The sequence below is a fragment of the Pristiophorus japonicus genome, chromosome 6, assembly GCF_044704955.1.
Source record: "Pristiophorus japonicus isolate sPriJap1 chromosome 6, sPriJap1.hap1, whole genome shotgun sequence".
NCBI classification, from domain to species: Eukaryota; Metazoa; Chordata; class Chondrichthyes; family Pristiophoridae; genus Pristiophorus; species Pristiophorus japonicus.
The window spans coordinates 253,926,955-254,071,133 of NC_091982.1; the positions used below are offsets into that span (position 1 = coordinate 253,926,955).

General features: G+C 48.0%; 2 protein-coding genes across 4 annotated transcripts; one reads left to right on the forward strand and one right to left on the reverse strand.

The window, feature by feature from the left end:
* Positions 1-17,720: 17,720 nt before the first annotated feature.
* On the reverse strand, positions 17,721-30,659 carry LOC139266301 (gastrula zinc finger protein XlCGF49.1-like). Its single transcript, XM_070884124.1, has 2 exons — positions 30,635-30,659; positions 17,721-18,097 (listed from the first exon to the last, which is right to left on the reverse strand). The coding sequence occupies exons 1-2, from the start codon at positions 30,657-30,659 to the stop codon at positions 17,721-17,723; spliced, it is 402 nt and encodes a 133-aa protein (XP_070740225.1).
* A 161-nt stretch (positions 30,660-30,820) lies between these two features.
* Positions 30,821-64,450, forward strand: LOC139266042 (zinc finger protein 271-like). Of its 3 annotated transcripts, none has more exons than XM_070883844.1 (4): positions 30,821-30,832; positions 33,327-34,911; positions 37,144-37,663; positions 56,199-56,719. In XM_070883844.1, exon 2 carries the CDS (start codon positions 33,451-33,453, stop codon positions 34,738-34,740), a length of 1,290 nt encoding a protein of 429 aa, XP_070739945.1. In that variant the 5' UTR covers positions 30,821-30,832; positions 33,327-33,450; the 3' UTR covers positions 34,741-34,911; positions 37,144-37,663; positions 56,199-56,719. The 3 variants fall into 3 exon arrangements, with proteins under 3 accessions (XP_070739945.1, XP_070739944.1, XP_070739943.1); XM_070883843.1 differs by lacking the exons at positions 30,821-30,832; positions 56,199-56,719 and adding exons at positions 61,249-61,482; positions 64,096-64,450 and having other exon boundaries at positions 33,379-34,911; XM_070883842.1 differs by lacking the exons at positions 30,821-30,832; positions 56,199-56,719 and adding an exon at positions 61,249-62,911 and having other exon boundaries at positions 33,379-34,911.
* Positions 64,451-144,179: the final 79,729 nt, after the last annotated feature.

Here is a 144,179-nt window from a genome sequence, read left to right on the forward strand (position 1 = left end):
CATGGAGGACACAGTTTTTTACAAGGAACAATAAAGGATCCTGGCTGGTCCAGGTCCTGATCTGGTGGGCCGTAACGGGTGACTTTTCATTTTCAAATACATCCATCACCAAGAGCAAGTCTGCAGGCTGTGCCATTTCCACCCCGGTGGTGGGCAATGGTAGCCGACTGAGAGCATCAGCGCAGTTCTCTCTGCCTGGTCTGTGGCGAATTACATAGTTATATGCAGACAGCGTGAGCGCCCATCTTTGGATGCGAGCAGAGGCATTGGTATTGATGCCTTTGCTCTCTGAGAATAGCGATATGAGTGGCTTGTGGTCAGTTTCTAACTTGAACTTAAGCCCAAACAGATACTGGTACATTTTTTTTACCCCATAAACGCATGCCAGAGCTTCTTTTTCAATCATGCTGTAGGCCCTTTCGGCCTTGGACAAGCTCCTGGACACATAGGCGACCGGTTGCAATGTTCTCGATTCGTTAGTTTGTTGTAACACACACCCGACCCCGTACGAAGACACATCACAAGCTAGCACTAAACGTTTATATGGATCAACGAGACGTGGCTCTATGATGATCAGGGCTGGGAACTCAACATCCAGGGGTATTCAACATTCAGGAAGGATAGAATAAAAGGAAAAGGAGGTGGGGTAGCATTGCTGGTTAAAGAGGAGATTAATGCAATAGTTAGGAAGGACATTAGCTTGGATGATGTGGAATCGATATGGGTAGAGCTGCAGAACACCAAAGGGCAAAAAACGTTAGTGGGAGTTGTGTACAGACCTCCAAACAGTAGTAGTGATGTTGGGGAGGGCATCAAACAGAAAATTAGGGGTGCATGCAATAAAGGTGCAGCAGTTATCATGGGTGACTTTAATATGCATATATATTGGGCTAACCAAACTGGAAGCAATACAGTGGAGGAGGATTTCTTGGAGTGCATAAGGGATGGTTTTCGAGACCAATATGTCGAGGAACCAACTAGGGGGGAGGCCATCTTAGACTGGGTGTTGTGTAATGAGAGAGGATTAATTAGCAATCTCGTTGTGCGAGGCCCCTTGGGGAAGAGTGACCATAATATGGTGGAATTCTACATTAGGATGGAGAATGAAACAGTTAATTCAGAGACCATGGTCCAGAACTTAAAGAAGGGTAACTTTGAAGGTATGAGGCATGAATTGGCTAGAATAGATTGGCGAATGATACTTAAGGGGTTGACAGTGGATGGGCAATGGCAGACATTTAGAGACCGCATGGATGAACTACAACAATTGTACATCCCTGTCTGGCGTAAAAATAAAAAAGGGAAGGTGGCTCAACCGTGGTTATCAAGGGAAATCAGGGATAGTATTAAAGCCAAGGAAGTGGCATACAAATTGGCCAGAAATAGCAGCGAACCCGGGGACTGGGAGAAATTTAGAACTCAGCAGAGGAGGACAAAGGGTTTGATTAGGGCAGGGAAAATAGAGTACGAGAGGAAGCTTGAAGGGAACATTAAGACGGACTGCAAAAGCTTCTATAGATATGTAAAGAGAAAAAGGTTAGTAAAGACAAATGTAGTTCCTCTTGCAGTCTGAATCAGGGGAAGTCATAACGGGGAACAAAAAAATGGCAGACCAATTGAACAAGTACTTTGGTTCGGTATTCACTAAGGAGGACACAAACAACCTTCCGGTTATAAAAGGGGTCAGAGGGTCTAGTAAGAAGGAGGAACTGAGGGAAATCCTTATTAGTCGGGAAATTGTGTTGGGGAAATTGATGGGATTGAAGGCCGATAAATCCCCAGGGCCTGATGGACTGTATCCCAGAGTACTTAAGAGGTGGCCTTGGAAATAGCGGATGCATTGACAGTCATTTTTCAACATTCCATAGACTCTGGATCAGTTCCTATGGAGTGGAGGGTAGCCAATGTAACCCCACTTTTTAAAAAAGGACGGAGAGAGAAAACAGGGAATTATAGACCGGTCAGCCTGACATCGGTAGTGGGTAAAATGATGGAATCAATTATTAAGGATGTCATAGCAGCGCATTTGGAAAGAGGTGGCATGATAGGTCCAAGTCAGCATGGATTTGTGAAAGGGAAATCATGCTTGACAAATCGTCTGGAATTTTTTGAGGATGTTTCCAGTAGAGTGGACAAGGGAGAACCAGTTGATGTGGTGTATTTGGACTTTCAGAAGGCTTTCAGACAAGGTCCCACACAAGAGATTAATGAGCAAAGTTAAAGCACATGGGATTGGGGGTAGTGTGCTGACGTGGATTGAGAACTGGTTGGCAGACAGGAAGCAAAGAGTAAGAGTAAATGGGTACTTTTCAGAATGGCAGGCAGTGACTAGTGGGGTACCGTAAGGTTCTGTGTTGGGGCCCCAGCTGTTTACATCGTACATTAACGATTTAGACGAGGGGATTAAATGTAGTATCTCCAAATTTGCGGATGACACTAAGCTGGGTGGCAGTGTGAGCTGTGAGGAGGATGCTATGAGGCTGCAGAGTGACTTGGATAGGTTTGGTGAGTGGGCAAATGCATGACAGATGAAGTATAATGTGGATAAATGTGAGGTTATCCACTTTGGTGGTAAAACAGAGAGACAGACTATTATCTGAATGTGACAGATTAGGAAAAGGGGAGGTGCAACGAGACCTGGGTGTCATGGTACATCAGTCATTGAAGGTTGGCATGCAGGTACAGCAGGTGGTTAAGAAGGCAAATGGCATGTTGGCCTTCATAGCGAGGGGATTTGAGTACAGGGCAGGGAGTTGTTACTACAGTTGTACAGGGTCTTGGTGAGGCCACACCTGGAGTATTGTGTACAGTTTTGGTCTCCTAACTTGAGGAAGGACATTCTTGCTATTGAGGGAGTGCAGCGAAGGTTCACCAGACTGATTCCTGGGATGGCGGGACTGACATATCAAGGAAGACTGGGATCAACTGTGCTTGTATTCACTGGAGTTCAGAAGAATGAGAGGGGATCTCATAGAAACGTTTAAAATTTTGATGGGTTTCGACAGGTTAGATGCAGGAAGAATGTTCCCAATGTTGGGGAAGTCCAGAACCAGGGGTCACAGTCTAAGGATAAGGGGTAAGCCATTTAGGACCGAGATGAGTAGAAACTTCTTCAACCAGAGAGTGGTGAACCTGTGGAATTCTCTACCACAGAAAGTTTTTGAGGCCAATTCACTAAATATATTCAAAAAGGAGTTAGATGTTGTCCTTACTACTAGGGGGATCAAGGGGTATGGCAAGAAAGCAGGAATGGGGTACTGAAGTTGCATGTTCAGCCATGAACTTAATGAATGGCGGTGCAGGCTCGAAGGGCCGAATGGCCTACTCCTGCACCTATTTTCTATGTTTCTATGTTTCTATGCAAGACAAGCAGTTTGTTGGAAATAACAGATTTTTGGCCTTCTCAAAAGCCATCTCTTGTGATTCCCCCTTACCCGGTCATCTCCCTTGTGCAGCAACACATGTAGGGGTTCTAACAAGTTGCTTAACACGGGTAGGAAATTACCAAAATAATTGAGGAGTCCCAGGAACGACCGCAGTTCCATCACGTTCTCTGGTCTCGGCGCGTTCTTGCTGGCCTCCGTCTTGCGTCGGTGGGTCTGATGCTGTCTGCCGCGATTCTTCTCCCTAAGAACTCGACCTCTGGTGCCAGGAAAACACACTTCGAGTGTTTCAACCTGAGTCCCACGCGATCTAGCCGACTTAGAACCTCCTCCAGGTTCTTCAACTGTTCGATGGTGTGCCGACCTGTGATCAATATGTCATCCTGGAAAACCACGGTGCGCGGAACCGACTTTAGCAAACTCTCCATGTTCCTTTGAAAAATAGCCACAGCCGATCGAATCCCAAACGGGCATCTTTTGTAGATGAACAGACCTTTGTGTGTTTTGATGCAGGTGAGGCCTTTCGAAGATTCCGCCAGCTCCTATGTGATGTAGGCCGAAGTCAGGTCCAACTTGGTGAATGTCTTTCCTCCAGCCAGCGTCGCAAATAGGTCATCTGCCTTCGGTAGCGGGTACTGGTCCTGCAGTGAAAAATGGTTAATCGTTACTTTAGAATCCCCACAAATTCTGACCGTGCCATCGCCCTTAAGAACCGGAACAATTGGACTGGCCCACTCGTTGAACTCCACCAGCAGGATGATGCCCTCTCGTTGCAGCCTGTCTAGCTCGATCTCCACTTTCTCTTGCATCACATATGGCACCGCCATGCCTTCTGGTGGATGGGTCATGTACCGAGAACCAAGTGGATTTGCATCTTTGCCCTCGAGAAACTTCCAATGCCTGGCTCAAACAACGACGGAAACATGCTCAGAATCTGGGCACATGAGGCGTCGTCGACAGACGAGAGCGCTCGGATGTCGTCCCAGTTCCAGCGGATTTTTCCCAGCCAGCTTCTGCCGAACAGTGTGGGGCCATCTCCTGGTACAATCCATAGTGGGAATTCGTGCACTGCTCCATCATAGGAGACTTTTACTGCTGCACTGCCAATTACAGGGATCAGCTCTGTAGTGTAAGTTCTCAGCTTGGTATGAATAGGGCTCAGCTTAGGCCTGTGTGTCTTGTTGCACCAAAGCCTGTCAAAGGCCCTTTTGCTCATGATGGACTGACTCGCACCCGTGTCCAGTTCCATGGATACTGAAATTCCGTTCTGTTCGACTTTTAACATGATCGGTAGACATTTCGTGGTGAATGTGAGTACACCGTACATTTCTGCCTCCTTGGTTTGAATCTCTAGTTCAGTTTGATTCATCATGGATTGGTCTTCCTTTGCAACATGGTGATTTGCAGGGTTTGCAGCTCGTCTGCACATTCGCTGGAGGTGTCCCATTGTTCCACAGCCTTTGCACCCATAATGTTTGAAGCGGCATTGATGGGCTCGATGATCACCTCCGCAGCGCCAACAAGGTGTTAATTGCCTCGCATTAACGCATGATGGTGGACTCTGGGTCATCTGAGGTCATGCAGTGCAGGCGTGTACGTTCTGCCATATGCATCCCTGCCTGAAAACGACATTACTTTGTGTACAGTACTTGCCGAAACATCTTTGTGGTGCAAAATTTGTTTGGTGTTATCGCTGGTGGACATAAATGCCTGGGCCATCGTTATGGCTTTGCTCAGGTTCGGTGTTTCAACAGTCAATAGTTTGCAAAGGATAACCTCATGGCCAATGCCAAGCATAAAAAGGTCTCTTAGCATTTGCTCCAGGAATCCATCGAATTCGCAATGTTCTGCAAGGCGCCTTAGTTCAGCGACGTAGCTCGCCCCTTCCTGGCCTTCAGACTGTTGACATGTGTAAAATCGATACCTTGCCATCAGAATGCTCTCCTTCGGATTTAGGTGCTCCTGGACCAGCATATACAGTTCTTCATACGATTTGGTTGTTGGTTTCACCGGAGCAAGAAGATTTTTCATGAGGCCATAGGTTGTTGGCCACAGACGGTAAGGAGGATCGCCCTTCGTTTGGCAGCGTTCGCACTCCCTTCCAGTTCGTTGGCAATGACATATTGGTGGAGTTGCTCCACAAAGGCCTCCCGATCGTCCCCTTCTGAGAATTTCTCCAGGATACCAACAGTTCTCTGCATTCTCTGCATGGTTTGTTAAGTCGTCGCCAGTTGTTATGTCTCAAATAAAGCTATGTAACTGAGTACTGTAGCCGTGAGTAAGTGTGACCTTAGTCTCTTTATTCTAACTCCAGGTGCTGTTACAGCATGAGAGGTATGCTTATATACAGTGCTCCCAAAGGATGCTGGGATCCCTTGGGACTCCAACAGATACACCCTCTGGTGGTGGTAGGATGCTGGTTACATAGTGTTGCATACATAACATCAGCCACGATCACTTGCCGCTCCTCTGCTTTACCAGTGCCCCACCGATGCTCCTGCCCACGCTCCAAACAGCGACCTGGGTCCTGATGACATCACCCAGTCGCCTACCTTGAAGCCGTCGCATACTGGGAGCAGCTCGCGCTGGATGTTGTAGTGGTATGCTCCAGCTTTTATACTTCCCGACCTGCGGAGCTGTACTCTCACAGGAAGAGATTCACTCAGTCATCCAACCTGCTGAAACACCAACGTACTCGGACTGGGGAGTGACCGTTTCCCTGCTCCATGTGTGCATGGTGGCCCCCTGACCTGTGAGAGAACAACTCCACAGGTCAGGAAATATAAGACCTGGAGCGGTGGGTCCTGGAACATCGTGTACCCAATCCCAAAGCACAGCTTTCTAACTAGCCGTGAAATACCCCAAATTATTACCCGCTCCTGACTCAGTGTCACTGAATAAGAAAGGGGCAATCCCTGAGCTCCAGGACTGGGGCTGAGAAGGGGGGGCCTTGCGGACTGGATTTGGGGGGGAGGGGGAGGATGGCTCCAGGACTGGGGGTAAGGAGGGGAAGGGGGGCTCCAGGACTTGGGCGTGGGGGGGGGAGGGGCCTCGAGGACTGGGATTGAGATGGGAGGGCTTCAGGACTGGGGGGGGTGAGAGGGGAGAGGGTGATGGGGCTCCAGGACTGGGGTGAGGCGGGGAGCAGAGAGGATGGGGGGAGCTCAGTACTCGGCAGAGGCAGTGCACAAACAGCTCTATGAATCGTATCTGGGGGGCTAACAAGTTGGGGTGGACACAGTCTGGCTTTTCCCGGAAGTGGTTACAGAGTGTTCAATGCCCTATGTGGCAGGTGGAGTACAATGTGGGGAAATTAGAGCTTCATTTTGGCAGAATAGTAAAAGAGAACATTTTTTAAATGGTGAGAAAATCGGAAATGGTAGCATCGTGATGATGTTACAGGACTTGTAATCCACAGGCCTGGATTAATGATCTGGAAACCCGAGTTCAAATCCCACTACGGCAGCTAGGAGTTTTAAATTCAATTAATTAAATAAATCTGGAATAAAAAGCTACTGTCAGTAATGGTGACCATGGAACTATCGGATTATCGGAAAAAGTCATCTGGTCCACTAATGTCCTTTAGGGAAGGAAATCTGCCGTCCTTACCCGGTCTGGCCGATATGTGACTCCAGACCCACAGAAATGTGGTTGACTATTAACTGCCCTCTGAAATGTCCCAGCGAGACACTCAGTTGTAACAAACCGCAACAAGTAACAATAAAACCGGACGGACCACCCGGCATCGACCTTGGCACTGCCTTTGGACACGACAACGACACACCCAGCCCCATCGACCCTGCAAAATCCTCCTCACCGACATCTGGGGATTTGTGCAAAAATTGGGAGAGCTGTCCCACAGACTAGTCAAGCAACAGCCTGACATATCCATACTCACAGAATCATACCTTTCAGCCAATGTCCCACACTCCTCCATCACCATCCCTGGGTATGTCCTGTCCCACCGGCAGGACAGGCCCACCAGGGGTGGTGGCACAGTGGTGTACAGTTGGGAGGGAGTGGCCCTGGGAGTCTGCAACATCGACTCCGGACCCCATGAAGTCTCATGGCTTCAGGTCAAGCATGGGCAATGAAACCTCCTGCTGATTACCACCTACCGCCCTCCCTCAGCTGATGAATCAGTATTCCTCCATGTTGAACACCACTTGGAAGAAGCACTGAGGGTAGCAAGGGCACAGAATGTGCTCTGGGAAGGGGGGGGCTTCAATGTCCATCACCAAGAGTAGCTCGGTAGCACTACTTCTGACTGAGCTGGCCGAGTCCTGAAGGACAAAGCTGCCAGGTGGTGAGAGAACCAACACGAGGGAAAACCCCACTTGACCTCGTCCTCAGCAATCTACCTGTCGCAGATGCATCTGTCCATGACAGCATTGGTAGCAGTGACCACCGCACAGTGCTTGTGGAGACAAAGTCCCATCTTCACACTGAGGACACCCTCCATTGTGTTGCATGGCACTACCAACGTGCTAAATGGGATAGATTCAGAACAGAGCTAGCAGCTCAAAACTGGGCGTCCATGAGGCAGCAGCAGAATTGTATTCCACCACAATCTGTAACCTCGTGACCCAGCATCTCCCTCAGTCTACCATTACCATCAAGCCAGAGGACCAACCCTGGTTCAATGAAGAGTGTAGAAGAGCATGCCAGGAGCAGCACCAGGCGTACTTAATAACGAGGTGCCAACCTGGGGAAGCTGCAACACAGGACTACATGCATGCTAAAGAGCGGAAGCAGCATGCCATAGACAGAGCTAAGCGATCCTACAATCAATGGATCAGATCAAAGTTCTGCAGTCCTGCCACATCCAGTCGTGAATGGTGGAGGACCATTAAACAACTAACGGGAGGATGTGGCTGCATGAATATCCCCATCCTCAATGATGGTGGAGCCGAGCATGTGTGCAAAAGTCAAGGTGAAGCATTTGCAACCATCTTCAGCCAGAGCTTCTTTTTCAATCATGCTGTTTGCCCTTTCGGCCTTGGACAAATTCCTGGACGCATAAGCGACCAGTTGCAATGTTCCCGATTCGTTTGCTTGTTATAACACACACCTGACCCCGTACGAAGATGCATCGCAAGCTAGCGCTAAATATTTACATGGGTCATACAGAACAAGCAGTTTGTTGGAACATAAGATTTCTGTCTTTCTCAAAAGCAGCCTCTTGTGATTTCCCCCATACCCAGTCATCTCCCTTGCGTAGCAACACATGTAAGGGTTCCAGCAAGGTGCTTAACCCGGGTAGGAAATTACCAAAATAATTGAGGAGTCCCAGGAACGACCGCAGCTCCGTCACGTTCTCTGGTCTCAGCGCGTTCTTGATGGCCTCCGTCTTGGCGTCGGTGGGTCTGATGCCGTCTGCCGCGATTCTCCTCCCTAAGAACTCGACCTCTGGCGCCAGGAAAACACACTTCAAGCGTTTCAACCTGAGTCCCACACGATCTAGCCATCTTAGAACCTCTTCCAGGTTCTGCAAGCGTTCAATGGTGTCCTGACCTGTGACCAGTATGTCGTCCTGGAAAACCATGGTGCACGGAACCGACTTTAGCAGACTCTCCAAGTTCCTTTGAAAAATAGCCACAGCCGATCGAATCCCAAACGGGCATCTATCGTAGATGAACAGACCTTTGTGCGTTTTGATGCAGGTGAGGCCTTTCGAAGATTCCGCCAGCTCCTGCATCATGTAGACCGAGGTCAGGTCCAACTTGGTGAATGTCTTCCCTCCTGCCAGCATAGCAAATAGGTCATCTGCCTTGGGTAGTGGGTACTGGTCCTGCAGCGCAAAACGGTTAATCATCGCCCTTCAGAACCAGAACAATCGGACTGGCCCACTCGTTGAACTCCACCGGCGTGATGATGCCCTCTCATTGCAGCCTGTCCAGCTCAATCTCCACTTTCTCTCGCATCATGTATGTCACCGCATGTGTCTTGTGGTGGATGGGTCATGTACCGGGAACCAAGAGGATCTGCACCTTCGCCCCAGAGAAATTTCCGATGCCTGGCTCAAACAACGACGGGAACGTGCTCACGTGAGGCGTCATCGTGAGGCGTCATCGACGGATGAAAGCGCTCGGATGTCGCCCCAGTTCCAGCGGATTTTCCCCAGCCAGCTTCTGCCGAACAGTGTGGGGCTATCTCTTGGTACAATGCAGAGTGGTAGTTCGTGCACCGCTCCATCATAGGTGAGTTTTACTACTGCACTGCCAATTACAGGGATCAGCTCTTCAGTGTAAGTTCTCATCTTGGTATGAATAGGGCTCAGCTTGGGCCTTTGTGCCTTGTTGCACCAAAGCCTCTCGGATGCCTTTTTGCTCATGATGGACTGACTCGCACCCATGTCCAATTCCATGGATAGTGGAATTCTGTTCAGTTCAACTTTTAACATGATCGGTCCACTAATGTGCACCGTCGGATGCAGAGCTCCAATTCTGCGTCAATACCAGGCCACCAGGCGTGGGATCTGGCTATGACCTTCATGAGAACGATCCCCGGGTGCTCGCGGTGGAGCTCCCGGACAAACGCCTCTCTGCCTCGCAAAGGCATGACTACTCGGCTGCCCCACATCAGGCAGTCTGCCTGTAGTGATAGTTCATGCATGTGCCTATGGAAAGGTTTGATTTCCTCGGGGCAGGCATCGCGAGCCTCTGCCCAGTCACCAGTTAAAACACATCTTTTGACTAAGGATAACGTGGGGTCGCTGGTTGTCCAGGCTCTGATTTGGCGAGCCGTCATGGGCGAACCTGTGGACTCAAAGGCATTGATTGCCATGACCATCTCACAGTCCTGTTCGTCGGACCCTTCCGTGGTCGCCAGGGGTAGCCTGCTAAGCGCGTCGGCACAGTTGTCTGTGCCTGGTCTGTGCCTTATTGTGTAGTCGTAAGACGCCAACATGAGTGCCCACCGTTGAATGCGCGCTGAGGCGTTGGCGTTTATTGCCTTGCTCTCGGATAGGAGGGACGTGAGGGGCTTGTGGTCGGTTTCTAACATGAGCTTGGCCCCGAAAAGGTATTGGTGCATCTTTTTGACACCGTACACGCACCCGAGCGCCTCCTTCTCTACCATTCCATACCCGTGCTCCGCCCGCGAAAGTGACCTGGAGGCATAAGCAATGAGTTGTAATTTACCCGCATCATTGACATGCTGTAAAACGCACCCGACCCCGTACGCTGACGCATCACATGTAAGAACTAGCTTTTTACCTGGGTCAAAAAAAGTCAAAACACTGTTGGAACATAGAAGGTTGCGTGCCTTATGAAGGCGCGTTCCTGGGCGTCCCCCCAAAACCAATTGCACCCCTTTCTGAGTAGCACGTGGAGAGGCTCCAGCAGCGTGCTCAAGTTCTGCATAAAATTCCCAAAGTAATTGAGTAGCCTGAGAAAGGCGCGCAGTTCCGAGACATTCCGGGGCCTGGGTGCCAGATGAATTGCTTCGGCTTTGGATTCTGTTGGGCGGATTCCATCAGCGGCAATCCTTCTGCCCAAAAATTCAACCTCGGGCACGAAAAACAGACACTTGCCGACCTGATGCCAAATGGGCATCGATTGTACATGAAAAGGCCTCGATGTGTGTTGATAGTTGTGAGTAGCTTAGATTCTTCGGTCAGTTCTTGCGTCATATACGCAGGTGTGAGATCTAGTTTTGAGAAAAGTTTTCCTCCAGCCAATGTGGCAAATAGGTCCTCCGCTCTGGGCAGCGGGTATTGGTCCTGTAGGGAGACTCTGTTTATGGTAGACTTCTAATCCCCACAGATTCGTACGGATCCATCAGGCTTCATGACGGGGACGATGGGACTTGCCCAGTCGCTAAATTCCACGGGTGAGATAAGGCCTTCCCGCAGAAGCCGGTCCAGTTCATGTTCCATCTTTTTCCTCATCACATAAGGCACAGCTCTAGCATTGTGATGGACCGGAATAGCATCCTGTGTGATGTAGATTTTAACTTTAGCCCCTTTGAAAGTGCCCACACCTGGCTGAAAGAGATGTTCAAATCGACTTAGAACTGTTGAGCAGGAGGTCCGTTCCTCTGACGACATAGCGTGAACATTATCCCACTTCCAATTTAGTTTTGCCAGCCAGCTTCTCCCCAACAGTGCTGGGAGATCTCCGGGGACAATCCACAGGGGAAGTCGGTTCACCGTCCCTTTGTGTGTGACTGAGAGAATGGCGCTGCCAAGGACTGGGACGATTTCTTTGGTATAGGTCCTTAGTTTGGTGTCGATCCTTGTGAGTTTTGGTCTGTTGCTTTTGTGAGGCCACAGCTGTTCAAATTGTTGGACGCTCATGAGAGACTGACTCGCTCCCGTGTCCAGTTCCATGTTGACGGGTATCCCGTTGAGTAGGACTCTCATCATTATTGGAGGCATCTTGTTGTAAGAACAGTGGACATTGATCGTGTTGACCCGCTGTACCTCGGTGTCCCGGGCACTGTCCCCACCGTCTTCTGGTCCGCTTTCCGACCTTTCCGATTCGTATATCAACCGAGCTGCTGTTTTTCTGCACATGCGGGCCAGATGCCCTGTATAGTTGCAGTTTCTGCAAACAGCATGCTGAAATCGACACCCCCTTGATGAGTGCCTTCCCCCACAGCTCCAGCACAGACTGCTTCCATTGTTTCCGACGGATGAGCTGCGTCTGGCTGATCTCTCTTGAGCTTCTCTCAGTTTGTAGTTGATTGCTCGCATTGTGGGTTGATGAGGTGTGAACGGCTGTTCATGTGGCCCTTGATGGCTTCTGGCGCCACTGCCTGCTGTTGAAGGCCTGCTCTCCTGCCTTTGTTTGTGTGTGGGGGTAGCGGCTTGTTTCACGCTGTGAACCCCTTGTTCCAATGTTTCATTAGTTGTTGTACCCGCAGTATAGATCAACCTCGTTTCTTCTCCTGCCAAGAATGTCTGTGCGACCAGTGCTGCTGCCTCTAGGGTCAAGTTCTTGGTCTCTATGAGCTTTTGGAATATGCCTGCATGGCCTATTCCTTCAATAAAAAGGTCTCTCAGTACTTCTCTCCTTAGTTCATCGGAGAACTCGCATAAATTAGCCAGCCTCCGAAGTTCCGCCACAAAATCAGGTATGCTCTGGCCCACACAGCATCTGTAGTTGTAGAACCTATGTCTGACCATGTGTAGGCTGCTCACTGGCTTCAAGTGGTCTCTCACCAATGTACTCAACTCTTCAAATGACTTGCTTGCTGGTTTCTCGGGTGCCATCAGGTCCTTCATTAAGGCGTATGTTTTCGAGCTACAGCTGGTCAAGAGATGGGCTCTTCTCTTGTCTGCCTTATCGTCGCCCAACCAGTCTTTGGTTACAAAGCTTTGTTGGAGCCTTTCTATAAAGTCTTCCCAATTATCTCCAGCATTGTATTTCTCATCTGAGCCGTTGGTAGCCATTCTGTGGATTCTGTGATCCCGTAACTCGTCGCCACTGTAAAGTCCTGACCCTGCAGTACAGACCTACACGAGACACATGTTGAAGTCAAGGTCACACAGGACCTGCACCTTTACTTCACAGCTCTGGAATGCCTCACTTGCCTCAGACCTGCCTTTATATACCTGTGTGGGACAGGTGTGCAGTGTCTCCTGCAAGTGTACCCCTGGTGGTAAGGTATGCTTGTGGTTACAGGTCATATCTAGTTACAGTCATGTATAGCATGATAAGATACAGTTATATACAGTGGTGTGAGATACATGACACTGCACAATTTAGAAACATAGAAATCTACAGCGCAGAAGGAAGCCATTTCGGCCCATTGTGTCCGCGCCGGCCGACAAAGAGCCGCACAGCCCTCGGTCAGCAGCCCTGAAGGTTACATATAAACCTATGAACAATAGCGGACAGGTAAAGAGCATCCGGCCCAACTAGTCTGACCCGCACAACTGTGACACCCCCTACACCGAAACATTCTACACTCCACCCCAACCAGAGCCATATGATCTCTGGGAGAGCCAAAAATCAGATTAAAAACCCAGACCAATTGGGGGAAAGAAATCTGGGAAAATTCCTCTCCGGTCCATCCAGGCGATCGAAACTGGTCTAGGAGATCACCCTGGCCTTATTCAATTCCCTGCAGTACTTACCATTGTATCTGCGCCAGCCAACAAGAGGTTATCCAGTCTAATACCAATTACCAGCTCGAGGTCCGTAACCCTGCAGGTTACGGCACTTCAAGTGTCCATCCAAGCACTTTTTAAATGTGGTGAGGGTTTCTACATCCACCACCCTTCCAGGCAGTGAGTTCCAGACCCCCACAACCCTCCGCGTGATGAAGCCTCCCCTCAAATCCCCTCTGAACCTTCCATCAACCACCTTAAAACTATGCCCCTCATAATTGATCCCTCCAAGGGAAATAGGCCCTTGCTATCCACTATATCTAGGCACCTAAAAATTTTATGGGCTGCTGACTGAGGGCCGTGCGGCTCTTTGTTGGCCGGCACGGACATGGTGAGCCTAAATGGCCTCCTTCTGTGCTGTAAATTTCTATGATTCTATGATACCAATGCCTTCCCTGGATAGGCACTCTGGAAGGTTTGGGGAGCTGGGAATTGTCCATGAGAGTAACTGAAAGTGTGAGAACTGAAATAATCTTGAGTTAGAAAGGAGAAAAGGCCCAAAAATAGAACAGTCAGTAACCAGACATCAATTAGTCTCTTCTTATCTTGGAAGAAACAAATACTCGATACACTGTGTTTGAGAAACAAAGCCGATTTATTTGGCACTGATCCAGAATATTAATCTCCAGCCAGTTATAGGGGACATTAAAATCAAGAGAAACAATAGTCGATGGTCAGAATGAACATGGTTTAGTCCTGATGTGATTATCAACAACTTATATTTATATAGCGCCTTTAATGAAATGGGGTCACCTATTTAAAACGGGAATGAGGAGGAATTTCTTCTCTCAGAGGGTTGTGAATCTTTGGAATTCTCTGCCCCAGAGAGCTGTGGAGGCTGGGTCATTGAATATATTTAAGGGAGAGATAGACAGATTTTTGAATGATAAGGGAGTCAAGGGGTATGGGGAGCAGGCAGGGAAGTGGAGTTGAGGCCAAGATCAGTTCAGCCATGATCATATTGAATGGCGGAGAAGGCTCGAGGGGCCAAATGGCCTACTCCTGCTCCTATTTCTGATGTTCTTGTGTTCTCTCTGTATCGACTCTATTAAAACCTTTCATAATTTAAAAAAACTTATTAAATGGCGGAGCAGGCTCGAGTGGCCAAATGACCTAATCCTGCTCCTATTTCTTATGTTCTTATGTTAACAAGTATTATGCAATAAAAATTTAATACTGAGCCACTTAAGTAGAAATTAGCGCAAGTGACCAAAGACTTGATCAATGAGGTATGTTTTGAGGAATGTCTTGAAGGAGGAAAGAGGGACGGGGGGGGGCGGGTGGGAGAGGTTTAGGTAGTGAGTTCCAGAGCTTGGGGCCCAGGCAACAGAAGGCACAGCCACCAATGATTGAGTGATTACAGTCAGGGTTGCTCAGGAGCGCACAATTAAAGGAGCGCAGACATCTTGGGGGTTTGTGGGGCTGGAGGAGATTGCAGAGATAGGGAGGGGCAAGGCCATGAAGGGATTTGAAAATAAGGATGAGATTTTTGAAATCGAGTCGTTGCTTAACCAGAAGCCAATATAGGTCAGTGAGCACAGGGGTGATGGGTGAGCAGATGGGTGCGAGTTAGGACACGGGCAACCGAATTTTAGATCACCTCTAGTTTACGTAGGGTAGAATGTGGGAGGCCAGCCAGGAGTGCATTGAAATAGTCAAGTCTAGAGGTAACAAAGGCATGGATGAGGATTTCAGCAGCGGATGAGCTGAGGCAGGGGCGGAGAGGGACGATGTTACGAAAGTGGAAATAGACGGTCTTAGTTATGCTGTGGATATGTGGTTGAAAGCTCACTTCAGGGTCAAATATGACACCAAGGTTGCGAACAGTGTGGTTTAGTCTCAAACAGATGATGGGAGAAGAATGGAGTCAGTGGCTAGGGAACGGAGTTTGTGGCGGGTTCCAAAAACAATGGCTTCAGTCTTCCCGATATTCAATTGGTGAAAATTTCTGCTGATTGAGAACTGGATGTCGGACAAGCAATCTGACAATTTATAGAGTGTGGAGGGGTCGAGAGAAGTGGTGGTGAGTGTCATCAGCGTATATGTACTATTATCAGCAGCAATAACAGCAGAATCCACCTCCGGCTGTAACGTGTGAACTCGCCGGTGTTTTAGCAGGCTGGATGAATGACTGAATCTCTTCCCACACTTGGTGCAGGTGAACGGCCTCTCCCCAGTGTGCACTCGCCAGTGACTCAGCAGGCCAGATGACTGAGTGAATCCCTTCCCACACTCGGTGCAGGTTGTAAGGGGAGCTTGATGTGTGGGTTCGAATCCACACTCCCCTGGGGTTCTGTACGTGCGATTTATGAGGATGGGTGAGTAATGAGGCACCAGACACAGTGGGTAAGAGTACGAAATGGCTAATGTTGTTTATTTAGAATAGTAAACACCAAGATAGAGGGCATAGGAAGAGGTCATAAATAGCAGTAATGGCACAATCTCACTCAACAACACGAAAAATCTCGCAACAGGGAAGGGGAAGATAAGAGGTTAAAACATTCCACTCACACACAACCACACCTCCCACTTCCACCCTTCTTACCAATTCCTATCCTAAATTGAGTCTGTGAGGGGGTTTGGACTATACTCACAATCCTATCAACTCCGGGGTTCTGGGGGCACTTATTTCAGCTCGGGGTCCCTCTGAGGTGGGTTTTACGTTGTTGGTCGGTTCGGTTTTCCTCCTCGATGTTGCATCGGTTTCTTCTCTTTGCCTTTCGGTTGGCTCCTAAGCAAAAAGCTGCTGGAGTTAAGCACACCTTCCCCAGAGCGAGGGCCCTGTGAAAAGCTGACTCAACTCCCACAAGCTGACTCCAACCTCCAAAAGCTAACTCTCACTGCTCCAAAAGCTGACTCCCACTGCTGGTTCTGTAGCTCCTATCTTTGTATCCAATTTAGTTCTGGCCTTTTCGCGCTCAAACTCAGTTGGTGGTCCATTGTGTAAGTTTCGGCGGGGAGATGGCTTTGAATATTTAATCAGAAGATGTCACAGGTACAGGTAGGTGTGAGGACAGGGGTATTATTTCAGTGCACATTGGTGCCTCAAAGTCTGTTGGTCCATTGTAACAGTCCTGGGAGTCAATCGGTTTGGGTCTCCCCTTTGATGGGCCATTAGGTAGATGATGGTCCACATTCATTAGGGGTGAGTCATATTTTCAAACTGGGCCGGGTAGTCCCCATTGGTTGAGGATTTCCCCGCTTCAGGCGCGACTCGACCCCTGATTGGCCTGCCAGAATGCACTTTTCCCCCATTGGCCATTGCCTCTGTCTCGCTTGTGAGCCAGACTCCACAATGTCTGTATCCGCCCACACATTTCCCTGGTCTGAGGATTTTACTTGGCCAAAAATGTTATTTAAAACGTATAGGACAATCCCATGGTAGTTTTCTTGTCCTTAGGGTGTTCCAATAAAATGCGGCCGTGGATTTTCGAACCTTACAATGGCCTCTCCCGTGTGAACTCACTGGTGTGTCCGCAGGTTGCATGAAACAGTGAACCCCTTCCCACACACGGAGCAGGTGTATGGCTTCTCCCCAATATGAACTCACCGGTGTCTCAGCAGGTTGCATGATGCAGCAAATCACTTCTGACACACGGAGCAGGAGAACGGTTTCTCCCCAATGTGAGCGCATTGGTGTCAGCAGGTCATTATTTCTTTTAAAGGCCTTCTCACAATCAGAACAATTAAAAGGCCTCTTATCAGAGGTGAACTTGCTGGTGTCTCAGCAGGGTTGATGACTGAGCGAATCTCTTCCCATACATGGAGCAGGTGAACGGCCTCTCTGTGTGAGTGAGTTGGTGTCTCAGTAGCTGGGATGAATCAATGCATCCCTTCCCACACTCAGAGCAGGTGAACAGCCTCTCCCCGATGTGAACAGGCCACTGTCTCAAAAGGTGGGCCAAACAAGTGAATCCCTTCCCACACATCAGTGAACGGCCTCTCATCAGTGTGAACTCGCTGGTGCAATAAAAGGTGATATGACTGAGTGTATCCCTTCCCACACACGGAGCAGCTGAACGGCCTCTCCCCAATATCAACTCGCTGGTGCTTAGTGTGGCTGGATGAACAAATGAATCTCTTCCCACAGACGGAGCAGATTAACGGCCTCTCTCCAGTGTGAACTCGCTTGTGTGTCAAAAGGTCACTTGGACGACGGAATCGCTTCCCACACACGGAACATAGGTACAGCCTTTCCCCTGTGTAAATTCGCATGTGTGTCAAAAGATGAACTGAACGAGTGAATCCCCTCCCACACACGGAGCAGTTGAATGGTCTTTCCTTGGTGTGAACTCATAGTGCTCGGCGAGTTGTAATGACTGGGTGAACTTCTCCCCACAGTGAGAGCAACTGAACGGTCTCTCATCAGTGTGAACTCGCTGGTGTGATATCAGTTCCTCAGAGGTTGTAAAGCTGTTCCCATAGTCAGAGCATTTAAATGGTCTCTCATCAGCGTGATCTAATCGGTGTGCAGTGAGTTGGGATGAACAGGTGAATCCATTTCCACACACGGAGCAGGTGAATGGGCTCTGCCTATTGCGAGCTCGCTGGTGTGTCAGCATGCTGGACAATTGAGTGAAACTCTTTTTGAGTTTATCTGTAAAACAAAAAACATTAAACCGTGCCACCCGCCCTGGATGACACAGCAGACATTTACAAGGCCCTTTTTTTTTTCCTTTTTTGTGGTTTTTTTTTGTGTTTTTCTTTTTTTTTGGGCGCTAAAATCACATTTTTCCAAGTGCCCCCTATAAAAGGGGAGGGGGACACTAAAAGCACCGGCAATTAAAACAAATTAAACTTTAAAACGTAAAATCAAATTAAAATTTGGTTGCCGGGCGTGATGATGCACTCCAGTCCCTCCGGTGCCCACCTCTCGCGGAAGGCCAATCCCTTCCAATAGAAGGAGCAGGTGAAGAGCCTCTCCCCAGTTTCCAGTCGGGATGGTTAATTGAATCCCTTCCCACAGTCCTCACATTTCTCCATGGTGTGGGTGTCCTTGTCTCTCTCCAGGCTGAACAATCAGTCAAAGCCTGAACACTTGTACGGTTTCTCCCCGCTGTGAATGGTGCAATGTTTTTTCAGGCTGTGTAACTGGTTAAAGCTCTTTCCACAGTCAGTGCACTGGAACACTCTCACTCGGGTGTGTGTGTGTCTCGCTGTTTTTCCAGTCACATTGATGTTTGAAATCTTTTCCCACAGACAGAAAAGGAAATATTTTTCCTTCCATAGTCAAAGGGTGATGATATTCAGGTCCTGATGAATCGAGTGACTGTCAGATCTTGATGTGATGTTTGGTTTGAGTATTCAATTTACATATTTTCCCCTTCTTATACCCTGTAAAAATAATTTACAAATGTCATCTCTAATTCAGAACATACAATTCTAGTTTAGAAACATAGAAACATAGAAATTTACAGCGCAGAAGGAGGCCATTTTGGCCCATCATATCTGCGCTGGCCGACAAAGAGCCGCACGGCCCTCGGTCAGCAGCCCTGAAGGTTACATATAAACCTGTGAACAATGAACAATGGCGGAAAGGTAAAGAGCACCCAGCCCAACCAGTCCGCCTCACACAACTGCGACACCCCTTACAATGAAACATTCTGCACTCCATCCCAACCGGAGCCATGTGATCTCCTGGGAGAGGCAAAACCAGATAAAAACGCAGGCCAATTTAGGGAAAAAAAATTTGGGAAAATTCTTCTCCATCCCATCCAGGTGATCAAAACTAATCCAGGAGATCACCCTGGCCATATTTGATTCCCTGCAGTACTTACCATTATACCCGCGCTGGCCAACAAGACGTTATCCAGTCTAATCCCGATTACCAGCTCTAGGTCCGTAACCCTGCAGGTTATGGCACCTTAAGTGTTCATCCAACCATCTCTTAAAACTGATGAGGGTTATTGCATCCACCACTCTTCCAGGCAGTGAGTTCCAGATCTCCACAACCCTCTGCATAAAGAAGCCTCCACCCCCAAATCCCCTCTAAACCTTTCACCAACCACCTTAAAACTATACCCTTTCGTAACAGACCCCTCCACTAATGGAAATAGGCCCTTACTATCCACTATGTCCAGGCCCCTCAATATTTTGTACACTTCAATGAGGTCTCCTCGCAACCTCCTCTGTTTCAATGAGAACAAACCCAGCCTATCCAATCTGTCCTCATAACTAAGATTCTCCATTCCAGGTTGCATCCTAGTAAATCTCCTCTGCACCCTCTCTCATACAATCATGTCCTTCCTATAATACAGCGACCAGAACTGCATGCGGTACTCCAGCTGTGGCCTAACCAAAGTATTATACAATTTAAGCATAACCTCTCTGCTCTTATATTCTATGCCTCGGCCAATAAAGGCAAACATTCCGTATGCCTTCTGAACCACCTTATCCACCTGGCCTGCTACTTTCAGGCATCTGTGGACAAGCACTCCAAGGTCCCTTTGTTCATCTACAAGTGTATACTCTTTCCTTATTAGCCCTCCCAAAGTGCATTACCTCACAATTAAATTCCATTTGCCACTGCTCTGCCCACCTGACCAGTAGATTGATATCCTCCTGCAGCCCATGACTTTCAACCACACAGCCACTTTTAGTGTCGTCTGCAAACTTCTATAAGAACATAAGAATTAGGAGCAGGAGTAGGCCATTTGGCCCCTTGAGCCTGTTCCACCATTCTATAAGATCGTGGCTGATCTTCGACCTCTACTCCACTTTCGATGGAACATTCTTTCCTCTCTTGTCCCCCAAAGCTGTAAATCCCCATCCCACACATTCTCCCTCCTCTCTGTGTTGAAATCCAAACTCATCGCACCATCTCCATCATTTCATCATCCACTCCGTCTTCTCCCTCTCTTGACTCTGGTTGGGTTCAGTTCTGTACCCACTGTGCACAGTAAGAATAAAATCAATGAGCTGATGATTTTCCCTCCTGGTCACTGGGCTTTTTTTGATGGACCAATAGGGTCACCAGACAAGAATCAGCACAGCAAGGCTCCCTTTCAGGGGCCACTAATATGGGGAGAAGCAAACTGACAGAGACCCTGAGGCCCCGCCCACTCTTTGTTCCTGCCCCAAGTACTGCGCATGCACTGTGATCCCCGCCCTGCCCGGCCCCATAACGTGGGGGCAGGTATTTATAAAGCTTATTTGGGACCTTAGACCTACATCAGGTGTTTATAAAGCTCTTAAACCCATCCACGGGTACAACCATCCCCCTGTGCCCACATTTTCCTCCCGTCTCCTGACCCGCCTGTTCCGCCTCGCGTTGAACTGACTGGCCTGTAGTTGCCCAGTTTATCCGTATCCGTTTTTTTTTTAAACAGGGGTATAATACTTGCAATCCTCCAGTCCTCTGGCACCACACCCATATCTAAGGAGGATTGGATGATTGTGGCCAGAGTCTCCGCTATTTCAACCCTTAATTCCCTCAGTGACCGAGGGTGCGTCCCCTCCATCTGGCTGTCTCTTCTACTTTGAGACCTGCGAACCTTTTAAGTGCCTCTTCTTTATCTATTTTTATTCTAGACTATCTCCTCCTTTACTGCTACATTGACAGCATCTTCTTCTCGTGAAGACAGAGGCAATGTACTCATTTAGAACCTCAATCATGCCCTCTGCCTCCACAAGAATATCTCCCTCTTGGTCCCTAACCGTCCCCACCCGTCCTTTGACAACCTTTAATTAAGAGGGAAGATCAGACAGCAGTTCTTAAACAAACACTGCAGCCCGATAAATCGATCAGCGATATATGCAGAGTGTTAAACTCCAGCCCAGCTGCAGGGGTTATTACCAGCAACAGAAACAAACCCCCAACTGTCAGAATGAACATGGTTCAGACCTGGATCTGATTAACAGCAGCAAAAACAGCTCACTCCAACCCCTGCAGTCACTTGTGAATTTGCTGTGTTTGGTGAGAGTTTGCGGTCTGTAAATGCTGCCCCCTTTCTCTCTCAGCCTCTAACAGGAGTTGACAAAGCCATTACTGAGAGTCCAGGATAGAAATTCACAACATTCTCTGCTCCTGGCATCTGCCCAGGGGGGCCGCGCATACGCTCTGCTGCCCCCCGAGCCGACCAAGCTGGCGGCCATTAACCCGCGAGTGTCTGTAAATGAAGGAGAAATGTTGATGAGCAGGGAGTGTCTGTAAAGAATCCTAGAATATTACAGCAAATAGGAGGCCATTCGGCCCATTGAGTCTGCGCCAGCTCTTTCGGAGAGCAATCTAGTTAGTCCCACACACAGAGTGGGGTCTGTAAATCTCACCCAATCCAGAATGATCAATTGTTGTTTTGCTCAGATTCTACCTGTGCTGGTGAATGCTCAGTAATTCCAGTTCTCGCGGGGCGGGAGGGTTTGCTAGTGCTGTTGGGGAGAGTTTAAACTAGCTTAGCAGGGGCATAGGAACCTGAGAATAGATTCAGTAGGGAGGGGAATAAAGCTGGAATTAGAAAGCAAAAATGAAGAAAGTGAATTTGAAGGACAGAGGAAACAAGCAGGAAAAAAGGGTAAAAAAAACAAATTAAAAAGCTCTTTCTCTAAATGTACGTAGCATTCGTAACAAAACAGATGAGTTGACGGCACAAATAGATACAAATGGGTATGATCTGATAGCCATTACAGAGACATGGTGACTTTTCAGAATGGCAGGCAGTGACTAGTGGAGTGCCGCAAGGTTCTGTGCTGGGGCCCCAGCTGTTTACATTGTACATTAATGATTTAGACGAGGGGATTAAATGCAGTATCTCCAAATTTGCGGATGATACTAAGTTGGGTGGCAGTGTGAGCTGCGAGGAGGATGCTATTAGGCTGCAGAGTGACTTGGATAGGTTAGGTGAGTGGGCAAATGCATGGCAGATGAAGTATAATGTGGATAAATGTGAGGTTATCCACTTTGGTGGTAAAAACAGAGAGACAGACTATTATCTGAATGGTGACAGATTAGGAAAAGGGAAGGTGCAACGAGACCTGGGTGTCATGGTACATCAGTCATTGAAGGTTGGCATGCAGGTACAGCAGGCGGTTAAGAAAGCAAATGGCATGTTGGCCTTCATAGCGAGGGGATTTGAATACAGGGGCAGGGAGGTGTTGCTACAGTTGTACAGGGCCTTGGTGAGGCCACACCTGGAGTATTGTGTACAGTTTTGGTCTCCTAACTTGAGGAAGGACATTCTTGCTATTGAGGGAGTGCAGCGAAGGTTCACCAGACTGATTCCCGGGATGGCGGGACTGACCTATCAAGAAAGATTGGATCAATTGGGCTTGTATTCACTGGAGTTCAGAAGAATGAGAGGGGACCTCATAGAAACGTTTAAAATTCTGACGGGTTTAGACAGGTTAGATGCAGAAAGAATGTTCCCAATGTTGGGGAGGTCCAGAACCAGGGGTCACAGTCTGAGGATAAGGGGTAAGCCATTTAGGACCGAGATGAGGAGAAACTTCTTCACCCAGAGAGTGGTGAACCTGTGGAATTCTCTACCACAGAAAGTAGTTGAGGCCAATTCACTAAATATATTCAAAAGGGAGTTAGATGAAGTCCTTACTACTCGGGGGATCAAGGGTTATGGCGAGAAAGCAGGAAGGGGGTACTGAAGTTTCATGTTCAGCCATGAACTCATTGAATGGCGGTGCAGGCTAGAAGGGCTGAATGGCCTGCTCCTGCACCTATTTTCTATGTTTCTATGTCTAAGGTGACCAGGACTGGGAACTAAATATTCAGGGGTATTTGACAATTCGGAAGGACTGACAGAAAGGAAAAGGAGGTGGAGTAGCACTGTTACTAAACGATGGGATCAGTGCGTTAGTGAGAAACGATATTGGCTCAGAAGATCAAGATGTTGAATCAGTTTGGGTGGAGATAAGGAATAATAAGAGGAAAACATCGCTGCTGGGCTTAGTCTATAGGGCCCCTAACAGTAGCTACACTGTTGGACAGAGTATAAATCAAGAAATAATGGAAGCTTGTAATAAAGGAACGGCAATAATCATGGGTGATTTTAATCTTCATATTGGTGGACAAAGCAAATTGGCCAGGGTAGCTTTGAGGAGGAGTTGATAGAGTGTATCCGGGATAGTTTCCTTGAACAGTACTTTGCGGAACCAACCAGGGAGCAGGCTATCTTAGATCTGGTACTGTGTAATAAGCCAAGATTAATAAATTACATCGTAGTAAAAGATCCTCTCGGAATGAGTGACCATTACATGGTTGAATTTCAAATTTAGTTGGAGGGTGAGAAAGTTGGTTCTCAAACCAGGGTTCTAAGCTTAAATAAAGGAGACTATAAAGGTATGAGGGCAGAATTCGCTAAAGTGGACTGGGAAAATAGACTAAAGTATGGGATGGTTGATGTGCAGTGGCAGACATTTAAGGAGATATTTCATAACTTGCAACAAAAATATATCCCAATGAGAAGGAAAGACTGTAAGAGAAGGAATAACCATCCGTGGCTAACTAAGGAAATAAGGGATAGTATCAAACTGAAAACAAAAGTATAAAATGTGGCCGTGACTAGTGGGAGGCCAAAGGATTGGGACATTTTTAAAAGCCAGCAGGGAACGATTAAAAAAAATAGAGAGAGGGAAGATAGATTATGAAAGTAAACGAGCACAAAATATAAAAACAGATAGTAAGAGTTTCTACAGTCACATAAAAAGGAGTGCAGCAGCAAAGAGTGGCATTCATGAGTTTGGTAAGTGGGTGAGTTCGGGCAAGTGGGGGTGGCAGGTGCTGTTTTGTATTGTTTTTCCTACCAGTGCTGACAACTAGAGTAGCTGATAAGGAGTGCGAGAGTAGGAGACGAAGGCCCAGGGACCAGCCCAACCAGCTGCAGACAAAGATAGAGGGGTGCGAAATCGAGAGGTGACGTCACAGCCAAGCTGGTAAGTGGTTGGCTGTTCGACTGGTAAGTATAATTCTCTTTTAGACTGACTTTTAGATTGGTTTAATTGGCAGCGAACTACTAGGTAGCTGTTTGGTGTTTAAGTAAATTTTAGTAAGTAAATTAATTTAAGGGTTAAGTCATGGCAGGAGAGCTCGGACCCGTGTCATGCTCCTCCTGTGCTATGTGGGAAGTGTCCCTGACTACTATGTGTGTGGGAAGTGTGTCCAGCTGCAGCTCCTGACAGACCGCATGACAGCACTGGAGCTGCGGATGGACTCACTCTGGAGCATGCGCGATGCTGAGAATGTTGTGGATAGCACATTTAGTGAGTTGGTCACACCGCAGGTAAGGGTTAGGACAGATAGTGAATGGATGACCAAGAGACATGGCAAGAGCAGGAAGGTAGTGCAGGAGTCCCCTGCGGTCATCTCCCTCCAAAACAGATATACCGTTTTGGATACTGTTGGGGGAGATGACTTAACAGGGTAAGGCACCAGCAGCCAGGTTCATGGCACCATGGGTGGCTCTGCTGCACAGAAGGGCGGGAAAAAGAGTGGGAGAGCTATAGTGATAGGAGACTCTATTGTAAGGGGAATAGATAGGAGTTTCTGCGGCCGCAACCGAGACTCCAGGATGGTTTGCTGCCTCCCTTGTGCAAGGGTCAAAGATGTCTCGGAGCGGCTGCAGAGCATTCTGGAGAGGGAGGGTGAACAGCCAGTTGTCGTGGTACATGTAGGTACCAACGACATAGGTAAGAAGCGGGAAGAGGTCCGACAAGCTGAATTTAGGGAGCTAGGAGTTAAATTAAAAAGTGGATTGCTACCAGTGCCACGTGCTAATCAGAGCAGAGGGAGCAGGATAGTTAGAATAAATACGTGGCTGCAAGAGGGAGGGATTCACATTCCTGGGACATTGGAACCAGTTCTGGGTGAAGTGGGACCTGTACAAAAGGAACGGTCTGCACTTGGGCAGGACTGGAACTGATGTCCTAGGGGTAACATTTCCTAATGCAGTTCGGGAGTGTTTAAACTAATATGGCAGGGGGATGGGAACCTATGCAGCGAGACAGGGCGAAGTAATATGGAGTCAGAAACAGATGGTAGAAAGGTAAAAAGCAATAGTGGAAGGCCGAGTAAACAAAGGCAAGAAACAAAAAGGGCCACACTACATCATAATTCTAAAAGGACAAAGGGTGTTAAAAAAACAAGCCTGAAGGCTTTGTATCTTAATGCAAGGAGTATCCGTAATAAGGTGGATGAATTAATTGTGCAAATAGATGTTAACAGATATGATGTGATTGGGATTCAGAGACGTGGTTCCTGAATGATTAGGGTTGGGAACTCAACATTCAAGGGTATTCAACATTCAGGAAGGATAGAATAAAAGGAAAAGGAGGTGGGATTGCATTGCTGGTTAAAAAGGAGATTAATGCAATAGTTAGGAAGGACATTAGCTTGGATGATGTGGAATCGATATGGGTAGAGCTGCAGAACACCAAAGGGCAAAAAACGTTAGTGGGAGTTGTGTACAGACCTCCAAACAGTAGTAATGATGTTGGGGAGGGCATCAAACAGGAAATTAGGGGTGCATGCAATAAAGGTGCAGCAGTTATCATGGGTGACTTTAATATGCATATAGATTGGGCTAACCAAACTGGAAGCAATACGGTGGAGGAGGATTTCTTGGAGTGCATAAGGGATGGTTTTCAAGACCAATATGTCGAGGAACCAACTAGGGGGGAGGCCATCTTAGACTGGGTGTTGTGTAATGAGAGAGGATTAATTAGCAATCTCGCTGTGCGAGGCCCCTTGGGGAAGAGTGACCATAATATGGTGGAATTCTACATTAGGATGGAGAATGAATCAGTTAATTCCGAGACCATGGTCCAGAACTTAAAGAAGGGTAACTTTGAAGGCATGAGGTGTGAATTGGCTAGAATAGATTGGCGAATGATACTTAAGGGGTTGACAGTGAATGGGCAATGGCAGACATTTAGAGACCACATGGATGAACTATAACAATTGTACATTCCTGTCTGGCGTAAAAATAAAAAAGGGAAGGTGGCTCAACCGTGGCTATCAAGGGAAATCAGGGATAGTATTAAAGCCAAGGAAGTGGCATACAAATTGGCCAGAAATAGCAACGAACCCAGAGACTGGGAGAAATTTAGAACTCAGCAGAGGAGGATAAAGGGTTTGATTAGGGCAGGGAAAAATAGAGTACGAGAGGATGCTTGCAGGGAACATTAAAACGCTCTGCAAAAGCTTCTATAGATATGTAAAGAGAAAAAAGTTAGTAAAGACAAACGTAGGTCCCCTGCAATCAGAATCAGGGGAAGTCATAGCGGGGAACAAAGAAATGGCAGACCAATTGAACAAGTACTTTGGTTCGGTATTCACTAAGGAGGACACAAACAACCTTCCGGATATAAAAGGGGTCAGAGGAACTGAGGGAAATCCTTATTAGTCAGGAAATTGTGTTGGGGAAATTGATGGGTTTGAAAGCCGATAAATCCTCAAGGCCTGATGGTCTGCATCCCAGAGTACTTAAGGAAGTGGCCTTGGAAATAGTGGATGCATTGACAGTCATTTTCCAGCATTCCATCGACTCTGAATCAGTTCCTGTGGAGTGGAGGGTAGCCAATGTAACCCCACTTTTTAAAAGAGAGAGAAAACAGGGAACTATCGACCGGTCAGCCTGACATTGGTAGTGGGTAAAATGATGGAATCAATTATTAAGGATGCCATAGCAGCGTATTTGGAAAAGGTGACATGACAGGTCCAAGTCAGCATGGATTTGTGAAAGGGAAATCATGCTTGACAAATCTTCTGGAATTTTTTGAGGATGTTTCCAGTAGAGTGGACAAGGGAGAACCAGTTGATGTGGTATATTTGGACTTTCAGAAGGCTTTCGACAAGGTTCCACACAAGAGATTAATGTGCAAAGTTAAAGCACATGGGATTGGGGGTAGTGTGCTGACGTGGATTGAGAACTGGTTGGCAGACAGGAAGCAAAGAGTAGGAGTAAATGGGTACTTTTCAGAATGGCAGGCAGTGACTAGTGGGGTACGGCAAGGTTCTGTGCTGGGGCCCCAGCTGTTTACATTGTACATTAATGATTTAGACGAGGGGATTAAATGTATTATCTCCAAATTTGCGGATGACACTAAGTTGGGTGGCAGTGTGAGCTGCGAGGAGGATGCTATGAGCTGCAGAGTGACTTGGATAGGTTAGGTGAGTGGGCAAATGCATGGCAGAGGAAGTATAATGTGGTTAAATGTGAGGTTATCCACTTTGGTGGTAAAAACAAAGAGACAGACTATTATCTGAATGGTGACAGATTAGGAAAAGGGGAGGTGCAACGAGACCTGGGTGTCATGGTACATCAGTCATTGAAGGTTGGCATGCAGGTACAGCAGGAGGTTAAGAAAGCAAATGGCATGTTGGCCTTCATAGCGAGGTGATTTGAGTACAGGGGCAGGGAGGTGTTACTACAGTTGTACAGGGCCTTGGTGAGGCCACACCTGGAATATTGTGTACAGTTTTGGTCTCCTAACTTGAGGAAGGATATTCTTGCTATTGAGGGAGTGCAGCGAAGGTTCACCAGACTGATTCCCGGGATGGCGGAACTGACATATCAAGAAAGACTGGATCAACTGGGTTTGTATTCACTGGAGCTCAGAAGAATGAGAGGGGATCTCATAGAAACGTTTAAAATTCTGACGGGTTTAGACAGGTTAGATACAGGAAGAATGTTCCTAATGTTGGGGAAGTCCAGAACCAGGGGTCACAGTCTCAGGATAAGGGGTAAGCCATTTAGGACCGAGATGAGAAGAAACCTCTTCACCCAGAGAGTGGTGAACCTGTGGAATTCTCTACCACAGAAAGTTGTTGAGGCCATTTCACTAAATAATATTACAAAAAGGAGTTAGTTATAGTCCTTACTACTAGGGGGATCAAGGGGTATGGCAAGAAAGCAGGAATTGGGTACTGAAGTTGCATGTTCACTCATGAACTCATTGAATGGTGGTGCAGGCTCGAAGGGCCGAATGGCCTACTCCTGCACCTATTTTCTATATTTCTACGTTTCTAAAAGAGTGGCTAAAGTAAATGTTGGTCCCCTGGAGGGTGAGATTGGGGAATTAATAATGAAGAACAAGGAAATGGCATAGAAGCAGCATAAAGGCAGAGAAGTACTGCTACAACTGTACAGAGTATTGGTGAGGCCACACCTGAAGCACTGCGTGCAGTTTTGGTCTCCGTATTTAAGGAGGGATATACTTGCATTGGAAGCTGTTCAGAGAAGGTTCACAAGGTTAATTCTGGAGATGAGGGGTTGACTTATGAAGATAGGTTGAGTAGATTGGGACTATACTCATTGGAGTTCAGAAGAATGAGAGGTGACCTTATCGAAACATATAAGATAATGAGCGGGCTCGACAAAGTGGATGCAGAGAGGATATTTCCACTCATAGGGGAAACAAACTATGGGACATAGTCTCAGAATAAGGGGCCACCCATTTAAAACTGAGATGAGGAGGAATTTCTTCTCTCAGGTGGTTGTAAATCTATGGAATTCTCTGCCCCAGAGAGCTGTGGAGGCTGGGTCATTGAATATATTTAAGGTAGAGATAGACAGATATTTGAACGATAAGGGAGTGAAGGGTTATGGGGAGCGGGCAGGGAAGTGGAGCTGAGTCCATGATCAGATCAGCCATGATGTTATTGAATAGTGGAGCAGGCTCGAGGGGCCAAATGGCCTACTCCTATTTCTTATGTTCTTATCACTGTTTGGCACTAGTTGGATTATCAGATTATCTGAAACTTTCTATTGACTTATTAAAATCTTTCAAAATATTTGTCATTCTGTTTATTAGAAGCACCAACAGTGGACCCTCAGCTAATTAGTGAACCCAAGCTGTGCAGACAGCATGTATCGACCCTCCCTTGGCCCAAGGTATGCAGACACTGTGTACCGACGCTCCCTTGGCCCAAGGTATGCAGACACTGTGTACCGACCCTCCCTCGACCCAAGGTGTGTAGACACTGTGTACCGACGCTCCCTTGGCCCAAGGTATGCAGACACTGTGTACCGACCCTCCCTCAGCCCAAGGTGTGTAGACCCTCCTTTGGCCCAAGGTGCTGGTTGGCACTCAGTGCATTTGCTGTGGTTCCGGCTCCGGGTGCCGCTGTCGGGGGAGGCGCAAATGCCGCCGTTTGAATCGTCCCCCCATCCCGGATGCAGCGCGGAATTGTTTCCGGCGAGACGGTGGAAAAGAAGCGGGAAAGCTGGGGGCGGGACCGGGGTCTGGGGGCGGGCCCCGAGGTCTGGGGGTGAAGCTCGGGGCCTGCACTCACTCACTGCCCTCGCCCGCGCTCTCTCTCTCCCCGCCACCCAGCCATCATCATCATCATATCATCCATGAGGGTCCCGATATTGCAGGTCCCAAACTTCATATTGACGGCAGCGAAGAGTGACGTCATCAAGGTCCGGGTCGGTGATTGGGGGCGTGGGCAGATACAGCAGGAGCGGCGAGATCGGGGCGAAGGAGCGGCGAGAGATTGTGCGGTGGAGGGATGTGATCGGGATCCAGGAGAGGCGCAAGTTCGGGGCCCAGGGGCAGCATGGTCCGGACCACACTGCGCTATGTGCGCGCACTCGGTCCGTGGTGCAGAGCAGGTCTCCAGTTGTCTTGGATAACCCTTGCCACTGGACCAAGACCTAGCTCTGTCAAGCCCGTGTGGTGGCTGGTGCGTTGAAAATAGCCACGCGCAGGCATCTTCCACCCCTTCAATATGCAGTTCAGGACCTGGAATATTAGGTCCTTCATTGAAACACCTGTGAACCTTTTTTGGCGTGGAAGCAAGTCGCCCTCATTTCGAGGGACTGAAGATGACGATGATGATGATTGAAGGGTGGAAGATGCCTGTGTGTGAGTTCTTTTAACGTGAGGTGGCTGTTGCACGGCGGCTACCACACGGCCTTCGCTGAGCAAGGTCTTGGTTTGGGGGCAAGAGGGTCCAAGATGACTGGAGACCAGGCACTGCTGTATGGGGCCTAGGGGCCTACGGCGAGATGTGGGCCTTAAGCTCGGCACTGAGCACCGCCCTTCGGTGAGATGGCGGGAGATCCGAGGCCTGGGCTGGGGGCAGGCATGGGGAAGGAAGCGAGGTGAGAGAGGCCACGGTCATTGTGCTCCCAGCGCCGCCCAAATGATGATCCGCCAGCGGGCCTCCCGGAGTGCCACTCACCGTGACTGCCGCCGCTGCCGCGCATGCCCAGCTCACACTGCCCGGGTGATTGGCGGCAGCTGCCGTCCAATAGGAAGGGCGGGACGGGAGGATAGAGCGGGCACCTGGTCCTCCAGCCAATCGGAGTTGTGCGAGGGGCGGGCTGAGCCCGGCTGCTCCCTCACTGAGCATGCGCGGGCGGGTCGGTGCAGGCCGCGGGTGAGCTGGGCAGAGGGAGCGGGTTAATGTACCCGGGGGGAGGCGTGGGCTTCACACCCTCTGTGGGCCCGGGCCCGAGACCGAGAGACAACAGTCCGCCGGGCCCGAATCAACACACTCGACACCCGGGGTGGGTCCCGGGCCCTGAACAACCTGCGGCTTCGGCGTTGCCCCGAACGAGGATAGGCCGCGCTATCCCGGGGTGTGGGCTGAGGGGCTCTCTGTGTCCCGGGGTATGGGGGGCTCTCTGTGTCCCGGGGTGTGGGGGAGCTCTCTGTGTCCCGGGGTGTGGGGGAGCTCTCTGTGTCCCGGGGTGTGGGGGAGCTCTCTGTGTCCCGGGGTGTGGGGGAGCTCTCTGTGTCCCGGGGTGTGGGGGAGCTCTCTGTGTCCCGGGGTGTGGGGGGCTCTCTGTCCCGGGGTGTGGGGGGAGCTCTCTGTGTCCCGGGGTGTGGGGGGAGCTCTCTGTCCCGGGGTGTGGGGGGAGCTCTCTGTGTCCCGGGGTGTGGGGGGCTCTCTGTCCCAGGGTGTGGGGGGAGCTCTCTGTCCCGGGGTGTGAGGGGCTCTCTGTGTCCCGGGGTATGGGGGGCTCTCTGTGTCCCGGGGTGTGGGGGGCTCTCTTGTGTCCCGGGGTGTGGGGGAGCTCTCTGTGTCCCGGGGTGTGGGGGGCTCTCTGTCCCGGGGTGTGGGGGGCTCTCTGTGTCCCGGGGTGTGGGGGAGCTCTCTGTGTCCCGGGGTGTGGGGGGAGCTCTCTGTCCCGGGGTGTGGGGGGAGCTCTCTGTGTCCCGGGGTGTGGGGGGAGCTCTCTGTCCCGGGGTGTGGGGGGAGCTCTCTGTGTCCCGGGGTGTGGGGGGCTCTCTGTCCCAGGGTGTGGGGGGAGCTCTCTGTCCCGGGGTGTGGGGGGCTCTCTTGTGTCCCGGGGTGTGGGGGGCTCTCTTGTGTCCCGGGGTGTGGGGGGCTCTCTTGTGTCCTGGGGTGTGGGGGGCTCTCTGTCCCGGGGTGTGGGGGAGCTCTTTGTGTCCCGGGGTGTGGGGGAGCTCTCTGTGTCCCGGGGTGTGGGGGGCTCTCTGTCCCGGGGTGTGGGGGGCTCTCTGTCCCGGGGTGTGGGGGGAGCTCTCTGTGTCCCGGGGTGTGGGGGGAGCTCTCTGTCCCGGGGTGTGGGGGGAGCTCTCTGTGTCCCGGGGTGTGGGGGGCTCTCTGTCCCGGGGTGTGGGGGGCTCTCTGTCCCGGGGTGTGGGGAGCTCCCTGTGTCCCGGGTGGTGGGGAGCACTCTGTGTCCCGGGATGTGGGAATGCTCTCTGTGTCCCGGGGTGTGGGGGATGCTCTCTGTGTCCCGGGGTGTGGGGATGCTCTTTGTGTCCCGGTGTGTGGGGAGCTCTCTGTGTCCAGGGGTGTGGGAATGCTCTCTGTGTCCCGGTGTGTGGGGATGCTCCCTGTGTCCCAGGGTGTGGGGAGCTCCCTGTGTTCTGGGGTGTGGGGAGCTCCCTGTGTCCCGGGATGTGGGGAGCTCTGTGTCCCGGGGTGTGGGGGGAGCACTCTGTGTCCCGGGGTGTGGGGAGCACTCTGTGTCCCGGGGTGTGGGGATGCACTCTGTGTCCCGGGGTGTGGGGGGAGCACTCTGTGTCCCGGGGTGTGAGGAGCACTCTATGTCCAGGGGTGAGTGCTCCCCTGCCTCCTATGTGGGTGTTGCTGCAGTGGGGAAGGGGGAGAAGCTGCTGGATGTCACCCCCAGAACTTCTGGGCCCAGTGGGGCCAATAATTGCCCATGTGGGGCTGTCGCGGAGTTGGTTCTGGGGAGATTAGATTGTTAAATACACCCTGTCCACACAATGTACAATAGAATTGTTTTAGCAACAAGCATTTCTGTAGTGGCTTTTAATCCATTTTACACACACTGATTGTTTTAATTCTTTGTTTGGATGTGAGCACTGCTGGCAAGGCCAGCATTTATTGCCCATCCCCAGTATCCCACTGAGAAGATGGTGCTGAGCTGCCTTGAACCGCTGCAGTCCGTGTGGTGAAGGTGCTCCCACAGTGCTGTTAGGGAGGGAGTTCCAGCAGTTTCAGCTATGATGTTGAAATAGCTATATATGTCCAAATCAGTCTGGTGTGTGACTTTGAGGGGAACATGGAGGCGACAGTGTTCTCATGCACCTGTTGCCCTTGTCATTCTCTGCAGGAGAGGTCATGGGTTTGGAGGTTCTGTCAAAGTTATGATTTAGTTACAAATATATAAAGTTCCTCTCCTTTGTGCCCTTCCACCTCTCCTACCATAGAGGCCAGAGTCTGGTGTAGGCCCAGACCGGGTAGCATGTTCCCTTCGCTGAAGTACATTAGTGAACCAGTTGGGTTTTTACGGCAATCCAGCCGCTTTCATGGTCGCTTTGTTCAAGTGCCGGCCCCACAAATTAGCAAATTCATTAGGTTCACTTTCCTAATCTGCCTCTTTTTGTGGGTTCTCTCACTTTTTTTTTCCTGTTTTAAATTAATTTTATAGGCTATTAGAAGTGGAGGATTTGCAGACGGGAAACTCAAATCGAACACTGCATCAAGATCTGACAGTCACTCGATTCGTCGGGACCTCTATATCATCGACCTTTCAATATAAGAACATAAGAAATATGGAAGCAAAAAGCATCATTCTCAGTGGGGAGAAAGTGTACACTTGTTCTGTGTGTGGACGAGGCTTCAGCCGATCATCTGGCCTATCGAGACACAATCGCACTCACACCGGGGAGAGGCCATTCACCTGCTCTGAGTGTGGGAAGGGTTTCACTACTTCATCCCACCTACTGAGACACCAGTATGCTCACACCGGGGAGAGATTGTTCACCTGCTCCAAGTGTGGGAAGGGATTCACTCTGTCATCCACCCTGCTGAATCATCAGCGAGTTCACACTGATGAAAGACCTTTTAAATGCCCGGACTGTGGGAAGTGCTATAAAAGCTCTGGGGAACTGACATGCCATCAACGTGTTCATAGTGGAGAGAGACCATTCAGGTGCTCCCACTGCGGGATCGGGTTCACGCGATCATCTGAGCTCACTGTGCACCAGCGCATTCACACCGGCGAGAGGCCGTTCATTTGCTCTGTGTGTGGGAAGGGATTCACTCAGTCATCCACCCTGCTAAAACATCAGCGGGTTCACACTATGGAGAGGCCGTTCACTTGCTCCGTGTGTGGGAATGGATTCACTCAGTCATCCGACCTTCTAACACACCAGCGAGTTCACACTGGGGAGAGGCCGTTCACCTGCTCTGAGTGTGGGATGGGATTCTCTCGTTCATCCCACGTACTGGCACACCAGCATGTTCACACTGATAAGAGACCGTTTAAATGTTCTGACTGTGAGAAGCGATTTAAAAGCACAACGCATCTACTGAGACACCAGCGAGTTCACACTGGGGAGAGGCCATTCACCTGCTCAATGTGTGGGAAGGGATTCACTCAGTCATCCACATTGCTGAACCACCAGCGAGTTCACACTGACGAGAGACCTTTTAAATGCCCAGACTGTGGGAAGAGCTATAAAAGTTCCGGGGAACTGATGTGCCATCAACGTGTTCACACTGATGAGAGACCGTTCAGGTGCTCTCACTGCGGGACTGGGTTCAGGCGATCATCTGACCTCACCGTACACCAGCGCACTCACACTGGGGAGAAGCCGTTCACCTGCTCCGTGTGTGAGAAGGGCTTCACTCAGTCATCCGACCTTCTGATCCACCAGCGAGTTCACACTGGGGAGAGGCCGTTCACTTGCTCCGAGTGTGGGAAGGGATTCACTCAGTCATCCGACCTTCTGATCCACCATCGAGTTCACACTGGGGAGAGGCCGTTCACCTGCTCCGTGTGTGGGAAGGGTTTCACTCGTTCATCCCACCTGCTGACACACCAGCGAGTTCACACGTGACTGTACCTGGCTGGAGCTCGGAGGGGACAATCTGGGGGAGGATCGTACGGCGGGAACAGAGCTTCAGCCTGGATACAGTCCTTCAGGGCCACACTGAGGGGGACAAACGGCACTTGGTCTTTCTCGTCTCTCTTCACTGACAGCAAAGTCGCCATGCGTGTTAATCTTGAGGTGTGTAAAAACATTTTTAAGCGCCTTCCAGACTCCAAGGCCAGGAGTGATTTTTGCAGCCCAGAGGAGTCCATGGGCCATGTGGGTATTCAGTGTGAGAGGTTGCAGCCCCTGTATAATTAGCCGAAGGGGATGCTCCTTAACCTTTGGTTACTCTTTAGCCCCACGCTCCTAATTGTTGGTCACTCGGTGTAGAGTCTTCTCCTGGACCTGTGCTTGGGCCTGGCTAAAACAGCAATTTGTGGGTCAAGGATGAGCAGGGTCCAAGGGGGTTTGGGGCGGTGGGTGGGGGGCTTTGTTTCTGGTTACCTGCCTCTCTGCCACAGTGTTGTCCGTGCCCGGGTGGCCTTGGTGAGGGAGCAGGCGGTGTCCACCGGAACGCTTGATACCTTCCGTGACTGGTGGGCACCTGAGGTTAAAGGGGTGATAATCGATCCTCACATTCACATTATGATTTAATTATTATTTGTGTGTGTCACTGTATCGTACATAGTTATTATTCATAGAATTGATGTGTAGAAACTTACAACACAGAAGGAGCCATTGGGCCCTGTGGGGCCTTTGCTGGCTCTGTGAAAGAGCTGTGGTGCTTAGACCCACATCCCCGCTGTTTGTCCGTAACCCTGTAAGTGGCTCAAAGACCTGTCCAACTCTGCTTTAAAATTACTGACGGAATCAGCTTCCACCACCTTATCAGGTCGAGCGTTCCAGAGCCCGACAACTCTCCGAGTGAAAACATTTGTCCTCATCTCCCCTCTCGATCTTTTCCCAATATTTTTGAATTTATGGCCTCTAGTTATTGACCTACTCGCCAGAGGGAATGTTTTTCCCTATTTACTCGATCGAGACCTCTCCTCATCTTCAAAACCTCTATTGCGTCACCTCTTAACCTTCTCTGTTTCAAGGAGAACAGTCCTAACTTTTCCTGTCTCTCCTCATAACTGAAGTCCCTCATCCCAGGTAACATCCTGGTAAACCTCCACTGTACCCTTTCTAAGGCCTTTACATCTTTCTTGAACTATGGTGCCCAGAATTGTCTGCAATACCCCAGCTGAGGCCAAACATAGAAACATAGAAAGTAGGTGCAGGAGTAGGCCATTCTGCCCTTCGAGCCTACACCACCATTCAATATAATCATGGCTGATCATGCAAATTCAGTACCCCATTCCTGCTTTCTCTCCATACCCCTTGATCCCTTTAGCTGTAAGGGCCATATCTAACTCCCTTTTGAATATATCTAACGAACTGGCCTCAACAACTTTCTGTGGTAGAGAATCCCACAGGCTCACAGTTCTGAGTGAGGAAGTTTCTCCTCATCTCGGTCCTAAATGGCTTATCCCTCATCCTTAGATTGTGTCCCCTGGTTCTGGACTTCCCCAACATCAGGAACATTCTTCTTGCATCTAACCTGTCCAATCCCGTCAGAATTTTATAACCAGTGAGTTATAAAGTTCTAGCATATCTTTGCTTTTATATTCTATTCCTCTATTTATAAACAATTAACCCATTGTTTGTTTTATATTTTTGGTGCTCTAGGGCACTTGCCCCCACTGGCATCACTGGGGCAACTTAGTACCACCCTCACAGGTAGTGAAAAAAGGCCCAATCTCAATTGGATGACCAAGAAATGAATTTTGTCCTCACCAATTCGTGGTTTCAATGCTGAGATATTTACCCCAAATTCCCTGTGGGGCGGAATGTGCCCTGTCACTGACTGCAGGAACCCAGTGTGCTGGCGTGGGACTGCATTGTATATTGCGTGTGAGTGGTGGAGGAGATTGTGGTCGGCGGGAAGGAATTGGACCCGTGAGTGGGCTGGGAAGCTTTATAACCACCTGGTGTAAGCCTCAGGCCCTGTGTTTGCAGCGCAGTGCCAGGCCCGGTTGCCTGGGGGGGGGGGTCACTGGCTACCATCTTGGGACAGGACACGTGTGGCCATCTTGGGACAGGAACAAAGAGTGGGTGGGGCTTCAGGGTTCCAGTAATCAGGAGAGAAAATCAATGACTCATTGACCAGAGTAGAGGGAGGGAGAAAACAGAGTGGAGGAAGAAAATTTTGGAGATGGTGCGATGGGTTTGGATTTCAGCGGAGGGAGAAGGGAGAGTGTGAGATGGGGATTTGCAGCTTTGGGGAACAAGAGAGGAAAGAATGTTCCATAGAAACTAGAATTGTCTGTTCTGAATTTCCATCCTGTACTTACAGTGATGACATTTTGTAAACTCCTTTTACAGGGTATTAGAAGGGGAGGATTTGCAGACAGGAAACTCAAACCAAACACCATGTCAAGATCTGACAGAGTCACTCGATTCATCAGGAATATCATCGGCCTTTGAATGTGGAAGGAGAAATGTTTGCCTGTTCTGTCTGTGGGAAAAGATTTCAAACATCAGTGTGACTGGAAAAACCCCGAGACACACACACCCGAGTGAGAGTGTCCCAGTGCACGGCTTGTGGAAAGAGCTTTAACCAGTTACACAGCCTGAAAAACATTGCACCATTCACAATGGGGAGAAACCGTACACGTGGGCTGTGTGTGGACGAGACTTCAACTGATACCTGGAGAGACACAAGGACACCCGCACCACAGAGAAACCGTGGGAATGTGGGGACTGTGGGAAGGGATTCAGTTCCTGTTTTGGCTAGAAACTCATTGACGCAGTCACACTGGGGAGAGGCCGTTCACCTGCTCTGTGTGTGGGAAGGGAATAACTCAGAGATCCAACCTGCCGACACAGCATCAAGTTCACACCGGTAAGAGACCGTTTAAATGCTGTGACTACGAGAAGAGCTTTAAAAGCACAAGGTATCTGCAGACACGCCAAGGCACTCACTGGGGAGAGACCATTCACCTGCTCTGAGTGTACAAATCTGTATCCATCACCCTATCAGACAGCGCATTCCAAATCCGAACCACTCCTTGCATAAAATAGTTTTCCTCATGTCCCCTCTGGTTCTTTTGTCAATCACCTTAAATCTGTGCCCTCTGGTTATCGACCCTTCGGCCATGGGAAACAATTTCTCTTTATTTACTCTATCTCAATCCTTCATGATTTTAAACACCTCTATCAAATCTCTTCTTGCCCTTCTCTGCTCCAAGGAGAACAGCCCCAGCTTCTCCAGTTGGTACCATCCTAGTAAATCTCTTCTAGGAACTCTTCTGCACCCTTTCCAAAGCCTTCACATCCTTACTAAAGTATGGGACCCAGATTTGGACACACTTTTCCAGCTGGGGCCGAACTAGTGTATTATAGAGCTTTAGCATAACTTCCTGGCTTTTGTACTCTATGCCTCTATAAAGCCCAGGATCCCATATGCTTTGTTTACCTGTCCTGCCACCTTGAAAGATTTGTGCTCAAGCACCCCCAGGTCCCTCTCTTGCACCCCTTTTAAAATTGTACCATTTAGTGCGCACGGTCGTTCCTCATTCTTCCTACCAAAATGTATCACCTCTCACTTCCCTGCATGCATTTCATCTGCTACGTGTCCACCCATTCCACCAGCCTATGTTTGTCTTCTTGAAGTCTATTACTATCTTCCTCAGTTTACTACACTTCTAAATTTTATGTCATCTGCAAATTTTGAAATTGTGCTTTGTAGCCACAAATCCAAGTCATAGTGGTCCTAGTACTAACCTTGGGGAACAGCACTGATACCTCCCTCCAGTCTGATAAACAGCCGTTCACCACAACCCTCTGTTTTCTGTACCTTAGCCAATGATGTATCCACGCTGCTACTGCCCCTTTTATTCCATGAGCTTCAACTTTGCTAACAAGCCTAATATGTGTTACTTTATCAAACGCCTTTTGAAAGTCCGTGCACACAACTGCACTGCCCTCATCCAACCTCTGTTACCTCAGCAAAAAACTCAATCCAGTCAGTCAAACACGATTTGCCCTTAACAAATCCATGCTGGCTCTCCTTTATTAGTCCACGCTTGTCCAAGTGGCTGTTAATTTTCTCCCGGATTATTGTTTCTAAAAGCTTCCCCAGCACCAACGTTAAACTGACTGACCTGTAATTGCCGGGTTTATCCTTCTCCCTTTTTTTGAATAAGGGTTTAACATTTGCAATCCTCTTGTCCTTTGGCACCACCCCTGTATCTAAGGAGGATTGGAAAATTATAGCCAGTACCTCCACAATTTCCACCCTTCTCTCAATAACCTAGGATGCATCCCATCCGAACTGGGTGAATTATCCACTTTAATTGCCGCTAGCCTTTCCAGTACCACCTCTATATCTGTTTTATCTCATCCAGTCGGAGCTAGGATAGAGATTAAAAAGGAGAACCTGAGAAGGTGGTAATGTAGATTACTCCTGGTGCCACAAATTAGTGAGTACAGAAATAGGAGGATAGAGGAAATGAATACGTGGCTGGAGAGGTGGTGCAGGAGGGAGGGCTTTAGACTCCTGGGGCATTGGGACCGGTTCTGGGGGAGGTGGGACCTGTACAGGCCGGACGGGTTGCACCTCAACAGAGCCGGGACCATTGTCCTCGCGGGGGTGGGGGGTTTGCTAGTGCTGTTGGGGAGGGTTTAAACTGATTTGACAGGGCAGTGGCACCAGGATGTAGCATTAGAAAGGAGAAACAAAGTGCACAAAGGATGGGGAGAGATGGCTAGCACTAAAGCAAGAAACAGGTACTAGGTGGGGTCAGACTAAAAGAGAACACAGGATGGTCTAAGATAGGTTTACAGTGCATGTGTGTAAATGCACAAAGCATGGTAAATAAAGCTGGCGAGCTGCAGGTGGATATAAGGTGTTCAGGATAGAAAGGAGGTGGGTGGCTGTATTGGTTAAGGACAATATTACATTGCTGGAGAGAGAGGATGTTCTGAAGGGATCAAGGACAGAATCTATTTGGTTAGAGTTAAGAAATAATAGATGTGCCGTTACACCACTAGATGCATTCTATAGGCCACCACAGGATATAGGCACAGAAATGGGCCATTCAGCCCAACCAGTCCATGCCGGCATTTATGCTCCACTCGAGCCTCCTCCTTTCTTTCCTCATCTAAATCTATCAGCATAACCCTCTAGTCCCTTCTCCCTCATTTGTTTGTCTAGCCTCCCCTTAAATACATCGATACTGTTTGCTTCAACCACTCCCTCTGGTAACGAGTTCCACATTCTCACCACTCTTTGGGGAAAGAATTTTCTTCTAAATTTCCTATTGGATTTCTTGGTGACTATCTTATATTGATGGCCTCTAGTTATGTTTTTCCCTACAAGTGGAAACATTCTCTCTCTATCCACTCGTATTAAAACCTTTTAGAATTTTAAAGATCTCTATTAGGTCACCCCTCAGCCACATTTTTTCAAGAGAAAAGAGACCCAGCCTGTTCATCCTTTCCTGATATGTATACTGTTGCATTTCATAGAAATTTACAGCATGGAAAGAGGCCATTCGGCCCATCGTGTCCGTACCGGCCAACAAAGAGCTATACGGCCTAATCCCACTTTCCAACTCTTGGTCCAAAGCCCTGTAGGTTATGGCATTTCAAGTGCACATCCAAGTACTTTTTAAATGTGGTGAGGGTTTCTGCCTCTACCACCCTTTCAGGCAGTGAGTTCCAGACCCCCACCACCCCCTGGGTGAAGAAATTTCCCCTCATCTCCCCTCTAAACCTCCCCCCAATTACTTTAAATCTATGCCCCCTGGTTATTGACCCCTCTGCTAAGGGAAACAGGTCCTTCCTATCCACTCTATCCAGATCCCTCATAATTTTATACACCTCAATCAGGTCTCCCCTCAGCCTCCTCTGTTCCAAAGAAAACAGACCCAGCATCTCCAATCTTTCCTCATAGCTAAAATTCTCCAGTCCTGGCAACATCCTCGTAAATCTTCTCTGCACCCTTTCTGATATCATTCTTGTAAATCTCTGCACCCTCTCTAGTGCTGCTATATCTTTTTTATAATATGGCGACCAGAACTGTACGCAGTACTCCAAGTGTGGGTCTAACCTAGGTGCCGTACAGGTTTAGCATAACTTCCCTACTTTTCAATTCTATACCTCTAGAAATAAACCCTAGTGCTTGGTTTGCTTTTTTTTTTATGGCCTTGCTAACCAGTGTCGCAACTTTGTGATTTGCAGGGAAATTACAGAGAGGTGCAAGAACTATAGAGTAGTGATAATGGGGGACTTCAACTATCCTAATATAGACCGTGATGGTAATAGTGTAAAGGGCAGGGAAAGGGAAGAATTTCTGAAGTGTGTTCAGGAGAACGTTCTTGATCAGTATGTTTCTGGCCCGATGAGGGAGGAGGCATTGCTGGATCTGGTTCTGGGGAATGAGATTGGTCAAATGGAGCAAGTGTCAGTAGGGGAACATTTAGGGAACACTGATCACAATATGATAAGGTTTAGATTAGCTATGGAAAAGGACAGAGAGCACTCTAGATTAAAAATACATAATTGGAGGAAGGCAAATTTCAGTGGGATGAGAACGAACCTGGCCCGGGTAAACTGGAATCAAAGATTGGCAGGCAAAACTGTCGTGGAACAATGGGCTGCCTTTAAAGAGGAGTACAGCCGAGGTAAATTCCCACTGGGGGGAGAAAGGTAGGACAACTAATGTCAGAGCTCCCTGGATGACGCAAGAGATAGAGGGTAAGGTGAAGCAGAAAAAGATGTATGACAGATGTCAGGTCGAGAATACATAGGAGAATCAGGCTAAATATAGAAAGTTTAAAGGAAAAAGAAAATAAGAGGGGCAAAGAGAGTATGAAAATAGATTGGCAGCTAACATAAAAGGGAATTCAAAAGTCTATAAGTAATAAACGCGTAGTATGAGGAGGGGTGGGGCCAATTAGGGACCAAAATGGAGGCAGAGGGTATGGCTGAGGCACTAAATGAGTACTTTGCATCTGTCTTCAAGGAAGAGGATGCTGCCAAAGTCATAGTTAAAGAGGAGGTAGAGGAGATGCTGGATGGGCTAAAAATTGATAAAGAGGAGGGACTAGAAGGGCTGACTGTACTTAAAGTAGATAAGTCACCAGGACCGGATGGGATGCATCCTAGGATGCTGAGGGAATTGAGGGCGGAAATCACAGAGGTACTGGCCATAATCTTCCAATCCTCCTTGGATACAGGGTGGTGCCAGAGGACTGGTGAATTGCAAATGTTTACACCCTTGTTCAAAAAAGGGTTTAAGGATAAACCCAGCAACTACAGGCCAGTCAGTTTAACCTCGGTAGTGGGGCAGCTTTTAGAAACAATAATCCGGGTCAAACTTCAATCACTTGGACAAGTGTGGATTAATTAAGGAAAGCCAGCATGGATTTGTTAAAGGCAAATCATGTTTAACCAACTTGATTGAGGTTTTTTGATGAGATAACAGAGGGTTGATGAGGGGCAATGCAGTTGACGTGGTGCACATGGATTTCCAAAAGGTGTTTGATAAAGTGCCACATAGCAGGCTTGCAGCAAAGGGACAGTGGCAGCATGGATACAAAATTGGCTAAGTAACAGGAAACAGAGAGTAGTAGTGAACAGTTGTTTTTCAGACTGGATGAAGGTATACAGTGATGTTCTCCAGGGGTCGGTACTAGGACCACTGCTTTTCTTGATATATATTCAGCCAGTGGCTCAGTTGATAGCACCCTTGCCTCCTGAGTCATAGGGCTGTGCGTTCAAGTCCCTCTCCAAAGACTTGAGCACAAAACTCGAGGCTGACACTCCAGTGCAGTGCTGAGGGAGTGCTGCACTGTCGGAGGTGCCGTCTTTCGGATGAGTCGTTAAAACGAGGCCCTGTCTACTCTCAGGTGGACGCAAAAGATCCCATGGCACGATTGCGAAGAAGAGCAGGGGAGTTATCCCCGGTGTCCTGGCCAATATTTACCCTCAATCAACATCACTGAAACAAATTATCTGGTCATTATCACATTGCTGTTTGTGGGAACATGCTGTGAGCAAATTGGCGAGGAGATTTGGTAGAGGTGTTCAAAATCATGAGGGGTCTGGACAGAGTAGTTAAAGAGAAACTGTTCCCGTTGGCGGAAGGCCGAGAACCAGAGGACACATTTTTAAGGTGATTGTCAGAAGAACCAAAGGTAACATGAGGAAAAACGTTTTTACGCAGCGAGTGGTTTGGATCTGGAATGCACTGCCTGAGAGGGTGGTGGAGGCAGATTCAATCGTGGCTTTCAAAAGGGAATTGGATAAGTATCTGTAGGAAAAAAGTTTTTAGGTCTACAGAGAAAGAGCGGGGGTGTGGGACTAGCTAAAATGCTCTTGCAGAGAGCCGGCACGGGCTCGACTATCCAAATGGCTTCCTTCTGTGCTGTAACCATCCTATGATTCTATGATTCAGTCCCCCAGCAACCTCCTCGTTTACTGTAGCTTTGGCAATGTCCTGTTACTAAACACCGATGTAAAATACTCATTTAGTACCTCAGGCATGCCTTCTGCCCCCATCAATAGATCTCCATTTTGATCCCTAATCGGCCTCTCCGCTCCTGACAAATCTTTTGCTGTTAATATGCCTGTAAAAGACTTTTGGATTGACTTTTATGTTAGCCGCCATTCTGGTCTCGACTTTCTCTTTGCCCCTTGTATGTCCTTTTTCACTTGTCCTCTGTACTTTTTATATTCAGCCTGATTCTCCCTTGAGGGTGCTCCCAAGATTACTCCTGGGGTGGAAGCTCCTTTCTGACCGGTCAACTGCATCCGTGGTCATACTCTGGGCTTCTTCCCCAAATCTCTCTTCTTCCACTCCTTATGTTATCCTGCCTCTGATAATGAAGGCATTTCAGTCCAAACTACAAGTTGAACCTACAAGTTTAAAGCTCCAAGTTCCAAGTTCAAAGCCTGTGGGGCCCACTGCCCATGCCCCGCGGGGCGAGCCGTTGTTTTATGTCTGAGCTTGAATCTCTGAACAAACTTGATTTCCTTCACTGGCGAACAGGACTTTGCTGCTCTGCCGACGACACTGTTTGACTCATCGGCTGGGCTTTGCTCCGCTCTCAGTTGCTTCAAGTCTTGGCTCTGAATTCTTTGTCACATTGGTTCCTGGTCTGGACACTGGTGGACATCGCTTGACTACGTCTCTGCACTGGATTACACCGGATTACACTGCTACGTCTCTGCACTGGATCACTCTGGATTACACTAAGACTACCTGCTGCTTCTCCATCCCTGCTGCTAAAGTTTATTTTTCCTTTAACTGCGGCTGTGTCTCTGCTGAACTGGTTCTGCTGGTTTTTCAGCTCTGCTGGCTACATGCTCGCAGCTGCTGTTTCACTGGTTCTATCGGTTTTCAACGTTGCTGGTTGCTAGCTGTGGGTTTACCGCGATCTTACAAACTTGTGACAACGCCACCATCATCTTTCTGTACCGCTACCGACTCTCCCTCCTACAGCACATCCTCGAACTCTCTACACTTCAAATAGCTTCTGGGCCTCCCTCGCCTGCCTCAGACAGCAGTTCGTCGATGCTCCGTGCTGGGCCCATCCTGCTAATGTCGGCTTTGGCCTTCCATGGGACCTCTGCCCCTGCCCCTGGTCTCCCTACTATTGTATCCCATTAACTACTACACGTAACCAGGCCTATATAACCTGAGCTGTTCCCGTGTCCATTCGCGTGCGCACTGTGGCTGCCGCTCCAGACCCGGCCGTTCAATACTTTTCCACTTTTTTCCCCCTTTTCTCTCTATCCCTCCCTGACGGTTCCCCTTGTCGTCATGCCTCCTTTCATCTCTCCACTCTCGGATACTCTGTCCTCCCAAATCCCTACCCAAACCCTTTATTACTCTTAGACCTACCTGCTCTTCTGCCACTGAGGATTAAATGTAGTATCTCCAAATTTGCGGATGACACTAAGTTGGGTGGCAGTGTGAGCTGCGAGGAGGATGCTATGAGGCTGCAGAGCGACTTGGATAGGTTAGGTGAGTGGGCAAATGCATGGCAGATGAAGTATAATGTGGATAAATGTGAGGTTATCCACTTTGGTGGTAAAAACAGAGAGACAGACTATTATCTGAATGGTGACAGATTAGGAAAAGGGGAGGTGCAAAGAGACCTGGGTGTCATGGTACATCAGTCATTGAAGGTTGGCATGCAGGTGCAGCAGGCGGTTAAGAAAGCAAATGGCATGTTGGCCTTCATAGCAAGGGGATTTGAGTACAGGGGCAGGGAGGTGTTGCTGCAGTTGTACAGGGCATTGGTGAGGCCACACCTGGAGTATTGTGTACAGTTTTGGTCTCCTAACCTGAGGAAGGACATTCTTGCTATTGAGGGAGTGCAGCGAAGGTTCACCAGACTGATTCCCGGGATGGCGGGACTGACCTATCAAGAAAGACTGGATCAACTGGGCTTGTATTCACTGGAGTTCAGAAGAATGAGAGGGGACCTCATAGAAATATTTAAAATTCTGACGGGTTTAGACATGTTAGATGCAGGAAGAATGTTCCCAATGTTGGGGAAGTCCAGAACCAGAGGTCACAGTCTAAGGATAAGGGGTAAGCCATTTAGGACCGAGATGCGGAGGAACTTCTTCACCCAGAGAGTGGTGAACCTGTGGAATTCTCTACCACAGAAAGTTGTTGTTGCCAATTCACTAAATATATTCAAAAAGGAGTTAGATGAGGTCCTTACTACTAGGGGGGATCAAGGGGTATGGTGAGAAAGCAGGAATGGGGTACTGAAGTTGAATGTTCAGCCATGAACTCATTGAATGGCGGTGCAGGCTAGAAGGGCCGAATGACCTACTCCTGCACCTATTTTCTATGTTTCTATGACCCAGGCTCAACTCCCTCCCAGATAAGCCTACAGCTTCCCTCTGTGCCTCTCTTGGCATCCTACGTAGGGCCCATCGTGGCGATCGTCGCTATCTCCTTACGAGCAGCAACCCCAACTGTCCCATCCTACTCTCTCGCTGACCTTACTGCCCAGCTTGCCCGTGGGGGGCTATCCTTGCTAATCTTCTTCCCCCCCCCCCCCCCCCCCCCCCGCCCAGTCCAACTCACTCCTCCCTCCCCAACCCTCCCCAGCGTTGACCCAGTGGATGCAGGCAGTGGGCCAGTCATCACCGACCCTCTCCGCCTAGCCCTCCAGAATGTCCGTTCGCTTGCAAACAAGGCCCTTCCCATCCATGAGCTTATCATGGATGATGCATCGACATCATGGTCCTGACGGAGACCTGGTTGAGGGGCGATGCCGCCTTACCCTTAAATGAAGCCTCCCCGCCCGGCTATACCTTCCACCACTTGCCCCGCCCAGGGCGGCGTGGTGGCGGTGTGGCTCTCATCACCAAATCACAACTTGGTCTGTGCCCCTACTCCTCCGGCACTTTCTCCTCCTTTGAGCATCTCGCCCTATTCCACTCCTCTCACCTCTCATTTAAAATTCTTCTTATCTACCACCCACCCAAGTAGCATAAAAATGTTGTCACCGATATTTCTTCTACCTCTGCCTCTGCACCGAATGACTTCTCATCCTCGGTGATTTTAATCTCCATCTCAATTCATTGTGCTCTTTCTTGAATTCACTAGCCTTCTATCTTCCCTTAATCTCTCCCTCCGTATAAACTCCCCAAGCCATATTCCCGCCCGCCCACCCCCTCGACCTTGCCATCTCCCGTGGCCTCACTACTCCCATCATGTCAATCGCAGATAAGGCCACCTCTGACCACTTCTTCGTATCGCTCTCCATCCACATCCCCCTTCCAGCAGCCACCCTCTCACACCCAACCCTACATCCTTCTGTGCCTGCTCCTGACAAAAACTCCTTCCTGAATCTCTTCCAACTGCACTGAAAAACTCCCAACTGTCCAGCCTTTGGCCCTCCATTTACCAAGACATTTCTGCAGCTCATCATCATAGACAGTCCCTTGGGATCGAGGAAGACTTGTTCCCCTCTGAGCATGAGTTCTTAGGTGGCTGCACAATCCAGATAGTCGTCGAGGGAAAGGGTGGGCAGGGAGCCTGGTTTGTCGCACGCTCCTTCCGCTGCCTGCGCTTGATTTCTACATGCTCTCGGTGACAATACTCGAAGAGTTCAGCGCCTACCTGAATGCTCAGCGCCTTCCTCCACTTAGGACGGTCTATGGCCAAGGAATCCCAGGTGTCCGTGGGGATGTCGCACTCTATCAGGGAGGCTTTGAGGGTGTCCTTGTAACGTTTCCTCTGCCCACCTTTGGCTCGTTTGCCATGGACGAGTTCCGAGTAGAGCGTTTGCTTTGGGAGTCCCGTGTCTGGCATGCGGACAATGTGGCCTGCCCAGCGGAGCTGATCAAGTGTGGTCAGTGCTTCAATGCTGGGGATGTTGGCCTGGACGAGGACGCTAATGTTTGTGCATCTGTCCTCCCAGGGGATTTGCAGGATCTTGCGGAGACATCGCTGGTGGTATTTCTCCAGCGACTTGAGGTGTCTACTGTACATGGTCCATGTCTTTGAGCCATACAGGAGGGCGAGTATTACTACGGCCCTGTAGACCACTAGCTTGGTGACAGTTTTGAGGGAGTGATCTTCAAACACTCTTTTCCTCAAGCGGCCGAAGGCTGCACTGGCGCACTGGAGGCGGTGTTGGATCTCGTCGTCAATGCCTGCTCTTGTTGATCGGAGGCTCCCGAGATAGGGGAAGTGGTCTACGTTGTCCAGGGCCACGCCATGGATCTTGATGTTTGGGGGGCAGTGCTGTTCAGCGAGGACAGGCTGGTGGAGGACCTTTGTCTTACTAATGTTTAGCGTAAGGCCCATGCTTTCATACGCCTCGGTAAATACGTCGACTATGTCCTGGAGTTCAGCCTCTGTGTGCACAAACGCAGGCGTCGTCCGCATACTGTAGCTCAACGACAGAGGTTGGAGTGGTCTTGGACCTGGCCTGGAGACGGCGAAGGTTGTACAGCTTCTCACTGGTTCTGTAGTTTAGTTCCACTCCAGCGGGGAGCTTGTTGACTGTGAGGTGGAGCATGGCAGCGAGGAAGATTGAGAAGAGGGTTGGAGAGATGACGCAACCCTGCTTGACCCCGGTCCAGACATGAATTGGATCTGTAATGGATCCGTTGGTAAGGATCACGGCCTGCATGTCGTCGTGGAGCAGGCGGTGTATGGTGACGTACCTTTGGGGGCATCCGAAACGGAGGAGGACGCTCCATAGACCCTCGCGGTTGACAATGTCAAAGGCCTTTGTAAGGTCGAAGAAGGCCATGTATAAGGGCTGGCGCTGCACCCTGCATTTCTCCTGCAGCTGTCGCGCTGTAAAAATCATGTCCGTTGTGCCCCGGAGGGGAGGAAATCCGCACTGCGACTCCGGGAGGAGCTCCTCGGCCACAGGGAGAAGTTGATTGAGGAGAACTCTAGCGACGACTTTCCCAATGGTTGATAGGGAGATTCCTCTGTAGTTGCCGCAGTCGGACTTGTCCCCTTTTTTAAAGATGGTCACGATCATTGCATCTCTCAGATCTCCCGGCATACTCTCCTCCCTCCAGATGAGAGAGATGAGGTCGTGTATTCGCGCCAATAGTCTCTCTCCGCCATACTTCAGTGCCTCAGCAGAGATTCTATTCACTCCCGTAGCCTTGTTTTTTTAGCTGTCTTACGGCTTTTTCTACCTCGTGCAGTGTTGGGGTCTCACTGAGGTGGTGGCGGGTAGCATGCTGCAGAATGGAGTTGAGCACACTCGAGTCAAAGGCAGAGTCTCAGTTGAGGAGATCTTCAAAGTGTTCCTTCCAGCGGGCCCTGACTGCCTCAGTGTCCTTGATTAGTGTTTCCCCATTCTTGGCCAGGAGTTGGGTGGGGCCTTGGGAGTTTAGTCCGTATGTGACCTTGACTGCGATAAAGAACCCTCGCACATCATGGCTGTCGGCCAGCTGCTGTATCTCCTATGCTTTCTCCATCCACCACCTGTTCTTTAGGTCCCCGGTTTTTTGTTGGACCTCGGCCGTTAGCCGTCTGTAATGCTGCTTTGCTGCTCCCGAGTTGGGTTGCTGTTTAAGGCTCAGCAATGCCCTGCGCTTGCAGCTACCGATCTGATCAATCACACACACCACCACCTTTGATGCCCTAGTACCTGTTAAGCCAATTCCTCACTCTCACCCTGGCCGTTCATAGGAACATAGGTAATAGCAGGAGCAGACCATTTAGCTCCTTGAGCTTGCTCCGCCATTCTGTAAGATCATGGCTAATCCGATCTTGGACTCAGCTCCACTTCCCTGCCCACTCCCCATAACCCTTTACTCCCTTATTGCTCAAAAATCTGTGTATCTCCGCCTTAAATATATTCTATGACCCAGCCTCCACAGCTCTCTGGGGCAGAGAATTCCACAGATTTACGACCCTCTGAGAGAAGAAATTCCTCATCAGTTTTAAATGGGCGGCCCCTTATTCTGAGACTATGTCCCCTAGTTTTAGTTTCCCCTATGAGTGGAAATATCCTCTCTGCAGCTACCTTGTCGAGCCCCCTCATTATCTTTTATGTTTCAATAAGATCCCCTCTCATTCTTCTAAACGCCTAATGTCCTCAACCTTTCATCATAAGTCAACTCCTCATCTCTGGAATGAACCTCGTGAACCTTCTTTGAACTGCCTTGAATGCAAATATATCCCTCCTTAAATAAGGAGACCACAACTGTAAGCAGTACTCTAGGTGAGGCCTCACCAATACCCTTTACAGTTGTAGCAGGACTTCTCTGCTTTTATACTCTATCCCGCTTGCAATAATGGCCAACATTCCATTTGCCTTCCTGATTACTTGCTGTACCTGCATACTAACTTTTTGTGTTCCATGCACAAGGACCCCCAGGTCCCACTGTATTGCAGCATTTTGTAATTTCTCTCTTTAAATAATTTGCGCTTTTATTTTTCCTGCCACATTATACTTGCAGATTTTTTGTCCCCACCTCATAACTAACATTCCCACCTATCTTTGTATCAGCAAACGTGGCTACATTACACTCGGTCCCTTCATCCAAGTCATTAATATAGATTGAAAATTGTTGAGGCCCCAGCACCGATCTCTGCGGCACCCCACTAGTTACCGTTTGCCAACCGGAATATGACCCATTTATCCCGACTTTCTGTTAGTTGGCCAATCTTTTATCCATGCTAATATATTACCCCCAATCCCATGAACTTTTAGCTTGTGCAGTAACCTTTTATGTGGTACCTTATCGAATGCAAATACCCCCTGGTGCAGTCCTGATCTTCGCTCCCTTAAGTCCAAGGGACACAGACTTGAACGGATATGGTGGACAAACTGGTTTAGCCATTCATCGCCAGATCTGGCTGGACCACATAAAACATTATCGGGTTCTGCTCTCGTCTGCCAAAATTGCTCACGATTCCAGGATCATTCTGGAATGCAAAGATAAACCCCGGCTCCTATTCTCCAATGCTGACTGTCTTTTTAAACCCCTCTCCACTGTCTCCACCCTCACCTCCAACAGTAAGTGTGAGGAGCTCATGGACTTCTTTGTATCTAAGATTGAGACCCTCCGTTCCGCTGCCTCTGCCTCTTCCCTTCCTTCCCCCAGCCCACCTGGTCAAACTTCCTCGAAGGATCCCCCCCCCCCCCTGCCCTAGCCCAGAAGTCACATCTTTCTCCAGTTTCTCTCCGATCTCCCCTCATGACCTTTCCGAGCGATCCTGTCCATGAGACCCACCTCCTGCTCCCTTGACCCTATTCCCACCGAACTGTTAACCACCCAACTTCCTTTCTGGCTCGCATGTTGGCTGACATTGTTAAAGGTTCTCTCTCCTCAGGTACTGTCCCCCTCTCCCTCAAATCTGCCGTCATCACCCCTCTCAAAAAAAAAAACACCCCTCAACCCTCCCTTTCCTCTCAAGTCCTTGAACGTGTCACCTCCCAAATCCGCGCTCATCTTTCCCGCAATTCCACGTTTGAATCCCTCCAATCCCCAGTTGCTACAGTACCGAAACGGCTCTCATCAAAGTCACAAATGACATCCTTTGTGGGACTGTGACAAAGGTGAACTATCCTTCCTCATCCATTTTAACTTGTCTGTAGCCGTTGACACGGTTGACCACTCTGTCATTCTAAAAACGCCTCTCCACCATCATCCAGCTGGGTGGGACTACAGTCGCCAGGTTCCATACTTGTCTTATCTAATCGTAGCCAAAGATTCACCTGCAACGGCTTCTCTGCCCGCTCCCGCATCATTACCTCTGCTGTTCCCCAAGGATCTATCCTTGGCCCCCTCCTATTTCTCGTCTACACGTTGCCCCTTGCGACCACCTCCGAAAACACAGCGGCAGTTTCCACATGCACGCTGACGACACCTAGCTCTACCTCACCACCACTTCTCTCGACCCCTCCACGGTCTCTAAATTGTCAGACTGCTTGTCCCACATCCAGTTCTGGATCAGCAGAAATTTTCTCCAATTGAATATTGGGAAGACTGAAGCCGCTGATTTCGGCCCTGCTACAAACTCCATTCCCTAGTCACTGACTCCGTCCCTCTCCCCGACTTCTGTCCGAGGCAGAACCAGACTGTTCGCAACCTGGGTGTCACATTTGACCCTGAAATGAGCTTTCGATCACACATCCGCAGCATAACTAAAACCGCCTATTTCCATCTCCGTAACATCGCCCTTCTCCTTCCTTGCCTCAGCTCATCTCCTGCTGAAACCCTCATCTATGCCTTTGTTACCTCTAGACTTGACTATTCCAATGCACTGCTGGCTAGCCTCCCACATTCTGCCCTACATAAACTAGAGATGATTCGAAACTCAGCTGCCCAAGTCCTAACTCAGACCAGGTCCCACTCACCCATCACTCCTGTGCTCACTGACCTACGTTCACTTCCGGTTAAGCAACGTCCCAATTTCAAAATTCTCATCCTTGTTTTCAAATCCCTCTATGGCTTCGCCCTCCCTATCTCTGTAATCTCCTCCAGCCCTACAACCGCCCCCCCCACCCCCCCGAGATGTTTGCACTCTAATTCTGCCCTCTTGTGTATCCCTGATTGTAATCGCTCAATCATTGGTGGCCATGCCTTCTGTTGCCTGGGCCCCAAGCTCTGGAACTCCCTGCCTAAACCTCTCCTCTTTACCTCTCTTTCCTCCTTCAAGACACTCCTTAAAACCCACCTCTGTGACCAAGGTCACCTGTCCCAATTTCTATTTATGTAGCTCGCTGTGAAATATTTTATCTCATAATATCCTGTGAAGCACCTTTGGATGCTTCATTATGCTAAAGGCGCTATGTAAATATAAGTTGTTGTTGTTACAAACGGATTATAGCTAAGCTGTTGCAAAAGGAGGACAAAAAAGCTTCATAATCTAATAAATAGGACACTAAACTCCCAACACAATATTTGCTTGCATATATTCTTCTGTGATTTGCTTCCTGGTTTTGAAAAATACTTGTCAGTGGGTCTGATTTTGCTCTTGCCCACACACTTTCTGTGTGGTTTTGCACTGGAACTTGCTTGCTGTGGTTAAAAAGCCCTTTTGGTGCAGCATCCGTTACAGGGGATCTGGGACCTGTGTGAACAGGGAAAGCAACTGTGTATCTCCTTAACCAATCAGATTGAAGAATTGTTACTGAGCAGCGCAGGGGAAAAAAACATTGGCAGAAGGGTCGAGAGCCAGAGGACACAGATTTAAGGTGATTGGGAAAAGAACCAAAGGCGACATGAGGAAAAACTTTTTTAACACAGCGAGTGGTGAGGATCTGGAATGCACTGCCTGAAAGGGGTGGTGGTGGAGGCAGACTCGATCACTGTTTTCAAAAGGGAGTTGGATAAGTACCTGATATTTTTGGGCAGGGCTATGGGGAAAGGCCAGGAGGAGTGGGACTAGCTGAGGGGCTCTTGCAGAGAGCCGGCATGGGCTCGACGGGCCGAAAGGCCTCCTTCAGTGCTGTAACTGTTCTCTGATTGTATGATTCTCACTGGAGTCGAGGTCAAAGATCAGCCATGATCTTATTGAATGGCAGAGCAGGCTCGAGGGGCTGTGTGGCCTACTCCTGCTAATTTTTATGTTCTTATGATTTATTCAATATTTATACAGGATATTAATCTCCAGCCCAGGTATATGGCTTATTAAGATCAGCAGAAACGAACCATAACTGCTGGAATGAACATGGTTCAGTCCTCAATCCGATCACAGAAAATCATGTACTATTCACGAGAAAGTATACAGAGCAGATTTACGAGGATGTTGCCAGGACTGGAAAACTTTAGCGATGAGGAAAGATTGGATAGGCTGGGATTGTTTTCCTTGGAATAGAGGAGGCTGAGGGGAGATTTAATTGTGATGTATAAAATTATGAGGGGCCTGGATAGAGTGGATAAGATGGATTTATTTCCCTTAGCAGAGGGGTCAATAACCAGAGGGAATAGATTTAAAGTAACTAGGAGAAGGATTAGAGGGGAGATGAGGAAACATTCCTTCACCCAGAGGGTGGTGAGATCTAGAACTCACTGCCTGAAAAGGTGGTAGAGGCAGAAACCCTCACCACGTTTAAAAATTACTTGGTTGTACACTTAGAGCCGTAACCTACAGGGCTACGGATTTAATGCTGGAAGATGGGATTGGGCTGGGTAACTCTTTGTCCACCAACACGGAGACGATGTGTCGAATGGCCTCCTTTGTGTCCTAATTTTCTGTGATTCTGTGATAAGTTCTTTCAATGGCGGGGTCTTTACCCAGCATTCCCTGCGGGGGAGAGTGTGCTGCACCCAGATGACAGGAGCCCATCGCGCAGGCGCAGTACCGGGCTGTGTTTGGAGCATGCGCAGAGCGTGCACTGGAGACGCACGGACGCTGAGATGAGCATGGGCTGGAGCCGGACTATGCACCGGGTGACAATCGGCGGGGCGCAGGGGAGTCATCGAACGGCAAGTGGGCGGGGAGGCTTCATAAACAACTGGTGGAGGCCGCAAGACCCGAATAATAACCTGAAACTCTCGCGTTTGCAGCGACGGGTTTTTCTCCCGGTAACAGGCCCGGATTCACCGCCATCTTTGTGCAGGAAGGCGGGAAGGTTCAGTGTACAAAAGCAAAATGCTGCGGAGGCTGGAATCTGGAATAAAATCAGAAAATGCTGGAAATCTCAGCGGGTCAGGCAGCAGCTGTGAAGAGGAAGCAGAGTTAACGTTTCGGGTCGATGACCCTTTGTCAGAATTGGAGAGTGTTCGGAAAGGACGGATTCTTAACCAGCACTGAAAGGGAGCGGGGCAGAAAGCACAAAAGGGAAGGTCTGTGATAGGGTGGGAGATTAGAGAGACAAAAGGGATGATGGGCCAAATTCAAATGGTAATGCCAGGAGTCAGAAAAACATTAATTGAGATAGGGTGTGAATGATGGGATAATGACCAGCTAGAGAGACGAGGAGAAAGAAAGAAAGAAAGAAAGAAGCAGGCTTTGAGGGGTGTGGAAAGGAGCTAAAGATAGGCTGCAGTTATGCTCCTAAATTTTTGAACTCAATGTTGAGTCCAGAAGATTGTAAAGTGCCTAAATGAAAGATGAGGTGCTGTTCCTCGAGCTTGCATTGTGAACTTCATTGGAACCGAGGTCAGAGTGGGAATGCAGTGGAGAATTAAAGCAACAGGTGACTGGAAGCTCAGAGTCACACTAGTGGACTGAACGGAGGTGCTCCGCAAAGCGGTCACCCAATCTACACTTGGTCTCCCCATTGTAGAGGAGACCACATCGTGAGCAGCTAATACAGTATACTAAATTGAAAGAAGTACAAGTAAATCGCTGTTTCACCTGGAAAGAGCATTTGGGGCCCTGGATAGTGGGAAGGGAGGAGGTAAAAGGGCAGGTGTTGCATCTCCTGCGCTTACATGGAAAGGTGCCGTGGGAAGGGAAGGGGGCGCTGGAGGTGACTGCGAAATGGACCAGAGTGTCGCAGAGGGAGCAGTCCCTTCGGTACGCTGAGAGGGGACGGGAAGATGTGATTGGTGGTGGAATCACGCTGGAGGTGGTGGAAATGGCGGAGGATGATCCTTCGAATGTGGAGGCTGGTGGGGTAAAAGGTGAGGACAAGGGGAACCCTGTCATGGTTCTGAGAGGGAGAGGAAGGGGTGAGAGCAGGGGTGCGGGAAATCGAACAGACACGTTCAAGGGCCATGTGAACCACAACGGAGGGGAATCCTCGGTTGAGGAAAAAAGAAGACATGTCGGAGGCACTAGTGTGAAAGGTGGCATCGTCAGAGAAGATGCGACGGAGACAGAGAAACTGGGAGAATGGAATGGAGTCCTTACAGGATGCGGGGTGGGAGTAAGGGTAGTTCAGGTAGCTCTGGAAGTCAGTGGGCTTAGACTGGATACTGGTCGAAAGCCGAGCCCCAGAGATGGAGACAGAGAAGTCGGGGAAGGGAAGGGAAGGGTCGAAGATGGACGATGTGAAGGTGAGGGAAGGGTGGAAATTGGATGCAAAGTGAATGACATTTTCAAGTTCAGGGAGAGAGCAGGAAATTACATCAATGTACTGGGAAAAAAAGGTGAGGGAGGGGACCCGAGTAGGATTGGAACAAAGAATGTTCCACATATCCCATGAAAAGGCAGGCAATGCTCGGACCCATGTGGGTTCCCATAGCAACACCTTTAATTTGAAGCTGTTGGAGGTGAACACACCTGTAATGTCTGTAAGCTTGTAATGTTTGTAACGCCACACTGTGGATATGGACAAATTGTGTACTGCAAGTGCAGGGTTAATAATAAACAGAACTAAGCAGATTTCCAGAGACTTCCGAGAGAGCTGTCTGCCATGTTAGGAAGCTGTGTGTGCTGTGCTCTGTGAATATATCACATTTGGCGACGAGGATGGGATTGTTTCGGATAATGGACCACAATTTTGTTCAAAAGAATTTGCATAGTTCACGAGCAAAAATGGTATGAAACATACCAAGGTTCCACCATACCATCCTGCTTCAAATGGTGCAGCAGAGCGCACTGTACAAATTGTAAAACGTGCCCTCGTAAAACAAATGTTCAATCCAAATCCAAGGAAACTACAATTGTCATTGGATCACAAATTGGCTAATTTTTTGATTACATATCGAAATACTCCTGATACAACTACTGGTAGAACACCAGCAGAGTTGTTTCTCAAACGACAGATTCTCGTTGTTAAAGCCAAATTTGGCACAGTCCGTAGAAGAGACACAATTAAGACAGAAAGAGAATCATGATAAAGGTAGAGTAAAAGAGAGGTATGTGAAATTAAACCAGAAGGTGAGAGTGAAGAACCATCACTATAAATGGTTAAAGTGGTTACCAGGAAGAGTGGTGAAGATATGTGGTCCTCGCACATATTTGGTAAAGATGGTTGATAATGGACAGGTTAGGTTTGTTCATATTGATCATATTTTACCTACAGACATGGAAGGAGTTGAAGGTGGGAATGATTCAATTATTTCTGACTCATCAGATAGTTTTGATATACCAGTAGCAAATCTTAAATCCAATGTACTGGAAACAAATCCAGGAGAGAATCAGAATGAAAGTCTGAGTCCGAGTCAGGAAAACAAAGAGCCTGAAGTTGGTGAGTTCAAATGAAAATCAAGGAAATTCCATGGGGGAAAACGTTCCTCAGGATGAGCCTCGAATGAGTGAAATCAACACCATGTTTGGAAGGTTCTGTTCGAGAGTGAAGGTATCCTCTTCGAAACAGAAAACAAGTGGTAAAGTTAAATTTGTAAATATGAAAAAAAAATAAGTTTATATCCAGTGTTATGTATAAACATGAAATTTATGTATGATGTTTGTTATAATAACTTCTTCATTAAGGAAGGAGAAGTGTAATGTCTGTAAGCTTGTAATGTTTGTAGCTCCATACTGTGGATGTGGACGTATTGTGTACTGCAATTGCAGGGTTAATAATAAACAGAACTAGGCAGATTTCCGGAGACTTCCGAGAGAGCTGCCTGCCATGTTAGGAAGCTGTGTGTGCTGTGCTCTGTGACCATATCACAAAACCTAACCTGTCCACGATCAAACATCTTGACCAAATATGTGCGAGGACCACATATCTTCACCACCCTGGTAATCACTTTAACCATTTATGGTGATGGTTCTTCACTCTCACCACCTGATTTAATTTCACACCTCTCTTTTACTCCACCTCTATCATGATTCTCTTTCTGTCTTAATTGTTTCTCTTCTGCTGACTGTGCCAAGTTTGGCTTGAACATCGAGAATCTGGTTCATGGCTATCGTTTGAGAAACAACTCTGCTGGTGTTCTACCAGTAATTGTAAGAGGAGTATTACAATAAGTAATTAGAAAGTTTGCCAATTTGTGGTCCAACGACAACTGCGGTTTCTTTGGATTTGGATCCAACATTTGCTTGATGAGGGTATGTTTTACAATTTGTACTGTGCACTCTGCTGCACCATTTGGAGCAGGGTGGTACGGTGGAACTTTGGTATGTTTCACACGATTTCTGCTCGTGAACTGAAAATTCTTCTGAACAAAATTGTGGGCCATTATCAGACACAATTTCTTCTGGGAGGCCATATGAAGAAAATAATCTTTGCAAATGCTCTAGTGTATTACGTGTTGTTTTCCGCATTGGATACACCTCGACTCATTTCGAATGGTTATCAATCACAATGAACAATTGCTGTCCTCCCAGCTCAGCAAAATCTACATGTAACCTTTGCCACACCCTGGGAGGCCATTTCCATGGGTGTAATGGTACTGATGGTGGTTTCTTGCTTACCAATTGACATGTTGTATACTGACTGACAATGTACTCTATATCTTTATCTAGACCTGGCCACCATAAGTAACTGCGTGCAAAACTCTTGGTCAAGCACATTCCCGAGTGCTGGTCATGAAGATCTCCTAATAATTTGAACCTGAATTTATTCGGTATAACCACTCTTGCAACCCACATGATACAATCTTTATCCACTGATAATTCATTCCTATGGATGAATATTTTTCTCTGATACCTGGTTTAGCCAGCCATTTGCGAAGTAATCATACACCTTTTACATAACTCTTCAGCTGTGACTGGAAGTTCATCAATATATGTGAAATAGAACACTTCTCTATCGGGTGTAACTTGTGATGGAGATGGCAATCTGGACATAGCATCAGCATTACTGTGATCAGCTGATCGTCTGTACTTAATGCCATACGTATATGCTGACAAAATCAAAGCCCATCGGGCTGCAGCTAATGTTGGAACTGGGGACTTTAGATGGAGATTGCTGTCAGGAGCCTATGGTCCGTAACGATGGTAAACTTACGACCACACAAGTATTTATGGAACTTCTTGACCCCAAAAATTAATGCCAAAGATTCCATTTCGATCTGCGCGTAATTACGCTCACTGGCACTGAGAGTGCGTGAAGCAAAAGCAATTGGTGTCTCCTCCCCACTATGTAGTACATGAGAGATCACTGCCCCAACTCCATATGGAGAGGCATCACATGCTAACTTTATCTCCTTGGATAATAATGAAGTAACATGATGCTCTCTACCAATTTGTTTTTACACTCTTTGAATACTGTGTTGCATTCTTCTGACCACTTCCAATGGATCTGTTTTTTCAACAGTTCATTATGTAGATTTAACACTGTAGCCTAATTTGGTAGGAACTTCCCATAATAGTGGACCCCAAAATGATCGAAGTTCAGTGACATTCTTGGGAGTGGGTACATTTGTAATTGCATCCAGCTTTCCCTTGGTTGGATGTAAATCATCTTTCTCTACTCTGTGCCCTAAGTACTGAGTTTTGAAATAACTCACGCTTGCGAGCAGACACTCGTACTCTGTCCTCCTCTAGCCATTTCAGCACTTCACTCAATATATTATTATGGATTTGCCTGTTTGGTGCTGAAATGTGTATGTCATTTAAATAACATACTACCCCTTCAATACCTTGCAAAATCTGGTTCATCACCCCTTGGAATATGGCAGGGGCGCAGACACTCCAAACGGTAGCCTATTAAATTGATATAGGCCTAGATGAGTATTTATAGTCAAGCATGACTTGGACTCCTCATCTGGTTCAAGTTGTAAGTAGGCATTTGTAAGATCCAACTTTGAGAAGATCTGACCACCTGTCAGTGTTGTGAACAAATCTTCCACATTTGGCAATGTATTGGGGAGATTACCCTCTAGAACCTGGTTTACGGTTACTTTATAATCACCACACAATCTTACCTTACCACTGGACTTAGGTGCAACAACAATGGGTGTAGCCCAATTACATAGATCTATCTTAGAGATAATGTTCTCAGTCTCTAGTCTTTTGAGTTCTTGCTCAACTCTCTCCTTGAGTGCATATGGTACGGGACGTGGCTTGCAGTAAACTGATCTAGTGTCTTTCTGTACCCTGACACTCGCCTTGAAGCCTTGGATCGGACTGCCTGTTTCGCAGGACACCTTCGGATAATTCTTGATGACATCCTTCGATGCAAATCTCGTTTCAACATGAAAAATCTCACTCCAATTCAGCTTCAGTGATCCAAACCAATTTCTTCCTAGTAAAGCAGGCTTGTCTCCTGCCACTACTAAGAGAGGCAAGCTCAGAAATTGATCCTTTTATTTCACCGGTACGGTGATATGACATACCACAGGAATTTGTTTTCCTGAGGAGCCTCGCAACTCAATCTTGGATTTCTCTACTGGGAAATTATGCAATTTTTCAAGATATAGCGATTCCGTTACTATGCTCACGGATGCACCAGTGTTGATTTCCATGGGCATCCTGGTTCCTGCAACACCTACTTGGATGATACTTTTCGAATCGCTGTTAGATACATTCGTGCTCCTGATGTGTATCTCTTCGCCCTGTTGCTTTTCTTCCATGCTATGTATTCTCTGGCAATTTCTACTGATAGCTTTGAAAGTTGGTTTACTCTTCAGTCGGCATGCCTTCGCAAGATGCCCAGTGTTCTTGCAGAAGAAACGCTCTGCCTTCACATATGGACAATTTTGAGCAATGTGTTGTCCCAGACACCGATAGCACGACTTTAATGTATTGTTACCTTGACCAGTTGCTGAGGCCTTGGGGCCCAACTGCCTTTTAATTTTAACCTGCAGGCGATTCACCTCAGTTGTCTAATGACTGGAAATGGTACGAAGTTCTCGTGAATATTGGTCGGCCATATCCATTGACATTGCTGTGTGACAAGCTAAATCAAAAGTCAAGTTAGTGGTTGTCAACAACTTTCTTCTGATCACTTTATTTTACATCCCACAAACAAAGCGGTCACGCAATGCTCGGCCCTGAAAGTTTCCGAAATGACAGTGAATGGATAGCTTCTTCAATGCTACATTGTACTCACTGATGCATTCGTCAATTAATTGATCTTGTGTTCCAAAATGATAACTTTCAGCAATTTCCAGGGACTCAGGACTGTAGTGCTGTTCTAACTTAGTTAGAATCTCCGTAAGTGATGTGTCCTTTGGCTTGTAGGAGGAAGCACATTTTTCAGGGTTTCATGCACCTCGGGGCCTGCTTCAGTCAGGAAAATAACCCGTTTTCTTTCTAAAACCACCTGATTACTGTTTTTATCATCAGGGATGGTACTGTTTGCAGTGAAAAACATTTTTAGCTGCTTCACGTACGCTACGAAAGTCTCTCGGTTGCATTAAAACTCACCAAGCGCTCTTTTATTCCTGTAGGCGCGGCCATCTGGACTCTTCAGTTCAGCCAAATGTGCTTGTAATTTACCTTTTAGCTGTGCTGCAAAACAAAGGACCTCTCCAGTCTCTCTGTTGTTTGGCTGGAATCATTGACCAACAAAAATTCAGCTAGAGAATCTGATTATCCTATCCTCATCGCCAGTGTGGTCTTTTCTCTATGATATCACAACGCACAGACTTTACAAGATGGTTTCAACTCCTTTTTTATTATTGTAAACACAACGGCTGCATTATTCACAGTAATCCACTAGGTGGAGCAGTAGTCCACTAGGTGGAACTATATTACAGAACGCTGCAGTGCATCTACAAGATGCACTGCAGTGACTCACCAAGGCTTCTTCGGCAGCATCTCTACCACCTCAAAGGACAAGGGGAGCAGGCGCACGGGAACACCACCACCTCCAAGTTCCCCTCCAGGTCTCACACCAGCTTGACTTGTAAATATATCGGCCGTTCCTTCATTGTCGCTGAGTCAAAATCCTGGAACTCCCTCCCGAACAGCACTGTGGGAGTAAATTCACTACACGGACTGCAGCGGTTCAAGAAGGCGGGTCACCACCACCTTCTCGAGGGCAATTAGTAATGGACAATAAAAGTTGGCCTTGCCAGCGACGCCCACATCCCGTGAACGAATAAAAAATAAAATAATACCCCTCCTTAAATTATTTCGCTGCGTTGTAAGGACCCTGTAATGACAGATAAATCTGCGGCTTTTCTGATTGAGGTTGCTGTGCGGAAATGTACTCAATGTGACCTCTGATTTAGGATCCTCATCCCTCGCTTTAAATACGCTGCAAATAGCACCTACTCGATCGTGGAACTGCCTGGTTTTTCAGACGTGACTTGTAGCGGATGTTAAATGCGGCGTTAGTGGGGCGTTGCACGACGACTGACGTCATGACCTGAGTGAAACTACAGAGCGAGGTGGGAGTGTTTCATGCCGCCACAAAACCAGCACCGAATCTCCCAGCTCGGCGCTGTAAGCTGGCCGCACAGACGGTAAGCACGGACACCCTTTACCCGCGGGGGGAAACACGGGCACCCTTTACCCCCGGGAATAAGCATGGACACCCTTTACCTCCAGGGGTAAGCATAGACACCCTTTACCCCTGGGCAATAAGCATAGGCACCCTTTACCCCCGGTCAGTAAGCGTGGGCACCCTTTAAGCCCTGGGCAATAAGCACTGACACCCATTACCCCCAGGTAATAAGCATTGTGACACCCTTTACCCCCGAGCGGTAAGCATTTCGATACTCTTTACCTCCGGGGGTACGCATGGGCACCATTTACTCCCGAGCAATAAGCATTTCGACCCCTTTTACCCCCGGGCAGTAGTCATGGGCACCCTTTAACCCCTGGACAATAAGCATGGACACCCTTTAACCCCAGGCAGTAAGTACGGACACACTTTTACCCCTGGGCAATAAGCATAGACACCCTTTAACCCCCAGGTGATAAACATGGACACCCTTTGACCCTGGCCAGTAAGCACAGACACACTTTACCCCCAGGCGGTAAGCATTTCGACCCTCTTTACCCCCGGGCAGTAAGCACGGACACCCTTTTACCCCAGGTGATAAGCATGGACACCCTTTAACCCCGGGGGTAAGCATGGGCACCCTTTACTCCTGGGCAATAAGCATAAGCACCGTTTACCCCAGGGGGTAAGCACAGACACCCTTTACCCCCAGGGCGGTAAGCATTTCAACACCCTTTACTGCTGGGCAGTAAGCATAGGCAGCCTTTTCCGCTGGGCAATAAGCATTTCGACCCTCTTTACCCCTGGACACTAAGCATGGGCACCCTTTACCCCGGGCGATAGGCACGGACACGCTTTACCCCCGGGTGGTAAGCATTTCGACACTGTTTACCCCCGAGTGGTAAGCATGGACACAGTTTACCCCAGATGGTAAGCATAGACACCCTTTATCCCCGGGCGGTAAGCATAGGCACCCTTTACCCCTGAGCGGTATGTATGGGCACAGTTTACCCCTGGGTAGTAAGCATAGGCACCCTTTACCCCCGGACCCTTTACCCCCAGGTGGTAAGCATAGACACACTTTACCCCCGGACCCTTTACCCCAGGGCGGTAAGCATAGACACACTTTACGCCTGGGCGATAAGCATGAACACCCTTTAACCCCGGGCGGTAAGCATAGACACCCTTTAACCCCTGGGCGATAAGCATGGCACCCTTTACCTCCGGGGATAAGCATAGGCACCCTTTACTCCCGGGCAATAAGCATGGACACCCTTTACCCCTGGGGGTAAGCATGAATACCCTTTACCCCCCCGGGCGGTAAGCATGGACACCTACTAAGAATAAAAGTGATCAGTAATGATAAAATTGATTCTTTGTTTGTACAAACACCCCCGGGCAATAGGCGGTGAGCATGGGCACCCTTTACCCCCGGGGGTAAGCATAGGCACCCTTTACTCCTTGGCAATAAGCATAAGCACCGTTTACCCCAGGGGGTAAGCACAGACACCCTTTACCCCCAGGGTGATAAGCATTTCAACACCCTTTACTGCTGGGCGGTAAGAATGGGCAGCCTTTTCCCTCGGGCAATAAGCATTTCGACCCTCTTTACCCCCGGACACTAAACATGGGCACCCTTTTACCCCCGGGTGGTAAGCATAGACACCCTTTACCCCCGGGTGGTAAGCATAGACACCCTTTACCCCCGGGTGGTAAGCATAGACACCCTTTACCCCCGGACAGTAAGCATAGACACCCTTTACCCCCGGGTGGTAAGCATAGACACCCTTTACCCCCGGGTGGTAAGCATAGACACCCTTTACCCCCGGGTGGTAAACATGGACACCCTTTACCCCCGGACAGTAAGCATAGACACCCTTTACCCCCAGACCCTTTACCCCCGGGCGGTAAGCATTTCGACGCCCTTTACCCCCGGGCGGTACGCATAGACACCCTTTACCCCCGGACGGTAATCATGGGCACCCTTTAACCCATGGGCAATAATCATGGGCACCCTTTACACCCCCTAGGCGGTAAGCACGGACACCCTTTACCCCTGGGGGTAAGCATGGGCACCCTTTACCATCAGGGGGTTCAGCTTGGGTACCCTTTACCCCTGGGGGTAAGCATGGACACCCTTTACCCCCGGGCAATAAGCATTTCAACCCTCTTTATCCCCAGGCAGTATGCATGGGCACCTTATATCCCCTGGGAGATAAGCACGGACACTCTTTAACCCCCGGGTGATAAGTATGGACACCCTTTGACCCCGGGTGGTAAGCACGGACACACTTTATCTCCGGGCAATAAGAATTTCAACCCTCTTCACCCCCGGGGAATAAGCATGGACATCCTTTACCCTAGGCGGTAAGCATTTCAACACCATTTACACCCGCGCGATAAGCATGGACACCCTTTACCCCTGAGGGTAAGCATGAATACCCTTTACCCCCCGGTCGGTAAGCATGGACACCTTGTAAGAATAAAAGTGATCAATAATGATAAAATTGATTCTTTGTTTGTATAAACGTTAAAAGTGTAGATTATACGAAAAGGCTGCAGTGTTGAAACAAAATGGAAGCTCACAGACTTCCAGCATTTCCTGTTTGTATATTGTCTTCTGGCTACACAGAGCTTAAAGGAACAAAGGTGTTAATTGGAAAGCCATTAACTTAGTCAAAGAGTGGCGCGGCCCTCCAGACAGACACATGCGTGAGGAGAAGCCAATCAGGAACGGCCCTGGAATCAAGATCCAATCCTGAGGCTTTCTGAGGAACTGAGAGGTATAAGAACTCAAGCCAAAGACTTCTCACTCTCTTCTCTCCTGAGCACACGGCAAACCGTCTGCTCAAGACCAGCCGAAACAGCAGGCCGTGTGCTCGGCCAGCCAGCCATCATTATTGGAACATTGTATCTGTTGTCTTTAAGTAGATCCATAGGATAGCTGACGACTGCTGATAAATGTGCATGTGTTTGTGTTTAATAAACTGTTCCAAATTGTTTTGAAAGAATCAGCCTCACTGTCACTTTAATGCCAGAGATTTAGAAATCTTACAAATTGGGGGCTGGTCCGGTATCTGACGAGACAGCTTTTTTGATGATTCTTTTGAACAATTGGAAAGTTCAGGAGTTGCGATGCTAACTTATGTTGCAAAGTATAATTATAAACGGTTAAGTGGATCGGGAAAAGTTGCGTCTTAAAGAGCAGCCGTGTCGATAATTGCAACTGTTTAAGTGGGGACCCACCAGTAGTTATATTCAAAAGACACAGGATGAAGGGATCGGTCATGGACAGAAAGCCAACAATGAAAAGAAATGTTGAGCTAGTTTATCAGGAGAAGTTGTCCAAAAAGGCACCGATAAAAGACAGAAGAGTTAAAGGTACCTCCGCTATGGCCAACCTGCGTCCTTCGGGGAGCTAGTGGCATTTATCCAGGAGAAAATACATAAAGGAGAGCTAAGGCCAAAACGGGCAAATGGTCTCGTGGCATTCAGCACATTTTATTGTGCCCGGAGAGATGAGGAATTAATGAGACAGGAGGCCAAAGTGATACAAGATTTAAAAGAATTGCAAGTAAAAGAGATTCAACTAAAAGAAAGAGAGGTTGGAGGTATAAAACAACAAAGGGAAGAAGGCCTCTAACTTGTGAAGTAGCTAAAAGAGGGAGAAATACAGCATTTAAGATAAGAAATTGGTAAATTAAACCACAATATTAGGCAATTAGAAAGAGGGGCTGAACAGGCAGCTTCATTGCTACAACAACAAAGCCTCTCAAATTTAAATGCCACAGCAGCCATCGTTGAAGCAAATGAAAACAAATTAGAGTTAAAAAAATATAAATTGGAAAACTTGGGGCTCCAGCAAGAGATAGAAGATGCTAGGGGAGCATTAAGGGAAGTAATTAAGAAGTAACATAGGGAGGCAGATCACTCCCAGTGTCAACTAGAAATAGCGAGGCTAAAACGTAAGTTAGGGGAGCAACAGGCCCTGGTATCCGCAGTAACACGGGGAGCCATAACAGAGACAGCAGAAGGGGACAAGGGGGTGATAGATCGGGAAGAGGAAGCCAGTCAGTATAATCCCCAGGAGAGTGGTGTAGAATGGGATACCTTGGAGACACAAGAGCCAATCGTAGCCATAGTAACCACTTCTTTACGATGTATTATGCATGGTCAGTAACCATACCAACTCACGGACCATATCTGGTGCTGACACCACCGCGTGTAGCCAGGAGTTGGGGCCCATTAATGATGGGGTCGACCCACTGGAAGTTAATAGGAGGTGGGCAAATTTCATGAGGGGTCACCCAGAGTTGGAAGAGAGAGACTTAACACGAGTTCTCCTCTTGGCCTGTTCCACATCCCTAAAATATAATCTGCCAGACAGTCCTCCAGCCTGGCACAGCGGTCGATGTACTCATGACCGAGATCCTAAACCCTTTAGGGATTCAAAACTTGAACAGTGGCTCTGCTTAATCAGACCAAGCAGCGCCCAGAAGAGACCCCTAGAGCCTTCACTAACAACCTGTACGATATCTATCAACGTACTCAGAACCAGGCACTCACAAATGCTTCAGTAGGAAAGAATCAGAAACAATTTAAATTGATGTTCCTGACCCAACTCCACTCTTTAATTAAAACCACCCTGGGCATAGCCATGAGGCCCACCAATCAGTGGACAGATATAGAGACCAGCGCTCAAATAGACTGGGAGATGGTAAAAGACCAGTTAAAGGTGAAGTCACCACCCACTGCAAATAAACCAGTGTCAACGGTGGAGGGATCGCAAAACTATTGTGTTCCTAACACAGATGAGGCTGCACACAGGGAGGTTAAAGTAACAGTGACCTCAGTCTTTAATAAGACACTCCAGAGTGAGGAACAGGCCTTAGGGACCGGCTTATATACAGTGCTCCCAAGGGATGCTGGGATCCCTTGGGACTTCACGGGATGAGCTCCCTGGTGGCGGAACATGGGAGTGCATGCTTTACAGATACACAACATCACTTCCTCCCCTAAAGTCAAAGTGAAAACTATTTACAAGGTGAGGCGGTCAGGAGCCTTTCTTTCCCTGGTGGACCACCTCGGTACAAATGTCTGTTCTGGTGTGTTGTTGACCCTGCAGGACTGCTAGGTGAGCCTGGCCTTGCTGGGTTGTTAGGCATGATACATAAGAACATAATAAGAACATAAGAATTAGGAATAGGAGTAGGCCATCTAGACCCTCGAGCCTGCTCCGCCATTCAACAAGATCATGGCTGATCTGGCCGTGGACTCAGCTCCACTTACCCGCCCACTCCCCGTAACCCTTAATTCCCTTATTGGTTAAAAATCTATCTATCTGTGATTTGAATACATTCAATGAGCTAGCCTCAACTGCTTCCTTGGGCAGAGAATTCCACAGATTCACAACCCTCTGGGAGAAGAAATTCCTTCTCAACGCGGTTTTAAATTGGCTCCCCCGTATTTTGAGGCTGTGCCCCCTAGTTCTAGTCTCCCCGACCAGTGGAAACAACCTCTCTGCCTCTATCTTGTCTATCCCTTTCATTATTTTAAATGTTTCTGTAAGATCACCCCTCATCCTTCTGAACTCCAACGAGTAAAGACCCAGTCTACTCAATCTATCATCATAAGGTAACCCTCTCATCTCTGGAATCAGCCTAGTGAATCATCTCTGTACCCCCTCCAAAGCTAGTATATCCTTCCTTAAGTAAGGTGACCAAAACTGCACGCAGTACTCCAGGTGCGGCCTCACTAATACTCTATACAGTTGCAGCAGGACTTCCCTGCTTTTGTACTCCATCCCTCTCGCAATGAAGGCCAACATTCCATTCGCCTTCCTGATTACCTGCTGCACCTGCAAACTAACTTTTTGGGATTCATGCACAAGGACCCCCAGGTCCCTCTAAAACGCAGCATGTTGTAATTTCTCTCCATTCAAATAATATTCCCTTTTACTGTTTTTTTTCCAAGGTGAATGACCTCACATTTTCCGACATTGTATTCCATCTGCCAAACCTTAGCCCATTCGCTTAACCTATCTAAATCTCTTTGCAGCCTCTCTGTGTCCTCTACACAACCCGCTTTCCCACTAATCTTTGTTTCATCTGCAAACTTTGTTACACTACACTCTGTCCCCTCTTCCAGGTCATCTATGAATATTGTAAACAGTTGTGGTCCCAGCACCGATCCCTGTGGCACACCACTAACCACCGATTTCCAACCCGAAAAGGACCCATTTATCCTGACTCTCTGCTTTCTGTTAGCCAGCCAATTCTCGATCCATGCTAATACATTTCCTCTGACTCCACGTACCTTTATCTTCTGCAGTAACCTTTTGTGTGGCACCTTATCGAATGCCTTTTGGAAATCTAAATACACCACATCCATCGGTACACCTCTATCCACCATGCTCGTTATATCCTCAAAGAATTCCAGTAAATTAGTTAAACATGATTTCCCCTTCATGAATCCATGTTGCGTCTGCTTGATTGCACTGTTCCTATCTAGATGTCCCGCTATTTCTTCCTTAATGATAGCTTCAAGCATTTTCCCCACTACAGATGTTAAACTAACCGGCCTATAGTTACCTGTCTTTTGTCTGCCCCCTTTTTAAAGTTCGATTTCCTGGTCCAGGGTGGTGTCGTTGATCCTTTGGGTGTGTGTTGTGGGCTCGAAAAAGGTGGTGTCTGCTGTGGGTTGTTCAGGGCAGTCTGTGAACTGCAGCCTCGTTTGGTCCAGGTGCTTTCTGAAAATTTGTCCATTGTCTAGTTTGACTACAAACACCCTATTCCCTTCTTTAGCTATCACCGTGCCCGCGATCCACTTGGGACCATATCCACAGTTTAGCACATACACAGGGTCATTCAGATTAATATCCAGTGACACAGTGGCGTGACCATCATTTACATTTTGTTGCTGCCACCTGCTCTCTACCTGATCATGCAGGTTGGGGTGAACCAGCGAGAGTCTGGTTTTAAATGTCCTTTTCATGAGTAGCTCAGCTGGGCGCACCCCTGTGAGCGAGTGGGGTCTCGTGCGGTAGCTGAGCAGTACTCGAGACAGGCGGGTTTGGAGTGAGCCTTCTATTACTTGTTTAAGGCTCTGTTTGATGGTTTGTACTGCCCGCTTTGCCTGCCCATTGGAGACTGGTTTAAACGGGGCCGAGGTGACATGTTTGATCCCATTGCGGGCTATGAATTCTTTAAATTCGGCACTGGTGAAACATGGCCTGTTGACACTGACCAGTATGTCAGGCAGGCCGTGGGTGGCAAACATGGCCCTCAGGCTTTCAATGGTGGCGGTGGCGGTGCTTCCCAACATTATTTCACATTCAATCCATTTTGAAAAAGCATCCACCACCACCAGGAACATTTTACCGAGAAATGAGCCCGCACAGTCGACATGGATCCTCGACCATGGTCTGGAAGGCCAGGACCACAAACTTAGTGGTGCCTCTCTGGGCGCGTTGCTCAACTGAGCACATACGCTGCATTGCTGTACACAGGACTCTTAAGTCAGAGTCGATACCGGGCCACCACACGTGGGATCTGGCTATCGCTGTCATCATTATTATACCTGGGTGTGTGCTGTGGAGATCCAAGATGAACGTCTCCCTGCCCTTTTTTGGCAGCACTACGCAGTTATCCCACAACAGGCAGTCTGCCTGAATGGACAGCTCGTCCTATCGCAGCTGGAACGGCTTGATTGGCTCTTGCATTTCAATGGGGATGCTGACCCAGCTCCCATGCAGTGCACAGTTTTTTACTAGGGACAGCAGAGGATCTTGGCTGGTCCAAGTCCTAATCAGGCGGGCCGTGACAGGTGATTTATCATTTTCAAACGCTTCCATGATCATCAACAAGTCTGCGGGCTGCGCCACCATCAACAAGTTTGCAAGCTGCGCCATTTCCACCCCCGTGGTGGGCAATGGTAGGCGACTGAGAGCACCCGTACAGTTCTCGGTGCCTGGCCTGTGGCGGATGGTATAGTTATATGGTGATTGCGCGAGTGTCCACCTTTGTATGCTGGCTGAGGCATTAGTAGCTATCCCCTTGTTTTCAGCAAACAGGGATGTGAGGGACTTGTGATCGGTTTCCTATGATGTTTCAAATTTGCGGCCAAACAGGTACTGATGCATTTTCTTTACCCCGAATACACACGCTAATGCCTCTTTCTCAATCATGCTGTAGGCCCTCTCGGCCTTAGACAAGATCCTGGAAGCATAGGCGACAGGTTGCAACTTCCCCGCAACGTTAGCTTGTTGTAATACACACCCAACTACGTACGACGACGCGTCACATGCTCGCACAAATCTTTTACACGGGTTATACAATACAAGCAGCTTGTTGGAGCATAAAATGTTTCTCGCTTTCTCAAAAGCAATTACTCAGTTCTCACCTTTACGTAATAACACATGTAGGCTCTCTAAAAGGTTGCTTAACCCCGGTAGGAAGTTACCAAAATAGTTGAGGAGTCCCAGGAACGACCGCAGCTCCGTGACATTCTGTGGCCTGGGCGCATTCCTGATAGCCTCTGTCTTCGCGTCTGTGGGCCTGATGCCGTCCGCCGCGATCTTTCTCCTCAAAAACTCCACTTCTGTTGCCATTAAGATGCATTTCGACCTCTTCAGCTGCAGCCCTACACGATCCAGTCGCTGGAGGAACTCCTCCAGGTTTTGTAGGTGCTCGGCGGTGTCCTGACCTGTGACCAATACGTTGTCCTGAAAGACCACCGTGTGTGGTACCGACTTGAGTAGGCTCTCCATGCTTCTCTGGAAGATCGCTGCAGCCGACTGAATTCCAAACGGGCATCTGTTGTAGATGAACAGTCCCTTGTGTGTGTTGATGCAGGTGAGGCCCTTCGAAGACTCCTCCAGCTCGTGCGTCATGTAGGCCGAAGTCAGGTTGAACTTGGTGAACGTCTTGCCTCCTGCCAGTGTCACAAATAGGTCGTCTGCCTTAGGTAGTGGGTATTGGTCCTGTCGCGAGAAATGATTAATAGTTACTTTATAATCGCCGCAAATCCTGACCGTGCCATCACTTTTGAGCACTGGAACAATTGGGCTGGCCCACTCGCTGAATTCCAATGGGGAGATGATGCCCTCGCGTTGCAGCCTGTCCAGCTCGATTTCCATTCTCTCCCTCATCATGTGAAATACCGCTCGTGTCTTGTGGTGAATGGGTCGTGCCTCTGGGAGCAAGTGGATCCGCACCTTTGCCCCGGAAAAGTTTCCAATGCCTGGCTCAAAAAGGGAAGGAAATTTGTTAAGAACCTGGATACATGAGGCCTCATCGACATGGGATAGCGCTCGGATGTCATCCCAGTTCCAGCGGATTTTGCCCAGCCAGCTCCTTCCAAGCTGTGTGGGGCCATCGCCCGGGACAATCCAGAGTGGCAGTTCGTGCACCGTGCCCTCATAGGTGACCTTGACCATGGCGCTGCCCAGGACAGTGATAAGCTCTTTGGTGTATGTTCTCAGTTTCGTGTGGATGGGGCTCAGGGCTGGTCTGAATGCCTTGTTGCACCACAGTCTCTCAAACATCTTTTTACTCATGATGGATTGGCTAGCGCCAGTGTCCAGTTCCATGGCTACGGGTAAGCCATTCAATTTTACGTTTAGCATTATAGGTGGACATTTCATCGAAAATGTGTGCACCCCATGTACTTCAGCATCTGCCTCCTCTCTCTGAGGTTCGAAATTGCTTTGATCCACCATGGACCGATCTTCCTCTGCCATGTGGTGGTTAGCAGGTTTTACAGAGCTTGCAGCTCATTTGCAAGCTCGTTGGAGGTGCCCCATTGTTCCACAGCTCTTGCAAACATACCCTTTGAAGCGGCATGAATAGGCTGAGTGGAAGCCTCCACAATGCCAACAAGGTGTGAATTGCCTTGCATTCATCCTTTTTTGAGGACTCTGAGTCATCTGGGTCACCTGAGGCCTGCTGGCAGTTGCATACTCCTGGTTTCTGCCCTGTACATTTCTGCTCGCAAACACAGTTCCAGTTAATTTATGAACATTGCGAGTACTTGTGTGCTAAGAAATTTGTTTGGTGTTATCACTGGTAGACATAAACGCCTTGGTGCTATCGCAATGGCCTTACTGAGGGTCGGTGTCTCTACAGTCAAAAGTTTTCATTGGATGGTCTCGTGGCCAATGCCCAGTACAAAAAAGTCTCTGAGCATTTGCTCCAGGTAGCCATCAAACTCACATTGACCTGCAAGTCGCCTTAGCTCGGTGACGTAGCTCACTACTTCATGACCTTCAGATCGCTGGCACGTGTAGAACCGATACCTCGCCATCAGCACGCTCTCCCTCAGGTTAAGATGCTCCCGAACCAGTGTACACAGCTCCTCATATGACTTATCTGTGAGTTTCACTGGAGCCAGAAGATTCTTCATGAGGCTGTATGTCGATACCCCGCAGACTATGAGGAGGACCGCTCTCCTTTTTGCAGCGCTTCCTTCTCCGTCCAGCTCGTTGGCTACAAAGTACTAGTCTAGCCATTCGACATAGGCTTCCCAGTCCTCACCCTCCGAGAACTTCTCCAGGATGCTCAGTTTGCTGCATCTTTGCGTTGGATTCGTATTCTCGTCGCCAGTTATTGTGTTCCTAACACAGTGGAGGCTGCACACAGGGAGGTTAAAATAACATAGAAACATAGAAAATAGGTGCAGGAGTAGGCCATTCGGCCCTTCTAGCCTGCACCGCCATTCAATGAGTTCATGGCTGACAGTGACCTCAGTCTTTAATAAGACACTTCAGAGTGAGGATCAGGCCTTCGGGACCGGCTTATATACACGGTACTCCCAAGGGATGCTGGGATCCCTTGGAACTTCAGGGGATGCACTCCCTGGTGGCAGAACATGGGAGTGCAACTGGTCTGATCTTGCAATCTCTGGAAAATAATTGGATGACAAAATTAAATGTTAAAAAAAAAATTTGTGTATGGTACACTCATTGTAATATTTCCACTTCACATCGCCCATATATGGCCCATATACCGCCCAAAACGGACCTCTATCGCCCATTTTGAGCAAAAAAATGGAAATTTGGCCAGAAACGTCACAGGAAAAATAAGCCCCCAAGTTTCTGCTCACTTCGCCGAGCTGATGGCCCACACATGGCCGATTTGAAGTTTCGGCACATCACCATCACATGGCCGGGTTAATCGCTCACCGAGAACATCGCTGGATAATAGTTGCTTTTCCCCGGCTTTACTGAACGAACTGGGCACTACGGATGCCATTTTGAAGTTCGGAGTAAGGGTGGAGACAGCTAAAAAAATCGATCTAATAATAGTTGCGGCTTATTTAAGGGTCCTTTATAGATAGACCTACTCAGATTATTACTTATAGTACTAATAGTAGCCTAGTAGATTAGGCATTTTTTAATGAAAAGTGCATTTATAGCAAGTGAATATAATAATTGACTGATGGGGCCTATGCTTTCTGTGCCATTACTCATAACTGCTCACAGGCTGGTTTCTGAAAGGATCAATCGAAGAGGTGGCAGAGTAATGCATAGACAGAGACAGAGGAGACAGATGAGGCAAGCATACAGCAACGAAGGTACTTGGAAAAGCAATCTTACCTCAATTTGTCTGAAAACACGTGTCTTTGGAGGCTGCGCTTCCGGAAGGAGATCATTGATGAGATTTGCAGCCTTCCAGCACCATCAGAACCGCACTGTCTGTTGAGGTAAAGGTTACTGCAGCACTAGCCTTCTACGCATCGGGATCCTGTCAGGCTTCAGCTAGTGACATCTGTCGTATCTCTCAGCATGCCACACACTGATGCATTCGGCAGGTGACTGAAGCCCTTTACGCTCACAGAATGAACTTTATAATCTTCCCGATGACCAGGGAGGCACAAACCGGGAGGGCTTTGGGTTTCTCCAGAATAACAAACTTCCCCAAAGTGCAGGGAACAATTGACTGCACGCACATCACCCTGAAAGCACCTTTACAGAACGCGGAGGTGTTTCGTAACAGAAAAGGATTCCACTCCCTAAATGTGCAGCTTATTGTTGACCATAGCCAACTCGTTCTGACAGTTAATGTTACATTTCTTGGCAGCATCCATGATGCGCACATCCTACATAGTGCTATCCCTGACCTGTTTGTCAATCAATGAGAAGGTCATGGTTGGATGCTGGGGGATAAGGGATATGGCCTTGCCAGCTGGTTGATGACCCCACTGCGTAATCCCGTCACTGAAGCAGAGAAACATTACAATGAAAGCCACATAGCAACATGCAACACCGTCGAGAAGACAACTGGAGTCCTAAAGCAGCGCTTCAGATGCCTGGACCACTCTGGTGGCAGCCTACAATACCACCCTGACCAAGTCGCTGAGTTTATTGTGGTGTGTTGTGTTATGTCTGTAATGCACTTATAAATGACTCCACGAGGCAATGTGTTGTACTCAAACTGTAGTGACCTTGGTCCTTTATTCGTAACCCCAGTGTGAGGCACAAACATGGTGGGCAGCCTTTTATACTGGGCCCTGCACACCTATGCAGGTGAACTTCAGGTCTCCCACCGCAGTGCCCTCTGGTGGACAGTCTCTGCCATGGGGGCAGGAAACCCCGGTCTCCACCAGTTGCACCCTCTTGTGGTGCCAGCATAGTATATACACAGTATAAACCTTATTAATAGTACATCAGGAAACAAGTCTCCATCTTATGCAACTATACAGTGACCACACAGAGAGTATATCTATAGTCTACCTAAAAAACATCACTCTCCCCCAAGTCCTTTGTGCCGATTACTTTTGCACTATGTGCTCTGGCTTAGCTCTCCCCAGACTTAAATGCCAATAGCCCTTGCACCTTGGCTGTACTTTGGCTTGGCTCTCTCCGTGTTAACCCCCAAGTCCTTTTGCCACAACGTTGTGTAGTGGTTACCAGTTTGGATGGTTCGATGATGCAGTGGAGGTTCCAGTGGGTTCTGGGTGTGATCCATGTGTGTCTCCATGGCTACACACATCCATTCCCCCCCCCCGCTCTTCCACACAGCGAGATCATGCAGCTGGTCCGTTACATTAACATACAGGATCAGACACAGTGCAAGTACAAAGAAAGGAAGTTACAGTTTATATCGTGACACCTTGGGTCAGTGATTTACATTTGTTACGTTTTGTGGTCGTGCGCCAGGATTGGGTAGATTGCATTCATGGTTCAGTCATGGTAAGTACTGAGGTAGCAGTACAGGTATGTGAGGACGCAGGTTTCAGAGCAACCGGATGGGGTCCTAGTCGTCTGATAACGGCACTGTGCCCCCTGCTAGCAGGGTGGGCTTGGCTCGCTCACCTAGCCAGGACTCAGGGCCTTTGCTGTTGCCTAATGGTGAACAGAGCCACAGATGTGTGTGGCCTCCCTGTCCTCCTTTGAGGGCTACAGAATCTTCTGCCTGCTCTCTAACGGTCTCTGTCTGTTCCAGGTCCTGGTTTGGAGAACTCATTGGTTCTGACCTTTCGCTCCCGGACATGGCCGAGGTAGTGACCGGGTCTGGGGGCTGCGCCGTCTCCACCCGGGGGGTGGGTAACAGTGTCCGGCTGCCCGTATTGGCGCTGTTTTCGTTTCCAGGTCCGTGGCGAATAGTGCCATCGGGTGCCTGCAGCGTGGGATAGACCTGTGGCAGGGTATCAGGATCAGTGCCTTCACCCTCCTGAGGTCGCTGGCCTATAACTTGTGGGGACACCTGGGGCAGGGCATCAGGATCAGTGCCTTTACCCTCCCGAATTCGCTCGCTTGCTACTTTTGGGGACACTCTATTCCCGACATCTCGCAACAACATTTGTTCTTTACATTAGGAATAGTACTGACATCTCGCAACAACATTTTGTTCACAATCTTATTCGGTTCGTTACATTGATTGCCATGCAAACAATGTCTCTTTGAGTTCAGTTGGTTGCAGGTATTCTTTAAGAGAACTCTGCTAGCTTTAATCCAATCAAATCCTCTGTAAGACACCACGTGTTGGTCCCTCAGCGTTGCACCTCGTGCCGCGGCTATCTTTTTTTTCAGCCACGCTGCACCTCGCTGATGCAGGGACGCTATCTTGCCTCTGTCCTCGAGGTCGACTGCCTTGATCTTTCTCTCCCGCGATTCTGCCACAAAAGCTGGAAGAGTGTCTGTGAATTCAATCTTCTTCCCCAGGAGTCCTGCCACTGGAGCCGGGAAGGTACTTTTAGGTCGTTCCGGTCGGATCATTGCCATTCAGTCATGATGGACGGTCTGTTCCTCAGGTGCTGCGCTGGTTTGTTCTCTGGTGCCTGGCCCAAGTGAAGGTGAGGTTTTGCTCTGCCTCTGAGCACGGGGGACATCGATTGCTGGAGTGAAGAGGTCTTCCCATTTCCATGGGATCTTCCCCATCCACCTTCTTCTGAGTACCATTAGACCATCACCTTCAACAATCCACAGAGATAACTTGTGCACTACGCCATTATGGATTACACTTACATCTGCACTACCAAGGACTGGGATCGGCTCCTTGGTGTAGGTGTGCAACTTTTCCTGTACTGGAACCAGCTCGGGTCGTTTTTCGTTCCACAGCCTCTCAAAGGCATCCAGGCTCATCACTGACTGGCTCACTCCTGTGTCCACTTCCATAAAGACTGGAACGCCATTTATCTTGACTTCCATCTTCACTGGAGGACTATCGGTGGTGCAGGTATACACTGCATACACTTCTTCTTGGGGCTGAGCTGCCTCTCTCTGGCCAAATTATCATACTCCCCGCTGGATTCAAAGTCATCTACCGACTCCTCTGCTAGACGGTGAATCGTATTTCTTTTACACATACGCTGGAGGTGGCCCTTCGTGTTATAGGCTTTGCATACGTACTCAGCAAACCGACACTGGTGAGCCCTATGGTTTCCTCCGCAACACCAGCATGGTGCTACTCGATTAGCATCCCTCGGCGGACTCTGAGTTCTGGAACCCTGAGGTCTGTGCTCTCTACCTCAGGGCAGAGCCATGTTCTACAGTCTTGCCTGTGAAAGGCACAATCTGTGTACAGTACTTGCCGGGTTTGAGTCCACAGGATGAATAATTTGCTTGGTGCTGCAGATCGAGGTCATGAACGCCTGACTGATGCTGATGACCTTCTGCAGGTTGACTGTGGTGTCGGCAGATAATAGCTTGTGAAGGAGGCCCTTGTGGCCAATTCCCATAAGGAAGATGTCTCGCAATGCTTCGTTGAGGTGCGTGCCGAAATCACACGGTGCCGCAAGTCTCCTGAGGTCGGCAGCATATTTTGCAATCTCCTGGCCCTCAGGTCTGCGGTGAGTGTAGAATCTGTGCCTGGCCGTGAGGATGCTCTCTTTTGGTTTTAGTTGGTCGCGAATTAGTTCAGTCAGCTCATCGTTTGTCTTATCCTTGGCCTTCGTAGGTGCCAGCAAGTCCCTGATGAGGCGGTAGACCTCGGGCCCACAATTGGTCAGCAGTATAGCCTTCTCCGCCAATGTGTCCGTCTCCCCTGCCAGGTCGTTTGCCACAAAATATTGCTCAAGCCTGTCCGTGAAGGCATCCCAATCATCACCCTCTGCGAAGTCTTTTAGTGTGTCAAAGGTAGCCATAATTGCGTGAAAGTCCGCAATCTTGTCGCCAGTTGTTATGTCTGTGATGTATTTATGAATGACTCCATGAGGCAATGTGTTGTACTCAAACTGTAGTGACCTTGGTCCTTTATTCATAACTCCAGAGTGAGGCACAAGCATGGTGGGCAGCCTTTTATACTGGGCCCTGCACACCTGTGCAGGTAACCCTCAGGTCTCCAACCGCAGGGCCTTCTAGTGGACAGCTTCTGCCACGGGGGCAGAACATCCCGGTCTCCACCAGTTGCACTCTCTTGTGGTGCCAGCATAGTATATACACAGTATAAACCTTATTGACAGTACATCAGGAAACAAGTCTCCATCTTATGCAACTATACAGTGACTACACAGAGAGTATATCTATAGTCTGCATATATAACATGTTGCAAGCTACATTACCTAGCAATAAGGAGAGGACAGCAAATGCCTGATGGGGCTGCAGGCCCAGTTCCAGAAGTACCCCATAGGAGTTATGTGGCTGCAAAGCTGTTGTACCAGCAGCTCATGAATGAATGCTTTGCATGAACTTACACTGGGGATAGTCACAGTTACGCTGAAACAAAAGTTGCATTTGCGTTGAGTTTCGTTTGAGTTACATTTTAGCCTTGCCTGCACTGGCCTGGCCGTTGTAGTTCAACATTTGCATTAATGCTTAACTTAAGTAATGTTATTACAAGAGAATGAAGAACACATGTTAAATTGTGCAAAATGCCTAAGCTAACTAACTTTATTAATCAGAGAATGCATAACAATTGTTAAAATCAATAACAAAATTTATTGACAACTAATTTGTAATAAAATATTTTTCAACACCCTACTCCCCACCCACCCACCCCCAACTATGAACGAACATTAACATTAACAGTAAAAATCAATCCCACTCTCCTTACCTGCGGCCACATTTCCCTCCAGGTCGTTTCCCCCCCCCCCCCCGCCTTGTATGTGCACCACCCGCCCCCGCAACCCGAGACGAAGCTGGCATGCAGCGGGCGACGGAAAGACCTCCTGCCGCGGTGGAGGTATTGGGAGACAAAGCAGGCTGCCCGTCTTCCGAGTCAAGAGGAACTGTATCCTCCATACTCGCCTGAGTGCTTGGGGTTTGACTCGTTGACAATGCGACACCTTGGGGTGCAGCGCCCTGTTCCACCAGCAGCGCGTACCTAAGGGCAGTTGTTGCGGCGGTCTGTTCACGCACCCCTTCAGGAGCCTGCCGTGCTACATTAAGAGTCGGCCGTGCTACCTCCAGTCGCTCGACTTGCACAGCAGACACCTTGGAGAAGTCTTGCGCGAATCGAGCGAACCCCTGGATCAGCTCGCGACCGCTCGCGACCATCTCCGAACACAGGGACATCAGGCCCACCAACTGATCGTCCTGGGGAGGCGTTTCCTGGATTGCTACCAGTGCCACGTGCTAGTCAGAGTAGGAATCGCAGGATAGCGCAGATGAATACGTGGCTTGAGCAGTGGTGCAGCAGGGAGGGATTCAAATTCCTGGGGCATTGGAACCGGTTCTGGGGGAGGTGGGACCAGTACAAACCGGACGGTCTGCACCTGGGCAGGACCGGAACCAATGTCCTAGGGGGAGTGTTTGCTAGTGCTGTTGGGGAGGAGTTAAACTGATATGGCAGGGGGATGGGAACCAATGCAGGGAGACAGAGGGAAACAAAAAGGAGGCAAAAGCAAAAGACAGAAAGGAGATGAGTAAAAGTGGAGGGCAGAGAAACCCAAGGCAAAGAACAAAAAGGGCCACTGTACAGCAAAATTCTAAAAGGACAAAGGGTGTTAAAAAAACAAGCCTGAAGGCTTTGTGTCTTAATGCAAGGAGTATCTGCAATAAGGGGGATGAATTAACTGTGCAAATAGATGTTAACAAATATGATGTGATTGGGATTACGGAGACGTGGCTCCAGGATGATCAGGGCTGGGAACTCAACATCCAGGGGTATTCAACATTCAGGAAAGATAGAATAAAAGGAAAAGGAGGTGGGGTAGCATTGCTGGTTAAGGAGGAAATTAAGGCAATAGTTTGGAAGGACATTAGCTTGGATGATGTGGAATCTATATGGGTAGAGCTGCACAATACCAAAGGGCAAAAAACGTTAGTGGGAGTTGTGTACAGACCTCCAAACAGTAGTAGTGATGTTGGGGAGGGCATCAAACATGAAATTAGGGGTGCGTGCAATAAAGGTGCAGCAGTTATAATGGGTGACTTTAATATGCATATAGATTGGGCTAACCAAACTGGAAGCAATACGGTGGAGGAGGATTTCCTGGAGTGCATAAGGGATGGTTTTTTAGACCAATATGTCGAGGAACCAACTAGGGGGGAGGCCATCTTAGACTGGGTGTTGTGTAATGAGAGAGGATTAATTAGCAATCTCGTTGTGCGAGACCCCTTGGGGAAGAGTGACCATAATATGGTGGAATTCTGCATTAGGATGGAGAATGAAACAGTTAATTCAGAGACCATGGTCCAGAACTTAAAGAAGGGTAACTTTGAAGGTATGAGGCGTGAATTGGCTAGGATAGATTGGCGAATGATACTGAAGGGGTTGACTGTGGATGGGCAATGGCAGACATTTAGAGACCGCATGGATTAACTACAACAATTGTACATTCCTGTCTGGGGTAAAAATAAAAAAGGGAAGGTGGCTCAACCGTGGCTATCAAGGGAAATCAGGGATAGTATTAAAGCCAAGGAAGTGGCATACAAATTGGCCAGAAATAGCAGCGAACCGGGGACTGGGAGAAATTTAGAACTCAGCAGAGGAGGACAAAGGGTTTGATTAGGGCAGGGAAAATGGAGTACGAGAAGAAGTTTGCAGGGAACATTAAGACGGATTGCAAAAGTTTCTATAGATATGTAAAGAGAAAAAGGTTAGTAAAGACAAACGTAGGTCCCCTGCAGTCAGAATCAGAGGAAGTCATAACGGGGAACAAAGAAATGGCGGACCAATTGAACAAGTACTTTGGTTCGATATTCACTGAGGAGGACACAAACAACCTTCCGGATATAAAAGGGGTCGGAGGGTCTAGTAAGGAGGAGGAACTGAGGGAAATCCTTATTAGTCGGGAAATTGTGTTGGGGAAATTGATGGGATTGAAGGCCGATAAATCCCCAGGGCCTGATGGACTGCATCCCAGAGTACTTAAGGAGGTGGCCTTGGAAATAGTGGATGCATTGACAGTCAGCCTGACATCGGTAGTGGGTAAAATGATGGAATCAATTATTAAGGATGTCATAGCAGTGCATTTGGAAAGAGGTGATATGATAGGTCCAAGTCAGCATGGATTTGTGAAAGGGAAATCATGCTCGACAAATCTTCTGGAATTTTTTGAGGATGTTTCCAGTAGAGTGGACAAGGGAGAACCAGTTGATGTGGTATATTTGGACTTTCAGAAGGCTTTCGACAAGGTCCCACACAAGAGATTAATGTGCAAAGTTAAAGCACATGGGATTGGGGGTAGTGTGCTGACATGGATTGAGAACTGGTTGTCAGACAGGAAGCAAAGAGTAGGAGTAAATGGGGACTTTTCAGAATGGCAGGCAGTGACTAGTGGAGTACCGCAAGGTTCTGTGCTGGGGCCCCAGCTGTTTACACTGTATATTAATGATTTAGACGAGGGGATTAAATGTAGTATCTCCAAATTTGCAGATGACACTAAGTTGGGTGGCAGTGTGAGCTGCGAGGAGGATGCTATGAGGCTGCAGAGCGACTTGGATAGGTTAGGTGAGTGGGCAAATGCATGGCAGATGAAGTATAATGTGGATAAATGTGAGGTTATCCACTTTGGTGGTAAAAACAGAGAGACAGACTATTATCTGAATGGTGACAGATTAGGAAAAGGGGAGGTGCAAAGAGACCTGGGTGTCATGGTACATCAGTCATTGAAGGTTGGCATGCAGGTGCAGCAGGCGGTTAAGAAAGCAAATGGCATGTTGGCCTTCATAGCAAGGGGATTTGAGTACAGGGGCAGGGAGGTGTTGCTACAGTTGTACAGGGCATTGGTGAGGCCACACCTGGAGTATTGTGTACAGTTTTGGTCTCCTAACCTGAGGAAGGACATTCTTGCTATTGAGGGAGTGCAGCGCAGGTTCACCAGACTGATTCCCGGGATGGCGGGACTGACCTATCAAGAAAGACTGGATCAACTGGGCTTGTATTCACTGGAGTTCAGAAGAATGAGAGGGGACCTCATAGAAACGTTTAAAATTCTGACGGGGTTAGACAGGTTAGATGCAGGAAGAATGTTCCCAATGTTGGGGAAGTCCAGAACCAGGGGACACAGTCTAAGGATAAGGGGTAAGCCATTTAGGACCGAGATGAGGAGGAATTTCTTCAGCCAGAGAGTGGTGAACCTGTGGAATTCTCTACCACAGAAAGTTGTTGAGGCCAATTCACTAAATATATTCAAAAAGGAGTTAGATGAAGTCCTTACTACTAGGGGGATCAAGGGGTATGGTGAGAAAGCAGGAATGGGGTACTGAAGTTGCATGTTCAGCCATGAACTCATTGAATGGCGGTGCAGGCTAGAAGGGCCGAATGGCCTACTCCTGCACCTATTTTTTATGTTTCTATGTCTCGCTGACCCGGCCTCCGTGAGGTCAGCGTGCGCAATATATTACGCCTTGGCGTTGCTGGCTGCAGACCACTTGGTCCCAGTGCGTCATCAATCTCAGTAGAGATGACCGCAGGTTCATCCCCCCCTGAACAACTGATGGCTCCAGCTGGAGTTCGAGCTCATCCTCCTCCTCCTCCTCTTCCTCCTCCTCCTCCTCCTCTTCCTCCTGCTCCTCCTCCTCTTCCTCCTGCTCCTCCTCCTCTTCCTCCTCCTCCTCCTCCTCCTCTTCCTCCTGCTCCTCCTCCTCTTCCTCCTCCTCCTCCTCCTCTTCCTCCTGCTCCTCCTCCTCTTCCTCCTCAGGTGCTGATGCTGGTGTCGTTTGGACCTGCACGAGTGTCTCAGGTTGACCTTAAAAACACATATGACCTTTTTACAGACCTTATTAGAACATAACGAAGAACGTTAACAAGAGACGTTACATATCAAAATCTTCACTTCCCCAGAAAGCTGTAGCAACTGCATCCCCTGCTTCTCATGCTCAAGGGCTGCGTACATGCATGACATGACATCATTAGTATATCCTAAGTTCATTACAAGTATATTGCATATTCCATTATAATTACAGGACGTTAGATTAGTTACTTAGTTAAGTTTTTAATACTGTTTGACACATTACACATTCCTCACGAGACGCATGGCTGGGCTCCACCAGACCGCGGGTGGTGGCCGAACGGTGCTCATGGCTACCAGCACGGCCACACGCTCCTCAATTTCAGTTAGAGGCTGAAGGTGAGCAGAGCGGCCCACCGTCCTCCTTTGCTCGGCCCGGTTGATGGATATCTTCTTCTGCAAACGAGAAAAGAGCATAGCATAGCATAAGCGAATGGACTTGGTAGCATCATGAAGTCACAACTGTTTAAAATGTTACGTGTTGCTGGTTCAGAGCACTGTCCGGATCTTAACATGGTTTACGTAATACATTTATGAATGACAAACTTAAATTCAATACCGGAGATTCATTGTTATAATAAAAAATTTGCATCAGTAAAATATAAAATGCAACTTACTCTTGCTGCCGCTACCAAACTATTCCAGCGTTTTCGGCACTGGTCTGACCCCCCTCTCCTCATGGGATGCCGAGGACACCACCGCAGTGATCTCCACCCAGATTTTCCGGTAAACATGGGATGGGGGGGTTCCCGTGCACTCTCCGAGTCAATTCGTCCCACCGGGAATGCACCTCGTTTATCAGGGCCTCATTGGCCTGGTCACTGAAGGGCTTCGCCCTTTTCCCCTCCCCTTCTCCTTCCAGGGACATTTTTAATATATTATATTATTATGTTATATTTATTTTTAGATTTATATGATTTATATGATCTTTATGCTCTTTAATACAATTCTTTACTTGCACTTTCCTCGCTGGCTTCCTCCTCTCTCTCTCTATCCTCTCTCTCTCTCTCTGCTTCTCCCTGTGCCTTCTGCACATGTGTGGATGACCCCTGACCTCCCGAAACGCGGGAAAGCCAGTCGGACGACAAAAAAAAACCCCACACATGCGCAGAAGCCCGTTGCTAGGGAAGCTTTTGCCTTCCACATTGATGGACGTTCGGTGGGCGAACATCACATCGCTGAGATTTCGGATCGCCCATTTGACATCACTGGCCTATCGCCGAGTGGAAAATCGCTTAAAAAAAAGGGCCATGTTCCAGCGATCAGTAAGGCTGAGACGTCGTACATCGCTGGAACAAAGCCCATTTTTTGGGGCGATGGCCACTTAGTGGAAAATCTAGCCCCAAGTATTGTAGTATAGGTACAAGGCCGAAATCCTCAGGATGGAATCTGTTCCGGTTTTTGGGTTTTTCTGGATTTCAGACAAGAAAATCAGTTGTCTGAAATCCGGAATCCTCAACCGAATCCGTGCCAGGTTTTGAGTGGCGAGGTCCGAAATCCGGCACGGATTCGGTTGAGGATTCAGAATTTCAGACTTGATTTTCTTGTCTGAAATCCGGAATCTTTGACCGAATCCATGCCGGATTTTGGGTTTTGCATCAAAAATGTCCGGTTTTCGGACAATTGCGGTTTTTTGGAGTTCCGGATTCATGACTTTGCACCTGTAAATGAAATAAACTACAATACATTTCTAAACATCATTTACCAAAGGTAAAGCCCAGAATTCCCGTGGGCGATCGAGGGAAAAACTTTAAAAAGATGCGCATTTACCAGAACCTGCTGCGCCCACGAGAGATCCCGGTCCTGAGGCCTCCACTGACTGCACATTGGAGCGCGTGCACATCAGGACATAAGCAGGGCTGGAGCTACAGTCACATGGCTCTGGGCAGCCAATCAAGGTACAGTATTTTCTCATTCATTATAATGGGAACTCCATAAGTTGGAGTTCCCATTATTATGAATGGGAACCCCCCCAACACACAAAACACTAATAAATAGAAAAAATACACCACATATTTTTATTAATTTAAATTAAAGTTATTTATGTATTATAAAAATATATATTTCTACTATTATTTTTAAAGTTTTTTAAATTATGATTTAAAATAAACTTACCATAGTGGGGAGGGGTTTTAACAATAAAATGTGTTTTTATAATTTTATTTTAAAATGTTTTTGTGTATTTTAAAACTCTTATGCTGGTAAAAGTAGGCTATGCATCTGCTTTTATCAGGCGCAAGAGTTGTCAGGACATTTGCAGAGCAAGATATGGGTAAATACTGCAATCTTGCCCATGTGAATATCCTGGCTGTCGTGATGCAGAGGATCTGTCAAGCTCATCTTTTACGATACCTTCCCGGATCCGTACACACTATGTACGGACCCGGGAGGCTGGAATTTCAGGGCCATTAATGTCAACAATCCTATTAAGTTAGTTAAGCATAGGACATCAAGCTGATCCAGATCAGTCAGGGGAGGCATGGATGAAAAACATTTTAATATCTCCTAGATGCAGTTTCTTAATTTCTGTGGGGTCTCCCAATATCACGCCATTCAAGACATTTTTCCAGTGGTTCCACCGATCTCCAGCTGAAGAACTCCTGCAGAAACTCCAGGTGTAGATATGAGCTGGATGCTGCTTCTGCACCAACATGGGGTTTTGATTGGAACTCGTTACAAGGACACCCTCAAAGCCTTGCTGATAAAGTGCAACATCCCCACCGACACCTGGGAGTCCCTGGCCAAAGATCACTCTAAGTGGAGGAAGTGCATCCAGGAGGGCGCTGAGCACCTCAAGTCTCATCGCCGAGAGCATGCAGAAATCAAGCGCAGACAGCAGAAAGAGCGTGCGGTAAATCTGTCCCACCCTCCCTTTCCCTCAACCGCTATCTGTCCCACCTGTGACAGGGACTGTGGCTCTCGTATTGGACTGTTCAGTCACCTAAGGACTCATTTTAAGAAGCCAGTCTTCCTCGATTCCGAGGGACTGCCGATGATGATGGAGCTGCGGGGAAAAACAAACCCCAGTTTTGTGATCCTGTCAAAAGTGGGGTTGCGCTGGCCCAGTTTTGCACCCGTGGTTCACCAGGTGGGCCGCCTGCTCTACTGAACAGGCTGCAGACACGGGAGAAGCTTGCCCCGAGAGCTTGGGTTGTCGTGCATTTGGTTAGGGAAAGCAAAATCTGGTGCAGTCGCAACTGTTAAAGGGCTCCAGCCTGCCATAAAAAGGGTGGGTTGTGGTGGGACTGAAAATATATCTAATTGCTCACAATGGCACAATGGAGGCAACACCTTGACACTGAAGGGTTAGAGGTCCTGTTGCAGGAGGTGTCCCAAAAGAGGTTTCCTCTTTTGGAGGCTCTAGGCCATCCTCCCGTTAAAGCATCGAGGAACCCCCATGAGCAAAAGATTACATAGAAACATAGAAACATAGAAAATAGGTGCAGGAGTAGGCCATTCGGCCCTTCTAGCCTGCACCGCCATTCAATGAGTTCATGGCTGAACATGCAACTTCAGTACCCCATTCCTGCTTTCTCACCATACCCCTTGATTCCCCTAGTAGTAAGGACTTCATCTAACTCCTTTTTGAATATATTTAGTGAATTGGCCTCAACAACTTTCTGTGGTAGAGAATTCCACAGGCTCACCACTCTCTGGGTGAAGAAATTCCTCCTCATCTTGGTCCTAAATGGCTTCCCCCTTATCCTTAGACTGTGTCCCCTGGTTCTGGACTTCCCCAACATTGGGAACATTCTTCCTGCATCTAACCTGTCGAACCCCGTCAGAATTTTAAACGTTTCTATGAGGTCCCCTCTCATTCTTCTGAACTCCAGTGAATACAAGCCCAGTTGATCCAGTCTTTCTTGATAGGTCAGTCCCGCCATCCCGGGAATCAGTCTGGTAAACCTTCGCTGCACTCCCTCAATAGCAAGAATGTCCTTCCTCAGGTTAGGAGACCAAAACTGTACACAATACTCCAGGTGTGGCCTCACCAAGGCCCTGTACAATTGTAGCAACACCTCCCTGCCCCTGTACTCAAATCCCCTCGCTATGAAGGCCAACATGCCATTTGCTTTCTTAACCGCCTGCTGTACCTGCATGCCAACCTTCAATGACTGATGTACCATGACACCCAGGTCTCTTTGCACCTCCCCTTTTCCTAATCTGTCACCATTCAGATAATAGTCTGTCTCTCTGTTTTTACCACCAAAGTGGATAACCTCACATTTATCCACATTATACTTCATCTGCCATGCATTTGCCCACTCACCTAACCTATCCAAGTCGCTCTGCAGCCTCATAGCATCCTCCTCGCAGCTCACACTGCCACCCAACTTAGTGTCATCTGCAAATTACAGTCACACAGCTCCCTCATACCTGGCTACAAGTGAGGGAGAAGGGTTATACTATCAGGACACAGGTGAGGGTAATTATACTCACATTTCTTGTGAGGCCCATCAGTCATGGCACCAACCCTAGGCAGGAACTCCAGCCCTCACTTGGAGGTACTATTTCAGGCCTTGCTCACAACCATTGCTTCTTTTCATTGTGTGAGAGACTTGTATAACTTGCCTCTGTTTGCATTGCGAGGGGACCGTTATAAAACAGCGTTACAGGTGATGTTCTCTGCAAGTTATGGGGCATTACTCCAGTTAGGTTCAGATATATTTGTGGAATTGCACTTTCTTGAAGGTGAAGGTGACAGCCAAGGATCAGCAAACTGTTGCTGGGGACTCCAAGCTGAGGCACTTGGTAATCAGTAAGGGATGCTTAGGATAGCCCTGATCTCCGAAGATCTGTCGGTGCTTCTGCTTCAAAATAAGCACGCATTGTGGACTGCGTCCTGGATAACAGCCGTTAGTGTGCAGCAGGGTTACTGTTCTGAGCTACCAGCTGAATGTTGTTTGAGTGAAAACCCTTTCTCTTCATGAAAGTCCTGGCTTGACTTGAAGAGTCTCGATCTTTGTAGTTGAGGAAACCCTGCTATGTGGTGAAATCTGAATGTCCTGTTCCTCTGATGCATCCTTTGCACAGGAAAAGTGATGAAGATGTTACCCCTTGGAAATGCAGCAACTGTGATTTCTCTGATACATGTGTGCACAGCAGCCTGGCTAATACGGCAGATCCCTCCAGCAGAAGATCTCACTGGCTGCAAGCCTTGAGTACTCAGATCTAATGGTCACTGTCTGCATATGAAGCTCTGCTACGGCTCCAGCTGGTGATTTCCTATTAAAATGGGCAATTGTGGAATGCTACGCAGGAGCATGCTCAAGGATCTGAACAGGTAATTATAAAGGCAAAGTCAAGGAATTAATTATTGAAAGAGTGTTCTCATTGATTAAAAATACAGAAAATGAAATGACCTTATGTGAGCAGTGAATACTAGACTTTTCTCTGAGCAATGTTATCAAGCTGAATCAGGCTGCTCCTTTCCATGAGAAATAAATCAATTGACAATAGGGTCAAAATTAAAAGGAAGGGAGAAAATAAACCTAAGAGGGTCAATGAACTAGTGCGCTATGTGAAAGGTGGTCACTTTTCCTTTCACATGATATGCTTTCAATAGAAAGAACAACTATTTCATCCAATTCTAATCCGTTAGAAAATCTCATTTCAGTCATAATAACGGAACAAATGAATGTTAAAAACAATCCTTTGACAAGTACATGTTTTGAGTCATAATGCAGTTACCATATCGGTTGCCAAGCATTTTGAAAGACTTGCATTTATATTGTGCCTCCTCACGTCTCTCAGATACGTCTGAAACAAATGAATTACATTGAAATACTGTGACTGTTGTTATTTAAGGAAGTAACAGGTTGCTGTCCTGTTTAGTAGACGCTCATGTAATTTTAGGTGCAGTGTTCCACTATGACTCCCACTGTCAACAATTGCAGCATTGCCAACACCCATTATTCCCCGAAGAGAGTCGCAATGTAACATTCAAGCAGGAGTCTCGAGACCAAAGGAGCATTGACATATGGATGTTTTCCCTCTGTTTAAACATTTTTTTGAATTTCTATAAATATGTGCATATCAAAGTGAAGGATGTTTGTGAACGGATCATTCTGCTACTTATATCAGGTACTCAGTGGCCAGGTAGTGTTCGTTAGATTTCCAGTAAGGTTCACTCCAAGGTTCTCCAGGAATGTGCATCTTTTTGTCTGAAGGCTTTAGCCTGGCCATTTCCACTTGCCATCCAGTCATTATGGCCTGTCTGACTGAGACTGAAAAATTACGGTTATTAGAACACTTTCGAGGAATGGAATCATACTGCCTAGTAATTGAAATTCACATTATACCTTGAGAACCATTCAATAGAGGTTTTATCGCTTAAATGTGGCTGCACTTAAGATTAGGACCAAAATAAAAAGTGCAATGCATTAGTCTTCCATTAGTGAATCATCCGAGTCAAATCCACATTTTCATTTAGTGTAACCTTTAGTTTAGGAGAAGACAACAGCAACCAATATGCTTTAAAATTAGGTTCTTCAAATATTATCATACAAAAGCTTAATGCATCATATGAAATTCCTTTGCCCACTATTTTAATGCAGTTGTTAACATTAATTTTAGACACATTAGCATCTCCCTTAAAATAGCAGACAAGGGAAAATAATATGTGTCTGCAATAATTTCTTATTTCTTTAATTAATTTCTTTAAACCTAATTTCTTTAAATCTTTCGAGCACGAACGTCAAAATGAAAAGGGTCTCATTGGTCCATATGTTTGTTCCTTTTACATAACTTGCTTAAATTTATTTTATTATAAAAATCGTCATAAATAATAAAGTTTCAAATGAATATTTAAGGCATTGTTGAAAGATGTCAAATCAGCCCAAGAAACAGTGGCATGCTCCATTGCCCAGTAACTTCATAAAGCTTTTAGCGTACCCGTTAGAAATCAACTAATGTCTTAAAAGGTATCAAAGCTGGAATAAGATATCTCATTCCTATCAATTTATATCAAACGTTCCCGATTATCCTTGTCAAAGTAAGCTGTCACTGTAAAAGAATCACAGGGGTAAAAATTGGTTTAAGCGCATCTTTGGGTGCAGAATGGGCATTGTGCTCGATGCGCATGCCCAATTATGTTGACACCACATTCGCGCCCCTGATTAATGAAGATAAAATAGGTTTGCTATCAGCGCTACTCGTGCTGTTCGTTGCCAGCTTGTACGTTGTTGACGTCATTTAAAGGTAGCCTGCACCTCTTAAAGGGAAGGTTCACTTTGGCTGCAGGCAAACTATCATCATCATCATAGGCAGTCCCGCGAAATCGAGGAAGACTTGCTTCCACTCTAAAAGTGAGTTCTTAGGTGACTGAACAGTCCTTTATGGGAATTACAGTCTCTGTCACAGGTAGAACAGACAATCATTAAAGGAAAGGGTGGGTAGGAAGACTGGTTTACTGCACGCTCCTTCCCCTGCCTGCGCTTGTTTTCTGCATGATCTCAGTGATGAGACTTGAGGTGCTCAGCGCCCTCCCGGATGCATATCCTCCACTTAGGGCGGTCTTTGGCCAGGGACTCACAGGTGTCGGTGGGGATGTTGCATTTTATCAAGGAGGCTTTCAGGGTGTCCTTGAAACGTTTCCTCTGCCCACCCGGGGCTCGCTTGCCGTGTAGGAGTTCCGAGTAGAGCACTTGCTTTGGGAGTCTTGTGTCAGGCATGCGAACATTGGGGCCCGCCCAACGGAACTGGTCAAGTGTGGTCAGTGCTTCAATGCTGGGGATTTTGGCCTGATCAAGGACCCTAATGTTTGTGCGTCTGTCCTCCCAGGGGATTTGCAGGATCTTGTGGAGACATCGTTGGTGGTATTTCTCCAGCGATTTGAGGTGTCTACTGTATATGGCCCATGTCTCTGAGCCATACAGGAGGGCGGGTATCATCACAGCCCTGTAGATCATGAGCTTGGTGGCAGATTTAAGGGCAAACTATAACAGAGGATTGTGGACAATGGAGAAACTGTATGGTCCTGTTTTTCTGATGCTGCAATGGAAGTATTGGCAGAGGAGTTCGGTAGGAGGATAGATATCTTTTATCCAACAGGCAGCAGGAAGATATCAAGGCAAGGTGCCCAGCACAAGTGGGCAGAGGTGGAAGAGCGGGTCAATGCCAGAGGTTTTGTTCCCCAAGATATGGTTGCAATGCAGGAAACAGTTTAATGACCTCACAAAGATAACTAAGGTAAACCTTCTAGCTGATTATCCGCACCCTCGTCCAATCACTGCAGCACACTTTACTCCACCTCCTAATGCTCCTATTGCAGCCCTCCACACCTACTACTCTCCTCACTATTACTTCCTTCAATTCCTCACACCTCTCTCAGACACCAGCGATGCTATTCTACCCTGACATGCACATCCTCAAAACTTCTCACTACTCTAATACTGACACACTTCCTTCTTTCTTGCAAGGCATGCTCGCACGCAATAACAGAGAGCAGGCAGCCACAGGAAGGGGCCCACTCTTCAGGCATGTGCTGTCCCAATGAGGCCAATTCACTAAATATATTCAAAAAGGAGTTAGATGTAGTCCTTACTACTAGGGGGGGTCAAGGGGTATGGCGAGAAAGCAGGAATGGGGTACTGAAGTTGCATGTTCAGCCACAAACTCATTGAATGGCGGTGCAGGCTCGAAGGGCCGAATGACCTACTCCTGCACCTATTTTCTATGTTTCTATGTTTCTATGTCTCCAATTGAAGAACCGGTTATGGAAAGTGGTTACAGGTCCATGGCGTCTGGCAAAGCTGGAGGGCAAGTCCTACAGGGTTTTGAACCATATTCATCTCCTATCCTTCTCACTTAGATCTAACCTTTGCACATTATGCATGCCAAAGTGCTGCTGCCTTCAGGAGCCACTCAACTGCCTCTACCTACCGATGCCACTAAATGCTAACTTTTGTCCCTTACAGCTCAGGCTGAGAAGCTCCACACAATCCACACAGGGAGCACACAACAGGAAACAAGCCACTCAACCGTACACTTTCTGACACCAGCTCGGAGGCTGGCACTGTGCGTCACTCAACGGGCAGGCAGCAGGGTCTGTACGTGGAGATGCACCCAGCACTAATGTGCAGGAGCAAGGAGAGTATTTAGGATTATGGAGTTAAACAAAGTTTCTTACTATTAATGCACATTAGCAAAGGAACCTCAAAATGAAATGAAATCTCCTTTACAAATAAATGGATATTACAAACATCTTTTATATTTTAATTGTTATATTTTTATTATATTATTAAATTTGGACAAAGTACTTTCTTGTCTACAGACTATGAATTACTGTTTGCAATATTATCGTACAAATGTCTAATGCAGATGTATGATAGACCTCTGTGCAGTTATTTAACGCAAGTGTCCAGGATAACAAACAGATAATCTTTCTGCAAATTGTTTAAATTACTGAATCTATTCTGGAATTCCGCAGGGCTTTTCTCCCATCTTCAAAAAGTGGCAGAGCATCACAACATCAAACCTCATTTCAGACTTCAACTAACAAGTGAATATATTAAATAAAAGACAAACAAGTTGCATGTCAGAGTAATATAATACATATATATTTACAGTAGATATTATGTAAGCCAACTCCACAAACAAAAACAATACATTGCCGCTATTCTTCTGCAGTTTACTTCTATATACATAGTATTCATTTATTCTTGTAGCCTTTCCAGCGCAAGCGCTAAATGGCCTGACCAATTCAACTAAACTCTACGATTCAAACTGTTCAACTTATTTAAATACAACCTCAATTAGTTGCTGAGGTATTGTGGAAGTACAGTCCATAAGGTCACTGGTCTGGGCAAACAAAGCGAATCCAATTTGCCCCAACACAAAGACTGAGTATGCACTGTCAATTTCAGCAGGAAAGAAGCTAATTACATTAGACTTACTGACCTAATCACCTCAGACTTACTGGCACCAACTCGACGAGTTAGGACAGGAATATTGCATGAAAAGGAGGGTATAAAGATAGACAGTTTCAGACAGTCCATAGCGAGGACCTAGGAGTAACACTCGGCAGAAGTAGGCACCAGGGAAGAGACCCTTGACGGAATAGAGTTAGGACGGACTGATCATCCAGGGACCTATTGGGTAACTATAAGGTATAAGTGGTGAGTCTTGTACTTCTTCTGTATTAAACGAACATTAACGGAACCGCCATTGTCGAGTGTGTCATTTGGTATTTAACTCAAGAACCGTCGCAGGCAACTACTAATCACACGACTAGCGAAATTGCCGTTCGAGCAACAGTGATGACCCAGATGGGACGATTCTGAGTTGAAACTATAGGAAAGACATAGGAGAAATGGCAGGGGAAGGTGCAATCACCCCGTCGTGGGAAGAGCAGTTTAACCAGTTCAGGGGATGGCTTGAGACAATGAACTCACCTGGATTTCCCGGAGGAGACTCATTCTTCGACAAAACTAAAAAGGAAAAGAAAAGGAGGGAGTGTAAATGTGTCTTACTGGCAGCATGTAATGCAGAATTACTTAAACAGAGAGACCTCAACAAAACGTTACAAAACCAACGTGAGCACGAAAAATCAGGACATCAGACAGACGTAGGAAAATTGACAGACGAAGTTAAGGAATTGAGACTCAAATTGACGGAGCAAGCCAATCAAATTGAGACTCCAAAGCGATTTTAAAAACTCCATACGTTGCATCTGGCCTCAAGTATGACTATGGCAGATAATAGCAAGCAAAATGAGGAGAAAATGATGTAAAAGTGCACAGAGGCTCAAGACCAAGTAGCTAAGTCGGAAAATAAAGGTCGCGAATTAGCAGCCGGCCTTAGATTCCTTCAAGCGGCTCACATGGCCGATAGGGAAAGCAGAGCAAACCATACTCAGTGCAAGAAAACTATCAAAGAATTAGAAAGCCAATTGATCGTGCAAAACGGTGTTATGCATGCTTTTGGGGAAGATGGCCCCCAAGTGCTCTGACAAAATAGGGAGAACCAGGGAGGGACATGTAAATGTGACCCCTGCAGCGGTGATTGTAGCTCAGAAATGGACCATTGGGAGTACCGTTCACCCCCCACAGGCACCTGGCCATGACCCGCCCCCATACCCAGGATCCCCGAGGAGTGATCCTATCCCCATGCACCCCGTAACTACTACCCATGCTCCTGGAGCAGATGCCAATGCACCCACCACATATGTAACCTCCTTCTCCATAACCCAGTAAAAAGGATTGAGCAGTTGTAGACCAGACCACAGTAATGGGTGGTTTAGATGAAGTGGAGATGGTTAAATTTATACCCCTATGTGTGGGGCCCATTATTTTCGGAGCTCTCCCCCGAGAACAATAGCGAAACACAGGCACCCTAACTGACATATGGGTAGCCTTGGAGGCAGCCGCTGGAGTAGACAGGAAAAAAATCCAGTAGACGAAATGGCCCAACAGGGAGACCAGGAACACCCTGTCGCCTATGCAGGAAGATTATGGGTTGTATTTAAAACCGTCATTGGGGCAGGTTTAGATAGAACAACCTTGACAGACGCCCTAAGTTCACAGTGGCGGAAAACCTTACGTTCCCACGCCAATGCTCATGGCAAAGCATCGGTAAAGCATTTTGACGCCTCCGATGAGACCCACACAGAAGCGTGGATCATTCAGCACATGACTAGTGCATGGAGAGAGTACCAGGAATACCCCCAGCCCACAGTCCAAAAAGGACGTGTGCATGCATATCAGACAGCCTCCGGGCACGGTCAGGAACAATGAAAATAGAAGGACCACGTAATCCCAACTCCTATAACCCTGATCCAAGGAATTATTCCGGACATCCCCCCAGCCCCGAGGGCCATGTTATAAATGTGCAGAAGCCGGGCACTAGCAGAGTCAGTGTTGCAAGCCCAGGGCCACCCACCACTCTAATCAAAGGGGAGGAACGGGTAGAATGAACCCGTACCACAAACAAGATTATAACTATTGACGGGGTCCGACCTCGGAAGTCGTGTGTGAGGTCGAGTATGATAACCATAGACACCCGACTGTTTTAGGTACCGTGGGAGGTCGTGATACCACATTTTTATGGGACACGGGAGGATCTAGAACCTGTCTCAGTAGTAAACACCAATTCACACACACAACGAAATGAGTGACCAGAAAGTCTTACTTAGTGGCTTTACTGGCCATAGCGTAATGACAACGTTCACTAAGCCATTAGAGATAGGATTGGGACACTATTTCTTTCAACATTCATGCCTATCCATTCCACCTGTCATGGGAGAGACAGATATTATAGGAATTGATTTTATGAGAATTTATAATTTAGCCTATGACCAGGCCAATAGATGTATATGGAAAATGTCAGACTTAATGCAGCAATTCGAGGTACCCGCCGGAACGTATGATGCGCGGGTGTGTTGCATGAAAACTTTCACTTTTAACCCTTCAGAGATGACACCCTCCCCCAAACTACAGGAAATTCTAATTCAGAATTTGCATGCTTTTGCTACTCATAAACATGAGTGCAGTAAAATGAATACTGAAGTCCTAGTTACGGGACCCGACACACCCTCTCAACGACAGTACAGGATCCCGGCAGCCGCCCAGGGTGATGTAAACAGTATTATACACAGTTTGTTAGAACAAGGAGTCCTACGATCCCTTGCGTCTGTTAACAATTCTCCTGTCTGGCTGGTACAAAAACCAGATCAGTCGTGGCGAATGACTATAGATTATAGAGCCCTTAACAGGACGACCCCGCCATCCACAGTCACCATGGCTACTGCGCCTGATGTCATTACCCAGTTATCCCCGGCTGCAAAATTTTTTTCAGTATTGGACATTAGTAATGGATTTTGGTCTATCCCCTTGGCGAAGGAATGTCAATACAAGTTTCCTTTCACCCACGGAGACCAACAGCCTCAAGGCTTTCATAACAGCCCTTCAATTTTCTCCAACATCTTAACCCGTAGCTTTAAGGGTTTTTCGCAGCCCTCGGCCCTTGTGCTCTGTGTAGATGATATACTTTTACAAACAGACACACTGGAACAACACGGCAAGTTATTAGACGAGTTGCTGTGTTTCAATTTTGGGATTAAGTTAAACCCAAAGAAAGCTCAGAAAGGAAAGTACTCAGTGCAATACCTCGGAATGACCGTCACCCACGGCTTGCGAGAAGTGAACTTGCAAAGGAAGGAGGCGACCTCAAGCCTCCCCGTCCCGACAGATGTACCCTCACTCCGTTCCTTCCTCGGTATTACTGCCGTGACCACATAGAAGCCTACTCTCTAGTAGCAAAACCTCTGTACCAACTGTTCAAAAATGGAATTCAGTGGATGTGGGGTGACCCAGAACAGCATGCATTCCAAGTACTTAAACAGGCCCTCATAACCGCCCCCTCCCTACTTAAAGCTAACCCGTCCCTACCCTTTTATTTAGAGTCAGCCGCTGAAAACACAGGCCTCTCGGGGCTATTGTTACAGCACCATCATGACAAACTCCAATCCGTAGCTTACGCCTCACGCGTCATAACACCAGTGGAAGCAACTTTCCAGCCCTATGAGAAGAATCTTCTGTGTCTTTTGGGCGGTACATAAATTCTCCCCCATAATTGGACTTAGCTCCCTTATTATCTTAATGCCTCACACCCCCATCAAAATGCTGATGGACAGAAATCTCAAGGAAGGCTCAATCAGTTCCCAGTGAATCGCACGATGGGCCCTCCTTCTCCAAGGATGGGACATTACAATCCAGTACCCAACCCAAGACCACTAATCTAGCTCACAACATGTTGTACCCCGGCGACCCACATCAGTGCGAGATTCTGACTTCAAGTACTTTAGATGGTCCCTTTCAATCAGAAAGGGAGGGAGGAAGAGACAACAGACACGAAGTTGAATTTAAAACTCATGTTTACGTGGACGGCTCTTCCGCAATTATAAACGGGCAGAAGTGCACAGGTACCTCAGTAATGAAAATGACCCCGGACGGCAAACAGGCTTTAGAACAGACGCCAATTAAACTAGAAGGCAGTAAAGGAGCTCAAATTGTAGAACTAAGTGTGATCGCCTACGTAGTCATGCATCCAGAAGACTATCCAACGCCTGTCCAAATTTATTCCGATAGCAGTTACACATGTAACAGTCTGACTGACTTCCTGCCCATTTGGCAAGCGAGAGGTTTCACTTCCGCAGACGGAGGCCGCTAGCTACAGCCCCACTTTTGAAACTGATTTTTGACACAGCCATCTCAAACCAAGGTCCGTACGTCATAACCAAAGTCAAAGCGCATGCTAAGACTACCCCCTTAGGAAACCGAATGGCAGACGAAATAGCAAAAGCAGTAGCCCGCACAGGATTCCTATGGGACCCCGTGGAAAACGTAAAAACCACACCAATGGCACCATTTGCTGTTACCCGCCCTATACTGGACTTGGCAGCCAGCCAGGCTACAGACCCTTGTAGTATATGCAAGCACTCTAATAACGACTCCACGAGGTAAGGGTATGGTACTTGAACTGTAGTGACCTTAGTCCATTTATTGCAGCTCCTTGAGTGAGGACACCAAGAGGTGAGCTCCCTTTTATACTGGGTTACCTGCAGTGTACAGGTGACCCTTAGGTCTCTACCAGTAGCACCGTCTGCTGGTACAGGTATGGTGTATGCAGTGTGAAGGTACATTCAGTGGTCTAGTGTTACAGTACATACATTAACATACATAACAACCCTGATCTTAAAAACATACAATTAAGAAATCCATGTTCCAAACCATACCTAGGACAAAGTTTACAGCTCCATGACAGAGAAGTACTTAAAGATGACAAATATGTAGACCCGGTGTCAGAAAGGGGAGAATTGATTTACCAATGCCACGTTATCAATGGGCATCAGGGAATAGATAGGACTGCGGCCAAATTGAAGGAGATATGCTGGTGGCCTGGAATTCAGCAAGAAGTGGAAGGGTATGTCAAAAACTGTCTGATATGTGCCCAGAACAATCCAACACAGTACAAAACACAGGCAGAATTAGGACATACTAGACAGGGCTAGGGCCCTTGGACTCAAGTTCAGATAGACTATGTAGGACCTTTACCCACCTGTCCCGGTGGTAAGAAATACATCCTAGTAATGGTGGACGTATTCTCCAAATGAATCGAAGCATTTCCAACTAACAATAACTCGGCCGCCACAACTGCAAAAATACTTATGGAAGAAGTGTTCTCCAGATGGGGATTGCCAGAGGGCATTGATTCTGAACCCCAGGGAACACATTTCACGGGACAAGTTATGCAGCGGGTCATGCAATTGACAGGGTTAAACAAAAATTCCATATCGCCTACCACCCGGAATCAAGCAGAGTGGTAGAGCGCATGAATCGAACATTAAAAACAATGTTACGAAAATTAGTACAACAGAACCACACGTCCTGGAACAAGGTCCTCTCTTATATATTAATGGCCAACCAAAACATAGTGGTAGCCTCTACAGGCTATTCACCCCACGAGCTAATGATCAGAAGAGTCATGAGAGGTGTCCACGCCTTCATGGGATTAGATTTGAATGAGATCCAGAAAACTTCCCTGTCCTCAGAGAAATACATGTCAAACTTGATCAAGTATTTGGAAGCAGCAAGAATGGCTGCCGCAGTGAAATTGGGAAACAAACATAAAAAAGTAAGGATTACTTTGATGGGAAGGTACACCCATGGGAACTAAAAATTGAAGACCAAGTAATGGTAAAAATCCAGAAGGAAGGAACTTTCCTTGTCCCTAAATATGCCAGACCATTTAGTATAATGGAAAAGGCTAGTGCCTCAGTGTTCGAGGTCATGGATGACCAAGGGAAGTATCAGTGGCACCACCTTAACCAGCTCAAACCCTTTGGGTAAATAAACAGCCACACGTACCACGTCATGTTAGATTCAGAAGAGATAGGGCTCGCCCCACCCGACCCAGCAGCTAACACGACCCCAGCCCAAGGTATAATACCCACCTTGCCGCCTATCCAAAATTTAGAGGCCACAAGTAGTTCAGTGAAAGCCACCAAAGACGAAGGTAATGATTCAGAAGATGACCAGGTACCCGCCGCAGGGCCACCTGACGAAGCCCATGCCCCCCACAGTGAGACGGCACCAAGTCCGGCAGATGGTTTGTCATGGAGTTTCGAAGCTATGAGTCTCACAGCTCAAGTCACCTGCCCCCCCCCTCCCCCCGGCCAGGAGAAGGAAGCGAGGACGACGGTTCCCAGAGAGAGAAAGGAATACAGTCGTGTGGACTAGAAACCATCCAATACCTTTGCCTGGCTCTGCCCCGGGTTTGAGGAGATTGAGAAGACCTACTCCGTAAGAAAAGCAACTGATACTGTGTTTTATTATCCTACAGGGTGGAATCAGAACATTTTTGTGTTTTGTGTGTTTGTTTATTACTGTAATTTGATGACAATGTACAGTATGAGTTGATACCTGTTGTACTTAACATAAATAATATTCAATTGCCCAACTGGTGCCCGGACAATTTAAGGAAATTGCATCAGGACCTGACTTCACTACTGTTGAGACAAGAAATAGGACCAAATAAGATGGAAAGCAAGAGTAGGCAGAAAAGAAGCATTGCAAGTGACATAGGTATAGCGTACAGGACAGGAATGGCCACAGTCAATACCTTAGATATTAGTCATTTGAACACTAAGATAAAGGGACTGACTGGACAAATAAAGCAGGTTTTAAATAGTTTAAATAATAATCAGAGACAGGTAACGGAGGCAGGAAAAAAATGAGGGTAAGCTGGAGAAAAGAATGGTCACCATATTGGAAAGTCACACTCAGACTATCAACCAATTAATCAATGCTGCCAAGAAAGCAGAGAACAAAACTCAGGCGCAAGTTATGGAAACTGGATGATAGAATAATTACGGGAAACCCTGCAGGAAACCAAGGAGGGTAAAGTCCCCACCTGGATCAATAAAATCCAAATTCAGACTCTGACCTCGAACAAGGAAGCCCATCCTCCAGATGTATACCAGCTGCGCAAACACTGCACAGTGTGGTTTCAAGAAGAGCACCGCCAGGAACTGTACTCTGACCATTGAATGTGAAGGCCCAAACATTCGTCAGGAGTGCCTATTTGGGAAATGGGACTTATTGTTTCATCGCCACCAAAAGGACCTACCGTTGCAGAACACAAATTTGCCCGCTACCCAAACCAAGCTTCTGCATTCACCCGTTGAGACCAATGAGAATTGGAAACGAAGAAATTATTAATATCGAAAGAAGAGGACAAGTACAAAGAGGACCCCGTATCGAAGCTGAAACCCTACTGTGATCAAATCATATATGATGATTGATCAAAGGGATGGAATGTGGAAATACAGGCCATAAGGTCACTGGTCTGGGCAGACAAAGTGGAGCCAATTTTCCCCAACACAAAGACCGAGTATGCACTGTCAATTTCAGCAGGAAAGAAGCTAATTACGTTAGACTTACTGACCTAATCACCTCAGACTTACTGGCACCAACTCGACGAGTTAGGACAAGAATATTGCATGAAAGATGTCATGTATTCAACCAGCATTGTAACCCATGTATAAACTGACCTAAGTTGTACACCGTGAGAACACTGACCACTAGGTGGGAGACACTCCTAACCTGGACCTTCAGGTATAAAAGGGGAAGCTCCACCCACCTTCATCACTTGAGTGCTAAGGAATAAAGGACAGGTCACAGACTGACCTTCTCTCAAGCATGGGCCTCGTGTGCATTTATACTGTGTAGTAAGGACGTATCAATGGCGACAAGAAACTGGGATTTAAACCACGCGAGCATGGCCACCAGCAGAACAGACGAGAGGTACTGTGTTAAGGAATGGTTGGGACAGAGATTCAACATTGTTGAAGCAGCACACAGTTCTCCAGGCAGACAAGGGCAGTCAGGCATGCCCCAACATGTAGTCGAACCCAGAGGGGGAGTTCGACAGAGACAATGGCAAGCTGAACAGCGATTCACGCCATTGCAAGGGACAATGCGGCCAGTAATGGGGCCATCAACACCTGTTAATGGTGCACTCAAGGACAATAACAGGGGCAGTCAGGGACGATCGACTGGCAAGGGACCTTTTGTTTCAAACCGCAACTCATGCTGGAGGCGTGGAGGCACACATTCAGCCGGAGTTTGCAGAGATGAGCAAAATACCTGCAGAAATTGCAGAAATGGACACTGGGGGAAATCGCTGGAAGCTGAAGTTCAGCGAGTTCATGTGGAGCACGTATACAGTTCATATACCAGGACGCCACCGATAATGATGAAAGTGCTCCTCAATGGCATCCCAGTGTCAATGGAGTTAGACACGGGTGCCAGCCAGTCCCTGATGGGTATCAAACAGTTCGAAAAGTTGTGGGCATCCAAGGCCAGGAGGCCAAAATTATCGCCGATTGACGCACAGCTACGGACTTACACAAAGCAGATCATTCCGGTGCTAGGCAGCGCCACGGTAGTTGTGACCCACAAAGATTCGGAGAACAGGTTGCCACTCTGGATTGTCCCGGGGACGGTCCCGCACTACTGGGGAGGAGTTGGCTTGCTGTCATGAACTGGAAATGGGGCGATGTCAATGCAATTTCCTCTGTGGAGCGAGTATCATGCTCACAGGTCCTGGACAAATTTGACTCACTATTTTAACCTGGCATTGGCACTTTCATGGGGGCCAAGGTAGTGATTCACATAAACCCAGACGCCAGACCAGTACACCACAAGGCCAGAGCGGTGCCGTACGTGATGCGGGAAAAGATAGAAGGTGAATTGGACCACCTGTTGAGGGAAGGCATCATCTCGCCAGTCGAATTCAGTGACTGGGCGAGCCCGATTGTGCCGGTGCTTAAGGCAGATGGGTCGATCAGGATATGTGGCGATTACAAGGCCACCATCAATCGGGTGTCACTCCAAGACCAGTACCCGCTACCGAGAGCGGAGGACCTCTTTGCGACGCTATCCGGTTGCAAACTTTTTTCAAAATTGGACCTGACCTCAGCTTACATGACCCAGGAGCTGGCGAGTGAATCGAAGAAGCTGACCACCATCACGACACACAAGGGGTTGTTTGAGTATAACAGATGTCTGTTCGGGATTCGCTCGGCCGCCGCGATCTACCAACGAAATATGGAAAGCCTCCTCAAGTCGATTCCAGGGACGGTGGTTTTTCAGGACGACATCCTCATTACGGGTTACGATACTGAAGAACACCTCCACAACCTGGAGGAGGTGCTACGCAGACTGGACCGGGTAGGTCTGCGACTGAAAAAGGCGAAGTGCGTCTTCCTAGCTCCAGAGGTAGAATTCCTGGGGATGAGGGTAGCAGCAGGCGGGATCAGCCCTACTGCATCCAAGACGGAAGCGATCCAGAGAGCACCCAGACCCCGTAACACAACGGAGCTGCGATCGTTCCTGGGGCTCATGAACTATTTTGGTAACTTTCTTCCCAAATTGAGCACGCTGCTAGAACCGCTACACGTGCTCCTACGCAAAGGTCGCGAATGGACAGCCAGGAAAGGGCTTTTAATAGAGCACGCAATTTGTTATGTTCCAACAATCTGTTAACGCTATATGACCCATGTAAGAAACTTGTGTTAACGTGCGATGCGTCGTCCTATGGTGTCGGGTGTGTGTTGCAGCATGTCAATGCCAAGGGTCAGTTACAGCCGGTAGCTTATGCCTCCAGGAGTCTTCCCAGGCAGAAAGGGGCTACGGGATGGTAGAAAAGGAGGTGCTCGCATGTGTATATGCGGTAAAGAAAATGCACCAGTACCTGTTTGGCAGGAAATTTGAGCTGGAGACAGATCACAAACCCCTAACGTCCCTTTTGGCTGACAACAAGGCCATGAATGCAAACGCATCGGCCCACATACAGAGGTGGGCACTCACGTTAGCTCCCTAAGACTACACAATTCGGCACAGACCGGGCACCGAAAACTGCACCGATGCACTCAGCAGGCTCCCACTAGCCACCACTGAAGGGGCTACCGAGCATGCTGCTGAGATGGTCATGGCTGTTGAAGCTTTCGGAAGCGAAGGCTCACCTGTGACAGCCCGTCAGATTAAAGTCTGGACAAATAGAGACCCGCTATTGTCTCGAGTCAAGAAATGTGTCCTGAATGGGGACTGGGCAGCCACGTACATGGCATGCCCTGAGAAATTTAAACCATTTTACAGGTGCAAGTATGAACTCTCGATTCAGGCGGATTGCCTACTGTGGGGAAACCGCATATTCATGCCCCAGATGGGCAGAGAGGTGTTCATCAGAGAACTCCACAATGGACACCCGCGCATTGTCACGATGAAGGCAATTGCCAGGTCACACGTTTGGTGGCCAGGGATAGACGCAGGTCTGGAACTTTGTGTTCGCAGGTGGAACACGCGTGCCCAGCTGGGCCATGCGCCCAGGGAAGCCCCCCTTAGCCCCTGGCCATGGCCCGCCAAGCCTTGGTCACGCATCCATGTGGACTACGCAGGTCCTTTCATGGGGAAAATGTTTTTGGTTGTAGTAGACGCCTACTCCAAATGGATCGAGTGTGACATTTTAAATTCAAGCACATCCTCTGCCACGGTAGAAAGTCTACGGGCAATGTTCGCCGCCCACGGTCTACCGGACATCTTGGTCAGCGACAATGGCCCGTGCTTCACAAGCACTGAATTCCAGGATTTCATGGCAGGCAATGGAATTAACCATGTTAGAACGGCACCGTTCAAGCCGGCCTCAAACGGCCAGGCAGAACGAGCAGTGCAGATAATCAAACAGGGGATACTCAGATTCCAAGGGGGTTCCCTACAAACCCGCTTATCACGCCTCCTGTTGGCCTATAGATCCCGACCACACTCGCTCACAGGGGTTCCACCACAGAGCTACTAATGAAAAGGACGCTCAAAACCCGATTATCCCTTATACACCCCACCATGAAAGAAATCGTCGAGAGCAGGCGCCAGTCACAATATGACTACCATGGCAGGAATGCGAGGGCGCGATGTATTGATATAAATTATCCTGTTTTTGTCCTCAACTACGCTGCAGGGCCCAAATGGCTCGCAGGCACTGTGGTTGCCAAAGAGGGAAATAGGATTCTGGTAGTTAAACTTACCAATGGACAAATCTACCGCAAACATGTGGATCAAACAAAAAGGAGGTTCAGCAACCCCATAAAAGAAGCAGAGGAAGAACACGATGTAGAGTTCACTCCACCACAGGTGACCGAACACCGGAACCAAAGGGAGGAGAGCCCAGTCACTGTGGGCAGTCCGGACAGGCCTGAGGCACTGCAAACAGCAGACACTCAGGCCAGCGCCCAACAACCGGAGCCCCAACTCAGGCGCTCTACAAGGGAGCGTAAACCACCAGAGAGACTCAACCTGTGATCCCAATAAGAATTTGGGGGGGGGAGGTGATGTCATGTATTCAACCAGCATTGTAACCCATGTATAAACTGACCTAAGTTGTACACTGTGAGAACACTGACCACTAGGTGGGAGACACTCCTAACCTGGACCTTCAGGTATAAAAGGGGAAGCTCCACCCACCTTCATCACTTGAGTGTTAAGGAATAAAGGACAGGTCACAGACTGACCTTCTCTCAAGCATGGGCCTCGTGTGCATTTATACTGTGTAGTAAGGACCTATCAAAAAGGAGGGTATAAAGATAGATAGATTCGGTCAGTCCATAGCGAGGACCTAGGAGTAACATTCGGCAGAAGTAGGCACCAGGGAAGAGACCCTTGACGGAACAAAGTTAGGGCGGGACTGATCATCCAGGGGGCCTAGTTGGGTAACTATAAAGTATAAGTGGTGAGTCTTGTATTTCTTCTGTATTAAACGAACATTAACAGTACCGCCATTTTCTCGTGTGTCATTTGATATTTAACTCAAGAACCATTGCAGGCAACTACTAGTCACACGACTAACGGAATTGCCGTTTGAGCAACAGGTATGTTGGATTTAAATAACGTCCAATCATCCAAAAGGTCATGTCATACACATACCGAAAAAATAGCGCAGTATGTTTCCAGTTGAATGTGGCTTGGCTCCTCCTTGGGTATTCAAGCCCACAGCCCTTTGGAGATAACCAACAAATACTCACAACATTTGTATTGAGTTAAGCTAAAGACAGGAATCTGACTGCAACTGGCTTTTTTAATTCTTTGGCTCGGAAAATCTGTGGGGGTGTGATCCTTGCAGTTGCAGCAGGATTTTGACAGCCACTGAATTTCACCACTGGCCTCGCCAAAGCTTATGGAGGGGCCTCCACAAATAGCCTTCAGTGGTGTGCCCACCTTTTAAAGAAATTAATTCTTGGGATCTGGGCGTTGTGAGCAATTCCCCAGCAATTATTGCCAAGCCTTAGTTTCCCTTGAACAGATGGAGGTGAGCTGCCTTCTTGAGCCGCTGCAGTCTGTGTGGTGTAGGTGCTCCCACAGTGCTGTTAGGTAGGGATTTTGATCCACCGCCTGCTGACTATGTCCTTCTAGGTGGTACATGTCGCGGGTTTGGGAGGTACTGTTGAAGATGCTTTGGCGAGTTGCTACAGTGCATCCTGTAGATAGTATACACTGCAGGCACCGCTGATGGAGCCAATGCATGCTTAAGGTGGTGGATGGGTTGCCGATGAAGCGGACTGCTTTGTCCTGGATGGTGTTGAGCATCTTGAGTGCTGTTGCAGCTCTACCCATCCAGGCAGGTGCTAGATATCCTGCAAATGGTAGCGGAAGCTGATTGGTTCAGGGGAGGGCAGGTGCTAATTTCCCCCCAGAAGAACAATCTGGCTGTTCCCATAGCCCCTTACAAATGCTATCACTTTAAATAGAAAGAAAATGCTCCCCTAATCTTCAGGGGTGCAGATCCCAACCCCAGCCTGGATCCAAAGCTGTTTACATTGTACATTAATGATTTAGACGAGGGGATTAAATGTAGTATCTCCAAATTTGCGGATGACACTAAGCTGGGTGGCAGTGTGAGCTGCGAGGAGGATGCTATGAGGCTGCAGAGTGACTTGGATAGGTTAGGTGGGTGGGCAAATGCATGGCAGATGAAGTATAATGTGGATAAATGTGAGGTTATCCACTTTGGTGGTAAAAACAGAGAGACAGACTATTATCTGAATGGTGACAGATTAGGAAGGGGGAAGGTGCAGCGAGACCTGGGTGTCATGGTACATCAGTCATTGAAGGTTGGCATGCAGGTACAGCAGGCGGTTAAGAAAGCAAATGGCATGTTGGCCTTCATAGCGAGGGGATTTGAGTACAGGGGCAGGGAGGTGTTGCTACAGTTGTATAGGGCCTTGGTGAGGCCACACCTGGAGTATTGTGTACAGTTTTGGTCTCCTAACTTGAGGAAGGACGTTCTTGCTATTGAGGGAGTGCAGTGAAGATTCACCAGACTGATTCCCGGGATCAGGGGTATAGCGAGAAAGCAGGAAGGGGGTACTGAAGTTTCATGTTCAGCCATGAACTCATTGAATGGCGGTGCAGGCTAGAAGGGCTGAATGGCCTGCTCCTGCACCTATTTTCTATGTTTCTATGTTTCAAAGGTATGGCCCATCAATACCATTTCCGGTGAGGTATGTCTGGTGAGATCAGATGGTGCTAACATTATGCTGAGGCTTCACTGAGGGCAAAGACATTTCAAATTCTCGATCTAGGGAGTATCCACTCCCCTTACGTCAATGGCCTTGTAAAGGTGGATAGCTGCTCCACCCCCACAAGGCCAGACAATAAACTCTGCCTTAAAATTGGGGCCGAGAATACCCAGCTCCTGGCCAAGTTTGTGGTTATTCCAGCAAAGTCCCACCGAATGTACGGTGGGAGTCTGGAACATGTGGGGTCCTTGCATCTTGTGACGGAGTTAAAGGGACTGCTACCAAGTTAAAACAAAACAAAGAAGCTTCAGTTTGCACTCTCCCTGAGAACACAGGAGCAGTGAATTTATCTTACAATGAAGCAGTACATCTACACAGCTGTACAAACTGTGAAGTATTTTAGGATATTCTTTTGATTTTGTCTTATACAGCCTAATAAAGTAAATCCTTAAAGCACGAGGAACAGCACATCCTGTGCCAACACTGGGAGAAGATTTCCATATGTGGGCCAGACACACCAACATCGTAAACATGTTGTCCTAGAAGCGTCCATTTTCCAAGCACTAAATTACCTCCTAAGCCTCCAATATGGTGGGCAAGAAGTGCTCGCTCATTATTAGCCGGAGTTTTGCTGCCCGCCATATTGGTAAAGGAGAAAAATATCAGCATGCTGCACCCTCACCTGAAACAGATGTTAGACCCTTTGCATATGCAAACAAGGGGCCAAACCTGTTTGAGGCTCCCACCGCAAGATTTTGTTTGCACTGAGGCAGCCGGCAGTGAGAGCCAGTGATTGCCAGAGAGTTGGTTTGAGCCAGTGAGCGCCAGTTAGAACTGGTTTGAGCCAGTTGGAACAAGTGAGTCAATTAGAGTTTGAGCCAGCAGGATCCGGTCAGAACCAGTGAGCACAGGTTTGAGCCAATTTAAAACCTTGAGCTTGTTAGAGCCAGTCTGAAGCAGTTCAAGCTGGATAGTACTTTTGATCCAGTCGGTGAGAGCTGGTGAGCCAGCTTGAGCCAGAGAGCCGGTTTTCCGGTGTGAAACAGTTTAAGGTGGCTTGTACCAGTTAGGGCCGGTGACAGCTGGTGAGCCAGTTTGAGCCAGTGAGATCTAGGACAACCAGGCCTATACGCAGCCTAACTGGCAGTCCTTAAAGTGACTGTCTTTTAGGCCGCAACCAAACAGCTAAGTTTTAAACATGTACTTACCTGAATGTGGAGACTGGAAGAGCAAAAGTGCTCCTCCGGACCATGTATCAAAAGAATGAGGCCTGCTGCCATTCCAGCAATGGGTTTGTTTTACACATGAATGAACATGTTACAGTCAACCCATTTCATAATGCTCCTCATAATATAGACAATAACAAAGCATGGCATACTATGCTCACCCTGCAAGCACTGATGCCCACTGAAAGAAGTGCAGAATTGGCCATAATATTTCATCCACTTCTTGCTACTGCATTGTCTTGAATCCAGCAAATGCATTGTTTTCTTCCCTACCCTTCAATCAAGGTAGTTAACTGAACCTCTCCCAAGGGCATTTAGGTGCCTATGGAAAGGAAGACTTCATTCATGCAGCATGGGATATTTTTATTTGTTCATGGGATGTGGGCATGGCTAGTAAGGCCAGCATTTATTGCCCATCCCTAATTGCCCTTGAGAAGGTGGTGGTGAGCCGCCTTCTTGAACCACTGCAGTGTATGGTGAAGGTACTCCCACAGTGCTGTTAGGGAAGGAGTTCCAGGATTTTGACCCAGCGATGAAGGAACGGCCGATATATTTCCAAGTTAGGATGGGGTGTGACTGGGAGGGGAACATAGAGGTGGTGGTGTTTCCATGCACCTGCTGTCCTTGTCCTTCTAGGTGGTAGAGGTCGCAGGTTTGGGAGATGCTGCCAAAAAAGCCATGGCGAGTTGCGGCAGTGTATCTTGTAGACGGTACACACTGCAGCCACGGTGCGCCGGTGGTGGAGGGAGTGAATGTTGAAGGTGGTGGATGGGGTGCCAATCAAGCGGGCTGCTTTGTCCTGGATGGTGTCGAGCTTCTTGAGTGTTGTTGGAGCTGCAACTCATCCAGGCAAGTGGAGAGTGTTCCATCACACTCCTGACTTGTGCCTTGTAGATGGTGGAAAGGCTTTGGGGAGTCAGGAGGTGAGACACTCGCCGCAGAATACCCAGCCTCTGACCTGCTCTTGTTGTCACAGTATTTATGTGGCTGGTCCAGTTAAGTTTCTGGTCGATGGTGACCCCCAGGATGTTGATGGTGGAGGATTCGGCGATGGTAATGCCGTTGAATATTAAAGGGCGGTGTCTGGAGTCTCGCTTGTTGGAGATAGTCATTGCCTGGCACTTGTGTGGCACGAATGTTACTTGCCACTAATCGGCCCAAGACTGAATGTCATCCAGGTCTTGCTGCATGCAGGCATGGACTGCTCCATTATCTGAGGAGTTGCGAATAACACTGAACACTGTGCAATCATCAGAGAACATCCCCACTTCTGCCCTTATGATGGAGGGAAGTGTTGTGTATGTATAATATAAGTATACTCCCTGAACACTCAATGTACACTTACATAAGATTACTGAATGTACCTTCACACTGTATACATTATGCTTGTACCACCAGAGGGTGCAACTGGTGGAGACCTCGGGGTCACCTGTACACGACAGGTAACCAGGTATAAAATGGAGCTCACCATGCTGTACCCTCTCTCAGGAGCTGTAATAAATAGACAATGGTCACCACAGTTCAAGTACAATATCTTGCCTCGTGGAGTCATTACTGGAGTGCTTACAGACACAACAGGAAGGTCATTGATGAAGCAACTGAAGATGGTGGGGCCTAGGACACTGCCCTGAGGAATTCCTGCAGCAATGTCCTGGGGCTGTGATGATTGACTTCCAATCACCATAACTAGCTTCTTAATGTGCTAGGTATGACTCTAGCCAATGGAGAGTTTTCCCCCTGATTCCTATTGACTTCAGTTTTATTGGGGCTCCTTGATGCCACACTCGGTCAAATGTTGCCTTGATGTCAAGAGCAGTCACTCTCACCTCACCTCTGGGATTTAGCTCTTTTGTCCATGTTTAGACCAAGGCTGTAATGTGGTCTAGAGCCGAGTGGTCCTGGCAGAACCCAAACTGAGCATCGGTGAGCAGGTTATTGGTGAGTAAGTGCCGCTTGATAGCACTGTCAACGACACCTTCCATCACTTTGTTGATGATTGAGAGTAGACTGATGAGGCGGTAATTGGCTGGATTGGGTTTGTCATGCTTCTTGTGGACATACCTGGGTAGTTTTCCACATTGTCTGATCGATACCAGTGTTGTAGTTACATAGAAACATAGAAAATATGTGCAGGAGTAGGCCATTCGGCTCTTTGAGCCTGCACCGCCATTCAATGAGTTCATGGCTGAACATGCAACTTCAGTACCCCATTCCTGCTTTCTTGCCATACCCCTTGATCCCCCTAGTGGTAAGGACTACATCTAACTCCTATTTGAATATATTTAGTGAATTGGCCTCAACAACTTTCTGTGGTAGAGAATTCCACAAGTTCACCACTCTCTGGGTGAAGAAGTTTCTCCTCATCTCGGTCCTAAATGGCTTTCCCCTTATCCTTAGACTGTGACCCCTGGTTCTGGACTTCCCCAACATTGGAAACATTCTTCCTGCATCTAACTGTACTGGAACAGCTTGGCTGGAAGTGTGGCTAGTTCTGGAGCACAAGTCTTTGGCACGACAGCCAGGATGTTGTCGGGACCCATAGCCTTTGATGTATCCAGTGCGCTCAGCCGTTTCTTGATAGCACTTGGAGTGAATCAAATTGGCTGAAGACTGGCTTTTGTGATAGTGGGGACCTCAGGAAGAGGCCAATATGGATCATCTACTCGGCACTCCTGGCTGAAGATGGTTGCAAATGCTTCAGCCTTGTCTTTTGCACTCATGTGCTGGGCTCCACCATCATTGAGGATGGGAATATTCATGGAGCCTCCTCCTCCCGTTAGTTGCTTAATGGTTACCACCATTCATGACTGGATGTGGCAGGACTGCAGAGCTTTGATCTGATCCATTGATTGTGGGGTTGCTTAGCCCTGTCTATGGCATGCTGCTTCTGCTTTTTAGCATGCATGTAGTCCTGTGTTGCAGCTTCCCCAGGTTGGCACCTCATTTTTAGGTATGCCTGGTGCTGCTCCTGGCATGCTCTTCTACACTCCTCATTGAACCAGGGTTGGTCCTCTGGCTTGATGGTAATGGTAGAGTGAGGGATATGCTGGGTCACGAGGTTACAGATTGTGGTGGAATACAATTCTGCTGCTGATGGCCCACAGTGCCTCATGGATGCCCAGTTTTGAGCTGCTAGATCTGTTCTGAATCTATCCCATTTAGCACAGTGATACTGCCACACAACACGATGGAACATGTCCTGAGTGTGAAGACTGAACTTTGTCTCCACAATGACAGTGCGGTGGTCACTGCTACCAATGCTGTTATGGACAGAATAATCTGCAACAGGTAGATTGGTGAGGACGAGGTCAAGTAAGCTTTTCCTTCGTGTTGGTTCTCTCATCACCTGCCGCAGGCCCAGTCTGGCAACTATGTCCTTCAGGACATGGCTAGCTCGGTCAGTAGTGGTGCTACCGAGCCCCTCTTGGTGATGGACATTGAAGTCCCTCCCACCAGAGTACATTCTGTGCCCTTGCTACTCTCAATGCTTCTTTCAAGTGGTGTTCATCATGGAGGACTACTGATTCATCAGCTGCGGGTAATTGAGATTTCCTTGCCCATGCTTGACTTGAAGCCATCAGACTTCATGGGATCTGAAGTCAATGTTGAGGACTCCCCAGGCCATTCCCTCCCTGGTGGGCCTGGCCTGCCGGTGGGCAACAACTGTGTGCCATACTAAATATAAAGGGAAGAACTGCAAATGCTGCCAAATGTGCAATAAAAAGAGAAATTGCTTGAAATAAACAGCTGGTCCATCAGCATCAGGAAAAAGATAGATCAAGAGACATGATGTGTGGTAAGTGTAGCAGGCTTGGGAGAAACAAGTAACTTTATCCTATGGTTCCCAAATTTTCCACCACTGGCGTTTCCTTGCCTCATGCCTGGATCTGTTGTACACCAGTTGATAGAGATTGTTTGCCATGATAGGCAACAACTCCATTACCATTGTATCATGCAATTACCAGGATGGTATAAGGTGAACTAAATGGGCTTTGTCTTTTTCGTCAAGCAATTCCTATATTCCTATGTTAATGTTTTGGATCAAATGTTCTGAATTGGAAATTGTACAAGTAACAATACAAATCGATAATTAATTAAGCATGGAGTATCCAATCTTTCTGTTTGTGAGTCATTTAGTTACATACCATGGAACTCTGAGGCCACACACAAAGCTTCAATTAATATTTCATGGTGCTTCGGATTTATTCACTAATGCGGGTACAGCATTGAAAAGAGATTGTTTCAAACCTCTGGCCTTCATAGAATAGAATCATAGAATCATAGAATGGTCACAGCATGGAAGAAGGCCATTCGGCCCATTGAGCTCATGCCGGCTCTCTGCAAGAGCACCTCAGTTACTCCCATTCCTCCGCCCTTTCCCAGTAGCCCTGCAATTTTTTTTCTTTCAGGTACTTATCCAACTCCCTTTTAAAAACCATGATTGAATCTGCCCCCAGCACACTTTCAGGAAGTGCATTCCAGATCTTAACCACTCGCTGTGTAAAAACGTTTTTTGGATTTGATCACCTTTGGTTCTTTTGCCAATCATCTTAAATCTGTGTTCCCTGCTTCTCAACCCTTCTGCCAATGGGAACAGTTTCTCTCTCTCCCTCTGTCCAGATCCCTCATGATTTTGAATACCTCTATCAAATCTCCTCTCAACCTTCGCTGCTCTAAGGAGAACAACCCCAGCTTCTCCAGTCTATCCTCGTAACTGAAGTCCTTCATCCTCGGAATCATTCTTGTAAATCTTTTCTGCACCCTCTCTAAGGCCTTCACATCCTTCCTAAAGTGCGGTACCCAAAATTGGACACAATACTCCAGTTGAGGCCGAACCAGTGTTTTATAAAGGTTCATCATAATTTCCATGTTTTTATACTCTATGGGCTAGATTTTCCACCTTTGTGCTTATCACCCAAAAATGGGCGTTATTTCCGGCATGGGCAGTAAAAAACGGTTTTCAGATTGCCGGCTTCTCGCCCGTTCTCAAAGCATCCAGTCTCCATTTTTGAAAATGGCCGTTACCGCGAGCGATATGAAATGGGCGGTAGCGTTAAATTTTTTTGATCTTCTGCCGTAAAGTGTCACCATCCTTAGCAACGGCATGGCAACGCTCGATTCCCGTGATTCAGGACGTCAAGGGTCATCATGACATGCGCAACAGAGGAGACAGAGAAGAGGGAGCTCAGAGGGAGTGAAGGCGTGTGTGGCTGTGGTGTGTGCTTGTCTGGCTGTTGTGGGAGGCACGAGGGAGATTCACCAGCAGCAAAAAGCCCACCAAGCACCAAGAACATAGTCGGCACCGAGTTTTTGTCCAACAAATAAGATATAACATGGAAGAGATGGTGGAGGCCCTGGAGCTGGTAGCCAGGAACACTGGTGGCAGAGGGCTCCCAGTGGTCCTGGTGCACAGCACTGCACCCCAAGGTGCCACACCCCCATTGCCAACCACACATGAGAGCCAGCAGCAATATCTTGCTTCTGGCTCGGAGCACATTCCCACCTCAGGATCGTCCTCTCCCGTATCCGTCCAAGCAGCGGTTCAGCCGTCATCCCCCCTGCAATGAAGCATTGCCTGAGGAGCTGCTCTGCCAGGTGGCTTGGAGTCAGGAGGGGAAGGGGAAGGAGTAGCGGTGGGGAGGAGAAGCGGGAGGGGGGGTGGGCGGAGGAGGGAGGGTTGGTTTTTTACAGAAATACTGATGATCTCAGACTAATGTTCGGTTTAAATGTTTTTTATTGAACAAAACCTTGTTGCGCATTGGCTCAGATAGCGGCACCGTTACACGCTGGTGATTCCTTAACATCAAAGGGTAAAATGACACTTAACTTCAATCAACTTGAACTTTAACTGTCACCAAGGTGATGCCCACCATTGATGTAAGGCCTGCACACCCAGCAGTGTGTCAGCCTTGTAGATAACAGCAACGTTCTTTCAAGCAAAGCAACCATTGATGAGCTCCTGATGCAAGGCTCTTGCAGCCACCACGGGCCCTTTCATGTGGTCTACAAGGAGTCGGGGGCATGGCTTCAGCACCAACCTGATTGTCTGGGCTGATGTCAGCGTCTGCCTCCCCGTCCTCCTCTTCCTCTCTCTGGTGAGGTGGACTGTCAAACTCATCAGGCAATTTTTGTCCGCTCCTGATAGCCAAGTTGTGCAATGACTGATAGAAACATAGAAACATAGGTGCAGGAGTAGGCCATTCGTCCCTTCTAGCCTGCACCGCCATTCAATGAGTTCATGGCTGAACATGCAACTTCGGTACCCTCTTCCTGCTTTCTCACCATACCCCTTGATCCCCCTAGTAGTAAGGACTTCATCTAACTCCCTTTTGAATATATTTAGTGAATTGGCCTCAACAACTTTCTGTGGTAGAATTCCACAGGTTCACCACTCTCTGGGTGAAGAAGTTTCTCCTCATCTCGGTCCTAAATGGCTTACCCCTTATTCTTAGACTGTGACCCCTGGTTCTGGACTTCCCCAACATTGGGAACATTCTTCCTGCATCTAACCTGTCAAAACCCGTCAGAATTTTAAATGTTTCTATGAGATTTTCTCATTCTTCTGAACTCCAGTGAATACAAGCCCAGTTGATCCAGTCTTTCTTGATATGTCAGTCCCACCATCCCAGGAATCAGTCTGGTGAACCTTCGCTGCACTCCCTCAATAGCAAGAATGTCCTTCCTCACGTTAGGAGACCAAAACTGTACACAATACTCCAGGTGTGGCCTCACCAAGGCCCTGTACAACTGTAGCAACACCTCCCTGCCCCTGTACTCAAATCCCCTCGCTATGAAGGCCAACATGCCATTTGCTTTCTTAACCGCCTGCTGTACCTGCATGCCAACCTTCAATGACTGATGTACCATGACACCCAGGTTTCGTTGCACCTCCCCTTTTCCTAATCTGTCACCATTCAGATAATAGTCTATCTCTCTGTTTTTACCACCAAAGTGGATAACCTCACATTTATCCACATTATACTTCATCTGCCATGCATTTGCCCACTCACCTAACCTATCCAAGTCACTCTGCAGCCTCATAGCATCCTCCTCGCCGCTCACACTGCCACCCAACTTAGTGTCATCTGCAAATTTGGAGATACTACATTTAATCCCCTCGTCTAAATCATTAATGTACAGTGTAAACAGCTGGGGCCCCAGCACAGAACCTTGCGGTACCCCACTAGTCACTGCCTGCCATTCTGAAAAGTACCCATTTACTCCTACTCTTTGCTTCCTGTCTGACAACCAGTTCTCAATCCACGTCAGCACACTACCCTCAATCCCATGTGCTTTAACTTTGCACATTAATCTCTTGTGTGGGACCTTGTCGAAAGCCTTCTGAAAGTCCAAATATACCACATCAACTGGTTCTCCCTTGTCCACTCTACTGGAAACATCCTCAAAAAATTCCAGAAGATTTGTCAAGCATGATTTCCCTTTCACAAATCCATGCTGACTTGGACCTATCATGTTACCTCTTTCCAAATGCGCTGCTATGACATCCTTAATAATTGATTCCATCATTTTACCCACTACTGAGGTCAGGCTGACCGGTCTATAATTCCCTGTTTTCTCTCTCCCTCCATTTTTTAAAAGTGGGGTTACATTGGCTACCCTCCACTCCATAGGAACTGATCCAGAGTCAATGGAATGTTGGAAAATGACTGTCAATGCATCCGCTATTTCCAAGGCCATCTCCTTAAGTACTCTGGGATGCAGTCCATCAGGCCCTGGGGATTTATCGGCCTTCAATCCCATCAATTTCCCCAACACAATTTCCCGACTAATAAGGATTTCCCTCAGTTCCTCCTCCTTACTAGATCCTCTGACCCCTTTTATATCCGGAAGGTTGTTTGTGTCCTCCTTAGTGAATACCGAACCAAAGTACTTGTTCAATTGGTCTGCCATTTCTTTGTTCTCCGTTATGACTTCCCCTGATTCTGACTGCAGGGGACCTAGTTTGTCTTTACTAACCTTTTTCTCTTTACATATCTATAGAAACTTTTGCAATCCATCTTAATGTTCCCTACAAGCTTCTTCTCGTACTCCATTTTCCCTGCCCTAATCAAACCCTTTGTCCTCCTCTGCTGAGTTCTAAATTTCATCCAGTCCCCAGGTTCGTTGCTATTTCTGGCTCAGGATGGAATTTGAGCTCGCCTCCTGAGTGGTCCAGGCATCTAAAGCGCTGCTTCAGCACGCCAATGGTTTTCTCCACGATATTGCGAGTTGCTCTGTGGCTCTCGTTGTTTCACCTCTTGGCCTTGGTGTGGGTGTCACGCAGGGGGGTCATCAGCCAGGTGGCGAGGCCATATCCTTTGTCACCAAGCATCCAGCATTGACCTTGTGGCTGATTGTTAAACAAGTCAGATACAGTGCTCTCACGCAGGATGTGAGCATCATGGATGCTGCCCGGAAATTTTGCATTCACTGCCAGTATAATTTGACAACCAGTTGGACATTCAGGGAGTGGAATCCCTTGCAGTTCCTGAAAACCTCTGCATCCTGAAAAGGTGCCCGCATCGTGATGTGCGTACAGTCTATTGCTCCCTGCACCTTGGGGAAGTTTGTAATTCTTGAGAATCCTTGAGCCCTCTCACTCTGTGCCTCCCTGGTCATAGGGAAGCTGATCAAGTCCCTCCTGCGAGCGTACAGGGCTTCAGTGATCTGTCTAATGCAGCGATGTGTGACGTGCTGAGAAAGTCCGCAAATGTTGCCAGCTGTGGCCTGAAAAGAACCCAAAGCGTAGAACGACAATTCCGCGGTGACTTTGACCTCGACGGACAGTGCAGTGCTGATGGTGCTGGCAGGCTGCAGATCACCCCTTATCAGCTGGCATACCTCAGTGATAACCTCTTTGTGGAAGCGCAGTCTCCAAAGGCAGGTAGTGTCGGGCAAGTCGAGGTAAGACCGCTTCTCCTTGTACTTGCGGGGGGTGTAACGTCTGGTCCTCATCAGTCTGTCACTTCGTACATTGGGCACATAATGCTGTGGAGCGTTCCTTCGGTGATCTCGAGTCTGCTGTAAGTAATTGGTCACCAAGAGAGAGTGAGAAAGGACAGGCCCCATTGCAGTAGCACTCTGTTTTCCACCGATTGGTCACAAACAAGGAATGTCCCGACGAAGACAACTATTCAATTCCAATCGGTCACAGTATGGTCAAGATCTTTATAGAGATGTTCACATCAACTCCAACGACCTCCAGAGTACATCTGAACTCCCCCGAGGTTGAAGCACAGCAGCCTTTTATAGGATGCGACATGTGATGGAGAACATGGCACCCATAATGCTCTGATTAGTTCCGGTTAGTTCCACTTTTTCTGGGTGTTTTTTTGGGCAAGCGATATTGTGGGCGATATGTGTGCGAGGTGGTGAAAGTAACGCTGGGCGATCTCATGGGCGTTAGTTTTGGTAAATATGCTCTTTACACCAAAAATAGTTGGGGGGGGGCGGTATTATTGAATCTCGCCGTTAAATCCGTGCGGAAATTAACGCTGGGCGATATTATGGGCGTTGATTTCGCCCATTCTGATGATTCCGTCCAAAAAAAATGGGCGGGCGGTATTATTTTTTCCCGGCGTTAAGCACATGGGGAAAGTAACGCTCGGCAATAAGTTTCCTAAAAATGACGGTCAGTTTCCATTTTGTGGCTAACTGCCGATATATGGGCGTTATACGTCATTTCAGCGGTAAAATGGGTGTTAAGTGGGCGTTAAGCAGGCAAAAAAAGTGGAGGTTCTAGCCCATAACGTCTATTCATGAAGCCCAGGGTCCCGTAAGTTTTTTCTCAACCTGCTTAGCCACCTTCAATGATTTGTGCACATATACCCCAGGTCTCTCTGTTCCAGCACCCCTTTAGGATTGTACCCTTTAGTTTATATTACCTCTGCTCATTCCTTCCACCAAAATGCATCACTTCACACTTTACTACATTAAATTTCATTTGCCATGTGTCTGGCCATTCCACCAGCCTGTCTATGTCCTCTTGAAGTCTATCACTATCATCCTCACTGTTCACTATATTTCCAAGTTTTGTGTCAACTGCAAATTTTGAAATTGTGCTCTGTACTCCCATGTCCAAGTCATTAATGTATATCAAGAGAAGCAGTGGTCCCAGTACCGACCCCTGGGGAACACAACTGTACATCTTCCTCCAGTCAGAAACACAACCGTTCACCACTACTCTCTGTTTCCTGTCACTTCGTATCCATGCTGCCACTGTCCCTTTTATTCCATGGGCTTCAACTTTGGTGGCAAGCCTATTATGTGGCACTTTGTCGAAAGCCTTTCGGAAATCCATGTACGCTACGTCAATGGGGGAGGAGAAGATCACAGAGGAGGGGGACAGTTCCCCTCCTCCGTAACCGCCTCCTTAGCGGCATTCCCGACCCGACTTGGCTGGGAACAGAGGAGGAGCAGCAGCAGCCAGCCACCGGGGGTAAAAGCCCAGCACCCCAGGGCACAGAACGGCAGTCCCGAGCTGACCTGGGTGGGAACAGGAGGAGCAGCAGAGGCCACCACAGGGAGCAGGCAAGAGAGGGCGACAAAGGCGAACAGGGCAACTACATTCGACGTCACAGGAAGGCAGCGAAGTGATTGGTTGCTGAGTTTTTCTCTCTCTTTTCTTGCTTTAAATTAAGAGCCTTAAATTAGGGGCTGGGATTAATAACTAAAAACGAAATCTAATTAATTAAATACATTATAGATGGCAGGGCAGGCAATGTGTCACTGCTGCAACATGTGGGAGCTGGTGGACACCATTGAGGTCCACGGTGACCACATCTGCAGCAAGTGTCTGCAGTTCGAGGAACTTCGGCTCCGTGTTGATGAGCTGGAATCCGAGCTGCAGACACTGCGACACATCAGGGAGGGGGAGAGTTACCTGGACGCCGCGATCCAGAAGCTAGTCACACCAATTAGATTAATTCATTCAAATTCGCTCCGTGGTCAGGGACTGGAGGGTGTGACTATGAGTGAGGAAGGTATGGGGATTCAGGATGGAGTGATGGAGGAGCCTCAGCCCTTGCTCTTGTCCAACAGGTTCGAGGCTCTTACTCCCTGTGTGGACGAGAGGAGGGACTGCAGGGAGGATGAGCAAACTGACCACAGCACCGTGGTGCAGGGGGCCATTCAAGTGGGGGGAGTAAAAAGAAACTTTGTAGTCATAGGGGACAGTATCATTAGGGGGATAGATCCTGTTCTCTGCAGCCAAGAGCGTGAGTCCCAAAGGCTGTGTTGCTTGCTCGGTGCCAGGTTAAGAATATCTCCTCTGGGCTGGAGAGGAGCTTGGAGTGGGAGGGGGAAGATCCAGTTGTTGTGGTCCACGTGGATACCAACTGTAAAGTCCTTACTCTGCAGTATGAAACCACACGAGGCACATTGTGGGGACAAGGTCACACTCTGACCTTAACTCTTTATTTACAGTACTCCAAAGACGATGACCCTGCGTGGGACCTCCCTTTTTATACCTGTGTGATCAGGTAAGGAGTGTCTCCCACAAGTTCACCCCTTGTGGTCAAGGTGTGCATCTAGCTTGAGTGTATACAGTAATACAGTGGTGTTACATTGTGGTTACATACATGACACCAACGACATAGATAGGACAAATAAAGAGGTTCTGCTGAGGGATTATGAGCAGCTAGGGGCCAAATTAAAAAGCAGAATCACAAAGGTAATAATCTCTGGAAAACTACCTGAGCCACAAGCAAATTTGCATAGGTAAATAAGATCAGAGAGTTAAACACGTGGCTAAAAGACGGGTGTGGGAGAAATGGGTTTTGGATCGTGGCACCAGTACTGGGGTAAGAGGGAGCTGTTCCGTTGGGACGGGCTCCACTTAGACCGTGCTGGGACTAGGGTCCTGGCGAATCAAATAACTAGGGTTGTGGAGAGGGCTTTAAACTAATTAGTGCGGGGGAAGGGGGGGGGGGGGGAGGATTCAGGTGAGCACAAATTAAAAAAGTTAAAGAATAAGGAGAAGGCAATAGAATAGGGTAGCACTGGGGGAAATGAAAACCAGAGCGTACCAGGAAGGGACAGAATGTATAAACCATAAAGGTGAATCAGAAAGTGGGGTCAAAGCAGGAAAAAATTGTAAAAAAACAAATTTAAAAGCTTTTTATCTGAATGTATTCAGCATTTGTAACAAAATAGATGAGTTGATGGCACAAACAGATACAAGTGGGTATGATTTGATAACCATTACAGAGATGTGGTTGCAAGGTGGACCAGGACTGGGAACTAAATATTATGGGGCATTTGACAAACAGAAAAGGAAAGGAGGTGAGGTAGCTCTGTTAATAAAGGATTTTAGTGAGAAACGATATTGGCTCAGAAGATCAAGATGTTGAATCAGTTTGGGTGGAGATAAGGAATAATAAGAGGAAAAAGTCGCTGGTGGGTGTCATCTATAGGGCCCCTAACAGTAGCTACACTGTTGGACAGAGTATAAATCACTAAATAATGGAGGCTTGTAAAAAAGGAACGGCAATAATCATGGGCGATTTTAACCTTCATATTGATTGAACATAGCAAATTGCCCAGGCTAGTCTTGAGGAGGAGTTCATAGAGTGTATCCGGGATTGTTTCCTTGAACAGTACATTGCGGAACCAACCAGGGAGCAGGCTATCTTGGATGTTGAAATGAGACAGGATTAATAAACGATCTTCTAATAAAGGATCCTCTAGGAATGAGTGACCATAACATGGTTGAATTTCAAATTCAGTTGAAGGGTGAGAAAGTTGGATCTTAAACCAGTGTTCTAAGCTTAAATAAAGGAGACTAGAAAGGTGTGAAGGCAGAGTTGGCTAAAGCGGACTGGGAAAATAGATTAAAGTATGGGACAGTTGATGAGCAATGGCAGACATTTAAGGAAATATTTCATAACTCGCAACAAAAATATATCCAAATGAGAAGGAAAGACTGTAAGAGAAGGGATAACCATCCGTGGCTAACTAAGGAAATAAGGGAGGGCATTAAATTGAAAACAAGGGCATACAATGTGGCCAAGACTAGTGGGAGGCCAGAGGATTGGGAAACTTTTAAAAGCTAGCAAAGAATGACTAAAAAAATGACAGAGGGAAGATAGATTATGGAAGTAAACTAGCACGAAATATAAAAACAGATAGTAAGAGTTTCTACAGGTACATGAAAAGGAAAAGAGTGGCTAAAGTAAATGTCGGTCCCCTAGAGGATGAGACTGGGGAATTAATAATGGGGAACAGGGAAATGGCAGAGACGTTGAACAAATATTCTGTATCGGTCTTCATGGTAGAAGACAGTAAAAACATCCGAATAGTGGATAATTAAGGGGCTATAGGTAGGGAGTACTAGGTAAAATAATGGGACTAAAGGTGGACAAGTCGCCTGGCTGCAGAGATAGTGGATGCATTGCTGTAATCTTCCAAAATTCCCTGGATTCTGAGGCGGTCCCAGCAGATTGGAAAACCACAAATGTAATGCCCCTATTTAAAAAAGGAGACAGACAAAAAGCAGGAAGCTCTAGACCAGTTAGCCTAACATCTGTTGTTGGGAAAATGCTGGAGTCCATTATTAAGGAAGCAATAGCAGGACATTGGAAAAGCATAATTCAATCAACCAGAGTCAGTATAGTTTTATGAAAGGGAAATCATGTTTGACAAATTTGCTGGAGTACTTTGAGGATGTAACGAGCAGGGTGGATAAGGGGGAACCAGTGGATGTGGTGTATTTGGATTTCTAGAAGGCATTTGATAAGGTGCCACATAAAAGGTTACTGCACAAGATAAAAGTTCACAGGGTTGGGGGTTATATATTAGCATGGATAGAGGATTGGCTAACTAACAGAAAACAGAGAGTTGGGATAAATGGGTCATTTTTCGGTTGGCAAACAGTAACTAGTGAGGTACTGCAGAGATCGGTGCTGGGTCCTCAACTATTTACAATCTATATTAATGTCTTGGGTGAAGGGACCGAGGGTAATGTAGCCAAGTTTGCTGATGATACAAAGATGGGAGGGAAAGCAACTTGTGAGGAGGACACAACAAATCTGCAAAGGGATATAGACAGGCTAAGTGAGTGGGCAAACATTTGGCAGATGGAGTATAATGTGGGAAAATGTAGCTCATCCACTTTGGCAGAAAAAATAGAAAAGCAAATTATAATTTAAATGGAGAAAAATTGCAAAGTGCTGCAGTACAGAGGGATCTGGGGGTCCTTGTGCATGAAACACAAAAAGTTAGTATGCAGGTACAGCAAGTAATCAGGAAGGCAAATGGAATGTTGGCCTTTATTGTAAGGGGGATAGAGTATAAAAGCAGAGAAGTCCTGCTACAACTGGACAGGGTGTTGGTGAGGCCACACCTAGAGTACTGTGTACAGTTTTGATCTCCGTATTTAAGAAAGGATATACTTGCATTGGAGGCTGTTCAGAGAAGGTTCACTCGGTTGATTCCAGAGTTGAGGGAGTTGACTTATGAGGATAAACTGAGTAGGGTTGGGACTAAACTCATTGCAATTCAGAAGAATGAGAGGTGATCTTATCGAAACATAGGCTAGACTTTCCACTCAGATCGCTAGGGCCCAAAAAATGGGCAATGTTCCAGCCTTAGCGATATGATAGCCTTCATGATCGCTGTAACGTCGCCCATTTTTCAGGTTGTGACTTTCGGTTCAGCGATAGCCCAGTGATGTGAAATGGACATAGTGATAGCCCAGAGATGTGAAATGGACCTAGTGATAGTCCAGTGATGTGGAATGGACCTAGTGATAGTCCAGTGATGTGGAATGGACCTAGTGATAGTCCAGTGATGTGGAATGGACCTAGTGATAGTCCAGTGATGTGGAATGGACCTAGTGATAGTCCAGTGATGTGGAATGGACCTAGTGATAGTCCAGTGATGTGGAATGGACCTAGTGATAGTCCAGTGATGTGGAATGGGCCCAGTGATAATCCAGTGATGTGAAATGGACCTAGTGATAGTCCAGTGATGTGGAATGGACCTAGTGATAGATCAGTGATGTGGAATGGGCCTAGTGATAGTCCAGTGATGTGGAATGGACCTAGTGATAGTCCAGTGATGTGGAATGGACCTAGTGATAGTCCAGTGATGTGGAATGGACCTAGTGATAGTCCAGTGATGTGGAATGGGCCATTGATTGTCCAGTGATGTGAAATGGGCCTAGTGATAGCCCAGTGATGTGGAATGGACCTAGTGATAGTCCAGTGATGTGGAATGGGCCTAGTGATAGTCCAGTGATGTGGAATGGACCTAGTGATAGTCCAGTGATGTGGAATGGACCTAGTGATAGTCCAGTGATGTAGAATGGACCGAGTGATAGTCCAGTGATGTGAAATGGACCTAGTGATAGTCCAGTGATGTGAAATGGACCTAGTGATAGCCCAGTGATGTGGAATGGACCCAATGATAGCCCAGTGATGTGGAATGGACCTAGTGATAGCCCAGTGATGTGGAATGGACCTAGTGATAGTCTAGTGATGTGGAATGGGCCTAGTGATAGTCCAGTGATGTGGAATGGGCCATTGATAGTCCAGTGATGTGGAATGGGCCTAGTGATAGTCCAGTGATGTGGAATGGACCTAGTGATAGTCCAGTGATGTGGAATGGGCCTAGTGATAGTCCAGTGATGTGGAATGGACCTAGTGATAGCCCAGTGATGTGGAATGGGCCTAGTGATAGTCCAGTGATGTGGAATGGACCTAGTGATAGTCCAGTGATGTGAAATGGGCCTAGTGATAGCCCAGTGATGTGGAATGGACCTAGTGATAGTCCAGTGATGTGGAATGGGCCTAGTGATAGTCCAGTGATGTGAAATGGGCCTAGTGATAGCCCAGTGATGTGGAATGGACCTAGTGATAGTCCAGTGATGTGGAATGGAACTAGTGATAGTCCAGTGATGTGGAATGGACCTAGTGATAGTCCAGTGATGTGAAATGGGCCTAGTGATAGCCCAGTGATGTGGAATGGACCTAGTGATAGTCCAGTGATGTGGAATGGACCTAGTGATAGTCCAGTGATGTGAAATAGGCCTAGTGATAGCCCAGTGATGTGGAATGGACCTAGTGATAGTCCAGTGATGTGGAATGGAACTAGTGATAGTCCAGTGATATGGAATGGACCTAGTGATAGCCCAGTGATGTGGAATGGACCTAGTGATAGCCCAGTGATGTGAAATGGGCCTAGTGATAGCCCAGTGATGTGGAATGGACCTAGTGATAGTCCAGTGATGTGGAATGGAACTAGTGATAGTCCAGTGATGTGGAATGGACCTAGTGATAGTCCAGTGATGTGGAATGGGCCTAGTGATAGTCCAGTGATGTGGAATGGACCTAGTGATAGCCCAGTGATGTGGAATGGACCTAGTGATAGTCCAGTGATGTGGAATGGGCCATTGATAGTCCAGTGATGTGGAATGGGCCTAGTGATAGTCCAGTGATGTGGAATGGACCTAGTGATAGTCCAGTGATGTGGAATGGACCTAGTGATAGTCCAGTGATGTGGAATGGACCTAGTGATAGTCCAGTGATGTAGAATGGACCTAGTGATGGTCCAGTGATGTGGAATGGACCTAATGATAGCCCAGTGATGTGGAATGGACCTAGTGATAGACCAGTGATGTGGAATGGACCTAGTGATAGCCCAGTGATGTGGAATGGGCCTAGTGATAGTCCAGTGATGTGGAATGGACCTAGTGATAGTCCAGTGATGTGGAATAGACCTAGTGATAGTCTAGTGATGTGGAATGGACCTAGTGATAGTCCAGTGATGTGAAATGGACCTAGTGATAGTCCAGTGATGTGGAATGGACCCAATGATAGCCCAGTGATGTGAAATGGGCCTAGTGATAGCCCAGTGATGTGGAATGGACCTAGTGATAGTCCAGTGATGTGAAATGGACCTAGTGATAGCCCAGTGATGTGGAATGGAGCTAGTGATAGCCCAGTGATGTGGAATGGACCTAGTGATAGCCTAGCGATGTGGAATGGACCTAGTGATAACCCAGCGATGTGGAATGGACCTAGTGATAGCCTAGCGATGTGGAATGGACCTAGTGATAGCCCAGTGATGTGGAATGGGCCTAGTGATAGCCCAGTGATGTGGAATGGACCTAGTGATAGCCTAGCGATGTGGAATGGACCTAGTGATAGCCCAGTGATGTGGAATGGGCCTAGTGATAGCCCAGTGATGTGGAATGGACCTAGTGATAGCCTAGCGATGTGGAATGGACCTAGTGATAGCCTAGCGATGTGGAATGGACCTAGTGATAGACCAGTGATGTGGAATGGACCTAGTGATAGCCCAGTGATGTGGAATGGGCCTAGTGATAGCCCAGTGATGTGGAATGGACCTAGTGATAGCCTAGCGATGTGGAATGGACCTAGTGATAGCCCAGTGATGTGGAATGGGCCTAGTGATAGCCCAGTGATGTGGAATGGACCTAGTGATAGCCTAGCGATGTGGAATGGACCTAGTGATAGCCCAGTGATGTGGAATGGGCCTAGTGATAGCCCAGTGATGTGGAATGGACCTAGTGATAGCCTAGCGATGTGGAATGGACCTAGTGATAGCCTAGCGATGTGGAATGGACCTAGTGATAGCCCAGTGATGTGGAATGGGCCTAGTGATAGCCCAGTGATGTGGAATGGACCTAGTGATAGCCTAGCGATGTGGAATGGACCTAGTGATAGCCCAGTGATGTGGAATGGGCCTAGTGATAGCCCAGTGATGTGGAATGGACCTAGTGATAGCCTAGCGATGTGGAATGGACCTAGTGATAACCCAGCGATGTGGAATGGACCTAGTGATAGACCAGTGATGTGGAATGGACCTAGTGATAGCCCAGTGATGTGGAATGGGCCTAGTGATAGCCCAGTGATGTGGAATGGACCTAGTGATAGCCTAGCGATGTGGAATGGACCTAGTGATAGCCCAGTGATGTGGAATGGGCCTAGTGATAGCCCAGTGATGTGGAATGGACCTAGTGATAGCCTAGCGATGGGGAATGGACCTAGTGATAGCCTAGCGATGTGGAATGGACCTAGTGATAGCCCAGTGATGTGGAATGGGCCTAGTGATAGCCCAGTGATGTGGAATGGACCTAGTGATAGCCTAGCGATGTGGAATGGACCTAGTGATAGCCTAGCGATGTGGAATGGACCTAGTGATAGCCCAGTGATGTGGAATGGGCCTAGTGATAGCCCAGTGATGTGGAATGGACCTAGTGATAGCCTAGCGATGTGGAATGGACCTAGTGATAGCCTAGCGATGTGGAATGGACCTAGTGATAGCCCAGTGATGTGGAATGGACCTAGTGATAGCCCAGCGATGTGGAATGGGCCTAGTGATAGCCCAGCGATGTGGAATGGACCTAGTGATAGCCCAGTGATGTGGAAGGCAAAGCTTCCCTAGCAACGGCCATCTGCGCATGCGTTTTATTTTTCAGTAAACAGGTTTTCCTGCGTTTCAGGAGGTCAGGGGTCATCCACGCATGCGCAGAAGGCAAAGGGAGGGGGAGAGAGAGAGAGAGAAAGAGAGGAAGGAGAGTGCAGACTTGTGTAGTAGAGAAGAACAATTTGTGATTAGAGTACATACAATACAATAATTAAAAAAATCCTCGGATAAAACTCTTCATGATGTGGAGGAGGGGCGGAAAAGGGCTAAGCCCTTTTCAGATGAGGCAAATGAGGCCCTGGTCAGCGAGATGCACTCGAGGTGGACCCAATTAAGCTGGGGTGGGCGTGGGAAACCCCCACCTCGGGCCTACAGAAAGATTTGGGGCGAGATCATGGACGTTGTTTCGTCAGCGGCCCAAGTGCCGGAAGCACTGGAACAGCCTGGTTGCTTCGGCAAGACTAACATAGAAACATAGAAACATAGAAATTAGGTGCAGGAGCAGGCCATTCAACCCTTTGAGCCTGCACCGCCATTCAATAAGATCATGGCTGATCATTCAACCTCAGTACCCCTTTCCTGCTTTCTCTCCATACCCCTTCATCCCTTTGGCAGTAAGGGCCATATCTAACTCCCTTTTGAATTTATCTAACGAACTGGCCTCAACAACTTTCTGCGGTAGAGAATTCCACAAGTTAACCACTCTCTGAGTGAAGAAGTTTCTCCTCATCTCGGTCCTAAATGATTTACCCCTTATTCTTAGACTGTGACCCCTGGTTCTGGAACTCCCCAGCAACGGGAGCATTCTTCCTGCCTCTAACCTGTCCAATCCCATCACAATTTTATATGTTTCTATGAGATCCCCTCTCATTCTTCTAAACTCCAGTGGATATAAGCCCAGTTGATCCAGTCTCTCCTCATATGTCAGTCCTGCCATCCTGGGAATCAATCTGGTGAACCTTCACTGTACTCCCTCAATAGCAAGAACATCCTTACTCAGATTAGGAGACCAAAACTGAACACAATATACAAGGTGTGGCCTCACCAAGGCTCTGTATAACTGCAGTAAGACCTCCCTGCTCATACGCTCAAATCCCCTCGCTATGAAGGCCAACATGCCATATGCCTTCTTCATCGCCTGCTGTACCTGCATGCCAAACTTCAATGACTGATGTACCATGACACCCAGGTCTCGTTGCACCTCCCCTTTTCCTAATCTGCCACCATTCAGATAACATTCTGCCTTCCTGTTTTTGCCACCAAAGTGGATAATCTCACTTTTATATTGCATCTGCCATGCATTTGCCCACTCACCTAACCTGTCCAGGTCACCTTGCAGCCTCTTAGCATCCTCCTCACAGCTCACACCACCACCCAGCTTAGTGTCAACTGCAAACTTGGAGATATTCCTTCATCTAAATCATTGATGTATATTGTAAATAATTGTAACAGACAATTATCCTATTATGCCCTAAAGGACCAAATCAGCCATCTTGACTATGTTACCAAGACCTCAAAGTAATCAGGAAACAGTCTGGTCACTTTCTGGGCTAACGTCATGCTGGTGACATTCATTACAGTAATGTGTACAATTTGGGCAAACATTAGAATCTTCTAATAATCTAGCTATTAAGTATTACTAAATGTAGGTAGATTATCAACCATTTTATGGCAATTCTTAGTCTGAAGATTAAATGCCAAAAGATTAAATGCAAGCCCTGCGGCACCCCACTAGTCACTGCCTGCCATACTGAAAAGGACCCGTTTATTCCAACTCTCTGCTTCCTGTCTGCCAACCAGTTCTCTACCCACGTCAGTACATTACCCCCAGTAAGTATAGATTTTATATTGTAATGATGCAAATTCTAATCATAATTATACATATCCTGGGTTAAATTTAAGCTTGTCATTCTTACATATATTACATATATTCCCTGCTATGATCTGGACAGGGCTATGAACCTGCACCCTTTTTAAGTCTGCTGACTGCTGTCACTTACACAGGTACCCAGCATGGACTGTGGGAGAGCTGCCCTTGCTCACTGTCTGCCCTGGGACACTTTGGGACATTAGCTCCTGTCATTGCCGAGTTCAATGATGGTTGTAGTGGAGCGAGATGTTTGTGTCAAGCATTAGCTCCTAAACACGATCTTTGTTATAACCGTGCATCAATTGTGGATAAAAGCCCTATTAGCATGTAACGTTGGCAACTGCTATCTTTCCATGATATTATCTAGTCAATGAGCTTATGCCAAGCTCTTTTCACGTTTGCAGAAGAAGTTAGTGAAGAATAGATCTGAGTGTAGGCGAACCGGAGGAGGCCCTGCCCAGCTAACCGTTCACGGAATTAGAGGAACGCAGTGCGGCACTGGTGGGAAGCTGCACTCGGTTGGCCGTCCGTGGTGAGGCAGAGCCCTCGCTTGTGTCGCGTGAGTAATGTGTCAAGCAATGTTGAAGTAATGTAACATCATTGTATTATAATATAAGAATAAGTTATGCATGCAGCTATCCTGATTTCCATGCAGCCGATGTGCTACTCTCAGGTTGACAACATAAGAGATAAGAGCAGGAGGTCTTATCTGTCCCCTTCTCTGTCCCCTTCTCTGTCCGCTCCACATAAACATTCACTCCCTTATCATTCTGTCTTTCTCCGACTGATCCAGCCTCCAGAGCTCTCTGGGTCACTGACTTTCAACTTGGATTTACTACCATATGTACTACTGTGTGATGCGTTGTGTGTAACGTCTCTTGGTTTATTGTAGTAGGGCTGCTTCTCCTTCGTACGCCAACGCAAGAATGTGTACCCTTCCGTTCTAATAATCTCAATAAGCTCAATTGTGATTGGCAGGTCCACCAACAGCCATGTAGAGCCATGAGGCGGAGGCACAACCGGAACCCCCCCCCCCCCCTCCCGATGCAGCAGGGGAGGAAGACGACACCAGCTACCCTGAGATGGAGATGGAGGAAACGGAGGATGATGCCCCTACTGTACCAATATCGGACACTGCAACCGATGTACCTGTGGGACCTGCGGTCACAACGTCTGTTTCGACAGAAGAGGTAGCGGGACCGAGCGGCGTGCAGCCGGCGACTCCAAGGCACACGTTAGTGCTCACGCCCACCCCACAGAGGCCGGGTCAGCGAGGTCAGCACAAGCCTCCTCTGGCCGATCGGATCGAGGGCTTGACCAAACTGTGCGAGGAGAGTGTCGCGATTAGTCGCAAGCATCTCCAGGCGTTTGTGGAACTCACGAGGGACATGTCCCGGGCACCTGCTCGCCAAGCGAAGGTTTCGCAGCAGGTGCTCTTGGACATGCATGCGCAGACCGCCTCCATCGATGCCTTGCGGCCCGCGGTGTTGGCGGGACACGGCACTGCACCCCTAGGTGCGCCGTCAGACATACCACGAGCACCAGCACACAAGCCAGTCAGGAGGAAGCACCATCATCACCCCCACCATGGCAGGAAGTCTTGCTGTCGCCCGTTGCACGCCAGACTTGTCACGGTACTCTGGGACCAAAACAGGGTGGGGCTAAAATACGGAGGGCGGGGGGGTACAGGATCTGGAGGGAAACGTGGCCGCAGATATTGTTTTTTTTTAAAATTGTTACACTTGTCATATTGTTGAGTTTATTGTAGTTGTTGTTTTTATTGTTGGTTCACTGTTGGGGTGTGTTGTGGGGGGTGGGTGGGTGTTACAGTAAAAAAATGTTGCTAATTGAATAAAAATGTTTTATTTCACTTTACAACTGTTGTGTAAGTTAAGGTAAAACATGAATACAACTGTCGTAAAACAATGGTCAGGCCAGACCAGGCAAGGATGATAAGTAACTCAATGCAAATGCAACTGTTGTCTAACTGTAACTGTGACTGTGACTGTGACTGTAACTGTGACTGTGACTGTGACTGTGACTGTGACTGTGACTGTGACTGTAATTGTAACTGTGACTGTGACTGTGACTGTAACTGTGACTGTGACTGTGACTGTGACTGTAATTGTAACTGTGACTGTGACTGTGACTGTAACTGTGACTGTGACTGTGACTGTAATTGTAACTGTGACTGTGACTGTAACTGTAACTGTGACTGTGACTGTGACTGTGACTGTAATTGTAACTGTGACTGTGACTGTAACTGTAACTGTAACTGTGACTGTAACTGTGACTGTGACTGTGACTGTGACTGTAACTGTGACTGTGACTGTGACTGTGACTGTGACTGTCCCCAGTGTAAGTTCATGCAAAGAGTTCATTTATGAGCTGCTGGCGCAACAGTTTTGCAGCCACGTAACTCCCACAGGGTTTTTCCAGTCTTCCGGGGGAGCGGGGGTTGGGGGGGGGGGGCGGTGTGACCATGAATTCATCGCCAGGCTGATTGCCCTCCCCAAGGTCAGCACCAGCCTCCTCCTCCTCCTCCTCGTCTGCCTATACCGCCTCCACTCCTTCCTGAGGTGGACTGGCAGCCCCATCTGGCAATTGTTGTCCTTTCCTTATAGCTAGGTTATGCAACATGCATCACAGCATGACAAACTCAGTGACCTGCTCAGGGTGGTTCTGTAGGCTGTCTCCAGAGTCCAGGCATTTGAAGCACTGCTTGAGGACTCCAATTGTCTTTTCGACAATATTGCGTGTTGCTATGTGGCTTTCGTTGCAACACTTCTCGGCTTCCGTCAGGGGATTGCACAATGGGGTCATGAGCCAGCTGGCAAGGCCATATCTTTTATTTCCCAGCATCCAACCATGACCATGTGGCTGACTGTCAAACAGGTCAGAGACAGTGCTCTCACGCAGGATGTGCGCATCATGGATGCTGCCTGGAAATTTAACTGCCATGATTATTTGGTTGTGGTCGACAACGAGCTGCACATTCAGGGAATGGAATCCCTTTCAGTTACGAAACACCTCCGTGTTCTGTAAAGGTGCTTTCAGGGCAATGTGCGTGCAGTCTATTGCTCCCTACACCTTGGGGAAGTTTACTATTCTCGAGAAACCCAAAGCCCTCCCGGTCTGTGCCTCTCTGGTCATAGGGAAGCTTATAAAGTCCATCCTGCATGCGTAAAGGGCTTGAGTCACCTGTCGAATGGAGCAGTGTGTGGCGTGCTGAGAGATACCACAGATGTTGCCAGCTGAAACATAGAAACATAGAAAATAGGTGCAGGAGTAGGCCATTCGGCCCTTCGAGCCTGCACCGCCATTCAATGAGTTCATGGCTGAACATGCAACTTCAGTACCCCATTCCTGCTTTCTCGCCATACCCCTTGATTCCCCCTAGTAGTAAGGACTACATCTAACTACATGAAGCCTGAAAAGAGCCCAATGCATAAAAGGAAAGTGCCGCAGTAACCTTTACCTCAACGGGTAGTGCGATCCTGATGGTGCTGGTAGGCTGCAGATCCCCCTTGATGAGCTGACATATCTCATCGCGGCCTCCTAAGGCACGTGTTATCAGATAAGTTGAGGTAAGATTCCTTTTCCCGTAATTTCGTCAGCTGTACGTTCTCCTCCTCCACCTCCACACTAGTCTGCCACATCTTCGATTGGCCCCTTCACTTAACTCAACTTCAGACTGCAGCATGTGAGTATTTACAAGTAATGGTAGAGAAGCTACAGACCCCATCACTATCACTATTTTCACGATCACTGTTGTTAGAAATGCCCTTTGTACTAAAATAAATACAAATATAAGTATAAATGTGAGTGGATCTATCAGTAAAAGGCCCTTAAATAACTCACAAATTATGAAGCCCCTTCTTTAAGCAGCCTCCTCACTTCCTCCGTGGAAAATGCCATCCGTCATGCCGGGTTCTGTGAAGAAAGCCAGGTAAAAACAGCTTTTCTCCAGCGATATCCAGTGATCTTTTCGGCGAACGATTATCCCGGCGATGTGTGGGTGATGTGCCGAAAGTTGCGCTGGGCGATGTGTGGGTGACCACAGTGATCACCTCGGCGATGTGACACGAAAGTTGGGCCGGCAATTTTCCGGCCATGTTCTGGCCCAACTTTCCACTTTTTAAGCAAAATGGGCGATAGCCTGCCTTTTTGGGCAATATATGGGCACTAGCCCAGTGATCTCAAGTGGAAAGTCTAGCCCTATAAGATAATGAGGCTGCTCGACAAGGTGGATGCAGAGAGGATGTTTCCACTCACAGGGGAAACTAAAACTAGGTGACATAGTCTTAGGATTAGGGGCTGCCCATTTAAAACTGAGATGAGGAGGAATTTCTTCTCTCAGAGGGTTGTAAATCTGTGGAATTCTCTGCCCCAGAGAGCTGTGGAGGCTGGGTCATTGAATATATTTAAGGTGGAGATAGACAGATTTTTGAGCGATAAGGGAATAAAGGGTTATGGGGAGCGGGCAGGGAAGTGGAGCTGAGTCCATGATCAGATCAGCCATGATATTAAATGGCAGAGAAGGCTCGAGGGGCCAAATGACCTACTCCTGCTCCTATTTCTTATGTTATTATGTTCTCTTATGGGACCTCAAATAATCTGGCAGCGGGCCAGAGATTTTTTTGAAAGGGGTCGGGGAGAGGAATCAGGAGCAACTTTTCCTGGGACCATCGAAAGAAAAATATAAAAGTCTCCTGGGCCATTTTTTGAGCAGCCTCCGGCAGTTACTTTAAATTGCCTACAGGCCCTCATGCAAATTGCAAGTGGCTGACATTTAGCGGCAGTGGAGTGGCCAAGGTGTCTCCACAAGTTTCAATGCCTGGTCACCCATTCTTCAGCAAGACCACAGGAGGCCGGAAGTTGAAAATCGATGTGTGGGATGGATGTTAAGGGGCTGTGGACTGCAGGCTATAGTTTGGACCTCCCCAGACGTAGATGATGAAAAAGCTAACGTGGTTTTTGTTATTTTACATTTGCAAAAAAAGGTGCAACATCTTTGCCTCTTCAAAAGCGGTCACCCAATCTGCATTTGGTCTCACCAATGTAGAGGAGATCACATCGTGAGCAGCGAATACAGTATAGTAAATTGAAAGAAGTACAAGTAAATCGCTGTTTCACCTGGAAGGGGCATTTGGGGCCCTGGACAGAGGGAAGGGAGGAGGTAAAAGGGCAGGTGTTGCATCTCCTGCGCTTGCCACGGGAAGGTGCCGTGGGAAGGGGAGGAGGTGCTGGGGGTGACTGCGGAATGGACTAGAGTGTCGCAGAGGGAGCGGTCCCTGCGAAATGCTGAGAGGGAAGGGGAGAGAAAGATGTGATTGGTGGTGGGATCACGCCGAAGGTGGCGGAAATGGCAGAAGATTATCCGTTGAACGTAGAGGCTGGTGGGGTAAAAGGTGAGGACAAGGGGAACCCTGTCGTATTTCTGAGAGGGACGGGAAGGGGTGAGAGCAGAGGTGCGGGAAATAGAACAGACACGGTCGAGGGCCATGTTAACCACGGCGGAGGGGAATCCTCGTTTGAGGAAAAAGGAAGACAAGTCAGAGGCACTAGTGTGGAAGGTGGCATCTTCAGAGCAGATGCGACGGAGACGGAGAATCTGGGAGAATGGAATGGAGTCCTTACAGAATGCGGGGTGGGATGAAGTGCAGTCCAGGTAGCTGTAGGAGTCAGTGGGTTTATAGTGAATGTTTGTCAATAGTCTATCCCCAGAAATGGAGACAAAGAAGTCGAGGAAGGGAAGGGAAGAGTTGGAGATGGACCATGTGAAGGTGAGGGAAGGATGGAAGTTGGAAGCAAAGCGAATTAAATTTTCTAGTTCAGGTCGAGAGCAGGAAACGGCACCGATACAGTCATCAATGTACCGGAAAAAGAGGTGAGGGAGGGGACCCGAGTAGGACTGGAACAAAGGATGTTCCACATATCCCACGAAAAGCCAGGCATAACAAGGACCCATGCGGGTTCCCATAGCAACACCTTTAATTTGGAGGACGTAAGTGGAGTTAAAGGAGAAGTTGTTCAATGTGAGAACAAGTTTAGCCAGGGGGAGGAGGGTGGGGGATGGGGACTGGTTGGGCCTCCGCTCGAGGAAGAAGCGGAGCGCCCTCAGGACATCCTGGTGGGGGATGGAAGTGTAGAGGGATTGGACGTCCGTGGTGAAAAGGAGATGATTGGGGCCGGGAAACTGGAAACTGTTAAAGTGGTGGAGGGCACTGGAGAAGTCGTGGATGGAGGTGGGAAGAGAATGGACAAGGGGAGAAAAAAGAGTCGAGGTAGGAAGAAGTCAGTTCCATGGGGCAAGAACAGGCTGAAACGATGGGTCTACCGGGGCAGTCCTGTTTGTGGATCTTGGGAAGGAGGTAGAAGCCGTTTGTGTGGGGTTGGGGAACTATATAGTAATGCCAAATTACCACCCCACTATCTCAAATCAAGAGATAATCAGACAAACTCTTAAAAAATCATGCAATCAGTTGCTAATTTTTACTTTATAAACCTCATTTTACTAAAAACGATATTAATCGTGTCTCGTGTTAGAATTTGCTCTGTGTCCTCATAACAATCATAACAGGTTGAGGTCATTGTCCAATTAAGATGTGCAAATATTGGACAGTGGTCGCGACAATGATGGAGTAGGAAGAATCAGATGAGTTGGCAACATCCCATGTGAGGTGTTTGTTATGTCTCAAATAAAGCAATGTGACTGAGTATTGTAGACTTGACGAATTGTGACCTGGGTCTCTTTATTCTGACTCCAGAGTCTTGGCACGGCATGGGAGGCCTGCGTATATGCAGTGCTCCCAAGGGATGCTGGGATCCCTTGGGACTCCAACAGATGTGCCCTCTGGTGGTGGTAGAATGCTGGTTACAAAATGTTGCATACATAACATCACTTCCCCCCCCCCCCCCGCCAAAGTCAATCGTACACTTATTTACAGGGTGAGACAATTTGGGGCTTCGGTACAAACACAGGTGCAGGTGAGTTGGTTGGGCCTTCGCTGGGCTGCTGGGCAGCCGGCCTTGCTGGGCTGCTGGGGATGATGAGTTCAGCTTCGTGGTCAACCGTGATGTCGGTTGCCACTTGTGTGTGTGTCGGAGGGTCAAAGTTGGTGGTGTCCTCTTCAGGTTGCTCGTGGCTGTCTGTGAATCGCAGTTTGGTTTGGTCCAAATGCTTTCTGCAAGTTATTCCATTTGCAAGTTCGACCTCAAACACTCTACTTCCTTCTTTGGCTACGACAGTGCCAGCAAGCCATTTGAGACCATGTCCATAGTTGAATACAAATACAGGGTCATTGACTTCAATATCGCGTGACAAATTTGTGCGATCATGGTACATGCTTTGTTGATGCGTCATGCCCTTGACATGATCTTGGAGATCAGGGTGGACTAGAGAGAACCTTGTTTTGAGTGCCCTTTTCATGAGCAGTTCGGCAGTGGGAATCCCGTTAGCGAGTGGGATCTTGTGCGTTAGTTGAGCAGGACTCGGGACAGGCGGGACTGCAGGGAGCCTTCCGACACACTTTTCAAGATTTGCTTGATGATTTGGACTGCCCGTTCTGCCTGGCCGTTAGATGCGGGCTTGAACAGGGCAGATGTGACGTGCTTGATCCCATTGTGGGTCATGAATTCCTTGAATTCAGCGCTGGTGAAGCCCGGCCCATTGTCGCTGACAAGGACATCAGGCAGGCCGTGCGTGGCAAACATAGCTCATAGGCTTTCGATGGTGGCAGTGGACGTGCTTACAGACATTATTACACACTCAATCCATTTTGAATAAGCATCCACAACAACCAAGAACATTTTGCCTAGGAACGGGCCAGCGAAGTCAACGTGGATCCTGGACCACGGTTTGGAGGCCCATGACCACAAACTTAGCAGTGCCTCCCTGGGTGCATTGCTCAGTTGTGAGCAAGTGTTGCATTGGCGCACCTAAGACTCCAAATCTGAGTCGGTGCCAGGCCACCACACATGGGATCTGGCTATAGCTTTCATCATTACTATGCCTGGGTGGGTACTATGTAGGCCGCGTATGAACGTTTCCCTGCCTTTCTTAGGCAAAACCACGCGATTACCCCACTAAAGACAGTCCGCCTGTATGGACATTTCTTCTTTGCGCCGCTGGAACGGCTTGATCTCTTCATGCATCTCCGCTGGGATGCTGGACCAGCTCCCATGACACAGTTTTTTACAAGGGACAGTAAAGGATCCTGGCTGGTCCAGGTCCTGATCTGGTGGGCTGTAAAGGGTGACTTTTCGTTTTCGAATGCATCCATCACGAAGAGCAAGTCTACAGGCTGTGCCATTTTCACCCCGGTGGTGGGCAATGGTAGCCGACTGAGAGCATCAGCGCAGTTCTCTGTGCCTGGTCTGTGGCGAATTACATAGTTATATGCAGACAGCGTGAGCGACCATCTTTGGATGCGAGCAGAGGCATTGGTATTAATACCTTTGCTCTCTGAGAATAGCGCTATGAGCGGCTTATGGTCAGTTTCTAACTCGAACTTAAGCTCAAACAGATACTGGTGAATTTTTTTCATCCCGTAAACACATGCCAGAGCTTCTTTTTCAATCATGCTGTAGGCCCTTTCGGCCTTGGACAAACTCCTGGATGCATAAGTGACTGGTTGCAATGTTCCTGATTCGTTTGCTTGTAACACACAACCGACCCCGTACGAAGACGCATCGCAAGCTAGCACTAAACGTTTACATGGGTCATACAGGACAAGCAGTTTGTTGGAACATAACAGATTTCTGGCTTTCTCAAAAGCAGTCTCTTGTGATTTCCCCCATACCCAGTCATCTCCCTTGCGTAGCAACACATGTAGGGGTTCTAGCAAGGTGCTTAACCCGGGTAGGAAATTACCAAAATAATTGAGGAGTCCCAGGAACGACCGCAGCTCCGTCATGTTCTCTGGTCTCGGCGCGTTCTTGATGGCCTCCGTCTTGCGTCGGTGGGTCTGATGCCGTCAGCCGTGAATTTTCTCCCTAAGAACTCGACCTCTGGTGCCAGGAAAACACACTTCAAGCATTTCAACCTGAGTCCCACGCGATCTAGCCAACTTAGAACCTCTTCCAGGTTCTTCAAGTGTTCGATGGTGTCCCGACCTGTGATCAATATGTCATCCTGGAAAACCACGGTGCGCGGAATCGACTTTAGCAGACTCTCCATGTTCCTTTGAAAAATAGCCGCGGCCGATCGAACCCAAACGGGCATTTATTGCAGATGAACAGACCTTTGTGCATGTTGATGCAGGTGAGGCCTTTCGAAGATTCCGCCAGCTCCTGCGTCATGCAGGCAGAGGTCAGGTCCAACTTGGTGAATGTCTTCCCTCCTGCCAGCATCGCAAATAGGTCGTCTGTCTTGGGTAGCGGGTACTGGTCCTGCAGCGAAAAACGGTTAATCATTACTTTATAGTCCCCACAAATTCTGACCGTGCCATCGCCCTTGAGAACTGGAACAATCGGACTGGCCCACTCGTTGAACTCCACCGGCGTGATGATGCCCTCTCATTGCAGCCTGTCCAGCTCGATCTCCACTTTCTCTCGCATCATGCAGGGCACCTCCTGTGTCTTGTGGTGGATGGGTCATGTACCGGGAACCAAGTGGATCTGCACCTTCGCCCCAGAGAAATTTCCGATGCCTGGCTCAAACAATGACGGGAACGTGCTCAAAGCTTGGGCACGTGAGGCATCGTCGGCGGATGAAAACGCTCGGATGTCGTCCCAGATCCAGCGGATTTTTCCCAGCCAGCTTCTGCCAAACAGTGTGGGGACATATCCTGGTACAATCCACAGTGGGAGTTCGAGCACCGCTCCATCATAGGAGACTTTTACTGCTGCACTGCCAATTACAGGGATCAGCTCTTTAGTGTATGAATGGGGCTCAGCTTGGGCCTGTGTGCCTTGTTGCACCACAGCCTTTTTGCTCATGATAGACTGACTCGCACCCTTGTCCAATTCCATGGATACTGGAATTCCGTTCAGTTCAACTTTTAACATGATCGGTGGACACTTTGTGGTGAAGGTGTGTACCCTGTACACTTCTGCCTCCTTGGTTGGAGTCTCTAGTTCAGTTTGATCCGTAAGAACATAAGAATTAGGAACAGGAGTAGGCCATCTAGCCCCTCGAGCCTGCTCCGCCATTCAACAAGATCATGGCTGATCTGGCCGTGGACTCAGCTCCACTTACCCGCCCGCTCCCCGTAACCCTTAATTTCCTTATTGGTTAAAAATCTATCTATCTGTGACTTGAATACATTCAATGAGCTAGCCTCAACTGCTTCCTTGGGCAGAGAATTCCACAGATTCACAACCCTCTGGGAGAAGAAATTTCTTCTCAACTCAGTTATGGATCGATCTTCCTCTGCAACGTGGTGGTTTGCAGAGTTTGCAGCTCGTCTGTACATTCGCTGGAGGTGTCCCATTGTTCCACAGCCTTTGCACGCATAGTGTTTGAAGCGGCATTGATGGGCTCGATGATTACCTCCACAGCGCCAACAAGGTGTTGATTGCCTCACATTCACACTTGATGGCGGACTCTGAGTCATCTGAGGTCGTGCAGCTGCAGAGGTGTACGTTCTGCCATATGCATCGTGCCTGAAAGTGATGTTACTTTGTGTACAGTACTTGCCGATGCATCTTTATGCTGCAAAATTTGTTTGGTGTTATTGCTGGTGGACATAAATGCCTGGTCTATCGTTATGGCTTTGCTCAGGTTCAGTGTTTCAATAGCCAATAGTTTGTGAAGGATAACCTCATGGCCAATGCCAAGCACAAAAAAGTCTCTTAGCATTTGCTCCAGGAATCCATCGAATTCGCAATGTCCTGCAAGGTGCCTTAGTTCGGCGACGTAGCTCGCCACTTCCTGGCCTTCAGACCGTTGACATGTATAAAATCGATACCTTGCCATCAGAATGCTCTCCTTTGGATTTAGGTGCTCCCGGACCAGCGTACACAGTTCTTCATACGATTTGGTTGTTGGTTTCACCGGAGCAAGAAGATTCTTCATGAGGCCATAGGTTGTTGCCCCGCAGACGGTATGGAGGATCACCCTTTGTTTGGCAGCGTTCTCACTCCCTTCCAGCTCGTTGGCCACGAAGTATTGGTCGAGTCGCTCCACGAAGGCTTCCCAATCATCACCTTCTGAGAATTTCTCCAGGATATCAACAGTTCTCTGCATTTTTGCATGATGGTTCATTATCCCATCCTCATCGCCAGTTGTTACGTCTCAAATAAAGCAATGTGACTGAGTACTGTAGACTTGAGTAAGTGTGACCTTAGTCTCTTTATTCTGACTCCAGAGTGCTGGCACAGCATGGGAGGCCTGCTTATATACAGTGCTGCCAAGGGATGCTGGGATCCCTTGGGACTCCAACAAATGCGCCCTCTGGTGGCGGTAGAATGCTGGTTACAAGGTGTTGCATACATAAAGTGTTAATAGAGGATTGGATACATCAGCAACGATTAGCAAGGTCGCATTAGCTAGCTGGAATTGTCCACCTTTGAGCTGATGCTCCCATGGACACAGAATGGGAAAGAGCATCGATTGCATTGTTCAAAATATTGCTTTCCACATATTTTGGTAGCCAACAAATAGCATTCTATGATGCTGTGATGCCTGGTTAAGTTGCCTAAAGAGAGAATACCTGAGTTTACATGCAGGGAATCAAAATCTGCAAGAATGGGTACTAACCTCCAGATACAAGATGGCTACTTGTGTCGTGTGCCCCTCTTCAATGGACCCCACAAAGTGGCGACTTGCTATATCCAGAATGAACTCCTCCAGGTAGCATTGAGGTAGAGGTTGGGTATACTGCTCCAATTGACAAATCTTCCTTCTGTGGGAATCTTGTTCCGGCAATCATGAAGAGTTTGGTGAAGTGCTGCTGTTTAATCAGCCCTGCCATAGCGGTGCAATTGGGAACTGTACTTCACCAAGCAAGAGTGCAAGGCATCCAGCGTGCAAGTGGATCTTGGGGGAGTCCCCCAGGCCCGGCATTATCCGGCCCGTAGGCGTGGGCATCAATGCGCAGGCGCCGAGACTCGAGGTTTTTTTTGAGACGTGGATTCTTTGTTATTATTAAAAGGACACCCAGGTGGGCCGATTGAAATTACACTTTTTTCTCGATGAAGTTTGATCCCCATCGCCAAACCTGTGTCTTTCTAATGTTCTAATGTCTTGTTCTTCCAAATCTCAATGTTAAGGTTCTTAGCCTCAATCGTTCAATAGAATATTGCCCATCTCTCCAAGTAGCGACACACGAGGGAGAGTTTCTCAAGGCAATTTCCCCAAATCTTGTTTGAAGTACCATGAACAAAAATGTGCCCTTGTGTTACCAACACATTCTACGAGAGAGCCGTCTGCACAATGAAGTGGCAATTTCAAACAGCCCATCTGAAATTCTTCCCGTGCTGGCTCCCAAACAAATACAGATTTCGGCCTGTGTTATTTTGTTGCTTAAATTCACAAATTAGAATTTAAAGCAAGGTGCCGCTGGGAAATGAACCCAGGATCTCCTGTTAGCAACACAGGCACTTTAATCGACTTAGTCACGTGATGCTTTGTCCCTGGGCTGCAGGTATTGCAGGTCTCGCTGGTTGTGTTGACTTTTGATTCTCCTTCTATGGATTGTTTCTGAACCTGAGAGTTTGTGCTGCTTTGTGGGTGAGCAGCAGACTTGAAGATATCTCTGACCGTTTCCACACCTCCGTTTGTTCCCGAACTCTGTACAAACGCAGAAATGACTGAATCACACTCGGTGCCTGCGGGCCTGAAAACACTGGAAGTGAGACTGGGACTCACGTCACTCAGAGAAAGTCTGCTCCTGCAGCACTGCGTGAGTGCGCGGCCTGCTATGTTTAGTGCGCGGCACACCTGAGCTGGCTGTGCAGACGTCCAGCTCCGGAGGAACATAGTCTACAACCCTCCGAGATCGCTACACTCCTCTAATTCTGAAGTCTTGAGCATCCCCCATTTTAATCACACCACTATTGGTGGCTCATCAATGTCAGTGTTCTCGCTCAGGCCAGCATCCTCAGCATCGAAGCATTGACCACACTCAATCAGCTCCGATGGACGGGCCACATCGTCCACATGCCCGATACGAGACTCCCAAAACAAGCACTCTACTCGGAGCTCTGACATGCCAAGCGAGCACCAGGTGGGCAGAGGAAGCGCCTCAAGGACACCCTCAAAGGCTCCTTAAAAAAATCCCCACCGACACCTGGGAATCCCTTGATCCAAGACCGCTCAAAGTGGAGGAGAAGCATCCGGGAAGGCGCCAAACACCTCGAGTCTCTTTGCCGGGAGCACGCGGAGGCCAAGCGCAAACAGCAGAAAGAGCGCACGACAACCCAACCACCCCACCCATCCGTCCCTCCAACCAACGTCCCTTCAACCACTGTCTGCCCCACCTGTGACAGAGACTGTAGGTCCTGCATTGGACTCTTCAGTCACCTGAGGACTCACTTTTAGTGTGGAAACAAGTCATCCTCGACTCCGAGGGAATGCCTGAGAAGAAGAAGAAGATTGGTGGCCGTGCCTTTAGCTTCCAAGGACCTGAGCTCTGGAATTCCCTTCCTAAACCTCTTCGCCTCTCTACCCTCATTTAAGACGCTCCTTAAAACCTGCCTCTTTGACCAAGCTTTTGGTCTTGTGCCCGAATATCTTTTTATGTGGCTCGGTGTCACACTTTGTTTTATAACGCTCCTGTGAAGCTTGGGACATTTTACCTTGTTAAAGGCGCTATATAAATACACGTTATTGCTGCTGGATTGTGTACTCAATCGAAATATTTATGAGGTAGACTAATGGCGTGGTTCTCAAATTTTCTTGGATGAAGGACCCCTTTTCAAATTGATTAATAATCACAGACCCCCCCCCGCTTGTAAATTATAATACTCTATAATCTTAGGGCCCGAAATTCATTGACATACCACCCACTACCGCCCGCTTACCGGCCAAAAATACAAGTTTCATCAAAAAACAGGTACATATCGGCAACATACCACTCGGCGATAGATTCATCATTGACACACTGCCGAGCGGTATGCACACTGTCCGCCGTGTAGAACCACCCACATACCGCCCATAAAGTGCAAGTTTGTTGACATACCGCTGACATAACACCGGAGCTGCATACCGTCCTGGAAAGGGTGGTTTTACTCGATGTTGAGTGGGCGGGAATGGGCGGTAGCGCTCGGTGCTGCCATTTTGAAATCGGAAAAAACAATCAGCAAAAGCAGCACCTCTGTATATCTGAGGTGAACAGTGACTTTACAGTGCGATTTACAGTGGGAAAGGTACTTTTATTGGTACTGAGTACATTATTAAGATAGAAGGCATTTGAGTTAATATTTCTTCCATTGAAAAATCATTTGACTTTATCTCAGGACATTTGAGGAGATTTAAAAAGAATGGGGCCTGTACTATCTCAGCCTGTATTGCTGACTACTTGTCTAATGGAGGAACCAGAAGGGAGAAGGTTTATTGAGCAGAGTTATCAGGGTAATGGAGGAGGTCGCAGACTGATGACGAGGAGGAGGAGGCCTTACCCACAAAGTATTTTCAGGGAGAAGCGCTCATACTTGGACCTGACCGATCCACTGTGCATTCAAAGGCTGCGCTTCCGAAAAGAGGTGACCACTGAGATTTGCCAGCTCAGTAAGGCGACCTGCAGCCCAGTACTAACATTACTGCATTCTCTGTCGAGGAGAAGGTCACGGCGGCACTTTCCTTTTATGCATCCGGCTCTTTTCAGGCATCAGCTGGGAACATATGCTGTAGTTCTCAGTACGCTACTCATCGCTGCATTCGACAGAAGCATGGTATGCACGTCGGATGGAATTTATAAACTTCCCAATGACCAGGGAGGAACAGAGTGACAGGGCTCTGGGATTTGCCGGCTTCCCCAAGGTGCAGGATGCTGTTGATTGTACCCATAGTGCCCTGCAAGCACCATTACAGGAGGCGGAGGTCTACCGAAACCGTAAGGGATTCCACTCCCTCAACGTGCAGCTCGTCTGTGACCGTACGCAGCGCATAATGGCAGTGAATGCCTACTTTCCAGGGAGCATCCATGATGCGCACATCTTGCGTGAGAGCACTGTGTCTGACCTGTTGAAGTCTGAGCCACAAGGTAAATGCTGGATGCTGGGGGACAAAGGATATGACCTCGCTACCTGGTTCTGACCCCCCTGCGGAACCCTCAGACAGAACCCGAGCAACGGTATAATAAAAGTCATATAGCCACACGTTGTAATATCGAAAAGACAATTGGAGTGCTGAAGCAGTGCTTTCGATGCTTGGACCACTCGGGAGGCAGGTTGCAATACCACCTGAGCAGGTTGCTCAGTTCACAGAGGTGTACTGCATGTTGCATAATTTATCAATCATGATGTCATGTATTCAACCAGCATTGTAACCCATGTATAATCTGACCTAAGTTGTACACCGTGAGAACACTGACCACTAGGTGGGAGACACTCCTAACCTGGGCCTTCAGGTACAAAAGGGGAAGCTCCACCCACCTTCATCACTTTGAGTGCTAAGGAGTAAAGGACAGGTCACAGACTGACCTTCTCTCAAGCATGGGCCTCGTGTGCATTTATACTGTATAGTAAGGACCTATCAATGGCGACGAGAAACTGGGATTGAAACCACGCGAGCATGGCCACCAGCAGAACAGATGAGAGGTACTGTGTTAAGGAATGGTTGGGACAGAGATTCAACATTGTTAAAGCAGCACACTGTTCTCCAGGCAGACAGGGGCAATCGGGCATGCCCCAACATGTAGTCGAACCCAGAGGGGGAGTTCGACAGAGACAATGGCAAGCTGAACGGCAATTCACGCCATTGCAAGGGACAATGCGGCCAGTAATGGGGCCATCAACACCTGTTAATGGCGCACTCAAGGACAATAACAGGGGCAGTCAGGGACGATCGACTGGCAAGAGACCTTTTGTTTCCAACAACAGCTCATGTTGGAGGCGTGGAGGCACACACTCAGCCGGAGTTTGCAGAGATGAGCAAAATACCTGCAGAAATTGCAGAAATGAACGCTGGGTGAAATCGCTGGAAGCTGAAGTTCAGTGAGTTCATGTGGAGCACATATAGAGTTCATACACCAGGATGCCATCGATAATGATGAAAGTGCTCCTTAATGGCATCCCAGTATCAATGGAGCTAGACACGGGGGCCAGCCAGTCCCTGATGGGTATCAAACAGTTCAAAAAGTTGTGGGTGTCCAAGGCCAGGAGGCCAAAATTATTGCTGATTGACGCACAGCTACGGACTTACACAAAGCAGATCATTCCACCATGGTAGTCGTGATCCACAAAGATTCGGAGAACAGGTTGCCACTCTGGATTATCCCAGGGGACGGTCCCGCACTACTGGGGAGGAGTTGGCTTGCTGTCATGCACTGGCAATGGGGCGATGTCAATGCAATTTCCTCTGTGGAGCGAGTATCATGCTCACAGATCCTGGACAAATTTGACTCATTATTTCAACCCGGCATCAGCACTTTCATGGGGGCCAAGGTAGTGATTCACATAAACCCGGACGCCAGGCCAGTATACCACAAGGCCAGAGTGGTGCCGTACATGATGCGGGAAAAGATAGGTGAATTGGACCGCCTGCTGAGGGAAGGCATCATCTCGCCAGTCGAATTCAGTGACTGGGCGAGCCCGATTGTGCCGGTGCTCAAGGCGGATGGGTCAGTCAGGATATGTGGTGATTACAAGGCCACCATCAATCTGGTGTCACTCCAAGACCAGTACCCGCTACCGAGAGCGGAGGACCTCTTTGCGACGCTATCCAGTGGCAAACTTTTTTCAAAATTGGACCTGACCTCAGCTTACATGACCCAGGAGTTAGCGAGTGAGTCGAAGAAGCTGACCACCATCACGACACACAAGGGGTCGTTTGAGTGCAACAGATGTCCGTTTGGGATTCGCTCGGCCGCCGCGATCTTCCAACGAAATATGGAAAGCCTCCTCAAGTTGATTCCAGGGACAGTGGTTTTTCAGGACGACAT

Bases quoted from the DNA above. Each gene is read 5' to 3' on its own strand.
- LOC139266301 (XM_070884124.1), bottom strand. From the start codon at position 30,659: ATGCGCGGCAGCGGCGGCAGTCACG. The intron at 18,098-30,634 runs GTGAGTGGCACT...TTTGTTTTACAG, and splicing joins CGGCAGCGGCGGCAGTCACG to ATAAACTCAAAAAGAGTTTC.
- LOC139266042 (XM_070883844.1), top strand. From the start codon at position 33,451: ATGGAAGCAAAAAGCATCATTCTCAGTGGGGAGAAAGTGTACACTTGT.